Source organism: Pipra filicauda, unplaced genomic scaffold, assembly GCF_003945595.2.
Source record: "Pipra filicauda isolate LSUMZ 115617 unplaced genomic scaffold, ASM394559v2 scaffold140_size2443280_pilon, whole genome shotgun sequence".
NCBI classification, from domain to species: Eukaryota; Metazoa; Chordata; class Aves; order Passeriformes; family Pipridae; genus Pipra; species Pipra filicauda.
The window spans coordinates 1,913,083-2,057,261 of record NW_024103885.1 but is presented as its reverse complement, the minus strand read 5'-3'; the positions used below and the strand labels follow the sequence as shown (position 1 = coordinate 2,057,261).

The window sequence follows — 144,179 nt, the reverse complement described above, 5'->3', positions numbered from 1 at the left end:
TCTCCATAAGCCTGAAATTAGACCCTTTATTGCAGGAAGTACTGTGCCAGCACTGGAGTGTTAGCACCACACAACACACACCTCCTTATTCTTTGACATCTGCAGACTGTAGTGTGCCAAGAAAAAGGTAACTGAGCAGTTCAAGGAAGGAAGACATTGAGATCAGGGTCACTGATATCTGCCAACAAGACTTATTTTATTTTGGTCTTCGAAATACAGGAATATTTGATTTGTAAAGGGTGAGAATCTAAGCATAAAATTGCAATTTCTGAATTCTTAAAAATCACAATTTTTTTTTTAACCTAGAAAATGTAGCAACTAGAGTCAGCGAAGAACAAATCTGTCTAACATCCACAGATGTGTGAACAGTCACTATGTAGAATAAGCCTCTGTCTCCTCAATCTTTTCTCTTCAACTCATTTATAAAGTTATTTACTTTATTCACTATGAATTTGCTATCCTCTTGTCATCATTTCAGTCACTAGATTTTTTTTTTCATGTGAACCTGTGAAAATATTTTGATTGAAATAGTGCACAAATATTTCAGGCAAATCCAAGGTATGGATGTCAAAACATGCTAGGAGAATAACACACCTACTGGTATATAATAACATTATCTAGTTATTAAAGGAAGTGAGTGGGAAAATATGGGTATATGGTTTCTACCAAGTGGAGGGAAAAAAAAGAAGGACAGCTCCCGATTAAAAGCTGTTAAAGGACTTTGAATTCTGCTTCCCTTCCTTAATCCATTTGATCTATGAAGCATGGCCCCAGCTGGCCAGGAGAGCACAGATAAGTAGGCAGCTCTACCACACCCGCCTGGTGCAGTCAGCAAAAGTCACTTTCTGTAGCTTCCAGCCTTCCCCTTGGATATGCATGTCATCAGGAAAACTAAGCCCAGGCTCCCTACTTTCTCTTCCGCCCCTTTAGCTCCACATGTTTCCTGACCCTTGGCTCTTCTGCTGAGAGGGCTTGCCACCTGCACACCGGCTCTGCTAGCACAACCACATCCTGTACCTTCCCCATGTCCAGGGTTCATTATTTTCATCAGCCCATATGATAACTGTGTGATGGGAATGTATTTGGGTTCAAACTACCCTTGTGAATGGAAAACAAATCAGTGTTTCCACTGCAGTGTGCAGCAGGGATAGCTGAGCAGTAAAAAAAAGAGCCAAAGACCACGTATCATCGGGCACGTTGCCTCTTTGGGTAGGATGATGAATGCCTCATGGGGATGGGGACCTTGGCCTTTGCAAAATGGCACACAACGGTTACAGTGTGTGTTGAAAAGCAGAGATCTGTTTCTCCAAATCCATCTGTCCTATTCTTTCAAGGGAGACGCTGCTGTGAGTGCCAGAAAAAAAAGAGAAAAGCCATTTGCACAGTATTCCCAATCCCACTTTTTCCCCCTATTTTTTTCTCTGGTAATTTTTCCAGGATAAGCATCTCTCCTTCTGAGATGCTGTTTCTTAGAAAACAGAAGAGGATGGAGGGTGAGCAGGAGACATCATCAAGAAAATAATTTAATGGAGAAATAAACAAGCCTAAAAAGGCAGAGTCAGGAGGAGAAACGTATCTGTTCCCAAATGTTCAGGCATGGAAGAAAAAAAGTCTCTTCAGTCCAATTACAGTTTCAACATCATCTTAATTGATCCAGCTCTTGAGATGGCTGCTCTCCTGGTGCTACTGCAAGTGAAATTACTGCCCACTTGCTGTTGTTCAGGCTATATCATTGAAGGACAGTGACTGAGCAGTGGAAATAGGTCCTCCCAGACGAGTGCCCCATGAATGCTGTGTTCCTCAAGAGAACAAGGCAGGCCAAGGAGCAGCACAACACTCTCTATTTGCACAGTGACTTCAGAAAGCCACAGAAGCCCAGAATATGTTAATGAGGGCTCCACCACAAAATCCTTCTTTGCCTAGAAATAGCTGCTAACTTCCATCCCTCTAACTCTATCACCACAGCACTTGGCCTAGGACTGCATCTCTCTCGATACTGACATTGTCTTCTGTGTACTTGTGGTTACACGTGGAAAAAATGAGTTTCATAAATGAAGCAACCAAACTCAGAAGGAATCCTAATTAAGGATCAAGAACATTTTCAAATCAAAGATCATTTGTGTGTCTTTTGGGCGAGATGGGAATGGAGAACTTCTAACCAAACCTCACTGCCCCGAGAAATCCTACTGCTCCCAGTTGGAACTCTTCCTTAGGCAGGACTGCAAGTGGTCTAATATGTGCTGACTTGCAGTTTCCCCATGCCCAGTTCAAACTGGGAAACAAACTAAATAGCTCAGATTCTTGGGAGAGATTTTTACACTTATGAGCTTTAGCCTGTTGTCATAAAGAAATTAACTGTGCCATCACATTGTTTGTCCATCTCTAAGTCCCACTCTCCTGGGCTTTTGAATTCCTTGACCAATTTTTCTTAAAGTTAAAAGAGGGTTAGAAATATCACAGTTAATTATGTCTGTGGGAATGGACACCTAGACAGAGAAGAGAGGCTCAGCTCACTATTCCTCTAGGCAACAGGTAGTGCTTCTGTCAGCAGCCAGACAGCTAATGGGCATACACATATCAGCCTGTCAGTCAACCTCTTCCTAGCTCCTCACTGCTCACAGCACAGGTAAAGCTCCGGCCCAATGGGCATGGAAATATGCATGAGAGCTGGGGTCACACTGCAGGGACTGCTAAGAGGACACAAGTCCATGGGAAAATAAGCTTTGCTAGTTCAGCTGCTCAGAAACTAGATGTGTTAATGTATTACTATGTTCAAATGTACTTCAGGTGCCAAATGCCAAAGCACCTTGGATTTATTTATTGCACATAACAGACAAATGAAAGGCCAGAGCCTTCCACAAAGAAACCACAGTGCTTCCAAAGGAAGTCTAGTTCTGACTTCTTGTGCATTGATGCAGACTGGAAAACTCTGCATGAACATCAGTCACTGGTTAATGTGAGTGTATCTAAAATGCCACTTGAAACTAACCCCCCAAAACACGCAGAAAAAAATCCCCAACATTTCTGACAGGCTTATTCTGCTTTAAAATCCTTTTGACAGTAACCCAAATTCAGTAAACCAAATTCAGTAATCCTAATTTCTCTGAAGTCAATAATGACTTTGGCTCAGTGTGATGAAAGAAGAAATGCAAAGTAGTTCTTCATCTGAAATATTATCTTCTGGTTGCAGTGTATAGATCCTCACACAGACAGTTCCACTACCTAGTAAAAAGAATTTCACCCTTGAGCTGATGACAGATCTATTTTCTTAAAAGCAGCAGTCAGTGTTACATGTGAGAAAGAACCTATGCAAAGAAGAACACCGACTTCCATCTATCAGGAAGTGTTTGCGCAGCCTATAGGAATCTGCTGGTTTTATAAAAAAAGACACAACTGCAAAAGTTGTGTACACAGGGCAGGAGCACATCTTTGGAATTCAGCTACAATTGGTTTGAATGTATGGTAAGGTTATTTCCACTGGTAAATTTAATCTAGATTTCTTCAGTATGAACAGGTTATATTTCACTCTTAATGGTTGGATTTCATCTAGTATCTACCTGAAGTCATTACTTTTATAAACTGTAGTAGAGAAAGATATAATCCTCCACTGTAGGTGTGGTGGGGCTTTTTATGCAGTAGGAACAGAGACATCATTTTCTTCCAAGTGAACATTAACACTCAGTGCTAGACAGTGAAGTTCTGATACGTGGAAAAGCTTGTGTCAAATGTGGGAGGTGATATTTGGGGACAGCCTTAACCTGGAAGAGATTTACTTTGAGAGATTACACGATACAACAGCAAATCAGGCTGCTCCACACTCTACCCATCACACTGAAGGGTTTGTACATTGTCCTCTTCCAGGGGTAAATGAAACTGCCCCTATGTTTAGCTCAGTGATCAACGTTAGTAATATCCATATGGTACTTTGGAAATGCAGTCATTATGCCTTGGAGGACTTGTAATGGACTGCATGAGGAAGAGCTTTCATTTGATGTCAGACTCCAGGAAAGGCTCTGCAAAACGAACTTTTATGAAGGCTGTAAACATCTAGGTTTGGTGAGTTTAGTGGTAGAAAAATGCTCTAGTTGTGAGAGAGGAGGTTATAGTGGGAAAATAACACAGTATCTGAAGAGTTAGACAACCTTCAGATTAGCTCTCACCTAATTGATATAGGTCTTACAGGCACAGAAATTTTTCCTGCTATGAAATACTTCTCAAAATGACAATTGTCAATCCAGAAGTCACAGTCTCTAAGTACGTAGATTTTCCATAGGTTGCATTAGAGCCTGATAGTCCAGTGTTAGCAACCACAGTTTTGAGCTACCACTAACCAAAAAGAGCATAAACCCCAAGCCACCCATTTCTTGAATATGTGAGTTGATTACTGTGTTGTATAATAGACTACCATGGTGGACCAGAGGCCACTTTGTCTAATTTCTGAATCACAGTGGAGGAGAGAGATACAGAGCTGCTGAAGCAGCATCACTCTGGCTATGGAGGAAGCACAACATGCAGATAGAGTTTCCAGGTCCAACAGGGACCTCCAGACAAGCTCAGATGCTAGACTGAAGTGGTGGATCAATGGAAGTTCTTTAAAATCTTTGGATGGAGAGTCCACATAAATCCTGTCTGAGGTGAATATTTTCTTTTTGTGCTTCTGGTCCTTTGATGCACAAAGGATTTAAACAGCAGTGGTGTATTTATTTTACAACACATTCAGCATGTATACTTCTGAATGATAAGATGGTTTATCTGTAGTTTGCTTAATCTTTTCCTGTCATTCATGGAGATTAAGCACCATTTTCATTGTAAACATTCCCTCTGCTCCCCTCATGATTCCCTAAGGATACACCAGTTCAGATATCCCTTCAAATAATGAACAGGCAAGGACTAATAAATATTTCACACATAAAAGGAATCTTGTAGGAAAGGCTCTGATAGCCCCCTTTATTATGGGGGATATTTCCACTTGATTTTTACTTCTTGAATTCTTTCTTAAAACTCATAGATAAACATGGATTTCCAGTGAAAGTGGCAAGCACACACAGACCTAGATTAAATAAAATGATGGAAAATAAACCGTCAGAAGCAGAGCTCTTATTTTGTATGCCCACCCCACTTCCTATGGTGCATTTTAAAGCAGGCGCTGCTCTATATAGTAAGCTCAGTGAAACTTACTATACATTTGCCCATAAACATCTGAAGCACATTGGGCTTTCAAGACTCAAGATTAAGTAAGGGGAAAATGATAACATAATATATGGCGAAATTTCCATACTTATTAACTCTGAGTAAAAGTAAAAAGACTAAAATACAGGAAGGCTCATACAGTTTTCCCTCAGCTGGTTTTTCAGTAAAAGTTGCCTGTCTATTCTAAATTTCTAGTCATCAGAGAACAATTAATTAGTAAGGCATAATTAATGTACGTTAAGACATAATAATGCAAATTAAAGAATCTCAAGGCTCAAAAGTGAAACTAGACTTACAGAAGGCATCAGGCTCTTCACAGACAATCCAGTCCAGCACAGTGTTTCATATAACAGTTACACCCATTTGGGGCTCAATTCTTTTGATGGTGAAACAAGCTGAAATCTTGCCTTTCATTTCAGTGGTTCAGATAAATTCCTAATGCTCATTCTAGGCAGGAGTCATGCAAGCTTTGGTATTTTTTCACACATTTTCAAGTTATTGTTTCCTTAATTTTATCTACTGTCCAAGTACTTGCTTGGGCATAAATAAGTCCACAGATACCCAAAATTTTATGCGTAGTCTCTTGTTTTAAAAGAAATGTAAATGGTTAAGAAAACAGAGTAATGCTGCTTTTTCTTTGAACAAAAAGTCTGATTTATGGGCTGGAGAAACTCATGGTGATTTCTGTCACCCATTTCTCAGAAGCTGCTGCTTTTGCTGTAGGACATCTTATCAACCTCTGTGACAGCTTTTGAATCCATGCGGTTTACAATCCAGCAAAATAAAATATCTCAGAATAAGTGCCTAGTTTGTGAAAAGATTATAAACTGCAAGGGTTCATTAAGGGCAATATCCTTTGGGACGGAAGAAGACTGAAGAGATAGGGAACTGGACACCTAAATCCATCACATCTACCCAGGTATGTATCCTGCTTCTGAGGTTTTCCACAACACAGACGTAGCTAGAGACCTTCCAGTCATGTGATACGTACATCCAGACAAACACCTCTAAAGGAAGACAACAATGGAGCATCACTGAACACAGAAGTGGTTTTGAAGCTCCCTCTTCCACTTTCTTATATGTTGCTGATACCAAGTCATGCTCACCATTTGCTAATAAAAAATACTCAACAATCAGTCACTGCCAGTATGGGCACAAAATCTCTGTGCTCGCTCAGAGGTGTGCTGTTGATGCCATGGCTTGATTTCTCATCTTTCTTTTATGTATTGAGTGCCACTGTGCTCCCTGCCATGGTAAACGTACCTGCACATGACTATGAAGTTATGTTTTCTGGTAGCTAAACAAATTTTTGACCACATAGCTGTAGCAATAGCCAAATCTGCTGGATGGTCAGCTTTCAAAATCTTGAATCATTCACCATGACATACATGTACTGACATTAATGGAAACCTTTGATTTAGGACTTGTGTTTTACTAGTAATATTCATCCTAACCACAGTAACTCACCTACATTGCCCACAAACAGTAGGAGGTTCAGGCCCTCATGTTGTGCTTCATACGTGGGATAGCTGAGATTGCTTCTGAGAAAGATGGTCCCAGCCTCTCCCCCAGCCTAAGCCATATATCCTTGTGGCTTTCTTAGGGCCAGCATTAGTGCTACAGTCCTAGAGGAAACACAGATCCCTCCCACTCTCAACACCGGTATCCCTAGTCCTGGTTTTAGGGCTAATCTGAATACTGCTGTCCTGCCAATGCTGCACATGTGGCCCCTGAAAATGAAGCTGAATATTTCACCTTTTCCAGCATAATCCAGGCCACACTGGAAGGGAACAATCCCTATACCCATCGGCATAAGTTGTTACTTCCCTTTACAGTCATAATTATACAGTTACAGTGAGTTAGTCCATCGAGCTCATCTGGCAGAACACAGACCCACCTCCAAGAAACAGTTTTCCATCAGATCAACAGACCAACACAACCCATAATCATGCAATTACTAGAGAGTAGGGAATGTATGATAAAAGCTGGGAAGCAGCGATTGATCCCTTGTTGACAGAAAGCAGTTAGGTCTGATTTGGTAAATCACGTAATTGCACCGTAATGCTGCTGTGTCAACTGAGTCTAGTGGATCGTGCTCCCTGCAAAGCTTCCTGTTTTCCAAAAAAATCATCTCCAGAACTGGCATAAGCAACAGTGTCACTTGCCTTTGCAGACTGAATCACATTCATGATTCCCTCTTTGTACTCTCCTGTTCCTTCCTGAGGGCACAGAGTCTGGAGGACAGCTCTGCAAACAGCTTTCACCAACCTTGACTTCATACAAGTTTTGCTTTTCTTTCTCCCTTTCGCAAGCTGATGATTAAAAAAGCTTATACCGACTAAAAAGCAAAATCTTATCTGATACAATCACATTTCAAGACTGTGTCAAGTTTGTGAACACCTCACTACAGTAACCTGGTTCAGAGTGCCAGCAGGCTTTGAAACAGAGAGGAAACCTTTCCAGCAAGCTCTCAGTGAGGTGTGCAGGCAGGGCAAGAGCAGATGGGGAAAGAGACAGCTCTGGGGCTCCTGGCCTGCTTGATGGAAATGAAATAACATCAGCAAATTTTTAAGAGCTGACTGAGGCCTTTTTCAAAGAAGCACAACAGCTGCAGGGCTGACTTTGAGGCTGTCATCCTGTGCTGTGCCATGCACTTTGACCACGGTCTCACAAACACCGTCTTCCAGTTGCAGGCAGGCTCAGTCACTTTGCTGGAGCAAATGTGGGGTAAAATGATACACCAGCACTGCAAAACATACAGCAGTGAGCAACAAGCAGATCCATGGTAAGAGTAATAATTAATAAAAACAGCAGCACCACATTGCAGGAAGAAGAGGTGGGAGAGGTCAGAAAATTTAATAGGGTTCGGTGACAAAACCCTTTGTTTTTCAATAAGCAACTTTCTTCTCTAAAGAAGGGAACTGAGTTTGGACATCACCTCTAATGCATCATGCTTTTGACCCCACATAGGTCCAGTTACAATGGTTTGGTTTAGTTCAGTCTTACAAAGTCCTGCCCTTGATATTCCTAGAGATGTTTGAGCATGTGTCCTCAGTTTTAAGCATATATGTGTCTCCCATGCCTTTCACAAAAAAAAGGGAGAGTGTTTTGAGGCTGACATGTATTATGTTGACATGTACCATGGGACTGCAGCTTGGACACTCAGCTGCAGTACCTCATGAGAGCAAGTCTTGCATGATATGAAGCTGTGACTCAACATGTTGTCCTTTAATATGGTCTCATTGGACTCAGGGAGCTGACCCTAGGCTGTGTGTTATTTGGAGCAAAAGCAACTTTTGCACTGAGAGCAGGAATATGCCTTAAGGAGTGAGGAATTTTGCTGCATGTGGCAGTTTCCATTACAGTGCTTTACTTCAAGTGCTGCTTCTTGCCTCAGGGAATATTTTCCCACTCTCCAGTGTTTATAATAATGAAAAGGCTAGTCTTGATTTGGAAAGAGCAGTGTGTGTAGATAAGATAAAATTGCTGCTGAGGAAGTAAGAGCAGTCCTTTCTTTGCATTACCACTTGCTGAAGGCCAGCACTCTCATACCCAGCCTCCCTCTATCTCAGGAGCAAGCAGCAGAGCCCAGCACTGTATATGCTGCTCAGCCAGTTTCCCAGACATCAGGAAATGAACGTTTTGACAACTTAGCCAAAATAACAAAATAGCTAAAGTTAACAGGATAGCAGCTGTGAGGACTTATTTCTCACATGGGGCTTACCCACAACTGTTATTGCATGCTGAGGTGGAATGATGGGACCCCAAGCTCTCCCTTAATTTTATGTATTTATTAATAGAAATAGCTTTTGTAGCAGAGGAAAGGCTTACACACTTGAAGTTTGAGCTCTGAAGCCCTCTGACTGCTTACAGAGAAAAGACACAGGCAGCCTTTCTCTGTTGCCATACCAGAATTTTCTGTCATCATCCAGGGGACCACGTTTGGAAAGGGTTCTGCTTCAGTGTTAAGTCAGTCCTAAGTCTACAGGTCTTAGCAAGAGGTTTTTTATTTGCTGTTGGCTTAGATTTCTTTTAAAAAGGGGACAGACAGGAAACAGGATTTCTCCTGCACGAAGCTGTGCCCCTGCTGAGTCCTTCCACCCCACTGTACCAGGCAGGAGCTGGGCAGTCCCCACTCCCCACCTCCTTGTGGCAGTGTGTTGAATGATGCATTCCCAAGGCTGCAGCTCAAAAGGCAGAGACCAGGAAAATCCTGCATCCCTGTGAATCGTGAAGACAAGATAGGAGTGCAAAGCCTTTTGTTGGAGGGCTGGGAAAGTTCCTGCACATCAGGACTATGTACACCAACACAGGACTGGTCTCCCAGACTCAGACAAAATGGGCCAACACAGTCTCTTACTACAGCAGCCATTGTAGCAGGATTTCTGGCCGTCTGTCCTGCTATAATGAGAAGCAGATCAATGAACACATGGAATCACCATGAGTGACTGTCATTCCCACACAAAACAGCTGTAGGATGATTCACTGAAGCAATGAATTTTGCCCAGGAGTAGAAATTTAAGTTGCTGGAAAATTGTGCAAGTGTTTAGCCTGCAGTTCTGGAATTAGGAGCCACAGGTGGCAGTTAGGGAGGATGTGGCATCTTGAGGCTGCGCGATGGATGAAGTAGAATGCAAAATGTTCCAGATTTTCCAGATTACATTCTGATGAGTAGGTCTGTGTGCACTGCCACAGGAGAGGGCTTCTAGCTGGATTCCACAAGCATCCTCATTCCCAGGTTGGTCACACCTACTCTGGGTATTTCTGTTCTGGGCTCCAGAGCACAGCGTGCTCCTATCTGATTTTATGATGTCAATCCGCCAGATAGATGCCTTCCTGAGCTAAGCAGTTTTAGAAAGGGAAAAGTTTGCACTTATGATGGAGGAAGAGAAGTGTCATGGGACAAAGCTGGGGCTAATATAAACTGATGTAATTTAAAGTCACTGAAGCCATCTCCATTTATACCAACCGATTTGGCCTTCAAGGTATGAGAGAAGAATTTACCCAGTGGGCAGCTCAATTAGAAGAGCTGAGAAGTGGAAGCAGAAGCTGTTTATAGGATGGCCTTTCTTTATGAAATTATCCCAACAATTCTCAAACATTAATGAGAAACCTGTCATGAGGTGACAGTGTTGAAAAGAGTTACCTTTGGCCCTAGCTATGCTATAATTCAGAGAGGAGAAGAAAAGGCAGTGTTTGTGATGCCAAGCAAACCCCTGGAAAGCTCTGCCTGGTCTACACAGGCTTCTTTCTGCTACAGGACTTTTGTAAAGTAAGAAGTATATTTGAAAGGTATGGCTTGTTCATTCTAGAAAGTTGCAGAAGCTCTCATTGAGGTTTTGTAAATAGTTGGCATTGATAACCCTGGCTCTTCGAGTGCCTTGGACTTTAGGCTTTCATAATGCCTCTGTCCTTAAGACAAATGACAGCCCCCTCCAGAACAGGTTGTTGCTCTGGTAATTTTTTCTACCAGCTCCAGGAAATGAATTTATATTTCAATCTATGAAAAAATAATTGCTGTGTGGTGTGATCCCAAACCAAGAGAAGAAAAATCTTTGGAAAAAGTTTTACAAATAGGGGGCTTTTATCACGACGGTGTACCCTTTCCTTTAACTTGGTATAAGAATGAAGTTGTGTCTCAAACATCTCAGAACTACCCCCCTTGAACCCAACCAGGAGGATGCTTGTCCCACACTGATTGGTGGTGGAGTTGGGGTGCAGTGTTTTACGAGTGATGGAGAAGGTAAAGAGACCTCAGGGATCAGGGAATACAGACCCTCCAGAGCCACTAGGGTTTTGATGCAGAGCAGAAAAGTGGGGCAGGGGGTGGCCAAGCAGGGGTAGAGGTGCCATGAGCATGGGGTCATCATTTTCAGGACAAAGAAGGGACATTCATTTTTTCTTGATCATATAATCTTAAACCAACTTTACTGCTTTATCTCTTACACATGCTCAAATTAATTTTGACTTGACTAATCTTGTCCTTAAAGTTAAGCACAAGTATAAGTGTTTTATTCTGGAGCAGAGATAATGTGCTAGCCCTTGGCAGGATCACCCATTCACTACGAAGAATCTGCAGAAAGAAAATATGCCTTTCATACAAACAAGATTCTGCAGACAGAAAATATGCCTTTTATACACAAGAATTTCTACAATAAACCTGATTCTAGGAGTTATATTCATTAAGCTAAGAGAGAAGAAATTTTTTATGTAGCCTAAAGCAAATAATCTGAAATGTCCAATATTAATTACAAACTATTTGCAAATGGTCTGCAGCCAAAAGTTAGCTGCAGAAATTGCACAGCTAAAAATTTAGGACAAATAAATCTGTTTACCAGTCATTTCTGTGGGAAATAACGGGACAAGTTCAACAAGTCTTTCAAATGATTTCATATAACTTTATTTCTAAACAAAAGCTGCTTTGCTGTCATGCTGGGAACATCAGAGCAATGCCCAAACTAGGCATGCACGTGTGCACACAGGATTATAAACAAAAGCATGGGCTGGGCCAGAAGAAGATCCTCCAAATGTGAGGAAAGATTTAATCATCACTAAAATCATCAAAAACTGAGAAAAGTCACGATGAGAAGGCAAGACGCAGAGGGGTGAAATAAATTTGGGTTTTCTTATTTTACTACTCCATTCTTTGTGGTACCAAAAGAGTATTTTGTTCAATCAATCTTGACTGATCTAACTATATTTATTCTAATTAGGCTCTAATTCTAACACATATTCTACTAATATCCTCCACAGCAATGTACAAACAGAGGTTTGCCCTAATTCACCTGCTGTTGTCCCTGAGAAACAACATCCACACACAGCCCATAGGTCCTTTCCTTCTTGTGCTAGCTGGATCCCTGCTGAGAAGCTCCTGTGGCCTTCAGACTTGCTTTATGCACTACAGACAGGATGGTGCTGTCTCTGTCCAATGGTAACAGCCCATACCTGCTCCTGCCTGGAATGGCCTTCAAGAGTCAGCATGGACCCATTAAGAATTTAGCAGGATAACACTCTCTAGCTGTAGTCCCTGAGAAACTTGTATTCATTTTACTAGTGAAAGTAACTGATGCTTTTACATTCATGGTGCAGGTCACCTCTGTTAGGGTGGCCATCATTGGGTCCCTGAAGCCTGGGATGATAGTGTGGCTGACAGGATGATATGAGGAGGTGAACTGATGGCTAAGGAAGGGTCTGGGTGAACCAGAAAAGCAGTGTCTCCAGCAGTCCACTATACCCTGCAGAAGGCAACAATTGCTTTTCCTGATCATAATTTTGAAATATAGGTGTGATACAGCTGCATGAGAGGCTTGGACCATATGGAGGTATATTTTATTACCAAATAATCTTGAAGTACTTTACCAGCAGTTACTGTCTGGTTTTGGCTTATTAGTCACTTTTCCCTTCTTGAAATATGGCAAGAAATGTTAATAAATAGGGTCTAATTTCACCATCTTTCTCAGCAGCCATCCTTAACTCCAGTGCATGTCCACTGGAGGTAGCCTTGCTTACTTGCTGGCTATGGAGTGCCTGTTTAGTCATCACTTTACTGATACTTACAGGAAAGAGCCATTGTTCCTGGGCTTCCTCGTCGATAGCAGAAGTTCCTGAATTTCGACTTGTGTAAGTTAAAGAAAACACCTCTGAAGAAAGCATTTGATTCTGATTCATAACTGTCCACATTTTCTGACTACCATCTGAATGGATTGGTTTGATTGATTCATAGCCTCTGAAGCAGCAAGAAGAATCTAAGCAAACTTCTTTAGGCAAGATTATGGTGCAGCCTGCAAGAATTAAAATGCTAAAACGATAGAAACCAGCAAACTCATGCAACTGGCTGGAGGACCCTTCAGGATTGAAAGATGCTCAGCCCTGCATTGGTATTTGGAAGAGGAAACCAAGGTCCTTCTCAAGGTGTATTTTCAAAGCTGCCAACATATCTATCAGGTTAGTTCACAGGAAAGGAACATGAGCAAAAATGGATCATTTTAATTAATCAAGTTGATATGCACAATAGTTGTCTGGTCCAACACAATAAGGGGTGCAAATCATTCAGTCATTTGCCAATACCCATCTGGTACATTTGACTGGTTTATAATGTTAATATTGCTGTTCAGCTAGGAAGGGAAAGAAGTTACATCTTCTAGAAATTAGTTAGGAAGAAGAGAAACAAAGCATAGATATCACTCTATAACTCAAAAAAAAATCACTAGGTTAGATGGGAATCTGAAAAAGCTGGGTAAGAACAAGACGTTTTTAATAAAGCAGAGACCCATATGGGTATTTTGCTAAGAATTTTTCTGCAGGCTGTGTCCTAAATATGCAGTAGCCTTCTTTATTTGGCTGACATTGGAGATATGGAATTTTACTAGTTAAATGTGCTCAGACAACAAGAGTTTTTTGTGTAAGTGCTGCTCTGTAATAGACATACCCTCTGCTGAGATAATGAGTGATTTGGATAAAAGATGGGCATACTGTGTTGACTTTGAAGATATAATCTTCATTAGGAAATTCTGGAAACTGAAACTAAATTAGTCTCCTAATAATTGCACATCTCCAGGAACATTTCAATAGATAAGTGCAACAATAGCAGCTGAAAACTGTTAAACTCTTTGGCTGCTAAAAATGTGATCTACCTGATATCTAAATAAAATTACAGACTCATGTCAGCCATACCAAGAAAAAAAAAAGGAAAGCAATAATGTTGTAAAATGTTTTGATGTTGCCTTGCATGTTTTCATTGGTAAAGGTTAGGAGTTCCCCACAAAAGTGATGTTCATTATATTAACGCTTTTAAAGACTAAGGTCTTGGTTCTGACTGTATTTTCCTCTCAGACACACTTGCATGTGTACAGTGCTGTCCAGATGAATAGCACAGCATGGGCACAGTAAGTCTGTACATGGAGTGTGATTTATCTGTAGGTGTGCAATAGCCATTTTTCCTGACAGCTGCCATCCTGCACTCCCAAGCATCTGAAACAGTGGTTAGTTATTGCAAAAATACAGGAAAAGGCATATCCCGTGTGCTTGTCACACAGTGCATGGGATCTGACCACACAGTACAGGAAATCCTATGCAATGTGAGCAGTGCAGCAACCCTGGCACTAGCTAACAGGCCTTGGGAGAGTGTGTGTAGGGAAGGGGGTGGTTGAGCCTGGGTTGCAAACCTGTGAGCTCATACTTTGTGGTGGTACTGTCCCTGCCTCCTCAGGGTCCAGCTGCACCAGTCCCTAAGCATCCTTCTCAGGGAGCCAGCAGCTCACTCTGCTGCTCTCACCAACTTGAAAGAAGCTACTCATATGCTTAAAATTAGCCCTGGAGCAGCGCCAGACTTCTCAGTACATTATGGGACAGAGCTGTTGACAGACGATCTTAACTCTCTCGCTAGTGAGAAGTTTGTACACACGCTCGGCGGAGTTGCAGGACCAAGGTCTTGGCCTCACATTTTTGCTGAAAAGCCCATGGTGCTTTTCATGAGAATTAAGATGTCAGGATCATCAGTCAGATCAGATCGGATGCTGATGCCAGTAAAACTCTCCTGCCCTATCCTGCCTGGATACCTATAAACAGCTGCTGTGAACCAGTCTGCCCTAAGCAGCCCTAAGCAGCCAAACTTTTAAAAAAGTCTGGCATTAACTTGACATTAATACTGAAGAGTATTAATGAAGAAAGAAAATACTCAAAGATTGATATTCCTGACTGCTATTTGAGTTTGATGTTCTGTGTTTGTAGTGTATGGAGATAAACTGGAAAGTACAGCTGAGGCATTCACAAAAACCAAGGTGCTTCTCTGGTGGGATTATGCCAGCAAGAAAGCAGTTCAGTAGAAAAGTTAAACTGGAGTTTAACTTTGGATTGATTGGCAGATTTTTCTTTCTGCTATTAATTTGGGCAGAATAATCTTTAGAGACAAGAAAAGGAAAGGAAGGGAGAGGAGAGACACATTCTAGACTTTGAAGTATGAGTACAAGTCTGTTGTGTCTGTTGTCCCCATAGTGTTATACTGTGTCCATAGAGTTACACTCTGGTTAAGAAAGACCAAAGGAAGGAAGACAAAATGCTTGGCCTCAACAGGACAGCAGCCTTTCGTCTTGCTACCCTTTATAATACTGATGATACAATGAGGTGCCTAGGCAGAAGTGCCACGAGGCAGGCTCTGACTGCAGCAAAAAATAAGGCTGTCTGAATTAGCCATATGGAGCATGTTTCACTTCCTGGGCATTTTCTTATCTGTATCTTAACTCAGGTTTTTGATCTATGGATGAGTGGATCAGGAAGTGACCTGAAAACACCCTTTTGCCTCATGCATGGAAATTTTCTAATTATAGGGCTACATCGACAGGCTCCCACTCCTGTCATGACACTTGGCATTGTTTATGTGGCTTAAACAAGAGAGGGAAAGAACTCACCTCCCCAAACCAGTGAAATAATGAGGAACAAAATGCACTCTTTTATCTTTTTGTCAAATGAGGCAAGTCTATTATCTGCCCCAGCCTGTGGCTGGGATTGCCATCTCCCCCAGAGCAGCCTTTTACAGGCTGATTAGTGTATAGCTTCCTGCAGTAAACTGCCTACAGGGACCAGAGCACAGGAGAGGAAAGAGAAATTCAGGGACAAGATTTAAGCTCCAGCCTTAGTTTTTATTGCCTACACTGTATGTCAATACATATTCAAGTGATAATCCATGGATAGTATATGACATGCACACACAAACAAGCACGTGAGCACAAAATAGCCTACATGGGCCCCAGGAGTCACTGATGACTTTGCATACAGAATAATGTTAAATCAGGAGGGATTGAACTAGCTTGTCCTAGAAAAAGCAGTTTGGTAGAAATGCCAGACAAGTTTGTTTGGCTGGAATTGTGTAGAGCCATGGAGTTCAGACTCGAAAAGACACAGAGTCAACGCACTTGTAAAGAGCTTCTGCTACACTAAAAAAACAAATAGCTTTTAGTATTTTATGCTCTTGGAGAGTAATTATGCCATGAATTGCCTTGAATTTGTAAAGGATTTCCTTTAATAATCTTGTTGTTATTCAATTAGAGATGCCAGTTAAAAATGGCTAATTGTATAGATACAACCAGATAAATATATTTGTGGCAAGTGGAAGAGTGAACTACTCACTATAAGCGTCTAATTTGTATGACAGAGCAGTGATATGACAGGAAATTTCTTACACCTCCAAATTGCTAATGCTTTATCATTAGACATGCTAATGGAGACTTGGAAAGGTAATATACAACTTTAATTCCTTCCAAATGAAAACATCACCTGTGGGTTTGGGTGGTAAAATATATGCCTAGCTGCTGAGTAAGATAATACCTCTGTCTGAATAAATGCCAGGCCTAAGTGGGTGAGGGAGTGCTCAGTAAAGACAGAAGGTGTTAGAATTACATTTTTTAGGGTTTTCTAACCCTGTCACTATAGCCAGGTGCATGGTTGAACAGTGTGAAGCAGGAGAAAGCTTAAAATTTATCAGGATCTTTTGGCTTTAATGACTGCAAATCTTTGAAATACTTGAGAATAATATTTGCTGTCAGAGTATGGACTGTAAGCAGTCCATGAGCACTGTAACAAAAGGACTGACACAATTAAAGAGGAGCAAAAAAGTGGCATTATTACCCAAAAAAGCTTCCTGAAGATGTCTCAACAAAGGAAAGAAGTGACTTGAAGACTAACTGGGAGTAGCTTGCAGCAAATGTCTTTTTGTATGAGCTGAAGCACAGCACAAATCATTTCTGGTTTTGTGGATGCAGCTGCTGTACAGGTTTAGCAGAAGGAGTTTTTTTTTACGTAAACCAGATAGATAATCAGCTTTTAGATTCTGGATGTGATTTTGCTAGATTCATTGATCTTGATTTGGAAATACACTTCAAATGACCCCGGAACCCTGTCTCCTTTTATTTATTTATTATTAGCATCATTATAGACTTTTTTTGCTCAGATGTAAATGTTTATTCCAAGTAAATGGGACAACCTTGGAAAATCATGGTGATGATACTGTATGTATTAACTCTGTGCATTGTGCAAATGTTTCTCCATCATCTTTGCTGAGACTGTCACAAAAATCAACTGCATTGGTTTCCCAGCTGAAGGTGAGTTAACGTTGCTCTCATCCAACTAAATCCAGTGGGCTACCAGGATTATAGAGGAGACAGCTTGGGTGCAGACCCTGGATCAGCTCCCTGAGCTCTCAGCTCCCTGGGAGGTGCTGAGAGGTGCTACCTCACAAAGCAAAGATAATGAAAAAGGAGCAGCAAGATAATGGGAAAGATAGAATTGCACGAACCTGCTCCCTCACTCTCTCAATGAGCTTTAACATACACTGACCTTGAGCTAGTTAGGCATGCAAACCTTTCACACATCCAGAAAGGAATTATAGACCATACAATCAGCCATTGTGAGTAAGAGAAGCTGTCCTACATAAACTATTCCAGCTGTTTTCACGGAACTGTTGCAGCTATTGCAGCTCTGGCAGGTAGCTGGACTGGGCATTCCCTTCATGTTCAGTCTTTTGGCACCAGTCTTTACTAATTGCTGTATTTTTCGTAAAGAACAAGTCCAGTATTTTTTTTAGCGTATCATTTTCACCAGTAGATTTTCCTCATCCAGAACACTTTCTAGACATCCAGACTATTGCCAGAACCATACTGAGGGTATGTGTGCACTCTCAAGCAAGGTGTGACACAGATAAAGCAAATTTAAATCTAAAAGGCTGCCAAGACAGGGTCTTGACCTACCTCACCACAGGATCGTGTTCTCTCCCTGTGTTGACTCCTAAACAGAGCAAGTTATTCCTGTTTACTGCAAAGGGACAGCATGTGCATCAGCAGTTTCTGCAGAGGAGACAGTATGCTGCTGGCATTGAAATAACCTGTCTGTGGTTGACCCTCACTCATCCTGAACTAGAGAGAACAGGTAAAAGGAGAACACTTTGTTCAACTTCTTTTTTTCTTTTCATTTCCCCAGAAGCAGGGCAAGCTAGCTTTGGGCAGTCTGGGGCACCAGGAGTAGTCAGGGCATAGGACTGCAGGTCAGGGATCTCACCTCCACATATACTTGGACACACAAGTCATGGCCTCACATTCCCTGGATGCAAAACAGGAGCTGTGATGCACATGCAGCTCTGTGAAAAAGGACCTTCAGATCCTATGAACCTGAATGGCAGTAGAAGAACTATGAGCTATTCAATCATTTTAACACTTCTTACTTTGATATGAGATTTTTCAAGAAAATAACTGCTAAACAAGTACAGATGCTGATGAGAGAAATCACAAAGACCCCTTCAATGCAGCTGACATGAGAGCTGGATGCTACACTTGGCAGGGGAAAAGTGGGTGGCAGTACAAGAAGCACTCCAATGAATACTTAAAAGGTGTCAGCTCAGAAGAGGATAAAAGCCAAATTTTATCAGGGCAGAAGGGAAAAGAGGAACTATAGGGAATGGAATATGTATGGGGATCACAAGGTAAAGACAAAATCCAGCTCAACAAAAGACTTACGAATCCCAATGAATGGAAAAGGGCAAACATTACTTTTTTATCCTCTCTCACATACAAAACAGAAGACGAAAAAGAAAAAAATAGACATCAGTTTTAAAACATAATTTCATTTACCAACTCAATACATGAACTCAGGTTAAACTGCATCTGTTGTTCCTTTTTTCCCCCTAGATTGAAGAAATTATCGATAGTTTGACTGCCAACAGCAATAGTGACTTTCAGAAAATGAGAAAAACCCATATCACTCATCAACACAGCACTTGCTAAGGTAAAGAAGTAGAAGAAAGCATCTGGATGAAAGCTGGCCTGGAGCTACCAGAATATGTTCCTAAGAAACTGTTTTTAGCAAGCCCCTGTTTATTGGTTCCTGATCAGTAATAAATTTCCTTACTACCTCCTCATTCTGCACATGGCCAGTAAAGGATTGGGGATTTATGGTTTTTGGGATTCATTCTTTATTACCTGCCTTCTTCATAGAAAACACACATGTATGCTAAATGCATAGTTTTTTCAGCCTTATAATACAGAATCAGATCCCTTTCCAACGTAGTGAGTAGAACAGACTGACTCATATGAAGTTATAATTGAAAAAGTGCCCTTACTTGCGAAGTATCTGGGACTGCAAAAAGACAACTCATGATGAGACTTTTCTTACCTAGCTCCTCCTAAAATGAGATGGGGTGGCAGCATAGCTAGAAAGGGTTCTTTCAATTCACAAAGTCTCTGTATGTGTTAACTGTACCTCAGTTACACAAGGTAAGCATTTAAGCCACAGGATGTCATTGGATGTGAGAAGACAGAAGTAGCAGGAAGCTTTCCTCAGTTAGATTCATTTGCCATGGATCTGGCAAAGCAAAGAGTCCATAGAATATGTCAGTTTATTTTTGGCACGTGAAAAAGGTCACTGCTCACTGTGATAAGCTGTAGTGGATGGTGAGCATCGGTTTCCAGGGTTGGGAGTTTAAGTTCTTAACTTGCATCTGAGTATAATGTCTCATTTTTTACCAGGTAATTCTGCAGAAAGCTATCATCTAAATGTTGGGCTTACCCAGCAGAGATGGAAAGTGCAAAGGAAACAGGCTTTTCTCACATGGCTTTGTACCTTCTTCAACCCCAGACAGCAGCTGGACCCAAAACTCAAGTGCCACAGCACAACAGGGAATAAACTTCACTCTGGGAAATATTCATGTGCCTGAAGTTTGGCCAGCTACACTCCAAAATGAAGATTTTATGCCATTTTTCTTAGGGGAACAATTTACTTACATAACTGACAAGTTCAATATCTGCTGCAGAACTCAAAAGAATACCGTATTTTTTCTTTTGTGGCCACTAGGTGTCAGAGCCCTGTGATGTGGGGGTATCCCATGAGGGTCACTCAGCCCACTGCAGCAGCTGAGGCTGTACCAGGCTCTGCAGCTCAGCACAGAGATTAGAAACATTAAGTTTCAGATAGTGCTATATGATAAATTAAAAAAAAAAAATAAAAAAAGGCAAAAGCAAGGAGAGATCTTTCTTGTTTCTCCCGGTGTGTAATTTTGATCATCACACAATATAAGAAAGACATTAAGCTCTTAGAGAGCATCGAAAGCAGGGCAATGAAGGTGGTGAAGGGTCTTGAGGGGAAGCTGTATGAGAAGTGGCTGAGGACACTTGGTCTGTTCAGCCTGGGGAAGAGACTGAGGGGAGACCTCATTGCAGTTACAACTTCCTCATGAGGGGAAGAGGAGAGGCAGGCACTGATCTCTTCTCTGGGTGACCAGTGACAGGGAACAGCCTGAAGTTGTGTCAGGGGAGGTTTAGGTTGGATATTAGAAAAAGGTTCTTCACCCAGAGGGTGGTTGGGCACTGGAACAGGCTCCCCAGGGAAGTGCTCACAGCACCAAGCCTGACAGAGTTCAAGAAGCATTTGGATTACACTCTCAGGCACATGGTGTGACTCTTGTGCAGGGCTAAGAGATGGACTTGATGATCCTGTGAGTCTCTTCCAACTCAGCACATTCTGTGATTCTGTGACTCTGTGATCAGTGGTGGAAAACATACACCCCAACATACAGTTTGATGTTAAATCCACATTCAGAAATGCCTATTTTTTTCTACCCAGGTGTTTACATTGGCAACCAGCGAGGTTGCTCTTAAGTGGTGTTGGCTGCTTAACAATACAGTTTCATCCTGTGTGATCCTTGACTTGGATTAGAAACTGGCAATGTTTTCTCAAGAAAAAGCTCCAATCTCCATTGGGATGTTTGCTCTTTTGCATTTTATGTAAACTGCACTTATGTTTGGATCTGATGATGGGAAGTGAACAGGATCCTTCTCTTTTTAAAGCAAGAATAATTTAAGTCCAGCAGGAAGAGCTTAACTATGGAAGAGTCTATATTTAGATTATTTTCCTTTTGTGTACAGTTGAGTGTATTTCCAGATCCCTTGAGTGTCCATCATGCTGCAGACAACTACAAAACATATCCCACCTTGAAAGTAATTCCAAAAGCAGAAGGAAGACAAGAAAAGAATAATTAGCTCCAATGATCACAAAACTTAGCAAGAAGTCCCTTCTGTCCTCTGAACACAAATATACCTTGTTTGACAGCACTTTCAATATTTTGTCATAAGTGTTAAAATTTGCTCACAGAAGCACAAAACCACTGAATAATTTAAGTTAGAAGGGATCTCTGGAGATCATCTAGTCCTCTGCTCAAAACAGGGTCAGCTAAGTTATACCTAACATAAAAATTAGATCGTGTTGCTCAGGGCCTTGTCTAGTCCAGTTTTTAATATTTTTGAGGACAGAAATTACATGGCCTTTCTGGCCAACTTATTCCAGTGCCTAGTTAGTCCCACAGCAAAAAAACTCAAAAATTGCTTGAAATAAGTATAGCAGAGAAGGACTGATTTAAATGTAAATAAACTATTTGGTGCTGTGTGAAAACTAACAGGCTTTTTTACATCCCTAAAGAATGTATCAATTCCAAAGGCCTCAAATGGGAAATTTAGCATTGTCAGCACCACAGAGCCATAACTTTTATAATTTTAAAAAAACTTAGTTCAGCACATACTCATGTTTCTGTTCTTATTTACTGCTCTTTCTTTTGATCCAGTCAAATACTTTTAGAGAATGAAATTTACAGTTTCCAGTAGTAATATTTTAGTAACTTTAATACTTTAATAATAATATTATAATGGCCAATAGCACATTAATATCTTCCTCTCCTTTTTAACAGAAGTGAGCTTTAGGATGTGATATTCCAGAAAAAAAACCAAAACCAGTTAAATTTTTGCTAAACTGAAATTAGTTTGGGTTTAATTTCTGATTTTTATTCTAATCTTTGTGGTTATAGTTTTTTAGATGGATTTTATTTGTATTTGTTTTACAATATTTCTCAGTGCTGTGTTGAATAATAAAAACTTCCTTTGCTTGTGCAAGAAACAGTAAGACACAGCAGAATAAATGTCATGTTTAGATATACTTATTTCGGACTTCCAAGACCCTTCAAAATCAAACAAACATAGAGTAAGATTCTCAAACAGCATCAAAGGTATGAACATATGAAACTTGGAGGTAAAAACATAATCACACATTGATATTTAGATAGGTCATACGTAGTCCCATTTAGAAACTCAAGCAACCTCGTTGTGGAGATGATTTAAAAGATGAGGTCACATCCACTTCAAAGTGACCTCACCGAGAGGTTAAATATCATCTTTCACATAATCTTGTAATGTAACTAGTGCTATATCACCATTTAAAAGTTATTTTTACTTGCATGAGTCTAGCACTCTGCTTTTCATATACCAAAACACAGGCTTGACCTTTAAGCCGCTTACAATTTTTGGAAATTTCTAGAAAAGATTTAGGTCTTTCCTTTCCAAGATCTGCAGCATGGTACAGCTGAACAGGATCACAGAACCTTATCTACATTGTTATGACAAAATAAATAGTCATTATTAGCTGCAAAGAAAATATGCTCTTCAGTGAGCAGAGCGGATCCCTAGTCTACCAATTCACAAATATAAAAATAATGCTTTAGGAAAAGTACCATGAAAACCAATTGATTATTAATTATTAATCACTGAGGAAAGAAAAATCCTTACGTAGCAGAGACAGGTTGAAGACTGCTGACGGACTAGTAGCACTGTTCACACAAACCCAGTTTTACTTTGTTTCTAAAGTTCAAGATTTCAGAAGCAAACACCTGACTGGCACACAGATGTACGCAGTGTAGGGGAGACTGGCAACCAGAGGAGATCGTATGCTGCCTGCAGCTGTCAGCAGTGAACATCCAGCCCCATGCTTTTTTCTCAGAATGGTTTACACCGCTGGATGGAGAAGTAGTTGACCTTGGCATTGCCACAATTATGTCAGAAAGTACACACACTAATTAAATAGAGACTTAATAGGTGTAGTTAATAACACCGAACAATGTCTGACAATTTGCACAGAAAAGAACAAGTTAAGGCTGAGTAAGCAATTGAACTACTGCTTCTAATGTGATAGTGCATAAAGGGTCCAAGCAGGGATTAAATCCTCCTTCAGCTAGGTACTGTACAAACAAATAGCAGAAAGAGAATTCCTCTACTGAGTTCACCACCTTGAGGAGTATCATGTACAGCTCAGACTTGGCCACGTTTTCTGGGTTAATAGGCAGGGAAGCAGTATTTAGTATTAGATGAATTCTGCAAGAAATCTGCAAGCTGGCACTTCAGACAGAAGTACTGGCAAGCAAAATATGATGGAACAGATTATAATTTAGAATGCAGACATCACTTAAAGAGGACCAAAAAATCATATTAGGTTATGGTATAACCAAGTGATAGTCCAGGGAGAACAAGTACTGCAAAATAAAAAAATCAGGGAGCGGCACACAATACCACTTCAGAGTAACCCAAGACTGGAGACAGGGGGTTTGTTTCAGAACAGAGATGGTACAATTAGTTTTTTCTTCCATTAAACCCTTAGATATTACTGCAGAAAGGTGTGACAAGAGAAGGGAAAAAAACAAGGTGTCTCTTTTTCAGGAGACACCTGCCTTTAGAGGGAGAGGAAGGAAGGAGTACAGTAGCACCCAGCCCTCAGCATGGCAGGGGGCTTGCTCCTTGCTCATCTCTACTCACACCTCACCTCCCTGACTCCCCAGGCACTGCAGGCCTCCCCCTTCTCCTCAGGACATGCCCCCATGCTGGAATGTCCCTTTGCCTGAATTAGAGCTGCTGAGGCTTCCCCCCAAGAAAAGTCATGGCAACTGTGGCCAGTACTACTCCACCTTGCTGTAAGTGGTGTCACGTCTTAGGGAAAAGCCACAGTGGGGCTAGAATTAAACTAGCGAATGAAACTTTAAGTAAATGGCAATGCATTTGCTTTGTTTTCCTGTCATCCTGCTCCCCTTGTCCAGACCTTGTGCTCCATCTACTTTTCTCTTTCTCATTTTAAAGAGGCAACTGGACAGATCCCCAAGTCAATTCTGCTGACTCCTAAAGTAGCTTTTCCTTTGGACCCACGTAACTTGTGTTGCTTGGATCCCCAGCCCTCTCACCACAGGGAGGTGTCCTAGCCATTGAACAGCCATCTCCATGCTCCATAGTCAGTGTGGTATTTGCTGCCAGATGGAGACAGAGACAGTTTGTCTTAGCATTACTGCTATCAGGTCATACAGCGGATTCCAGTAAAGGCGAGCTGGGGTACCGGCATTTAAGTTCAATCAGAAAAAGGACATGAGGGATCTCTCTCAATCCTGGTAAAAAATATAAGTAAAGCCCCATGAAATCAAGGCATTTGAAATGCATCTTTATCCTAAACAGCAGATTTGCTCATCCCTGTAGTCCTACATCACATTCACTGTTCTAGCTCTCATCATTTAATATTTTTAGAAAATATTTTCTGGAATGCAAGTACACAAATATGGTCAGACAGAGTATTACCCTCTAGCAGTTACAAACCCCTTCAGCTAACAGAGCCACAGAGGTCCATCAAGCAGAGACTCTGCCTTGTAGCCCAGACATACAGGTTGTGTCTTCAGGGAGGTGATGTGGGGATGATTATGTTACAAAAGTACCGTGTGAAAACCTTTAAGTGTCACAAGTTGTTTGGAGAGTGATTTTTACACTTATCAGCTTAAAGGCAAGCAAAGGCCATTAGATGCACTCTAAAAATTCCTCCCCGCTATTTGCGGGTCCCCACAGCATGCTGTAGACACGCGCCGAAGACTGGCTGCGTCGTGAAACCCTGACATTCTCGGAAGGTGGAATCAATTAGCATGTAAGATGCGTGCTTAGGGAGAATGAGCCTTGTTGCAAACACCCGACAAGAGGTATCAGCTGGGCTGTTTGCTCACATGGAGCCTGTTAGTTACACAAACACTAGGAAAGAAGATAGTATTACAGGTGAAATCCTGCAGTTATCCTAATGAAAGTGAATTTGTTTCCCTTCCTGTTTTTCCTACTACCCCTACTATTTGACCATTGTTAGACTGCGGCTTGTATGCTGGTTGAACGCCAGTTTTCCTTCTCCCATTTGGCATTTTTTCTCTCTCTCACTGATTTTAACTCAAAGAAATTGCAAAAAAAATACTTGGACTTTTCCTGGGAGCAACACCAAGGAAGCTTTCTCTCATCCAGAAGGAGACTTAATACAGCTGGGAAAAGGAAACCCTGAGAAATAGATCAAAAGTGGCAATTTCAAGAAAAAAAGCATGCTTTTTCAATTTTCATGTTCCAACAATCATTGACCTTTCCATTTACATTTATCTTCTTGAGTTTAAGAAGGAAGCAGTGTTACCAATACAAAAAAGTGAAGTCCCAGAAACCTCTGGGGAGGGAAGACTTGCTTTATCAGAAACAGCATGGCCTGTACAATGAACACTCATCTTAATGCAAAGCTGAGGAATGAAATTCTCTTTTCTATCAGAGGATATTGGGATGAATAAATGTTAATTCCTGCTCTCTGATCTGGTGACAGCCCTAAGGACTACTCAATCTGTGTGAAAATTGAGACATCAAGTCAGCATTAAATGCCTTTTCTCATTCTGCAAGATGGAGTCCATAGGCAAGGAGGCCTTAATGAGGAACAGCAGTTTTCCACTTCTTCCAACTGTTGTCTTGCTCCCTCAAATTCGGGGACTGACAGTCAATATACCAGGTGCAATCTGCCGTGGCTTGCTGTTGTCAAGTAACACAGCGCTTCATGGAGGTGTGTATGGCAAGAGCTGAAGCAGAGGAAATTCAGCGAGCACAGACTCTTCTGAGATCTCGGCAATAAATCCTAGGTCAAATTTCAGACCATGGCTACTTTTCAAAAATTTTATAATTAAAAAAAAAAAACAAAACAAAACAAAAACAAAAAAACAAACCAGATTTTTTTCAGGACCAATGCCCATCTTAAATTTAATTCTTTAACTTAGAAGTGATAGCTTTCCAAACAAACCCCACCATTTTAAGATTGGGTGATGATGATTGTTGTTGTTGTTGCTGTTGCTGTTAAAACCAACTAAGCTGTTCATAGCCATGCCATTTTTTAAAGGTACCCTGAAGCAGACCACCAGCATGAGAATATCAGTTCAAAGGGCTGGCATCGGCAACAAGTTAATAATATGTAACTTTAATAATAGCTAATACTACCAAGCAAATAAAACTTCATAGTTCTAACTTGTAAAAGTCTTGGAGCAAGTATGGTGGAGAATCCTGAAATGCTTCTCTCACCACAGAAATACAAAAACTCGCAGTTTTCTTGCATTTTTTTCTGCAAAACTATGCAAAGCCTGTCATAACTTGAAAAATCCACAGGATTTTTGTCTCTGAGTTATCAGCATAAGTGACATTGACCTTAATATCACTGCATTTAAGCTTCAGCCGTTCAGGTAACAGTAGGGACGAGTGGAATCTCTTGAACAGAAAGCAAGAACTGAAAATTTCAATGTGAAATATGAATACATTAAAGAATGCATTAAACTGGGAATTTATAACACAAGCTTTTTTTATCCCTGTAGTTCCATAACACACAGATACGCTGAGACTTGGGTGAAACAAAGTGAAGATGGGGGAGCATAAAATCCACTCTCCTTCCTGCAGGGTAAATGCATAAAATATTGAAGAAATTGGATGGGTTAAAATTAGATATCAGCTCCTGAAATATGAGTTACCTGTAAGGACTGGTCTTGAGCTGGACAGTTAAAGGGCCTGCCTGAGAGCTGAAAATGAAGCGGTAAATGCTGAGATTTTTTTTGTTCTGTTTTGTTTGGGACAGTGGGAATGAACTGCTTATGTTTAAATGGCCACCTAAAAAAAGGTGATAGAAAAGAGGGACTGATCAAAACCACAACACAGACCAGCAGCTGAGTTGGAAGAGGTATTGCTAATTGTATATGCTGTTTTTCCCTGCCAATTTGAAAACTCTTGTTGCTCTGCAGGGTATGGACTCCAAAGAAGAAATTACCTGTGAGCAACCAAAGTGCATGCCACTGCAGTAAATAAAATTTCAATTACTCTACTATAAACATATTTGCTTTTACTGACAGATCACAGGTTTTAAAGAGTTTAGAAGAAGGTTTTCCCCTTCCTTCCAGAGCTTTGAATTTGTATTGTCCAATTGATGAAAATATGAAGTCATGTTCTTCATATGACAATGCAGGAGGAAAAAAAAAGGGAAATTAAAAAAATAATATCAACTCAGCACCATCATTTCAGAACATTTTGGCATATTTTATTGTTTCCTCTTAACTGCCCTCTCCTTCTTATCTCATGTACAGGCCCATCTACAGTAATGTTTTAAATGAAAAGCCTTTTAGTGAGCCAACTGCACCTTTCTCCAGGGAGTTCCCACTGAAATTCCCGATAACACCAAACAATGAATTTTTTTTCCAAGAGTTACAAAGTGTAATGAAAATGACATAAATTATAATTTAGAAATTTCATCCCTTTGAATACATTATTCTATCATTATTCAGAGCATTTTTTCTAGAAAAACAAGCCACAATAGACCTTTCCACAGAGTAACTTAATCAAGCCAAAATATTAGCAGTAGAAGTGGGCTCCCTCAACTATTACTATTCTGTATCTCTATTTTAGATTGCTTTTTTAAAAACAAGCAGTTAGAGAGCTGAAGGACCCAGGAGCTGAAGCTTTCCAAGTCTTTAGAACAACCAATTAAAATCATAGCAGAGGGGACACAGATTAATATGGTGCAGGCTTGACTCAGTTGTGCATATATATTGCATTTAGTACCTTTGGAGATGTCCTGGGTTTGTATCCCATTCCTAGTTTCCTCCAGGAAGGGGTAAGTCTTTTGAAGACCATCTGTCATAGCTGTGCACCCATGGAGATGACCTGGGTACACCAGGGCATTTCAAATGGCATCTTATACCTGAGCATTCCAGATACACATTCCTTAAATATAGGAAACACAGCCAAGCCCTTAGTGTCCACTTCAAGAACATTATATTTTGTAAGCAAAGCCAATGGGAAGGAATATGTTTTAATCTGGAGCCTAATTTTTAAGACCTGAAAAATGTTAGACTTTACCATTATGAATACAGAAGATTAAACTGACATGGAAACTGGTGCTAAAGAATGATAGTGATACTCCTTCTCTATGCAAGTGTGGATTTATGGATACATGGAAACGTATGTCAATAACAAATTGACCTCCAAAAAAATAAATCCTGAGCCCTGTCCATGCAGGTGAATCAAAATACAGATGTTGAACAAACTCATGCTACCTTTCCTCATATAGGTAGATAGGAGATGGAAGGGTGTAGTTGCTCTAACCTGTTCCTAACCTTCCCTCAAAGCCATGTAGAGGGGCTCCTTCAGACTGGGGCACACATTTTTGGGGGATTCTCTAGCAATCTGATTACTGCCTGTAAGTGTGGGTGTGGGTTGCTAGCACTATGCTTATAATTTCCGACTTCAGTAGAGAGATTAGCCAGTCCAAGAAAGTAGGATCAGTGTGGGGTTTAGGTAGACCAAATCCTATCCCAGGTTTTATGCTATTTTGATTCCTTTAGTCTCCTGCCAAACCAATACACAGATCTGCAGGAATCCCTCTTCTTCCAGCTTCACACAGGCTTACAAATGCCAAAATTAACAAATCAAGATTGCATTTAATTCCAGATGAGCACATACGAATTTCTCCATCTTATGATAATATTTTACATCTCCAGAAGAAATGCTTGCATACTTAAACAACTAAGCAAAACATTTCAAAATCAGCTTCTAGCTCACATCTCTGTTCCTGAATCCTAGACTGCGTATGAATCCTCCCACTCTCCCCAGTCAGTGTTGTCTGGTGCAAGGGGAAATTAAGGAATTGGGCTCCAGCAGTGTCAGGCAATGGAAGAAAGTGATTGCAGGCCACTCCTGGGTGAGACGCAGGCATCATGGCGCTGCCAGGACTGGGACCCTTCCAAACACTTCCAGCTGTAGGAGGCAGTTTCCAGCTGTGGGGACTGGTGGAAATGCAGTGGTGAAAGCTGGGGTGCAGCACTAGGGCTGGTGATCCCATTAAGTCATAGAGCCTCCTGTCATTTATGGACTGCAGTCCCGGGAGCTTGACCGCAGCTGCACAGAAAGACTGCAGCAGAGAAGGTTATTGCACATGCGGAGCCTGTGCTTAAGGATAATTTCCTAACTGTTGTAGCCTCCTTCATTGTTTTCAGTGCTTCTTCATCATGCAGATCTTCTATTTGCAAAGGCAGGTGCAGCATGGCAGCATCTCCCTAGGGGTAACGCAGGACAACTCTTACTGAAGCTCAGACCTGACCTGCACGAGATCTAAACCATTTCAGATGGATCTGAGGAAGACTTGGCAGTTATTCACAAGGTTTGAGTTCCAGTTTGTGGAGTTCACAGAGTCTGTAAAACTGCCCCTGAACATTTTGTTTAAATGCCTGTCACCCACTCCAGCCTTCTCTCTCCAAGCATTGTAAAAGAATAGCAAATCCAAAACTGCAGAGTTTCTCAAAAAAGTAGTTCTTTTGTATAGGGGGCTATGAGAAATACTGGGCAAATCACCAAGCGATCAAGACCTAAATCCCTAAGAGCTTATACATACGCATTAAAAAGAGGGGTTTGAATGTCAAAATAAATAAATATAAAGCTGATTTTACACTACAGGATTATGTCTGGGAGGGAAGGTTTTACTTCTGTCTTACACAACCAAACTTCAAAAGAAAACTCTCCATGAGACACTACTGGGTTTCTGCAGTCCTGTGGATAACTTGGTTGGGCAGGACAAAGCTTTTTTCTGTTTGAGGGAAATGCTCCATTTGGCAGGTTTGGAAGCAATTTCTGCTCTCAGTTTGCAAAGTGCAAATCAGGACAGTTTGTAACAACACAGAGCTATTGAGATGCAGAGAACTATTTACATAAGTAAGGTAAGCAGGATTTGACCTAGCTCGGGTGAGCCCTGCAGATAGCATTGTCCTGTCAATTTTCACTCCCTACAGCAATGAAGCCAGATAAATGGCTTCCTGCCATATGGCATCACCTTCTTACAGGAGATCATGTGGACATTGCCACTAGCCTCTAGATGCTTTGGAGGGAAGATCCTACTTTGCTTTACAAAAAAAATTACAGAATGTTTTCCAAATCTGCCATGGACTATGAGTTTTCTGTTGAAAAGATGTCCTAGGTAAAAGTACCAGGAAAAATAAGACTTGTGTGTGCTATCTGTGAGGTTCAGTCTCTTCAGCCCTCACCACTTGGCAGGTTGGAGGTCTGCATGTGATTTATGTGATTGCTCAGGGTCACTATTGCCTCTTTTTGCTGGGCATGATTCTGTATTTTGAGCCAGTTGTGAGACTTTCAGTGAGAGCAGATACCAGCCTGAGTTTTGAACAGCACCTTTCATCAGAAGGCTTAGACTGTCACATGAACAAAGCTTAACAGCAGAGTTTAGCCTGTTAGTTGGAGAAGGTCTTCTTCAATATTTCCAGGCTGTGCTTTATCCATAGAGGCTTCCTCTCATCCTCTACTACTTGTCAGCTATAGACTAGCTAGTTGTGATGCATTTCATGATCATGTTACACCAAAGAAAGTCAGAGAAAATAAACGATGTTATTCAAACTTGACTCCAGAAAAGAGCAAATCTCTCAGGGAAGCACTCCTCCCATTTTATTTATGATATAAAACTCTAGACTCTCATGCCTCAAGGAGGGATTACTTTATACTCTCACCATGTAAAATCTGTCTTGCCAAGAAGGAGCTGATAAACTCAAATCTCTCCTCACAGCATGAGTTTCTTAATGCCTCTGCCTCATTTGTTCATCAGCACTTTATGAGAAAATAAACAAAAACACTGTCTGTTTGCCCATTGTCATTAAGGGCATCTGAACACTTCCTGCCGTGAGAGGTGGTTGCACCACCCTTGGAGCAGAGGCCATCGCATCTTTCTTCTGCCTCTGCATTTACAATGGCCAATCTACAAAGCTGGAATCCCAGGGAGCTTAATCAAAAGCCAGAAGACACCCCAGGGTATATGTTATTGTCTAACAAGAGTAAGCAGTGCACACTGTTAGCACCAGAATCAGGCTAGCATCAGCATCTCTGCATACTTGGGCATCCCTTGGAGGTATCCTACTGCTCTTATGGAGCAGAAATTGTTACAGATGTAAAAAGCACTCGTACAATGGCAGTCATACAATGATTTTTAACAAGGTAAAAAATAAAAATAGATCCTCAGTGTTACCCTCTGGAAACAGTTTTCCCTCTCACATCAGTTTGGAAGGACATTTATGCTTTTTTTCAGTTCAGCCTATCAGCTACCACAGCAAACCAGTGCAACACTGCCCCAAAATTTCCCAGGATAACAGGTTTGGGTTAAAAACCACAGATTTCATCACAAGCCCACTAGGCAACATTTTAATGTATTTTTAAAGCACAGTTCTGTGAGAGGCTCAGTGCAGCTCCTACCATCCATCCTCAAACTAAGCAGCAGCGAATGTGTAATTTCTAAATGATAAGCACAATGGATTTTTCTCAAAGAGACTTCTTTTCTTCTTTCCTGCCTTTTTTTCCCTTTTGTGGTCCTGGTATTTTTTTTGCAGCCATTCCCCCTCAAATCCATATTTTTCCCCCCACAGTCCATTCTAACAATACTTTTCTTCCTTGTTTTTAACTTCTTAGCTGGCTAGTTGTGGATTATTTGACCCCACTTCTGAGCCCACGTGTGCATGTTTCTGAGAAGCGAGGGGCAGTAGATGTGCAGCTGGGAGGCACATCATTTGCATGTGCTTTGCTCTTCCAGCATCTCTCTGAAGACATGGAGGGAACTGGTTTATATGAAAGACAGTTAATACCACTCATCTGCCTCCAACCTTCATGTGAGGTGCAGCATGGAAAAGGTACTGGGGAGGGCATTCACAGTCCACAGGGGTGCTCTTGTGCCCAGGGACAGAGACAAAACAAGGACCTTCTTCCAGCCCTTACTCACTGTACCCTAAGAGTGAGAGAATGTACATGTGCTATAATCAGGATGAATACTCTGTTAAGTTCTATTTATACTATTCTTAGGCAAAGGGAGACAAAGATCTTTGCATCTTCCCTTTTCACCAATTAAGTGGTTAACAAGGGGAAGAAGGGCTAAAGCAGAAGTATCCTGAACAGACCTATAGCAACACTGGCACTCACAACAGCAGAGTGCCGAGATGTGCATTCAGTTAAATGTGTTGTCCCCTGATGCTGACACCACAGTGCTCCTTCTCCTCCACAGCCATAGTGTGGGAGGATGCATCTGCAGCCTATGCACTGGTCTACACACCATGCCTACATACTGTGTATGTGTGCAGCTAGCAGGCTAAGGTGTGACAGCCTCTCGGAACTGGTGGAAAACCTGACGCAGAGAGCACTCTTCCCAGCAGAAGTACCTCCTGTAGAGAAGGTCTTTTTGTTGGAAGGTAGTTCTAAAGTGATTTTTTCAAGGGTTTTACAGTTTGCTTCTGTGGGGAACTGGGACTCCTAAACAGGTTTCAAATCTCTCTCTTTTAAAGTATTTATAATCTGGTACCAAGTGTTTTCCACATTGCATTTTAACATTAAAACTGCATAAATATACCCAGAGACACACATACATACCAAGATACATATATATATATTAAAATAAAATAAAATGATAAAATAAAATAAAGCACTAAGAAAACTAACAAAAGCCAGGAACATCTTAACAATTCTCGCTGACTTGATTTCTTGTACTCCAGAGACCATTTTAAAAGGCAAATTCTCATCAGATGTTGAGGAGGGAGGGAAGGGAAGGAAATTCATGACAGATTGTGCTGTGAATTCCTAAGCCTGGAGTTTTGTTTGCGATTTATCATTCCTAAGCCTTATCAACCACTGATTGAGTCTTTCCTCTCTCAGCCCTTGAGGGTGCAGTCTCTGGTCTCCTGCCATTCCCTCCCAGACTACCAGCTTCTCTAAATGCTAATCAGATGATATGGACCCTTCTGTGATCTTGTGAAGGGCTCTATCAGCAGTTTGGTAGAAACACCGCCATGTAAAAATGATACTCCCTTGTCATCTCTGAGAGGTGTTTGCCAGGAAACAGGGTAAAAACATAACATCAAATGGCTTGTACCTTGTCAGCTCCTATAGTTCACCCTGTGATGTGTCAAAGCGCAGACAAATATTTACCTGACATGGCTTGTTAAAGAATTGGGGCTTTTGCAAAGAAAATAGATGTTTTATAACTCAGTCATTTTGTTTCTTTATTTGCTGAGTTAAATTCAAACAAAAAAACCTATGCTGTTTCCAAACAGGATAAACTTGGGGCCAAGGTCCTAGCAGCTTTAGAGTTCTCATGGAATGTATCGTAAACAACTACAGGCAACAGAGCCAGCAATCTCCTAACACATAAGCAAGCAAGGAAGCAGTGCCTCCCAACACATAAGGAAGAAGGCAGCTACACAACCAAACAGCTACTCCTCAGTGTAAACTGCCATGCTAAAGGCACAGGAGGAATTTTGCTTTTCCTCCTGAGGACAAAGCTCCTTGTGATAGGGATCCAGCTGGTACAACAGGTATAAATGTGATTCTTCCATCATCAGCTGCTGCCCAAGTGGTCCTTGGCTCAGAGGGTGGCCAAAGGCTGCCTCAAGAGCTTTGTGTCTGCCCGGTACCTCCAATGTGTCACATCCACCAAGGGCTACCTCTGTGGTGTGTCATAGATAGACTTGTCCAGGTATCACCTGGGGTGCAGGCTCTCCAAGGACTTGTACAGAGCTTGTGGGCACTTCTTAGGTGCTCCATCAAACTCAGAAGGTTGCAGCTCCCAGTCATGGGCAGGTGCTCTGACCATATTAATGTAACCTCCAATTACCAATAAACAAAATTTAATATAATATAGTATGTAAGATAATACAACTGCTGGGCACTGCCTGCCCTTCCCTTTCAGCTGCCCTTCCCTATTTCACAAGGTACCCAGCCTCAGCAGACCATCAATGGTCTACTCCTCTCCAAACTCAGAGGAGGGTCTGGATTGCCCTCTGTGGGAAATTAGGTTCGTGGGACAGTCCAGGGAGAGAGGAAGGCACCTTTTCGGGACTGGATCCTGCAGAGATACCCACATACAATTTGCCTAAGGGGTCTCCAGCTGTGAAACATTATTCTATTATCCAAATAAAAAACAATGCAATATTTAATTATTTTTTTCCCTTGCTGCTGCCATTCAGGTTAAAGGTAACCTGGCATGTGTCATTGAATATGCCAAAAAATTTCAACCTGGGATCAGTCGAAAATCATTTATTGATTTCAGTTTGCTCACATAGCAAACAAAAACTATTCCACCCCATGCCTGAAGCATTGTTACGGCCTTTGAGGAAGAAGCCAACAAACAACCTATGTGACAGTGTGCCAGAAACACCTATCAACCAAGTCTACTGAACTTAAGCAATTCGAAGAGACACTGTCTTCTAATAAAATATGTCTTAAGAACACAGAGGCAGCCCTTAACCCCAGGCCATGAGGAATCCATTCCCCAGTCTAAGAACTGCTCAATTTTCAGAGCAGACCTGGCTCTCAGCACACACTGCCCTCAGATCTCGAGCAGATCCACCTTTCTTCTCCTTCAGCTGTCTGCCCCTGAAGCATCTTACCCACAGACTGATGGCAGCTAGGTGAGACTGTCTCCAGGTGAGCAAAAGCTACTGGAGGCTTCAGGGGCAGCACAGTGGCCCCAGGCTACCCACAGTCATCAACATTATTGGAGTGGGGGGTTAAACTCATTGTTTTGCTTCCTTAGTGGCAAAGCATTTTCAGATATTAATTACTGCTGGCACTGCAGGGCCAAGTTCAGTTCCCCAAGCTTTATCCAGAAGTGTAGGAGACTATGGAGATACAACCTGATATGTTTATCTTTGTGAAGCACGCTCTCTGCCTCAGTCGTGTGCCAGATGTAGCCACAGCTGCAGGAAGTTGTTTATCTGCCCTTGTGACCTTGCAGAAGTGTCGGGTGATGGTAAAATCATGTTTTTATTGAGCATCTTTTCTCTTCAATTGGAAATGCTTCACCATCAGTTAAAATGTATTTTAAATTCTATAAGGAAGCCAAGCGCTGATAGTGCAGAGCACTGTAATCCAAATATATCCTTTTGCTGTGTACTTGCTGAAAGAATTTATTTTGGTGAGCTAGCTTGAAAACATTCACCTTAGTGAGAAAAAAATGGACTGTTTGAACACCTGTGGTAGCTACTGTTACTAACCCACTTTCTAAATCTCATACGTCTGTATATTTATTGCTTTTTACATCTCCATGTTTTATAGAAATTTAATCTATAGAAATTTAATAATGTCACAGCTGTACTATATTATTCTGGAGCATAAGGAAGATCCTATGATCCTTTGGCTGTGTTGACCAGAACTACTGAGGCAGGCAGGCACTTGGTGCCCCTAGGATTTCACTAAAGGGTGGACACTGAATTCTACTAGGTCCCTCTAAAAATTTCAGTTTTTACAGTTCTCCACTGGAAAAAAAAGACCACTGTGTCAGACAATTCTGTCAAAATAAATATACAGCTGCAAATGACAGAGCAAGAGTATTTGTCAGCAGAGCTAGATACTAATATACATTGATTGATCAACACTGTGGTGTAAGTGATAGTCCTGAGCATGGGAGAAAAAGGATTAAGCCAAATACAAATGGTATGTATCCATCAACCTTATCACTCAGGAGAAAAAATAACAGTGTCATTAGCTAAGTTTCCAAAATAGCCCAGTTTCCTGCTTGAAAGTCAATCCTTCAGAAACAGGTTAAGCCTTCATTTTGTTATGACATGCTGGTAAAGTCACAAGGGTGCCTTTGGTCTTTTTCTGTCAACATTAACGTGCTATGTGAAAATAATTGTTGCAATAGAAAATATTCACTTGGCTCATAATACATTATAATTGTCAGTGTTTCTTTTCAGCTGAACAGAAAGATCTTGTTTACCAAAAAAAGTAAGTAAAAGGATTTGGTAATACTTTGTTTTCATTTCTCACTCTACTTTTAATCATTTCATTTGAGTCGAATTAACATACAAATTTTAGTAATCGTTTATCTTTTGCATTTTTAGAAGAAGCAATGCAATTAATAGTAACGTAGTCACTTGAATAATTAATTTTCCACATAACATTAAAATCAAGGCACATTTATTATGCCTGCTGGTGCTGTATTCAGTTAGCTACTTCTGCCTTAGCTTGTAACTTCCAGACATTCACAGTAGCTGTGTTTAGACACATTTACTATGTGCTCATGACAAAACCACAGAGCCATAGATGCTTTAAAGCTTGGAGTAGATCCCCATAAAGATGAGGTTGCTCTTGAAGGTTTGCATTGATTGAAGGTCAAACTTAAGAATTACATAACTCTTCACTGCAATCTCATTTGTTAGGGCCCAGAGATAATCTGTTTACATTTGGATACAGACCAGATTTTTTTTAAAGTTAATTTAGTGTTCCTGAAAGAGTTGGGAACAAATATCTTATTTAGCCACAGGGAAATGACAGCTGAGGTAGGAGCAGCATAAATTCCCCACCTGTTCCTATTGAGGTGCCTCATTTATTTTTTCTGAGAGGCACCTTGATGGGCATGAATGGGTAGATCTGTCTCTATGCTCATTTTGGTCTTTTAACACCGACCTAGTTTTTGGAAAAGGTGCCTGCTAAGAACAGCCATGGTGGCAGTACCATGGTGTGGCTACTTGTGGTTACGAGACTCAATAATTCCTTTCACATGGGACACCCTGTAACCATTAAAGGTCAGTAACTCTCATCAGTGATATGAGGACAGACTAAACCTACAATTAAGTTCCTCATCCAAGATCTTCTAGTTTCCCAGCGGAAAGTAAATATTTGTTTATCTAGGCAATTAGATGATTGAAATACATAGACTTCGAGCACACATTTTTTCAAAAATGTTAGCTCGAGTCTCTGCCTTATACAAATCTTTACTTCCTAAAATTCCCTTTTCCAAAGACAAAGATCTGCACTCTAGGCAAAATTGCCCTCAATGAAACCCCAAAAGAGGATCTAAGACACAATACAGTTATTTGTGAACACAGTAGAAACCCACTGACTTCACAAAATTATCCTCATACATTTTCAGTGCCATATGATGTTGCCATGCAAAATCTTTGAGGTTTCAAAATAGACAATTAGGTGGACCAAATGAATACACTGTCTTATTCAAACTAAACTGTATTCAGGTATTAATGATGGTTGATAATCACTTAAATGTGAACTCCTATTACAGTAGGATGGCTTGTGCAGTTCTTGGTCATATAATATAAACTGAGTAGGAAGGTTAGGTTTCTTCTTTATGTGGCATGGATGAAATTACTGCCAGAACAGTGGGATTAACTCTGATGCTTGTAATCAAAGAGTGACTCTGCTCAACTGAAAGGGGTTCAAAGAACAGCAATAAAGGACATAAGTCTTTTCTTTCATGAACAGACACCAGTGGTGGTTCTCTTCTAAATTAACAAATCAGAACACTGACGATTTGATCATAGCACTTGTATTGAGTCTACATGCTGGATGTTTTAATCTACAGGAGACCAAGGTATAATAAATCCATAGAGTGAGAAGTTGAAGCTACACGAATTTAGATTAGAAATAAAGAGCAAGTTCTTTGGCTGTGAGAGTTTCAGAGGCTTCAGAGTTTATGGCACTGTCAAAACTGAAGTCACAAAGACTCATTTTTATTAGAATTATTTACAATACCATATCAAGAAAAATAGAAACAGAAAGTATCTATTTATTCTTTTCTCAATTAAATATCATGGTATATACATATTTTCAGAAAACATTCCATCTGAAATGAATCCAAAAAAATGTTCCTTAATACACCATTAAAGAATTTTGGCCAGCTCTGGTTTCAAAATACAGCATGAGTTCTCTGTGCTTGCTGGTCCTTTTTCTGTACAAACCTCCATTTGAGAGCAATGCAAACTGTGATGCTATGAGAAACTCAGGGCTAGACTCTATAGGCAATTTCAACTCAGGCATAAAACAATAGCAGTGATATTTTATATGCGGCCTCACTAATGTTCAACAGCTTCTTTAAACACGAACATTTTAAAAAATGAGTGTTCTGATCTTTTTTGTTATTCTGTTTCATTAAGAAACAGTTTAAAAGTTGAACAAGCCCTCTTATGTCTCCTCCTGAGATTTATCTTTTCATGTCTCTATGGCCTATATTTCTTCTGTTCACACCATAAATCTAGGTTCCAAGCCAGATATTTGTAATAAGTCTATAAAGAAAACAGAAAGAGGTGTGGTAAGTTTATCAGCTTGAACCACACATTTAAGTTTCTGGTGTACATAAAAATTCCAGACTTAAGTCTCTTGACTCTCCCTTTCAAAACATTTCCTGCATAGTTTGACCAAAAAAAAACCAAAAAACAACCAAAACAAAAAGAGACAGGGAGAAAAGAGGGAGAAAGAGAGAGGGAGATTTTTGCACAGGGAGGACACAAAATACAGTTCATTAAAAACAAAACAAAACAAAACTATAATAGCAGAATTATCAGATCAGCAGCAGTGGCATGTTCAGATTAGCCCCACTGTCCTCCCATGCAGGTCAGGCTGGCTGTAGGACCCACCAACCACATTTGATTTCCAAAGCATCCTGAGATATATGCCTGTTCTTTACTTCCAATAAGAAATGAAGAAAGAATCCTCCAGTGTTTTTCTGGGAGCATACGAGACTTTTGGTACAGATGAGACTGGAGCTCCTGCAAGGTAAGAGCCAGCCACCTCCAAGGGCAAGGGCTCCAGGCTGCTGGTGGGCAGCAGTGGGATAGCTCCATGTCAGCCCCACTAACAGGACTCCAAAACCCCAGGGTGGAAAACTTAGTGCTACACAGAAACCCCTTTGTTTTTCCTTCTCTGGCATCTCAAAAATCCTGTATCATAAAGTCACAGAAAGACTTGAGGAAGCAACAGAGAGCTGCATAGAGTTATTTTCATTTCCTCCTAAGTAGTGTCTTCAAATTCATCAGATCAATTTCCATGTTTCTTTAGATGTAACTGAAAACAAATGCTGTGTGCAGATAAAAGTAAGAACTGACCACAGAAGAACATCCACTGTCACTGCCTCCCTAGCACATCACTCCAGCACAGGTCACCGGCAATTAATCTATGCTTTTTCTGAAGTCCTCAAACAAGATGGAAGCTGTTGATTCCATTAGGAGTTGAACCAGGCAATTCAGCAGGCTAAAACTGTCTGGATTGGGGTGAAATGAAAAACTAGATGTTAGATACATGTTTCCTCAGCCAGGATGAATTTTCAGCACAGCTCATGAGCAGGTCAGGAGTTGAATATAACTAAAGGGGTGACCTTGGTAGTAAATGCTGAATCCAGAAGTTTCCAACAGACCCTCTGATCACTAAGAACTGGGAGGCAGATGAGATACTGCTAAAATTGATTTTGCAGAGGTGGGGAGGAAGCAAATGCTGTTGTCCCTCAGATACCAGGTTAGGCAGGGGCTGAGGGCAAGCAAAGGGACTCTACAAGTCTGTTGCACTGACAGTCCTGACAAAACGCAGGAGTGATGGGCAGCAGGCTGGCCATTCAGTCTGTGTTCACAGTTCTTACCTACACTGCTCATGACAGTCAGATCTCTGACTATCATACTAATAAATACGAGAAAACTCCTGAGCTTAACTCTGTCCCTGTTCATCAAAGCCACTGAAGTTTGGGTTTAATCCCTTGCTGAATAGGGAGGGACTTCTGAAATAAGACCTAAGTCAGCTGCAAGATAACTGAATTTAGTGGACATGGAAGAGTCCCTCTTGCCCAGTTAGAGCTGTGACGTGCCACAGTCTGTCCTCTTGGCCAGTAACATTCGTACACCTTGCCAGGCCAGCCCACCAAGCACAGACCCATCGTGCAGAATGGCCATTGCTTCCATTCCTACATTCCTGTCAATGACAGCAGGAGACAGGGCCACTTACACCCCTCTGACATGGTGCAAATGACTGGTAGTGCAGGAGAGGTCTTTATCACTTCTTGCCCTGTGCTTTGTCTATCCTGAGCATTCTCTCAGACAAGCCAGCCTAGAAGGTTTAGTGATCCTACCTTGGCTGTATTTCTTCTTGCATCTATGGGCTGCACGGTTGGAAAGAAAAACCTAAATTGTTTACATACTGGTCCAAATTGCTGCAGTTTTCTCCTCCTTCCCTTTTAATTCCTCAAACTGCTTCAAGACTGAAAGCGATTTCAGTAGGAATAGTATTCTGCATGTAAAGTACAGCAGAGCTAGGGGGGTAGCAGAGCTATGGGTGTAGCAGAGCCAGCACATTGCTCTATGGCACAAAGAACAGCAGCACATGCAAGTAATACATGCCTATTGCTCTGACAGTCATCTTGTTGCTCTCATTCCAAAGATTTTGAAGCCTGTCAGGGTAAGATTTCGTTAAAACAGCCAAGAAAACAGCAGTCTGGAGAGCACAGTGCCAGCCCCATGTGACCTTAGCTTTGTTTTGAGTCCGGACAATAAGAATGTTTATGAATTGCTGTCTCCATTGCTGAATGGCACACAATGAATCTGGCAAGCAAGTCGTGACATTAGCCAAAGCTGCTTGCAGTATCTGGACACAGGGGCTGAGATTATTTATCACCAGGGACCCCACATGCCTCAATCATATCTATCTGCTCATAACCGTTTATTTTTCTAGCCCTTAGTTCAGAGAGCAAAGGAGCAGCATATGTCAGTGCAAATCTGTAGGAAAGGCACTACAAGTAATTAAATTGTGGATGATCTTTTATTTGCTTTTACCACTTCCAGGCTTCTTTTTTTTTAATTATTTTGCCCAGCCATACACACAGACATGAATGAAGTGGACAGCAGCATGCTCATCTAGCTGTATCACAAGCAGCCTCTCTGGCTTCTCACATGTCTAGCAAATCCAGAAGACTATTTCCACCTGGAGAAGATACAGATTGTTTTCAAAAGTGCTTTAAAACCAGTGTCAACCCCCCAGCTCCCCTGGTTTGGCTGCTGCCATTTTAAAAGATTTACCTCTTAATTCTGTGCCCCCCATTCAGGAGCTAATCCTGTGCCATCATGTGTCTGACAGACCTTCTAAGTAAGGAAAGCTCAGCTTTCCTACCTAAAAATCATCAGATATTTATCACTGGTTAGCTGCATCTGAACATGTTTGTAGCATGCAATCCTCCTCAGGCACTGTTTCTCTCTCGGCTGAAGATAATATTTATCACAGTTCTACTGGCATTTGTAATGTTATGTCTCAAATAAATATTTATTAAGAAAATTACTGATATAACACTTTTTTGATGAATATTTACTAGAGATTTTCAGTTAGGAAAAAAAATTCCTTTAAAAATCTGTTACTACAAAAAATTAATTAGAAAAGCAAGACAAGATAAAAATTAATCAGGCAAAAAGGAGTACAAAAAATTAAGTGCATGTCAGCAAGGGAAGAAGCACACAGTAAAGTGTTTGACAGAATAAAAGAAGATGTGTGAGCTAAAGTGGAGCTGATTCCCTTCCCACTCTGGGTTTCATACAGAACTAGATTGGGATTTGTAACCAAAGGCTACAAATAAAATTAATTTCCTTTGAAAAAAATCACCTTCTCCTGCACTTGGAAATACTCCAAAGACTTGTTTGTCTCATTTACATTAGACTGAAAGCTTGAGCTCAGATGTATTTAGGATCAAGTCCTGTTTAGATAACTTAGCAGTTTAAAGTATGAACCATATCCTATTAGCACAGACCTTACACCATTTTTGCCCTTTGTAGCAATGTTGTATTAATAAGAAAGCAAAGATGTTAAATTGTCTTTCCAATATTACACTGAGTTAATCAGGAAGGGTTAATTTGCCCAAATTATGTTTATACAATAAGGATAAATGAAAAAAAATTGAATACTCATAAACAGTTTTCATTTCCCCTGTGACATGTTTAAGTTTAGCAATACAAATTATTTTCTACAGCTGTTTTTACAGCTGTTAACTGTACTTAGTAGTTGAAAACCTGAATATCTTTCTAGTCACAGGTCATAGACAGTAAGGGTTTCCTGAGTTGCTGCATCTTTCCCAAGGGAAGATCACTGGTAAGTATGAGTAGATACATTAATTTAACCTATGTCTTCATGTTGTGGCAGGACACTGATAACATATGGAAAAAATACACATCTGCATTCCGGAACAGGGCAATAGCCTGGCAATTTCAAACCTAGCGTTTGCCTTTTTGAAGCAGGCACTATCTTTGAGACACAGGTACTTTTTTTAGCCTCCCATACAAAGGGAGAGGTACCCAGCTATGGATGATGCCTAGTTGAGAAGGTGCTTCTGCTAATCAGTAGTATCATTCTCATAGCCCATGACAAATGTCCTGGTATATTATTTCATGTATAGACTGGGTATCTAAAACAAACTCAGATAGACTCCCAATTCTTTATGTTCACAACATTACAGTACAAAATGGGGAATCTCTTCTTTCCAAATGGGGCCATATGGATATCTGAGATGTGACCAGAACCACAGTCACCTCTTGAACCTTCTTCTGTCTAGGAACACCAAAACATGAGGATTTTTTTTCTATTTTTTCATCTGTGGCAGATGAAATCTCAGAGATAGAAAACAAGTTCTACATTATAAAGAGCAAATTAAAAGGCGGAGGAAGCTGTGCCTCTAGAATAGAAGATTGAGAGGGGACCTCATCAATGTCTATAAGTATCTGAAGGGAAGGTGTCAAGAGGATGAAGCCAGGCTCTTCTCAGTAGTGCCTAAAAATAGGACAAGAGGTAAAGGGCAGATATTGATGCACAGGAAGTTCTGCCTAAATACCAAAAAGAACTTTATGGTGTGGGTGACTGTGCACTGGACAGATTGCCCAGAGAGGTTGTGGAGTCTCCCTCACTGGAGATATTCCAGAACCCTCTGGACACAATTCTGTGCAACATGATCCAGGACAGCCCTGCTTGAGAAAGGAGGTTGGACCAGATGACCCACTGGTCCCTTCCAACCTTACCCATATTCTGTGATTCTGTGAAATTCATAGCCAAGATTATTCTATAACACCTTTCAGGGGAAAAAAAAAATCATAGAGTTTCTCCAGATTGTATAAGTCACATAATCAGTGAATGGTTGGGGTTGGAAGGGATCTCTGGAGATCAACTAGTCCAACCTCCCTGCTAAAGCAGGTTCACCTATAGCGAGTTGGACAGGCATCCAAGCATGTTTTGAGTATTTCCAGTATACCTCTCTAGGCAGCCTGTTCCAGTGCTCTATCACCCTCAAAGTAAAGGAATTTTTCCTCATATTCAGGTGGAATTCCTGTGTTTTAGTTTGTGCCCATTGTGCCTTGTCCTGTTGCTGGGCACCACTAAAAAGAGTCTGGCACCATCCTTTCGATACGACTCCTGAGATATTTGTATGCATTGATAAGATCTCCTCTGAATCACCTCTTCTGCAGGATAAACAGGTCCAGCTTTTCTTATGGGAGATGCTCCAGTCCCCTATCTACTTCATAGACCTCCGCTGGACTCTCTCCAGTTGTTGCTTGTCTTTCTTGAACTGGGGAGCCCAGAACTGGACAAGTCAAATAAGATGCTGTCTGTGCTTGTGCATGTTACAGCTTGGCTGCTCTGCAGTTTGGCCACCCATAGGCCATGCTTTCAGGCTGGCCCTCTGAATGAAAAGCAGCCTCAAAGAGGAAGGGAGCCATAGAGTGGACCAGAGGATGTGAGGTAGATGGAAGTGTTTCTCTGAACTTTTATCCTCCTGAAACATCTTCTACCACCCCAGAGAACAGGAGCTATGTCCCAAAAATCCCTTGTTACTCAGATTATTCTTATTAAACAAGTCCCAGCATTAAAAATTTTTCATTCACAGTTCCAGAGGGTGTAGGAAAGGCCCACTAATGTCACCCATTTCCATGGAGTGTATAAAGCAGAGTAGAAATGGTCTGCGTTTCCTTGAGGAAATTTTGACTCTTCCCAATTTTGAGCTATAATGTTGTTATTACCTTTCTCATTGCCTTCCAAGTTTACTTAGAGCTTTCCTTCTTCAGCTGACAGCCCTGAGAAAACTAACTGTCCTCCATGACTTTTATCAGCACTGGTCTTTCCTCTCTGGGGGGCAGTCAGTGTCCCTGAACCCTCAACTCTTGTACTGGAGTCTGAAAGTTTCAAAAGGACTCTCACGGGGAAACCTTTATTTTTGCTTACTGCCTGAATGCAGTCTGTCTATTTCAGGAAAACCCCAATCATTTTGCAAGCAAGTATGTTCTGGCATATTCCTAAAATAATATAAAATAATATAGAGAAGACAGAGCCAGGTATGTCCTTTGAGGATTTTGGTACAGAGTCAGACAATTACTTGCTACTCTTAAGGGCCTGAATTCTGCTCCTGTCAAGCCCTGTAGTTGTAGCATGGACTGGAGCCCTTAGACAAAGAAAATATTAATGATTCATCCCTGAGAATTTTAAGTCATCTTCACTGCTCTTGTTTTAACCATAACTTACTTATAATATTAAGTAAAGGTGTATTTATTTTTCATTAAGCTATTTTGCAAATCAAAATGAGTCAAGTGACAATTTATGAGCTTTAGGTAGTGTTGTCCCTTATAAACTTCCTTAGATAATGATAGTTCTTTAAAAATCCAAATGCTGAATCAAATAACAAACAACAACTTGCCCAGACTTAACCTTCACAGCATGTTACGAGCCTCAGATCAATAACATATCATACAAGCTGAATAAAGTTGCTTTTATTCCCAGGGTGAAATCCCAAACTGTCTCAGATTCCAAGTTGACTATGTTGGCAAGATACTGACTAGCTGTGATCAGTGAAAATTCAGCAAATAGTATAGCTGAATAGTGAATAAATCATATATCTTAGTATCATGGCTCTAAGAGATGTAGAAGTCACACCTCGAAGTCTACAGATTCATGTGCATGAATTATGCATTAAGATCTATGCAAATATAACAGTGTTTATCCCAGGAGCATGGCACCAACCCTGCACAGGAGCTTTTGTCTTATCAGAGACTAATTCCTGCTTTCTGTCAGCTAGTGGAAACACATTTTATAATTTGAAAGCCAAGGGCACGTAGTGATCCTTGAATAGTGGGAAGTACATTTCAGTGTAGGTTTCTCACATCTCTAAGCACTCTTTTTTTGTGCTCTATGATTTACGTTTTCTTGGCCCCCGTGTCTTGGTTATCTTCCAGTGATTAAAACCAGTAGAGCACAGGCTAGCATTCAAGATGTGGCAATCTGATGGCTTTTTTGGTTTACTTTCCCACAAATCACAGAAATGTATGACTTTAGCCCATTGTGCTGATTAGTTAAATCAAAGACTGTTCTGACAATTAAAGTTTCTAGACCCACTAGTACCAAACAACTTACCACAGATTATTACATCCCATAACCAACTGTCTAGATTTCAAAATCCTCACCCATACTGGCTTTAAGCATGTTCATAAACATCTGAAAAAGTGTGACCTCTATTTGTACTTTCATGGTTGCCCTTGTGCTAAATTCACATCGAATCCTGTCTCACAGAGATTATCAAGAAACTCACCTGTAGCTATTTTGCTCACAAAGTTCTTTGGGCTTTATTAGCGAATTAAAATATTTATTAGGAAAAAAAGGCTGAACAAAGCAACCAGCAAAAAGTATCTGAGCAACTGAATAATTTCTGTATTCTCCCTTATAAATAAAAAAACCTCAACAAAATCACTACATAAAATAAGTGGGTAAATTTTTTAAGTCTGGAGTTGCAGTGAAATCTGCTGTGGGCTGGCCAGTAAATGATGCTGATATTTGTCTCTCATGCAGACAAATTCCTTTGAATAACACAATGGTCTGAGTAGAAAATCTCCAAAGCAGATCTTTGCTCTCCCACCCCCTACAGGCATTTCATGAAGCTCTATCAGACATTATGGTCCACAGTGGCCTACACAAGTCCAGGTTTGTGAGACAAATTTGGGCTCTTGTCTGATCTCTCCAGCTTTTCCTTTATGGTTCAGTCAAGCCTTGACCTTCCTCCTCTCCTTTTGCACAGCATCTTTCCAGGCTTTCTCTACATTCTCCATATACTAAAAACTAACAAGTTTTGCTATAAGCAATGTATCGCAGAAGCCTATAAACTGTCTGGGTAGGTCTCCTTTAACAGGCAGGAAACATGAACCAGTTACATTTACAGATAACTGTCTTGCATGGCCCAGGCTTTTGTGAAAAAATACTTTTTTTTTATCTTAGTGAAAGACTCATTGAACGACATTCATCAAACCAACTCTAGATCCAAGAGCATAAATAATTGATACCCATTTTTATTCTGGATCCTTTAAGATTCTCTTTCCCTCACGTGGATCTTCACCAGGGACAACAATTCAGCTCAACAACTGAGACAACCCTACTTAGGGAGAAAAAAATTGGCATTCTGGAGGTTCCTATCTCCACCAGTTACATCAGGAACCCACTCCACGAGCTTTATCTAGATACCTAACTTTACCCATCTGAAATTAGGTAAGTTGAACTCCGCCTATAAAGATGGAGTGTCACAAAGCTGAGAACAAATATTTGCCACAAAAAGCCAACATGCAACAGCAAACACCTACAAATGGCGAAGTACAAAGCCTACTAACGCAAAAATCAGCTGTTACAAACAGCTAACACCAAGAGGGACTGCGAGGTGGGAGCCCCGCAGAGACTGCTGCTGGGAGGATGCTCGAAGGATGCTCGGGGCCATCCCGGGCAGCAGGAGCCGGAGCCCAGCGCAGAGTGGGCGGGCTTCGGGGAAACCGAAGAGTGCTGGTGCCACCTAGAGGGAACTATTCGCCTAAAACGTTGGAAAACCATTGCTGCGCATGAGGTCACACAATGTGCCACAGAGGTACAGCACTGGGGAAGAAAACCCGAGAAAGAAGGGCTCTTACTGATGTGCAAACTACATACACAACTAGGAGCAGTAGCAGCGTACAACTTACATCTTCTCCTCAGCATAACTTGCAATCATAAATACAGAAGTTATACTTAAGACAACCAACTGCCGATTCCTCTCCCCTTCAAATCATTTCCCAGCCCCACAGCTGTACTCCTCCCCTTCTTCCTGCAATTATCTGAACTCTGAGGAAACAGTCAACAAACTGACCACATCTGGAGGTCGGATCCTGCTTTCCTGTGCTTATGTAGCAGCAGCCATGGCTGGAGGCAGCCGGATGGGGGGTGCCTTAGGTGTCCAGGAAGCACTGAGCGCACAGTCAAGGAAGTCTAGGGGATGCAACTCCACAGCCTGCTGCTGACCATAAGCTTTTCCAAATTAACCACCTGGAATCTAGTGTCTTCCCATGTAACTTAAATCTGCTCTGCACTATAGCGGCAAAAGAATCAGCATCCACAAGTGATTCAAGCATAAACATGTCATTAAATCTTCTCATCATTAAATCTGCCACCTACAACCTATGGTTCACCATGATTTCAGCTATTACAATAACTTGCAGGGACACTATGGAGCTTGGGGGAGTGTTGCTGATAGATGGACTCTGCAACTTGTTTATAGTACGTTGAAGTAATTTCTGAGCAAGTGTTGACCAAAACATTGTGGACCTCAATGCTTTCCTTAAGCTGCTGCACATGGTTGCTGCCAAGCTTGGTCTGCAGGCATGGCATTCATGCTGTGGCTCTTACTTACCCCACAGGAAACCCCATGTTGCAGCAGTGCTGGAGCCAATGAATAAGATATTAAAAGAGATCTGTTCTATCAGTAACAGCTGTAGTTTTTCTCAGACACTAATTTCTCTCCCTTCCCACCTATATGTCCTGATGGAGTGCAGAACAAGTCTTGGCCCATGCCTACTAAAGCCCTCTTTACCTGGCTTTGCTGCTAGTAACATTACAGTCAATACATCAAGGCTGGCAACAGGGTACCATGTAGAATTAGTGCCTTGTACACTAAAGACCCACTTATAGAGGATTCCTGGTCTCTATTCCTTAAATAAAGCTTAATTCCTGAAGAAGTATTTGATATTAAATATCTGGTTCACTGACTTCCTCTGAGCTGTACCTCCAAGGCTCTGGTTAGTTAAATTTAGAAGATTACTGAAGAACCAAAAAGTTGTGTACCTCTCACTCTTAACAGGAACACAGCAAGACGCACTGCAAGTCTTTGGGTATGTAGGACTTTCCTGCTGGAGTACTGCTGTTATTCACCAGATCTATCCCCCAGTAGTACACCTGTAGGCCCTCTGGCCTCCACTGTCTCAAGGGCACTGTAACAGCCACATTCCTTATCCTTCAGTTTACAAATATCCCCAAAGCCCAAACACTACAGAAAAATATAGCTTGAGTACAGTGGAAGCCAAGGACACAGACTGCTGCAGGGCCATGCCATACAGCAGTATGGAGTCTTCAGATCATAATTTCACAAAAATGGCATCTGCACTGATCACCAAAATTGCTGAGCAAATCTATTTTAAATTTTAAGTTTGCTGTTCAGACAAAGGAAGGACCCTCTTTATGGGTCAGACTATTACTCCCCTTGCCTTATCTGTCTTGTGGAAGACATAAAAGGACCAGACTGCAGAGTCAAGGCTGCAATGCATCTCCTTTGTGTTTCAGAGAGGAGATCAGGCTGAAAAGAAAGCAGTACATAAGCCATGTTTCAGAGAGACACGCTGCAAGAGCAGACAACCTCCAGCTGTGGGGAATGTGCAGCACAAGAGGACAGGGTGCCTCAAGTCAGGACTTGCAGAAGCACATCGCTGCTGTGACCCACACGCTGTCACAGGCAGCTCCTGTTCCATCACTGCTTGCAGAGCAGATGTGGTTGGTCCCTGCTTACACAGGGTCTCCTCTGCCCAAACCAGCCACCTCAGCAGCACTTCTGAAACGTGGCCACGTGGGATGCAGAGAGAAGCATGGCAGAGCAGCTGCTGACTGAGCTCCCCAGGTGTGGGGCTGGGGAGCAGTGATGGCAACACCCCTCCCTCTCTCCAGCACAGCCTGGACATGCTCTCCATCCCCCTGACTCATCAGCTGTGGGATGACCCACATATGGCCAGCCCCTCCCTCCCACTCCCCACAAAAGTCCACCCACCTGCTTGATACCTTAATCTTCTGCTAATTACCCAAACCACATGGCCATGAAATCCCTGAACCAGATTGAGGATTGTTATACTGAATTGAGAAGAGCATTAGACTGAGCTCCAAACACTGACATAAATTATATTGACTTTAACACACTTACTATAACATATTTATTATAATTATTATGTATGCAGATATAACCAGAGAGCTACCAACACGTTTTAGCAGAAAATGTGAACTCCAATAATTTTTTTCCCAAAGGAATGTTATTGATGTCATGAGTACTTCAGCTGAGCACGTGCTGCTTTGCAGTATTCACTTATCAGTGAATGGATTAATGCTGTCACATATGTAAAAATAATTTAGGGAACATTTATACCTCTACTTAGGAAAGTACATTGGTAAAAGATAAAATTTGCTTTAAATCAAGCCCGATTTACACCACAAAAAAAAAAAAAAAAAAAAAAAAAAAAGAGAAAAAAGGAAAAAAGATACTATATGGGTTTGGTAGCTACTAGGGATACAATTAAAGCGCTTATGATGTAACTTTATCTCAGGTGGGAAAAAAGTCATCAATATCCTGGGAGGTACCACCATAGAGGCAGCCACACCAGCATTGTGGAAGCAACTAGTATCAACAGTTCTTCCTGAAGTCAAAGGAACACCATTCAGGCCTTAATCTCAGTCAGCTGCAAGGTGGTGCCCAATGCCTTATTTTCTTAATCTACTGATTTCATGATGGTTTGAAGTAGTGCTAAATACTAATAAAATTGGGTTGTTCTATATTTAAAGACTTGGAAATACAATCCAAATATTTTTTTTTCTGAGAATCTTGACTTAAAAATCTTATTTTACTCAAGAGCATTAATAAGTACTAACTTAAATATGCCCAGAATAAACACCATTAATTTTCTCATACATATAATGAAAAGTTTGAAATACCTTTCAGTATCTCCTTGGAGGCAGTGAGGCAGATAATTGACTTGGTGATATTTGGTCAGATAAAACAACAACTGAACACAGATGGGGACATAGAATATCACAGAATTGCTCATGGCAGCTCCCAGGTGGGCAGGGAGTGATGCAACAGTGTGGGAAAACCCATGTTTCCGCTGGTTTTCTCCCAGAAATCCTCCAACATGGGATTAGAGGGTGGTACCCAGATGGACATGGACCTTCATCTAATGGGGAGCAGAGTGGCAAGGTCAGAAGATGCTGAAGGGCGGTCCAGCTGCTGGGATGAGCAGTGGGGTGGGGACTGGGAGGGAGGTTGGGGACCTGGGGGGGCGCTGGGGACCCCATAGTCTCCAGGACCCCAACGATGGGTCTTGGGAGGTCAACGAACCCCAGCTGGGTGTTGGGAACAGTGGGGAGGATGGGAAGAGGATGGAGTCTGGGGCCATGGTCAGGGTTGGAGGAGCTGCCTCATCCCCTAAATAATCAGCTCATTAATTAATTACTAAGACTGAGCAGCTCTGGGTAAGAACAAGCCCCCAGTGATGGGCCTTTCAGTTGGGCATTGGGAGTGCTGGGGAGAGTGGGAGGTACATGGAGTCATGGCATGAAGGGGAGTTCCCCATCTCATAATTAATTAGCCAGTGAATTAGTCCCTAATTAACAAGATCATTAACTGCTGCCTGCCAAGTAATACTTGAGTTTCTCTTGCAACAGGAAGTTTGACCTGCAAGAGGGCTGTGAGCGGGACATGCTTCACTGCGGGTCAGAGAGAACCGCCTCCCTTTGGTGCCAAGCTGGTTTGGCTTCCTGGTGTCTCTGGACAAAAGAAAGCCAAAGAAAGGCTTTCCTTCTGGTCATGACGAAACTGAACATTTATTAGAATAAAATTCTGAACACAGGACCTCACACACATGTAACGTCAAGGCAGTGGCTGACTAAGCATGCAATTGAGATGAGCACACCCACCTGCACCCACACACCTGGAGCCAAAGAATCAATTAGGTTAGAAAAGACCTCTGAGAACATTGAGTCCAACCTATGACTGAATACACCACCATGTTATGAAGATAATGGCACTAAGTGCCATGTCCAGTCTTTCCTTAAACACCTCCAGGGATGGTGACTCCACCACCTCCCTGGGCAGCCTATTCCAGTCTATAATTACCCTTTCTGTGAAGAAATTCTTCCTAATGCCCAACCTAAACCTTCCATGGCCCAGCTTAAAACTATGTCTTCTTGTCCTGTCATCTGTTGCCTGGGAGAAGAGACCAACCCCTACCTCTCAGGTAGTTGTAGAGAGTAGAGAGTTGTAGAGAGTGATAAGGTCACCCTCGAGACTCTTCTTCTCCAGGCTAAACACCTCCAGCTCTCAGCCGCTCCTCACAGGACTTGTGCTCCAGACCCTTCACCAGCTCCATTGCCCTTCTCTGGACATGCTCCAGCACCTCAACGTCCTTTTTAAAATAAGGAGCCCAGAACTGGACACAGTACTGGAGGTGCAGGCTCACCAGTGCTGAGTACAGGGGCACCATCACTTCCCTGGTCCTGCTGGCCACACTAGTCTTGATAAAGGCCAGGATACCATTGGCCTTCTTGGCCACCTGGGCACACTGCTGGCTCATGTTCAGCAGCTGTGGACCAGCACTCCCAGGTCCTCTCCAGCCACTCTTCTGGAAGCCTGTTAGCGCCACAGGGGGTTGTTTTGACCGAACTGCAAGACTTGCCACTTGGCCTTGTTAAACTTCATACAAGTGGCCTTGGGCCATCGATTCAGCCTGTCCAGATCCCTCTGGAAAGCATTCCTGCCCTCCAGCAGACCAATGCTCCTGCACAATGTGGTGTTGTCCTCCAGTTTACTAAGAGTAGACTCGATCCCCTCATCAAGATCATCAATAAAGATATCAAACAGGACTGTGCCCAACACTGAGCCCTGGGGAACACCACTGGTGACTGACTGCCAACAGGATGCAGCACCATTCTCTGGGCCTCGCCGTCCAGATAGTTTTTGACGCAGCAAAGAGCGCGCCTGTCCAAGTGGGCTGCCAGCTTTTCCAAGAGACGGTGTCAAAGGCTTTGCTGAAGTAGAGATAGATAACACGCCCCAGCGCAGCTCTGGGCGCCAGCTGCAGGTACAGCCCGCAGCCACTACAGCTGCCACAGCCCCCAGCACCACCCGGGCCGGGCGACAAAGCCCCACCTTTCCCGAAAGCGGGAAGCGGAAGAGGCTCCGCGGCGGTGGGCGGGCCGGGGGCGGAGCGGGGCCGGGGCCGGAGCGAAGCGCGGCCGGGGATGCTGCCGGTGCTGGCCATCGCCTGGTCCCTGCCGGCCGTCGCCTTCCTGGCCGCGCTGCTGCTCCTGCGGGCCTCGGCGTGGCGGTCCGATGGTCGCGGCGGGGTCTCCGACCTCTTCCACGAGCTCATTCGCTACGGGAAGACAAGGCGCCCCGGCTGGAGTCTTAATTACCTCGTGCCCAAGAGGTGAGGGGCGGCTCCTACCGCTGTTGCAGCGGCGCGGCGATTACCGTGAGTGTGTCCCGGTTAGCGCAGCCGAAGGTCGAGACAGGGAACAGCGCACGCAGAGAGCACTGCGGATATTTATAGAGTTGAGCTCAGCTTTGTTGCAGAAGTGTTACTCTGATTTTACAGATGTGGAACCGAGGAGCGTGGAGACTGCGAGCGATCATACAGAATCTGTGCTCTAAATGGGAACAAAAGCCTAATCCCTTGATTCCCAGTCCCATGAGAGATCCGTAAAACAAACCGTCCTGCAAGACTCAGGTCAGGCACCTGGGGACGTGGAATCCTGAGTGTAACTGTGCAAATATGCTGCAGGTTTACTGTCTCACACTGATTGTCAGACATTGCCTTCTCCCTTAAACGTTTCTTTTTAAAATGTGAGTTAGCATACTAATAACACCATGGGAACAGTAGCGATCTAGACCCTGCATGAACAGTCTCTGATGAGGCAAAAGATCCACCGTGTTATCCAAACACGTCTTAATAGATGTTTGATACAATGAAATATATGTATATGTTTAGATGTTTAATGAATAATTATGAAGGAGGGAGAAAACCCCATATTTAAAGGTTTTAAAATGTTTCTGCTATTATATATTATGGATTTTTTTAGTTTTTGATCAGGTGAGATTCATTACTAGAACTAAGAACTAGTCTTTGACTTGAATGTAGGCAAGACAGGATCTGTTATGGCCAGCAGGACAGGACTGGGAGGCTGCTTAAAAGATCTGATCACCAGTAATGTAGCAATCTTATAATGTCTGACACATTTTATATACATAGCTTTCAAACCAAATGTTGAAAAAAAAGTTTTGTGACACAGCATATTATTCATGGAAAGGTTGTAATGTAATATCTGGGTTATCAGGCTTCTTGATGCAGAAAATATCCAGGGACATGTTTAAACTCTGCAGTACCCTCAGCAAAAATAAGGGCTTATAAAGGCTTTGTCTTAACTGAAGTGTACTGCAAAGTGCCACATTCTTTAGGTGAGTTTTTGTTTGAGTTGGTCTTTCTCCAACAGAAGTTTCCCAACACCCCTTCTTAGGGAGGAGGGTGACCGAAGAACATACTTTTTCAGAGAATTGATCTTCAGCTCTCAACACCTACAAAGCAATTCTGTTACTTGATTAGTGAATCCATAAGACTTCTAGCTGAAGGAATAGAGAAGATCCTGAATGCATTGAGGCATTTTCTGTCCCATTCATTTGTGTCTTGTTTCCAAACAACCATTATATTTTCACTAGCCTGGGCTAGTTTTTAATGTTGCTGTTCTATCTTGATTCATTGTCATATTTGGCAAATAGTGAAAATTCCTCTCCTTAAGGTATGGCACATGTACTTACTGTAGTGCTGGTTCACTCTGTAGGTCAGATATATCCCCAGTGTAATTGGGATTGCTGAAAGCTCACAGGGCGTGTGTCTGCTAAGCTGCCAGGACTTGTTTGTGTGCTGGTAGCAAAAATCAATGTGTGTGGAGAAAGTTCCCTGGCGAGTGACAAGATATGATTCTACCAAGTAACAGGACAGCAGGGAAAGAGCTTGAAACTTGGAGGTGGCAATGAGTTTTTATCAATATACAAATTCTGTTTGTCTTATAAACAGAAAATGAGGGAGAGGGATCGAATTTTACTTCTGCTCCTGCAGATCAGCAGAGCAAATGTTGCTGTTTCTGCTTTGTAGGAGGAACTGAGGAGAAGTGATCATGTGTAGGAGTTACCAGCTGCTAATGGGCAAGGCACTCGGGAGCATGCAGGGATGCTCACTACCTCTGTGATCTCTGTGGTGCTGTTGAGAGATACCTGAGCTGCTCTGGGAGGGGGTCACTTTAATTGGTTTCTCTAAGCAAGGGTGTTGTACGCCTACACTCCTCCGAGAGAAAAGTTTCCATGTTTAACAGAAATACAGTCTTCTCTTGACTATACAGTTATATCCTAGTTTTGTACCTACAGTTGCATTGTCAAGTCAAGGCCATCAGCATCTTCCCATGGGACGTATTTTAGCTCTTTGCAGGTGTTTCCAGAGGTCCTGCTTTTTATTCATAGCCAGAAGGACTTTTAATTTTAAAAGCAAAAGGAAATACTGGATCACCTAGTTTGAGCTGGATATTACAGGCTCTTTAACTCAATTCAGTTACCTGCCTTGACTGTCATGTGTGCATTTCAGTAATGCATAGTGTGCTTTTATAAGTGCATTACAGGGTTGGGAGATTCTTTGTTTTATTCTTCAAAAAAACCCACGTGGTCTTGCTCTGTAATCATCCAGTGGTGTTGATGGTCACAGCTTTTGTTCTATATGATTGTTGCAGACCTTGAATTTGCAGAGGGAAAAGATACTTAGAGCAGAGTAATTACTTCTGGATGCCTTTTACCATCTGCGTTTGTAATTTATGAACTTTAACACGTTCTGTAGTGCACCTGCTGGAATTGAGAAAAGTGGGAGTGGTGTGGCGTGCAGCAGCTTGGAAATGCCCAGAAACTTATTTTGGATGTGCTTTTAGTGGTGTAAATTATAAAGAAAACGTTGTGTACATCATGATTAGTTGTGTCTTGAGGAATACCTTTGCAATGTGTGGTTTACACTTTCTCCTCTTTAGCACAGTCATGGTTAGTAATGTAAGCTAAGTTAGAAGTTATTCCAGGCAGCATTTCACTGGGGGAAAACGTGTTAGGGTTATTACTGCTTGTTACCACTGGTTCCTGAGTTGTCTGCTATTCACGTGGGCACCAAAAGGGAATGTACTCACCATCAGGCAAGCAGGTCCTGCAGCTACATTTCCAACTAAGGAACGATGAGAACATTAATACATTAATGAAGACCTTTTTTGTTCCCACAGCTGGTTTACTCACTTTTATGTGGTTTCTGTGGTCTGGAATGGCAGTCTGCTGTACTGGCTCTTCCGAGCTGAGTTCCTTGGAGAGTCACTCCCATCATGGATTCAGGATGTGCACCGTGCTCTTGGCAGAGATTCTCAGAGCGAGGACATGGGCAAGTGTTCCAGCTATTATGATGCATCCATATAAATATTAGAAAACTCTATTACCAAAGCTGTGCATCCAAGTGCTACTTCATCAGCTGCTTTTAAACTAGGCACCAAGTACTTTCCTGGAATACCAAGTGCCTTTGTCCTTTGTAATTATTCAATATAGAAATCATTCTAATTTATGGATATGATGGCTATCAGCAGTCCTTTTAACAGGAAGTGCCATTAGTACCTTCTGGAAGAAATCTTGCTGTGGTCAGCAGTGCCTCACCTGTACAAATATTTTCCCCAGTTAATTTAAAATGAGACTAAAATTTTGCTGTGGGGAGGGGAAGCAATAGCCTTTTTGAAGCACTGTACAGATTAAATTGTTCCTATCTGTCTCAAAGTTGCTATTTTTTATCTGCAAGCAGACAGTGAGCACTCCTCTGCTCTCCTGGTTCTCCTGCTCCTTTGGCTGCACAGCTGTCGAAGGCTTGCAGAATGCCTCTGGACCAGTGTGTTTTCCAATGGCTTCATTCATATTGTGCAGTATTACTATGGACTTGGTTTCTACATTGCCGTTGGCTCAACTGTGCTATGCCAAGTGCCTACTAACGTCAGGACTGGTAAGTGCCTGCTGAGTTATTACCAAAGATGCAGTTTTGCTCCCATTTGTTTCCTATAGAGGGTTGCTTGTTTGAGAAGTGTGTTAACTGATGAGACATAAAAATACTTACTGGCGTAGTTCAAAGTAATTACATTTCAGTATATCATATGATCAGCCAGCGTTATACACAGACACACACTTTCATGTTAACCATCACAGTTATTTCCTGAAAAACATCTCACAGAGATACTTTAAGGATCATTATCAATCAGTTTTGCATTGAGATACATATGCTTTATGCAGGACAGTAATTGGTACCAGTTCTCAAATGACACTATGCAAGTTTGGTTCTTTCGTTGTAAGCCTTGCTGTGAGTCTGCAAGGCTTCTTGGCCACCTCCTTTGTTTTCCATTAAGAACTTGCCATTGCTCTGCCTTGATTCAGTCTCTTCTCTCTCTCGTACTGTTTCCATTAATACAGCAGAAATTTGTACTTTATGACTTGTTTCTGCCAACACATTCCACTGGGCTGCATAGATGAACCATGAGTTGGTTGTAGCACTCCTCCCATGACTAATTTTTGTAAGGCAGTCATTACCAAGTATGTAAGTTTAGTGAAGTTTTTAACCATTTCCAACCACATCAGTTCTAGTATAATCCAGGGATTTTTTTTAAAGAACCTTCAGATTTCCTATATGTAGATAAAACCTTTTTTTTTTCTGAACCTGTGTTCTACTTTTCACATCCTGTAGATTCTTAGAGGCGGTGCATTGGCTTGTACTTTGGAAATCATCCTTCATACAGTTATCACTTTTTTGAAGACCTAAATGTTTCACACTCTGTGTATGTGTGTGTAGGTGTGTGTATATATGTATCTCACTGTTAACAAGACAAAAAACTCTGTACTTACATGTTGACCTGAGCCATGACAATATGTTTAATTAGGATGAAAATAGTTACAAATAGTGTTGAATAATGAGGTCTTAGACTATCAGTTATGTATCATTCTACATCATGCTGTACTTCAAGCTACTGGATTAATAACTATGTATTTTAGTATAGAGCAGTTAAGGGAAATGAACTGCCAGCTGGGCACTTAAATGATGCAGGATTTAAAAGCAACTTTCAAGGGATTAGAGACTAACTAGTAGAATTTTGTAAGACAGTAACATTTAAAAAATGTATATAGTATTTTCAAATGATATTTGGAAGTTACTTCCTGGCTGTATATTAATAAACCATGTTTAATTCAGGAAAAGAGCTTTCTGTGCAGATCTGCTGGTATCACATTGTAGGAATTACGATGTACATTTGGGCCTCTCTTCACCAACACAGATGTCTTGTAATTCTAGCTAAACTTAGAAAAAACAAATCAGGTAAGATGTTTCATTCCTGTCAATTGTTTACTTGGAAAATTTTTCCTGGTTGTTTCAATAGGCTTCTGTAGCTTCTTAATACCTTAAAAATGAATGTTTTTCAGTTTCTTTAGTGTGCTGTTCTCTATAAGACTTTTGATAGGTGAAATGAGGCTGTTTGGAAAAGAGATCGGATGGCTGAACTAGGGGGAAGGGGTGTGGTGTGTCTGTCTATATAGTTCTGTAGAACTTGAAATGAAGCTCTAGCTTCTAACATTCTAAGGACAGACACATCCTAATGGTTACAACTTGTGCCATTCCTTGGGGACCTCACTTCTGTTTCCATGTGGGCTAAAAATAGGTTTCCTTACTCTTTATTTGCATAGCCAGAGGTGGCATCTTATTTCATTAAGTGCAAAGCTGCCAGATCAGATGGAGGTGAATGATGATGATGATGATAACTTTTGTAAGCATATTGTTCTGTAATTGTGAGAAGAAAAGTTTGTTTAATGCATGTTCTCAATTTCTTTCTGTTTCCTTGCAGGAAAGGTTGTAAGGCTGGGCTACAATGTACCTTTCGGAGACTGGTTTGAGAGCGTGTCTTGCCCTCATTATTTTGCAGAGCTGCTTATATATGTTTCTATGGCCATCATGCTTGGATTTCAAAATGTGACGTGGTGGTGTGTAGTGATGTGTGTTCTTTTTAACCAGGCACTGGCTGCTGTTTTGAGTCACGAGTTCTATGAGAAAAACTTCCGTTCCTACCCAAAGCATCGAAAAGCATTTATACCACATGTTTTCTAGAATATTTTTTCTAAAGAATCTGTAGGCTATCTTAAAGTGGGAAATGTTTTCTATAAGGGAATAAGAGATTTATGGTATATTAAAGCCCAGATAAAATCACATACTTTCTCTGATTCTACCTTAAAAGCTCATAATTTTAATGACAATCCATTCATGTCACCAATTTATTTGGGGAAATGTCTCTGTGTATCACACGAGCTAAAAAAGGTTTACTGAAGGCTTAAATTCAAAGTGAAGAGATGCTAATTGGCTCTTTTATGTCTTGTGCATAAAACACTTGCTGTTGTGCAGCAAGTCCAAATATTTGTGAAAATTAATGAAAAGAGGGTGCAAAGAATCATTTGAACTACTGTATTTCATGTCTTGACAAATTAAGCGTATTTCTTTCCTAGTCTCTTTTCTTTGAATCACTTCAGAGGGAGGCAAATTTTGTATCTTTCTGTGCTTCCCTGTTGACAGTTAAAACCAGCCACTGCTTTATGACTATAAGCACAAAAACTGTGGAGAAATCTGTGGTGGAGGAATGACTCATGCTCAGCAGTGGAAATAAACAGACCCATTCTCTGCATTACCTCTTCTGCACCAAAGTATTTTCACTCATCTCTAAACTGGGGAAAAAGAATTTCCCTTTATCCCTAAACTGGGAAAATCGTGGAAGGTTCTCTGTCTAGAGAAACAGTAGAAGAGAATTTGCAGAAAATTATTGTTCCTGGTTATGGTTCTGTTGTCCTTATAGTGGGTTATTGGAATCTCTCATGTGTTAGAAGGGGCAGTTGTGCAGGATGGCTATGACCATGGCTTTTTAAACAGATATAATGAACTGCTGAGGCAGAGAGCACACAGAAACCAGTACCTGACAAGCATTGCAAAGAAATTCTTTTCTGGGGAGATGATGTCACTCAGCACAGGGCTTTTTTTTGCACTTAACTATTGAATATTTTGGTCCTTCTCATGATACTGAATGATCAGTTTTATGTGATGTAGCTAGTGTTTCAGCATGTTGTCTACTTACATGCATACATTATTTTGTATATAAGAAGAATTTTTATACTGTAGTATATCTTATGAATTGCCTAATTAAAAGGTTATTATACTTTCTATTTCCATTTTGTATGATTTTTCAAAATTGATCTAATATATTTGCAAAACACAAGCAATCACTTTGCACAAAATGTGCCTCTCTTGGCTGTTGCATGCCTTTCTCTCTCTCCATCAACACCACCATGGAGCATCAACAGGCCTGTCTTGGGACTGCATCTTTCCGTATTATTTTTTTAAGTGGTTCTCAAGAGGCTCCTTTGGCCTGTCTCCAAGCAAGTCCTGTTAAACTAGTGTTCTTATCCTGTTCACTAAACTGCTTCTCAGGAAGCACATTCCTGTCCTTGCCCAGGGGAGGGAGCATTGGGATGCATGGCCCTCCTGGGGTCCCTGGAGAGAGCATTATCTGGAGTACTGTGTCAAGTTCTGGACTCCTCAGCACAAGACAGACATGGAGCTCGTGGAGTAGGTCCAGTGGAGGGCATCAAACATGATTAAGGGCTGGAATATCTCTCTTATGAGGAAAGACTGAGGGACCTGGGCCTGTTCAGCCTTGAGATGTCTGAGAGGGAACCTCATCCATACATATGTAAGTATATAAAAAGGGGATGCCAAGTGGATGAAGCCAGGCTCTTCGCAGTAGTGCCTAAAAATAGGACAAGAGGCAAAGAGCAGAAACTGGTGCACGGGAGGTTCCACCTGAATATGAGAAAGAACTTTACTGTGCAGGTGACTGAGCACTGGAACAGATTGCCCAGAGAGGTTGTGGAGTCTCCTGCACTGGAGATATTCCAGAACCGTCTGGACACAATCCTGTGCAAATGTGCTCTAGGATGACCCTGTTTGAGCAGGGAGGTTGGACCGGATGACCCTCTGTGGTCCCTTCCAACCTGACCGGTGCTGATTCCGTGCCCCGGGCTTGTGGCGGTGCTGGGGTCACACACACCCGAAGCGCTGCTGTGCACTTGGCCGTTTACGAAGCCGGGGCTTGCCCGGGCCGTTTCTAGGCGAGTTTTTAGCCACCTTACGCAGCCGCTTCTTTGCCTCCCGTCCCGCAGCGCCCTTTCCCCGCCCGCAGGCAGCTCCGAACGACTGAGGAACGCTCTCGGACTCGCCCGCTCTCCGGGGAGCGCTGCACAGCCGCCCTTGCCCGTTCCCTCGCGACGCCGGGAGCCGGAGGAGGGGGTGGAAACCCACGCCCGGGTCTGACCCCGAGCGCTGCGGAGCCGCCCCGGTGCCCTCGGGACAGGGCGGCGTGGCCGGGGGTCACCCCCCGCCGTGGCGGCGGGGCGGGGCGGGGGGCGGGACGTCCGTCGGCGGCAGGAAGCGGGTGGGGGCGGCCGCGGGGCCGCGCGGCGCGGGCGGTGACGCGGCGCCCTTAACCGGGGCATCGCCGCGCCCCCCCCGCACCGCGCTCGGCCGACATGGGGTCCCCGCCGCCGCTCCCGCGGGCCGCCGCGATGCTGCTGGCGGCCGCGCTGCTGCTGGCGGCCCCGGCGCCGCTCGGCGCCACTCCCGAGGAAGAGCCTGGCAGGAAGGAGCCGCCGCCGCCGCCACTGCCGGCGGCGAAGGGAGCGGAACCGCGGGCTGAGGTGAGGCGGGGGCGGGCCGCGCTGTGCCCCCCGGGCTGAGCCCCTCGCGGGGCGGCGGGGCCCGCGCACCCCCCGCGGCAGCGCTCGGTTGGCGGGGCCCCGCGCCGTCCGGAGGCCGTCGGGCTCCGAAATCCCCCGCTTTCGGCAGGAAAAGGGAGGGCTGCAGGGCCACCGCATCCTTCCCCTTTTCTGCTAAAAGAGGGACATCTAGGTCCGACATGGAAAAGGCGTCAGTGCTCTCTTTCCCCTACAGAAGCAGCTGAAAGCAGGTTTTGCTGCTACTGCAAATCTGCCAGTTTTTTCCCCCTCAACATTTAGTATCGGTTCCTTTGCGTTAAAACTTGTTTAACAGTGTTCTCGGTGAGGGGATTCTGGTGCCGGCTGATCACACGGGGATGGAAAAAACTGACATACGGTTTGGTGTAGCACGTCGAGCACGGCAGGTGGCACATACCCAAACTAAGAAGTTACAGCCCTGCAAAAGGTGAAGGAGCTCTGGGAAGTCGGTGTGTCACACAGAGTATGAGAGCTTTTAAATATCAACATCGGAAAACTTGGAGCACTGCTGAAAGTGGAATGCTGGGAAACCGCCATGTCAAAACACGTTGCAGTCTGTCTCTGCTGGTAGATGTGCTGGAACACGCTTTTTCAGCCATTCCTGGTCAGGGTTGTGAACATCAACTTACTGATCTTAGGCCTCGCTTGTGATCATAGATATCTTACTTTGTGTACAAGTAAACACTTTGGTGAGTGAGTGGGAACAACCAGAGTGTGTTGGTCCGGTTTCACCACTGGAAAGTCTTCAAGTTAGTTTTCAACAAACATAGAGCAAGTGCAGAAAAAGTTGATGAAAACTTGCACAAAATTTGGCTTGAGTATAAACTGAAAGAGGGGAAACCTAATTAGATATTAGGAAGAAATTCTTCCACGTACGGGTGGGTGGTGAGGCACTGGAAAAAGTTGCCCAGAGAAATTGTGGCTGCCCCATCCCTGGAAGTGCTTAAGGCCAGGTTGGATGGTCCTCTGAGCAACCTGATCTAGTGAAAGGTGTTCTTGCTCAGGGCACGTTGGTTGGAAGGGACCTTAAAACTCATCTCTGAGCTAAAGCAGCTTTCCCCATGTTTTCTTACAATGGTGGTTCTCATGTTCTGGTAATAGTGTGAATAGTGAAGTAATGTTTTAATAATCAGAATGTGATCTGATCCTCTTACTAAGTGCCTAACTGGCAATTTGAGGTAGGAGGCAACCAGGAACTAGTTAACAATCATTAATGAGCATGAGAGGTGTATATACTTAAAATGTCACTCTACACAGTATGGTATGACAGGAGAAATACAGGGCACAGTACTTCTGAGTACTAGCTATTACAGCCTAATTAACTAGTGTTTGGGTTTGTTTTTTTTTTCTCCTCCTCCTTCTCCTTACAGAAAGGGTCCTCACCAGTTGCTCCAGTTCACATTGTCAGTGAAGAGTCAGCTGACAAGACTAATCTGGGCTTTATTCATGCATTTGTGGCTGCTATATCTGTCATCATTGTGTCAGAACTGGGGGACAAGACCTTCTTCATTGCAGCCATCATGGCAATGCGGTACAACCGTCTGACAGTACTGGCTGGTGCTATGCTTGCCTTGGGACTGATGACATGTTTATCAGGTTAGCACTCTTTTCTCTTTTGTTTTATCTCTTAAAATGTGCTGGGTACATATTTACTAAAAAATCGTAACTGAAATTGGAATGCAGGTAGTACGTGTATTCACCTTTTTTATTTTGAAGAGGGTGTCAAGGTTTTCCTGGGGATTGTGGCTCAGATGGACTATTTAGGCTCTTGGCTCTAATGAGGTCTCTGCACTCCCTGGGCCTCAATATGAGTTTAAGGAAGAGGAATGGGATCGAGAGCCTAAGCACCTCCTTTGATTTTTGGGCCACTAGTTTCCTTTTTATTTTTAGCTCCTGTTAAATTTGTGTGCCTAAAGGGAATGTGGGAGTGACTTCTGGTTTTCGTCCTAAGGCAAAAGATTCTTTATATGATGACAGATTTCCCTTGTCTGACTTGTATTCCTGTGTGTGTAGCTGTCTGGATTTGTGCTGGAAGCTGCATAAGTGGAAGATGGGGGGGGCGGGAAGTGAGATATCAGGTGACACTTGAGGAACCTGTAGCTGTGGGCACTTACGTAGCTGTGATTGTAAAATGGAGCAGCCTTCAGGTATGTCAGATGCAGCATAAAGTTTGTCTGTGTGCTCATTTCTAACCATGCCCATTTCAGAAACATTTGAAATACTGTTGGTTGGTTTATACACACTGGAAACAGCCGATTCACTGGCTTCAGGCTGCTTGGCAACTGTTTCTGTGAATGATTTTTGTGTACGTAGCTGTTGCTTTGTACACTGCTGCAATTATTGCAGTCTTAGAGCAGTTTCCATTTACACTGTATGTAATTTCTCCTGCCCATTATGGCTATCTCTTTTTCTACACTAAATTTTTCTTCAAATCTGTCTTTATGCTTTTTTCATAAAAGCTTTATTTTCTTGTTCCATTCCCCAGTTTAAAGGTTCCCAACTATTTCTTTCTTTTCAGAAAGGAGCCTGACTTCTCCTTCCCCCACCCCCTTCCTTCTCCCCTCTCTCCAGTGCCCTTGTTTTGTACAAGCTGAGTTTGGAAACTCCTGGGGAGTTTGCACACCTTGATTTCATGAAGATATGCTTGCTTAAACTCACTAGCTCCAAGTAATCACTACTTGGGATATTTTTTCAAAGTGTGCTTGACAAAATAAGCTGGCTTATTGTTCTGATTATTTCATTATGCTTGTGCTTGTATATGTAAGTAATGCTAAAAAAATGACAGTTTTTTGTATAGTTTCTTGTATCGCTTTATGGTAGTACTTTTTCAATATTTAAAAAAAGTTTGGTTTAACTCCTTCTGGTTTATTTAGCTGTGCAACTAATACTGCTACTTGTGTATGTATGTGCTGTGCATCCAAGTAAGAAGCCTGATTAATTTTGTTTTATATTCTTACTTTTGGTAGTGGCAGTGCAGATTAATTTCCAGATCATGTAGTAACTTCTGGGTATGTTTTTCAACTAAGAAAGTGTGTGCAAGAAAGCATACATGGTAGTAAGTTTCCTTTTAGCTAATTGCATGTGGATTAAAGCAACAGAAACAGTTGTGACTGCATGGTCCAAGGAACTGTGAATGTTGTAAGTTGAGTTTTGATTTCTTCTCAGTTATGCAGTCCTTTTTTTGTCAAAAACATGCTAAATGATGTTACGTGGTGAAAAAGCAAATACTTCATCCTGGATACGTGTTTCTTCTTGTTTAAGAACTTAGTTTTGTCTTCAGTTGATCACCTTCAATACCCATAAGAGATGTGCCATGGAAGTCACTTTTTGGTCTGCAAGTAGGATCAGTGTCATTGAAATAAAGAAAGAACAAAGTTGGTCACATTGCAGGTCTGTGGGGAGTGTGGGAAACGGGAATAGTAATGTGCAGGTATTTGCACTTGGCAAACGAAGAGAGGCCTGGATTTATCCAGCTGGGTGATTTGTAGATTTGCCTGATAGATTTAACTTGTAGAAAATGGTAATTCTAACTTTATTTGATAAAAGATTGGAAAGAGATGCTACTCAACACATAAATGGAATTAACTGGTATACACTGTGACTAAACTTATGTGGTTACAGATGGTAGTTTCATGGCATGCTTGGAGAAAGGGAGGACTTCCATAGACCTTGATGGGAAAGATAATGTTTTTTGGACTGGCTCTTGGGAATAGCAATACCTCAACTTTGGCTAGTGTGCATTGTCTGTGTGTTAGTGGACTTCAGTCTCTGGCATGACCAGTAACAGTTAAAGTTTCTAGAGTGTTGTTACCTTGCAAAAACATTTAGAAAATTATACAAAACTAACAAAAGATACAATATTTATTTATCGGTGGATATTTGGATTGCAGACTTTGCCAGCAAGCATTTTTTAGATTGTGGGAAAAACAGTTATGATCCACATGTTTATTTTTTTAAACGATGTATTTGTTTTCTTTTCAGTTTTGTTTGGCTATGCCACCACAGTTATTCCTCGTGTGTACACGTACTATGTGTCAACGGCACTGTTTGCAATCTTTGGCATCCGAATGCTTCGTGAAGGCTTGAAAATGAGTCCAGATGAGGGTCAAGAAGAGCTGGAGGAAGTTCAAGCAGAAATTAAAAAAAAAGATGAAGAAGTAAGTCAGAAACTTTCTGTAAATTACAGCTGGTGGAGTAGTTACAGCTGTGAAGCTGCAGAACAGCACTATCATGTTTGGAGTGTTCAGGTGTGTCTTGATAGTCTGACACAGAAAATGTGTGGTAAATCGGGAAGAAGTGGCCACTGGAGGCTCTTTCAGGAGGTGATTCCAGTTCTGTGGCAAGCCTGGCTTCTTAGGAGAGAAGGAACTTTATATACATAGAGTGGGTGGGTTTTGGGTGTTTTTAATGCATTACTAGTGGAGGGGACATCAACAGTTTACTCTTGGCTCTACTTTTATTTCTTTTTGTGGTCAGGCTCTTTATTTGCAAGTAGTCCAAGATGCACAATAACCAGGAGGTCAGAGCTGATTACAACTACATATGTGTGTGTGTATTTACACACACGTCTGTGCATATAAATAGCTTTTTTTTAATGGTGACTTTATATAACTAATACATTGCTAATGCAGCAGTCAGTGGCTAATAACATTCTAGAAACTAAAGGTCTAGCTTTACTGTTAAGTGTTTCATTTGGGTTGTTTAGATGATGTTTCTAGTCTTATGGTTATTTCTTTTTGTTTTGTTTTGTTTTTTTTTTCCCTGTGTCTCCTGCAGCTTCAGAGAACTAAACTATTAAATGGGCCAGGAGATGTGGAATCAGGGCCAGGCACCACTATACCTCAGAAGAAGTGGCTACATTTTATTTCTCCAATCTTTGTTCAAGCTTTTACTTTAACATTTTTAGCAGAATGGGGTGATCGTTCCCAATTAACAACCATAGTCTTGGCTGCCAGAGAGGTGAGTGTTGCAGAACTTCTGCTGTTTTTTGCCCTCTTTGGGTTACCCATACAGAGGTGAGAAAGACAAAATACTCTTGCAGGAGGTGCCAGATTTGCCACCTGCTGCCTTGCTGTGCTTTACTTGGTGTTACAGCTGTGCCAGGACCTGAAAATAAATGCACTGAAGCTCTGTGTAGTATTAAAACTATTGTTATGTGATTGGGACTGCACAGACATCTCGGAAAATAGTTGCTTTATATCATGCAGCTGAAATCAGTTGGTTTTTGTTACAGTGTTAAGAGATGTTACAGAACAGATGTTTCTTTGCTCTGTGGTCCTGTAGTTTTCACTCAGTAACTTAAAAAAAGATACTTTCATTCCATCAAACTTAAAGCTGCTAGAAAGATACGTCTTGTTAAAAATCTGAATTAATATGGTACAGTATATAGAAGGAACATAAACTCTTAAGTTGCTGTGCAGTAATACTGTAAATTAAATTTTACTCATCATGATGATTAGAGTGTATATAACTGTATTATATTCAGAGGTATGAAAGCTTACAGTCAGCCTTCAAATAAACATAAGTAGCTTGCCTGTGCCCTTTCATGCATTGAGATAATTTACATTTTTTCCCTAGGACTCATGCTTCTTTCAGGTGCACTTTCAGACACTCCCTAGGGATAAATCAGGGCTGTGTAATGAAGGAGACTGTAAGCTGTAGGAACATCTTGTCTCTGGTAAAGTGAAGGGAAGGTGTTTACAGCTAACAGCAGGTGAGGATGTCAGGCAGCTATATGCCGTCTTGGAAAAAGGGAACCACTACCCCTCTGCCCAATTTGCCGGGCAAGTTGCTTAAGCCCATCTTTTCACAAGGGGTCATTGACTTCTGGTTTGCATTTTCTGAGTGTCCAATTAGGAAGTGTCCCCTTAGGAAGTGTCTGTCAGACTCTTTGATCTGGTTTGTGAAGTGCTGAGCATTGCAGTTAAAGACTGTGGGCTGTTGTACCTGTGAATGTGACGTGTTCACAGGAGTGCTACCAAATCAAATACTGCAAAAAATGAATTGACAATATCTTGATATTGGCTTTCAAAATCAGTGAATGATTATGATCTGGATCTTTTCCATTTTATCTGTGGGAATGTTTTATACCCATTTGTTTCATAATATATTCGGATAAGTCCTTGTCTATGAAGTACTAAGATATATAGCAGGAGCATTACAGAAATGCTTATGAGGAAATAAATTATCTTAGTATGGAGATTTGAGCAGTGTGATAAGTCAGCTGTGCCCATACGTTCTGCAGTGAAAACAAAATACCGTGTAAGTGTTCATTGAGTGAGTAGTGTCCATCCTGCCACATCAAACAAACAGGGTTCATTTGGAAGGGGAAAAAAAGTGATAATTTCGTGCATACACGAAGGGAATGACTTCAGTCTGCCTTCACAAACCTAGTCCTGACAACAGTCTCTGAGAACTAGATTTTGCACCTTAATAGCTTACTGTATAAGAATTGTTCATTTGTTTAAGGAAACTGAAAAGAAAACTCTGTCCTACTAGAATGGGTTTGCTTCAGCTGCTGTGTCTGAGTCCTGCTCCTGGATACACTATGCTGAGGGAAGCCATTGTGACTTGTTACCTTGTAGGGAATGGAATGGCAGGTGAAATCCACCTTCTGCCAGTGAGGGCTGTATAGATAATTGCTGACTGCAGGGAAACAGGGATTTCCAGGAATTTTGGGTCCTGACCCAGAGACAAGTGTGTTCTGCTGGCACAGCTCTCCTTCTGACCTGTACTTCTTTTTCGTTTCTTACCTGTCTGCTTGGTGCTTGCCACCTCTTCTGACTGGCTTGTGGTTTTGGTTCTTTTGTGCAGTCAGTGTTGTCTTTTCTTCAAACCATATAATTTCTTAGACAGTTTTGCCGTTTGTCTGTTTGAGATTCCATGCATTCCTCAGGTTATGGCAGTAGCTTTTTTTTCCTCTTGGAGCTAGAAGTGTCACTTAGAGATGAGCAGAGAACTCAGCTCCACTTTCCCTCATTCATTATTGTATAGCAGAAAGTTACGCTCCTTTCTTACCTTCATGGTCATTAGAAGATTGTTTTCTATTTCTGAAGTGTTCAATGCATATACTGTCCTTAACTGTGTGATTTCTAAGGCGATCTGAGAAACCTCTTTATGTAGTGCAGGTGTTCACATATTGAGTAGCTGCTTGTTATGCAGGGAGGCGAAAAGCTGTTGTTGACATTAAACTTTGAAGACAGCTTTTATCCCCTGGACTTAAAATATTTCATGCTTTGCACTTTGGAGGATGGAAGGGGGCAGAGTGTGGAGCACAAGTGTATGAAGCTTGGCAAAGGACCTGTAATGTTTTAGCTGCTGAAAGCCTTCATTTGCAGTTCAAGGGTTTATTTTTCTCTTTCTTTATAATTAGGTTGGTGTTCTTCAAGCTGATGCATATTGTTTCTCAACAGCTACCACCTTCCCTCTAGAGGTTGCTTGATTATTTAACTACAGCAGAGTGATTTCTGGATCTGTATTTAATGACTTGAAGATGCTGCTTTGTTGAAATATTCTATATGCCCCTATCTTAGTCAGGTTTAGATTTAAGTCTGCCTCGCTAGCTGATGTACAGTTACTGGTCTTTAAGGCAGTGCTGGATAGCAGAGCAGAGGAATCACCGGAGAATATCCTCCTTGCTTGGCAGTGTGCAACCAGGGAATCCAAGCATTGCTCCTCCATGGCAGGAGGTTGTCGTAGGACCAGTGGGTTTTCAACAGTGCTGATTTACCCCTTGGTGTTTTTTTTCCCCTCAGGACCCCTATGGTGTGGCAGTAGGAGGAACAGTGGGACATTGTCTATGCACTGGTTTAGCAGTTATTGGAGGGAGAATGATAGCACAAAAAATTTCTGTTAGGACTGGTAAGTGAAAACTCACTCCAATTGAAGAAATGTGTTAATGCTGGTAATGTTTGTGGTGTAAATAACTACATGTTTGGGAACAGAGTTTCTCAAAACTCTTGGAAAATCCATAAAAACTGGTGTGGGTTTTAGGTTGGCTTTTTGGGTCTGCCTTCCATCCCACCTTGTTTTGCTTCACTATTAGCTAGCTTTTAGGAGACCAGAGGAAGGAAATACATTATTTTAAATAGTTGGTATTTATTTTTTGACAGTGGATAATAGAAATTCTGTTACAATTCTGAGTCCAGACCTTCAGATGAGGAAGAGAACTGCATACTTACAAGTTATACCAGCCATATACAAGCCTTAAAAGCTATTCTGTGTGTGACATAAATGTTTTTTAATCGTACCTGCTAACTGCAACAGGCAGGACCAGTACAGTTACATTGGGTTGTTTGTTTTTCCTTAGCTTAGGTTGCAGTTTGCTTCCCCTGTCAGTCCTGTGATGTGGTGAGATTTCTTTCTCCCAGGAATAATTCTGTGAAGCTGCTTCATATAAATGTTCATTCAGAATAATTGTTCTGTAGTTGCACCGGTGGTAAAAAGCCAACTTCACTGCTAAAAGTGAAATGTGCATTCTGTTGTGTTTGTTTGCCAAGGAAATTGGTGACAAAATGCTAATCTAACAATGGTTTAATATGCTCCAAGCACAATGTGGATCTTTAGCTGCAGGAATAGCCTTAGGTTAAAACAAGTATCTTTTTAGCCTGTTAGTTTGTTTAGAGAAGAGTAGGAGAACATGCACAGTGGTGCTTTCCTAGAATGCTGTCCCAGCCTCTAGCAGATCGTGGCCATTGGAAGCAGTTAATGGTCTTGATACTCTTTCTTTCAGTGTAGTTACCTAAACTGTGCAAAAAATGCTAATTATGTTTCTGAAGTGATGGCTTGCTCCAGCATAAGAATATTGTATCCTACTTTCTGCCATACAGCCAAATACTCAGCAGTTGGTGTTAACCTCAGTTTTATCCTAACTCAAGTAATAATTCTGTCCTTTTAAGGGACAGAATATATTCTTGGAGATGCAATTAGACAGTGGGTTGGCACATGGGCATCCTGACACTGAGCTAGAAACAACATCAGCTGTTTGCAGCATAAATATTAAAATAAGGTTATTTGGAAAAATAACCTTATTAATTTTATTAACCTTATTTATTTATTTTAAAAAAAATCTGTAATATGTCATAGAAGTTAATTACTTTTTGGTATCTAATTTCTTCTTGGCTTCTGTTTTCTTTTCAGTGACAATCATAGGAGGCATTGTCTTCTTAGCATTTGCGTTTTCTGCACTATTTATAAGTCCAGACTCTGGTTTTTAAATTTTTTCATTGTTGTAAAAGAACAAGGATTGGAAGCATCAAGCAGTTATCCTTGTGCATTTTTGTATATAATGTAAAGAAGTCTAGTTAAACAAGAGCTGAAGAGGAGACACTGAATTTTTTTATAGCGGATGATTCATGGGACTGACGCATTTACGGACAGCTTCTGCAGTGGAGATCTGCTTATTGTCTGGTTTGTTTATGCTGTGGTGCCTGCTCCCGTGATGGGATTTGAGTGGTTTTCTCGCTTGCTGGACCTGGCTCAGCTGAGTTTGGGGATCTACTCTCCTAAATATTGAGAATTCCTCTTTTCTTTCTCTGTTACACACAACCACCTTTCCTGTTTCTTCAAGAGTTGATTCTTAAGGCCTCTCGAAGCAGACTGTCCTTATTCCATGTTGCTCGGAAGGTGTTGAGGAGAAAACTGCAGGCTTCCACCTCCAAAGATACTGGTTCCACGGTGTGCCTGAGGCTGGATAATCTAAGCAACAAGAAACTTGGGAGAAGTTCCTATACCATTCAATGGCTGAGCCAACCAACACAGAATTTTATAAACTTAATTTAGAGGGAAAACTTCTTAATCAGGGATTTTTATCAGGAAATTGATGTGTGGTGATTAACAACCTACTGTGTTCAATATGCAATCTGGCTGGAGCTAGTATGATTTGACTTTTTAATTTTGAAATATTAATGTATATGGAAAATAATAAAGTAATAAAAGTGGTCCAACTTAACAATGTTCCATTCCCAGGATTGAACAGTAATGGAATTCTTAGGTTTAGATGTGTTCCTGCTTTTTTTTCTTTTTAGGAATAGACATGTAATCTGGAAGAGTATTAATAAAACATAGTGTCTCCATTTGTGTTATTTTCAGTATTGTTTTTGATGGCTCCTGTAATTCCCACCACAAAGGTTTACCTGGTGATGATGTGCTTAAGGTGAGGAAAGTTCATTAAATTTATTTTGGATACTGACAAATGCCTGTGTTATAAAGACTTGGAAAATGTTGAGTGCTGAAAATGCGTGGGTTGCAGAAATACATGCTTATCTCCGCTCTTCAGTGATGAGTTGGATTCTGAGCCTAATGTCTTATATAACCCACTAAGATCTACCCTGTAGTAGTCTTGTAAAATAGCAGACATGGTTTCTAATGTTATGAATCTGCCTTTTATCGAAGCTGAAGCATTACAGATTTAACCACGCTATTTGTAGATGACAAACAGACCAGCCCCTAATCCTTCTCTTCGGTTTCTCTACCCAGAAAACCCCTTAATGCCACATTTCTCTAAGACTGTAGAAGTGCAATGCCAGGTATGTACAGTGGGGTGAAAACAGGCTGCCATTCCAGGCTCTGGGTCTAAATGTTCATGTCTTAGTCTGAAGGAACTGCATTGGTTTGGTGGTGGGATTTTTTGGGTTGTTTTTGTTTTTTTTTTTTTTATTATTTTTTGAACCAGTCAGCCAAAACCTGTAGCCTCTTCTTTCCCACAGACTGAGAACAGACACTCTGTCCATGGTGAATTTCAACTCCTATGTGGAGTGCATTTCTAGCTGAGGTCATGTAAAAATGGGGCAGAAATGGAAGAGCCTAAACTTTTAGCTGTTTATGGGACATTCATACAGGTGTGTCCCAGGTACAGTAACTGTGGTGCCACCAGTCATCCTGCTGAAAATTCTTGCTCAAAATCCAAAAAGCCAAACCAGTTGGCCATACTCTAATTGTAGAAGCTCCCTAAACTTTATATGCACTTCTTTTAATGTTATTTTGATATAAAAACAGGATCATCAGAAAAATCAAGCTCTTTAACAGGTTGGTTACAGAGGCAAGTGTGAAATTGCAGAACAAACCTGTGCAACTTCCACATTTTTATTTTAAAAACTTACTGAGATGACAAGTACTGCTTTTGCCCAGTCATAGCAATGTATTTGACTGCTCTCTAAGGCCAGCTATGCAGGTAGGAGTTAGCTTGAATAGTGGTCTTACATTCTGGTTTGTTTTTTTTTTAAAGCACAAACATTGAGTTATTGGAAATCTAGCATAAAATTAGCTCATGAAATCTTAGTAAAAGCTTTGAAAGTTGCTTTAGTAGTTGCTACTAGTTACAGTGATTTAATGTGGTCAAGTGCATGATGGAATTTTTCACAATTTAAAGAATTTAGTTGGGGTGTAATGGAAGCCTGTTGCAGGTGATCTGCTGACAAGTTCTCAGTTGTGCTGTGTCTGCTGTGCAGTTTCCAGCACAGACTGGACAGTGGCCTTGTCCCTCCACTATGTCTCAAAGCACTTGCAGCCCGGCCATGTCTTGCCTGTTGGCTGGGTTGGGGGCTGGGATTTTAGCAACTTTCATCATACTTCTTGTCTTTCTAGTATATTGCCATTGGGGAGGTGTGGTGATGTTCTATCTCAAAATACCTGGATACTTGAGAAACAGGCAATATCTTACTAAGTGTGTATGTGCATATATATTTTTATATATATATATACACACATACACATACACATACACATATATATATATATATATATACATAAAAGGCTCCTAGTCAGTTGAAGAGCTGTTCACAGGACTGGGAACTGTAAGATCTCAAGGTTCAAGACAGCAGGATTGATGCCGTTCTGGTGAGGTAACATGTCCCACGTGGCTTTTTCTCACTAAAAGGGTGTTAGGCATTGGAACAGGCTGCCCAGCAAAGCAGGGGAATCACCATCCCTGAAGTGGGGGGAAAAAAAAGCCCACGTGTGGATGTGGCAATGGAGGATATGGTTTAGTGGTGAACAGGAGAGTCCTGGGTTAAACGTTTGGACTCAATGATCTTAGAGGTCTTTTCCAACTGTAATGATTCTATGATTATGCATAAGCACTTCCTAGATGGTGGTACTTTTGGAGAAGGAACTGGTTGGTATATGACAGCAAATGCCTGGGTTTGGGGGAAGAAAATAGAGAAAAAGTTTAAATAATAGTGCTCTTTTGCTTTTAAAGGGAGGTAAGGGTTGCCTTGCATTTTTGAATATGAAAGAAACACTTGAGGTAACCAGCTGAAGTTTTGTTGCCACAGTCCTATGCAATTTCTTGTTCTTTTGTGGCTGGAGAATGTGAAATATGGTGAGTGAGAGCTCAAGTGTTGAAGAGAAGGCTCTGCAAACCGTTGCATCTGCAACATGTGTTTCCCATCCATCCTGCAGCTCTCCCTGCTGGGGTGAGATGCAGCCACTTTCAGTTGCTGCCAGTGGAACCTCGGAGGCAGCATCTAAAGCAGGAATTTACATCTCTGTATGTTGAACACAGCAGAGATTTGCAAGTGCACACTGCCTCCAACTCCTCATTTCCAGGCAACAGAAACAAAATGGTCAGGTTTATGGGGGTGGAAAACACCTCACATCAACTGAGATGTTTAAAATGAGAAAAGCTTGTTCTTGCCGTTTTCAAAGGTGCCTATACTCTGTATATGGCAAAGTGCAATTAGGAAAGATGAAGGTAAACTTCTAATCTTCGATCCTGCCAGGACAAAGTTTTTCAAAGGAAACTTGTTCAACCAAAGTACAGAACCAGATCACAAGCAAGCCCGCTCTTCCCAGGGCACTGCCACCACGTGTGTGTCTGCTGAGCTGATGCTTGCTGTTTTGAGATCTATGAGTAAGACACTAAGTCAGGAAACCTGAAGTGAGGGAGGGGCTGTACTTCCCAAGAGATAAGAGGCAGCCTGCCGCCCTACAGCCTCTCCCTCACCTCAGCTGCTTCTCCAGCTCAGGCTGGCTGCACAGTGCCTGAAACGCTGCCATGAGATTCAGTGAGCAGTTTTACAGTGTATTTCTAGAAAGAGGTTGGTAGTTTAGTCTCTCTATGTGTTTGTCCCAGATACCGTATGTTTAAAAAAAAATCTCGAATTAAGAGGATCAGATTGTTTCATCCTAATAAAACCTGAGTTATCCTTAATTTCCAGAGACATGGAAATAATGGTGTAATGGCACTTGCTGTACTGATGTGGCATTTTTCCAGAGGTTACCTCATATGGCCCTAAGTCAACACCCTTGGCAAGTTATGGCTACAGGCTTCTGCTAACATAACCTTCTGTTACAGGTTACATTTAAGCTGTAACATTTCCCATAGGCATGTGGCATGTACTATAGCTGTGCATTTCTTCGAGATTACTTAAATTTACTTCCCCAGTGAAAATATAGTTGCCAGAGAGTCTGACAGTGACAGAGACTGTGTGCTAGAAAGAACAGCTAGTAAGACTGTGTTGATATTGCTACCCTTGAATAGCTGAAATCTTCTGGAATTTCTGTCACTAATGCCTGAGACTCAGAAGTGCAACTAACCTTTGGATTGCTAATCTTTACAAGTACTTAACAGCTTCATTCTCATATAAACATGAGCTTTGTTTACAAGTTTGCACAACAGCAAAATGCCATTGAATGGCATTGCATCAGGTGTGGCAGGAGTTGTAATTACCACTCTTCTTCATGCTAAGTTTATGGAAAAATATATTGATATTTCCAAAGTTCAGTTTTAAGAAAACTGATAATCTTGCTTGCTACCATGCTCTTGTGTTACTGCTGGTGGGTGTTGACAGTTCTTAACTACAGCTACAGCACTTCTACTGTTGATTTGGTTTCTCTCCTGGGGCACAGGGGCCTTGTGGCATATAGAAGTAATATACAACTTATGCAAGTATTTAATTCCCAAAGGCAAAAGATCAGCATCTTCATCTGGGCATCCAGTGTGATATTACAGAAAAAAAGGAACTGCAGACTGTAAAAATGGCTAATTGTTATTTATAATTTTCTCCAGGCATTCAGCTTCAATTACAGATTTCCTTCCCTCCCACCTTTCCTTGAACATTTAATTGATTTGAGATTATTAATGTTTACACTTTGATCAGTGAAAGAAGGTTAGACAACCCTGAGAGGTTACATGTTACCACACAGCATTTCCAGGCAAGAGCTCCATGCTCTCAACAAGCTCTGCTCGCACCTAAATGCAAGTCTCTGCTTCCTTGTTTGGTGGCACAGCCAACGTTTCAGCCCATCTCTACTCCTTTAAAAATACTATTCTTTAACACTTTCACTCTCCTCACTGGGTATTTCTTCTTCTGGTAAACGAAATTTAAAGAGAAGGGTGTTTTCCATGACATGAAGTGAGGGAAGGGCTATGCCCATCCAGACACTGTGCAGTGCTGCTCCATCCTTCAGCAACAACAGGGACTGTACGTACACATGAAGGTACAAAAGTAGTTTTAAGTTGTGCATGTTCAAACAAGTGCTGTGTGAGTAAATTCCAAGGCAGTAATGTAAACATACAAATCAGAGGTCTCTAGCCTTTAGAGTGGGGCATCAGTTTATAAAGAGATACAGAGAGAAGACAAGGAAAAAATACAGTATGCGTTTTTACTGAAATCTCACAAGTCATTTGTCTGGGTAGGGGAGAGAAGATAAAAGTGACATTAAGCAACTTCTCACAAGTCAGTTCTGTGAGTGGGGGAGAGAGAGTGCCTTTGGTACAGTCGTGGGAAGGGTATAAGAGCGCTCCACTGTGAAACTTGGATAAAACTGACATCAAGCAACTCAGGAAAAAAAAACTTCTAGAACCTTAGAAGCTACAGAAAGCAAAATTTCAAATGAGTTACATTTATTCAGTTAAAAAATTGACAGTTAGTAATGGTCACATGAACACCAGGGAACTGCATCTACATTTCCTGACGTCAATATGAACGGCACTAGGGTTTTTCTGTTTCTTTTACGTATACAAATCTAATGCCAGTTAAAAAAATACAAAACAAAATGAAACCCAAGACACTGTGAAATCAACACTGCTTAAAAACTCAAAATTCAATCTGATATATTTGAAAATAAATATTTTTTATCTTTCTTGTTAGAAAAAGACAACTCACCAACTGCTTTCAAAGCAGTTACACCTTTAAGACCGTTCCCAAAAGTGTTTCATAAATAATTACCCATGATTGATTGTCTATTAATGCAGCATCTCTCAGTCATAGCTGGGGTCTCTGTATTAGGCCATACAGTATTTTTTTCAGACACAGTGTTTTGTTTCCCCCCCTTCCTTTTTATTTAGGTATACTTTCTTTGAATATAGCATATCATGCTGGCAAAATTCATGCGGATGGCATAGCATGAAGTGTAGCAGAGCTTAAAATCACCTGCTTAGAAAAAGGAAAAAAAAAAAAGACAAGGAATGTAGTGTTAAAAATCATCATAGTGAAAAAGCAACTATCCAGTCTCATGGACAATTTCAAATGTTCTCTCACAGCTGTCTCATCTACTATGATTTGTTCAAATGTCCTTTTTTAATCCAAATTAATTTAATTCTCTTTAACTTTTTCCACCAGGGATAAGTAAAAAAATAAAAGGTTAATTATTAAAACTAGTCTCTTTTCCCTTTTAATCAAAATAGCCATTTTCCAGCCCTCTGACTGTATATCTAATTTTAATAATTTTTTCAAATAGAGAAGCTTATGAATCTGACATGTTTGACATCTCCTGATGCCGTGACATTTAAAACACTCATAACAATACCTGGGTTAAATCTCTGAAAATATAAATGGTTCTTGAATCGACTTTAACATCTGAAAAAGGCCACAACTTTAAACCTTCAGAACATTTTCACAAATTATAATCCTAAGGGACACTTAGAATTATTGAGCAGGCAAATGAGCCTCCAGATGATTCTCTCTCATAGGCAACTGTGCAATTTAAAAAGCCTCCTTTCAAGGAAGTTATCATCTCTAATCCCTTCCCCTGGCCATATAAAACATAAAGGCAACTGGCTTTAGAAGCCTTTGTAAATCCTGCACTTTAAGCCTCAAAGGATCACCCTATTAAAGAAACATTTTCCAGAAATGTCTCTCTTGACAGTTCTATGCATTATTCCTCAATGCCCCCCCATTTTTAACAGTTTCACTGACTAAAGAAATAAACTGTTTTTCAAATAGTCTTTTCAGTAAAGTGCTTGTTATTACTCAAAAAAAAAAAATAGAGAAAGTGCAATATTTGAGTCTTAAGAGAATTTCTTTTTCCTGTGAAAAACTGCCTGATATATCTTTATTCATTTTTACATAAAGCTGAAATGAAACCTATTTCTTGTAAGGATAATGGGTTACTAATTTTGGTGTTTGGCAGTAGGCAAGATGCCCACAGAAGGTGGTGATACACTGGAACTGTAGTGCAGAAGGTAAACCTTCTAGATGAAGTGGAAGGCATATGGAGAGCTCCTACTAGAATCCTTTCATATTTATATACAAATATAATATATATTAAATATAATATAAAAATAGCTATAGTCTTTTTTCTCTGAAGTTATCCTAGATGCTTTTCTTCAAATCCTCACCCATTGCAGGTAAACCATGTCTGTCTCCTAAACTCTGTGCAACTACGCCATCTTTTTCACTCCATTATGTATCACCAGCCCATTTCTTCATAAATACAATCCTGCCCTTAACAGACTCCTTCCCTTCTGTCAGAGTTGTTCTGTAACATTTCCGCTCCAGAACCTGCTGCAGTATCACAGCATTCATTATCATGCTACTTATCAGGATGTTGAAAATAAATCTATGACTGTAGTAAATGAGCTGGGCAGAAGCAAAAGGCTGATTAAGAAAGAGGCAATAGGCTGGTCCTCTTCTTACTAAAATTCAAGGACAATTCAGCAATTGATTCAGCAACAGGGAAAGCTGCAGACCCATTAAATAAATATACACTTTTTAGTCACTACCTGTGAAACAACACATCTGCATACTTGCACACAATCTGGACCAAATTCTACATGCTTGCTTTCGTAAAATGCTTGCCTGATTAGTGTCAGGAATTTTTCAAATGTGTGCCATGTTTTTCCAGTTTCTTTGAATTTCCCCATCTTCTATCCTTTCTCTACTAGCTGGTAGTTCTGTACTTGAATGACCTCTCTCTGAGGTTACAAAAAGTTTCTTGGTCAAAGCATACATTTTTATAGTTCTCTTTCAGCAGCCACACTATCATATCATCTAATTTCTCTCTCTTCTAGTTTAGCCTTTTTACCAACAGACCTATAGCAGCACACCAGAGTATTTGGGAAGGGGAAAATGGGAAGAGAAGTTTAAACAAAACTTTATATAAAAAGCTGCATCATTAACTGTCTGGCTGGTATCTCTAATTTCTGTAATTCTCAGTATAATAGTTTAATACACCTATTTTACCATTATTCAGTAGTACTATTAAAGCTCTCCCACTTTTCTTTTTTAGTGCTATATTTTCACTGTAATTGGTTTAAAAAATTTGTATCTAACCTATTTTTCATTAGGCAAAGAACTGATAGCACAGACCTCTAGTCAACGCAGCTTCATACAGAAACAGGTGGAATGGAGTGGTAGGGATAGCAGAGCAAGGCAGGATTTCTTTACCTAGAACTTTACAGAAACAGGTCTCTCACAATTATCCCAGTCTGGAGAATGCCAGAAATCCCTTTAAAGTAGGGGAAGTGTTTCTTGCTGTGTTTGGTATTGGCATCTGTTCCTTGCTCCAGGTTGCAGTAGGCTTCTTGGAGCAGAGAGCAATCTGATTCTCTTTGGTACTGTGTTTCTCACACTCTCCTTTCTTGTTCACTGCTTGGCTTTTTGGTGCCAAATATTTGCTTTATGACTGGGGAATAACAAAGATCTAATGCTGGGACACGTGCAGAGGCAAAGGCTAGCCCCAAAACATAACCAACGGCATCAAAGGCTTGGCTAAACTCGTATAACCTCCTGCGGGTTTGGTTCATCCAGTAATACAATCAAACTGTTCCACAGTACAAAATGGACCGTCACCATTTGGTTACATTCATTCAACTCCTCTTCAGTATTCAAGATTAATCCAGCTTTCTCTCGCTAGTACTAATTTTAACTGCTTTTACTGTTGGGTTTTTTTGTTTGTTTTTAATTATCAGATCTATCAGCATTTATTCCTTTTCCTCTATAGTTCTGGTTTCCACAAACTAGTACCATAAAAACCTACCAACATTTAGTTAAATAGCACATCGTATCTGTTGGAACTTTTTATTTTCTTTATAAAGTGAAGTTGCCTTCTGAAGTCTTAGTTCAGTGGTATCTCAAATCAATAGCCTGCTAGTGTTAAATGCAATCACGATCTCCCCCAAAGCATACTTTGAATGCTTCAAAAATTACTAAAAAAAAAAAATCAGCTTATTATTCCTCCTCCTGCAAAAGGAGTCCTGTACTTTTAGTTTGTTTGTTTTTTTTTTTTAATTATTTTTAAGAGTATTACCTTAAAGGTCTGAGATTTTTGAGACTCCTCTATTTCTGGCTACTATCTGAGGGGGAGTACCAGTCAAAAATATTCATGGTCTCAACTCACTCCATTGTTAAAATAAACACAATACAGAAATATCTATGAAGTAGATACACAAGTTTGGTTGACAATGTGCTAAGACTTCAAAATTGAAAATGGTTACAGATTCAAGACATTGTAATTCAAGATGTTCAACATTATCACCTGAATTAAAATCAAGGCACTATGGGTTTTGTTGTTGTTAAAATGACCCTGAATTAGTTCTGACTAATTTTTGAAGGAGAATAAAAAGATTCCAACATGTTTTAACAAGTTACAATTCTCACCACAGAGAAAGTGGTTAAAAAGTGCCCAAAAGGTTATTAAATGTAAATATATTTTTGTGCAAATTACTCCTATAACTGAAACATTCTTGAAAATTACTGTCATTTTTTTTAAACCTTTTACATAAATATTTCCAACTATGAACTATATCAAAAGATAGCTTTGGGGAATAAAATTCCAAACCATCTGCAAGAAAGCAGTGCAAATTCCTATTTTTCAAATAAAACTATGAATTCATTATGAAATTATGGATGATATTCATGAATCTGAATGTCCTGAACCCTGATGCATGATCACCAGTTCAAACAGCTTCATCAATAATTTAACTTCAAGAAGTCAACTAACCAACACACTATACCTCACCGAACAAACCCTGACATCACAGACAAAGCACAAACAAGAGACTTGTGCCCACATTAAGGGTGAAAATAATGATGCATCATGTTGTAAACAAAAGGGTAGAACAGAGGAAAACATTAGTCTGAGTATGGTGTGAGAATTTAGGGAAACATATTCAAACCTACAAATAACAGATTACATTTTCATGCATCATATAAAATATTTTGCTCTTTCTCCTTTTATGCAGACATATACACAATATTTTACAGCATCTGTACAACAGAGAACTGGATTTCACACAACATTTTCAAAATATTTACTGTCCCATAATCATCTGAAAAAAAATTAGATGGTTTTTGGACTATATTCCTGGCATTTTTTTCTGCTAATTCAAACAATTGCTCCATGTCCATTTTAATACTTTAAAAATGTATAGGATTGATAAAAATACCGATATTTTCAGCATCACTCTCATTTCAGTCACATTTGGAGATTTCACCTGGACAAATTAAAACATGGCAGCAAATCCTTTAGAACACAGAAACTGGGGCAACTCTCAAAGTTGGCCATGTCCCCATCATTATCTTGTGGCTTAACAGATTCCAGAAGTCAGAAGTAGATCTCAATTAGGTGATAGAAAGCCTTCGAACTGCTACGTCTGTAGCTTCAGTGCAACTGTTTGGGGAGCAGCCCCTCCTGGCAGTTTGCTTCAAAAAGAGGCAGAGCTCCACACTACTGTGGCTGAACTTTAGAAGGGTCAGTCATCTTGTCAGTTCTGTGTCGTGACAGTTGCTGCTGTTGAGACTGATGCTGCTGGTGGTGGGACTGAGTGAAAGTGCTTTGTTGTAGTGGGAAAGCAGCAGAGAGGATAAGCTGAGCTGACTGATTTCCATGAAGTAACCTGGATGTCTAAAACATGGAAATAGAAAAAGATTATTTTTCCTGCCACACAGAGAAATACAGGCCTGGCTGCTTTTTAACTTTTTGTAAGTGTTCGATCAAAATAAACTTCAGATTTGGTCAGTTAAGGTGAGCAAACAATGCAAACATTAGTTCATACTGATAAATTTAATCAGAGCATCTGACCAATTAATAAAGCAGCTGTAAGTGGTCATTGTAATTTCCTGTGATGATGGGTAGGAATGTGTGGCAATGTCTCCATTTCAAACCACAAGAGCATAGCAGGGCTTAAGGAATCTATTTGAATAGATATCTCATTGCAGTCAAATGAAAAAATGGTGCATGACTTAGCATAGATCACATTTATTCCCCACAGACAAAATACACAGTCAAAAAAAAATGCCACATTTGCAGACCCAAACATCCCCTTTGAAGGAGATTTATTACTACTGAAAATGGTACTTAGTTTTACTATTACTCTTCTTAGAACAAAAAAATGATTTACTGAAGAAAAGCAATGAAGGAGGGGTACAAATGCACTATGACATCTCAATCCTGAAACATTCTTCAGCAGAAGCTAAACTACATCAACTGCTCCACCTACAGAATCAGACTGTAAGAAGCCACAGCGAGCAGAAGCATTTGCTGCACTTCAAATTCTAGCACTTTAATAGTCTGTATTAAAAATACTAAACTTTTGCCTAGAAAGAATTTCTAGGGTAGGAACAGACCTTTGAAGATCTTTTTTCACAAATCTGTTTCACCAGAATTAAGTCAAAGTTGTGCAAACTTTTGAATTTAGAAATAGAGATACAGCAACCAACCTGCTAAACAGCACTGTTGCTAAAATATTTATCTGATTTGTCAGAGAACACATTCCAATCTGCACTCTGCTTTCATTCAGTTTGAGTCTCCCTCTACATAAATGAGTGAGTGCTGAAGCTGAAGTCACTACGTATGCTTCAGATCTCTTTTTCAGTCAGCTTGCAGCTGAAAAGCATTTGCCTGATGCATGACTGAAATTGGTATGTTCCCATGAAAAGCTTTTTTCAACAAGTCAATATTTTCTGTCAGTGACCTAGTGAAAGGAAATTGTACTCAGTCCTAATCAGAATGTATCCATTCCTTGTGCATATAAATGTAGGTTAAGCCTCCAATTACTTACTGCATTTGTATCTATTCCACCTATGCACAGGATCCCAAATTTACTGCAAATGGGAGACCACACATAGTAAGGAATACTTGCAAAAGTAAGGTTTTTTAATTACATATACTCTTAAAGAGTAAAAAAAAAAAAAAAAAAAAAAAAAAAAAAAAAACACAAATAATTTGACCTTTCCAGAGCAGTTAAAAGAATGTTAAGGTGTACAAGCTACATTTACATGGACTTTACCATTCTTTGGAGAAGGCAACATCAGAAGCAAAATTAAGACTTTTGAACCCATGTCTTCTTGGAGGCACTTCTCTAGTGCTTTAGCCACCACTACATCTCCCCCACCAACACCAGCTACTGGGTGAGCTATTTGCCAGCAATCAACTGGAATCAACAAATGGTAGCAGACTTTCCCCATCAATTCCTTCTACCTTCTGTTTCTTTTCTTTTCAATATTTCCTATTTCTAGACTTTGGGGTTTGCCTTCCTTCTCTTTTGATCCAATCTTCTTTCTCCACTAAAACACAGTTCTCCTCTACTGTCTTGCTTAGAAGGTTTCTTGCTGCTCAGCCTCCCCTGTAGCCTCGACAGATGTTCATGCCTCATGTTACTGGGACATGTCTTGCTTTGGGCTGTGTGCTGCTTTCCAGACCATCATCTCTCATACCTTATTGCATCAATACATGAATGGAAAGAAAATGCAAGTTGTTTTAAAGGGAAACACCTGTTTTTTTCATGCCATGCTCAATTAAGGGCAGCAACTCAAAGGGGAAAAGATATAACATAGGACAACATATGGAGTGAAACTGCAGGAAAGACCACTTCTTCTTTAAGTAACAAGATCTGAGAGAACAGCTACAGAATAAACTTATTTTAAGTGCTCAGTTTTCAGGTAAAGCACCTCTAGGATAACCTAGCAATGCTGAAAGTGTCACGATTTGGAAAAATTAGTAGGGAACTCTGCATTCATTACCTGTAGGAACTGCTGGGGGTGCTGGGTCAGCTGTGACTGAGCTGGTGGTTGAACTGTGGTGAGCTGCTGCTGATGGTCTTGCTGACTTTGCTGCTGCTGCTGCTGCTGTTGTTGTGTTATTGACAAAGTCTGTGTCTGCTGCTGTTGGGCAGCAAAAGTGGGATAAGCTGTCACCACCTGTCCCATAAACATAGTACTTGGTACCATTACTGCTCCACATGCCACTGGGGCTGTGACAAGTTTTGTTACAAGTTGCTGACCTTGAGAAAATCTGTTAATAGAAAAAGACATTTGGAGTCCTCTTAGGGGAAAAAATATATGAAGCATCACATACACTTGAGAAAGGCAGATTTCTCAAAGTCATACTTTGCTGTAACAACATGGGTTTTGATAAGCTGCAAACATTATTTTGGGCAAAGTTTAGTTTCAGAGTTGTATCTATATAGTTAAAATACAAATCACATTATTTTTTAATGCTACTTTAGTTCCTTTTGTATATGATACAGTTACATAAGCATACCATGATGACAAGTCATCTTGAATATTGGTCTTGAAGATTTACCTGATTTGTCTGTCCTGTGTAAAAGTGGCTACTGCAGCAGCGTTCTGGTTGTTCTGTGGTAAGCTAGAAGGAACCTGGACCACATTTCCCGTTGTTGGCTGAGAAATCACCATAGTGTTATACAAAGGTGCTGAGACTGTGTTCTGTGACTGACTGGCAACAGAAGACTGTTGATTGTGTCCACTAAGTACATTTTGTTGACTATGCTGGAAAGAAATTTTGGGATAGTAAGTTGAAAATAGCCAGGTACTACAGCTGTCCTCTTCATTGTCATTGGCCATACTTCACAACTGCCAGTGTTTTTTTCTATTAAAATTAATTCTTAATTTAAAGTACACAGGTATCCTCTGACTGAGGATTTGGAAGTGGGACTGGACCATCTGAGTCTCTTACATTAACCTGTTCTCCTGTTCAGGTTTGGGTTTTTTTCCTAGAGTTTTCAGGTACTTGCATACTCTTTATTCTGAGTTGGAAGGGACCCACAAGGATCACCAAGTCCAACTCCTAGCCCTGCATAGGACCATCAAGATGATCTTTTCACTCCTTTATCATCTCTGTGCCCAACTTAACACTAAAATGTGCACATCATGTCAATCAATTTCTTACTTCAAATGTTTGGAACTAGCTTACTGTTGAGATTGTAATACTGTCCACCGCTAGTCTGCCTCCTTACAAATCTCAAAAAGAAAGTATGGAATGTGGATAAGGGTCCAGAGGAAGGCAACCACTGAGATCAAATGTATAAGGAGCCTCCATACACATAATGGTCAAACCCATTACAAGTGTTCAAGATGAGGAACAGGCTTCTATGGGGATACCTCTGACAGAGGAAAATCACGTATGACTGAGAAGATGAAAAGTGATGAGCTGCTCAATATGTTTCCCAGGATATGAAATGGGTGACATGTTTAAAAAAGCAAACATAATCACATTTCATAAAAAGTAAAGCTGTAGAACTCACTACAAGATACTGCAATTTCAAAAGTTTACATGGAATTGAAAACAACTGAATGAACTCACAGAAGAAAAAGGCTATTATATTATAGATGTCATACACCTATCACATCTGATGGAAAGTGCTGAAAAGTAGAACATGCAACTCCAGAAGCACCAGCATAACTAGAAAAGCATAGAACGGGACTAGTGTATTTTCTGTCACAACACTGGGTTTTAAATTCACAAATCTCATGTTATGTGTTCTGTCACAAAAAAATTCATAGACATTCAAAAAAAGGCAAGCTAAAAGTTTCCTTGATACTGGTCTTTCCAAAAAGCTACTTGTTATCAATTATTTACATGCCTAAGTCTTGAAATAAAAACACGATCTGAAATTGCATTATCAAGAACATAAATACATTTCAATTGCAAAGCTTAGAACATGAAGAAATCAATGACTCAACGGACATTGTTCAAAAGAAATTTGAGAGGGGAATGTCAGGGTTGTGTTTGAGCTGTGGGTTTGAGCATATACTCTATCCAGCAAAATCAATAATGGGAATTTTACCTGTGTTGCAGTGCTCTGCAAAGGCTGCTGCTGTATCATGTGTGGAGTACTTATATGGCCTGTGTTCATCCCACTTTGAGTCTGATTAGTCTGAACAACTTGACCTTGCATGTTTATTGGCGTAAGCTGCTGAACAGTTGAAGAATTTCCAGAAGGAAGCTGCACAGAACCAAAGTTGAGTCCAGAAGCAGACTGCTGCAAGAACATCTTAAAAAATTCCACAAGTTACAGGGTCAGTATTCAGACTCTGCTCTAAATGATAAGACTCAGAATCCTGATTTCTAGCATTAAGGTTCAATATTTGTTCTTCAAGAAAAAGTACTATTTAGAAACTAACTGGTAATGTATTCTACAACTATCTAAAGATAAAACATCCTTGAGATTACATTTCTATTTGTAGGACCTTCAGCTATGACACTAATTCAAATAAAGAAAATCTCCAAATCAATAGATCCAGGCATAGCACCAAGAACACAGTCTTCTGGACAATCAGGGAATCATAATGATTATACTGAACTTTCCAACGTAGTTGTAATAAACGGAATTCAGCACAAAGATATTTGTTTCTTTATAAAAGGTTAGGCCCAAGGCTACAACAAGACAATGCACAAGACTTAAGTATTTTCTCTAGTTTCCACATTCCTGAACAAGGTCCCTCCACACTGCACAGGAAGAGAGCTGTGAATCTCTCCTTCTGAGACATCAGTAAGGTAGTTTGCTGCTGGCACACTTACGCTAGACATCAGAGAACACTGAAAATGACACATGCCAGAAACTCCTACTCTTCCAACAGAATTTAAGCAACACATTCAGTACTTCCAGGAAGTATTTTTTTCTACTCTTAAGTCATAATCCACACTGAAAGTATTTAGATTATTTCCTTAAAATGTGTCTTAGTTTGGGGTGATCATTTTTTGGTTTGGGTTTTCTTTCAAATAGAAAAACCCAATTGGGTCATTCTTTTCTTCCAAACATAGCTGCTGAAAAGAGAATGACAAAATTAGAAAAATACATACTGGTTAAAAAAATAAATAAATCGGAAATCAGGTAGTCAGCTGCTAGACTAAGTAATGAATCCTCTAGACTTCTTGTTTTTCTGGCTCAGTAACTACTTTAAGTTTACCATGCAAAGTAGAACCATTCAGCCTGATAGTTAGGACAATTTAAGAGACAAAAGGCATGAATTTGACACCCTCAAGCTAAAAGAGGAAATAGATGCTTATCTTGCAGATTTTTTATTAATATTTTAATGGCTTCAAAACTCTGCAAGAATTAACAACTACTGCACCCTTTTACCTTTAGGTTAAGGCATAAGCTAGACTTGAGATGCTCAACAGTGAACAGATATACTGGGGCACTTCCAGATATATTCAGAAGTAAAACGTCTGGTACCTCTGGAACAGTAGCTTCAGATACCATGGATTTTAGGTATATTAGGCCTGATGGCAGCTGACAGGAGATATGGAGGATCACATTCTGGAATTAAGTGCCCAAGTCTCATTTCAGATGCCTAAATTCTCTACAGATGAAACATGTAAGCATTAGACCAACTCACCTGGAGTCCTTGACCATGAACTATTTGAAGCTGCTCTTGAATCTTACGCAACTCTTCCTGCTGCCGATGAATATTTGCCTCTATCATGCGTGTTCTTTGCTCTAGCTGGTCCTTTAGATGTTGCATAGCTCCTAATTGTGCTGAAAACTGAAACACAGGCAGTAGTGCAATGAATAAATTAAAAGCTGAGCAAAAATTACATTCTCCAGCACCTCAATGTCTTTCTTGCAGTGAAGGGCCCAGAACTGAACACAGCATTCAGGGTGCGGCCTCACCAGTGCTTAGTACAGGGGGATGATCACTGCCCTGGTCCTGCTGGCCACACTATTTCTAATACAAGCCAGGATATCATTGGCCTTCTTGTCCACTTGGGCACACTGCTGGCTCATGTTCAGCTGCTGTCAGCCAGCACCTCCAGGTCCTTTTCTGCTGGGCAGCTTTCCAGCCACTCTTCTGGAAGCCTGTAGTGCTGCATGGAGTTGCTGTGATTCAAGTGCAGGGCCCAGAACTTGGCCTTGTTGAACCTCGTACAACTGGCCTATCGATCCAGCCTGTCCAGATCCCTCTGCAGAGCATTCCTGCCCTCAGGCACTCTGCAGCCTTCCTGCACTCCTGCACAACTTGGTGTCATCTGCAAACTCACTCACGGTGCCCTCAATCCCCTCATCCAGATCATCAGTAAAGATGTCAAACAGGACAGGCCCCAGTACTGAGCACTGGTGACCGGCTGCCAGCTGGATTTAACTCCATTCGTCACCACTCTGGGCCTGGCCACCCAGCCCATTTTTTACCCACTGAACAGTGCATGCATTCAAGCCACAGGCAGCCAGTTTCTCCAGGAGAATACTGTTCTTTAGGAAAACAAGACTATTTAAAAAATAATAAACAATAAACTAAGTTAATCCATACCTGGGTCATGCCAGACTGGAGCTGTAAAGTTGCAGGCTGAGATATCACTGGCTGTGCTACTGGTTGTCCAAGAGACTGTGAGCTTAAAGACTAGGATTAAAAAAATTATTCCATAATCATAAGAGAATGAACTTCATACTTGACGCGAAGTATTTCTTTATATGAAGTGTCAAATCCAAAACAGCACCATATGAACATCTCGTAAAAACTAGTAAATTTTTTCCTGAAATATCTAACCTTAATTATTCGAGAATTAAGAAAACAAGAGCAACTGATTATCTAAATTTTATATACATACATATATATATATATATATATATATAATGTTTCCACTGCTAGAAGTATATAAAAGCCATAGGCATAAAACAGAAATTACAATTACAAATGTTTTTAAAGTCTTAATTGCAGTAAGGGAGAAACTTCTTCAACACGTTTGGAAGTTGACATCTTTGACTTATTCTTACATTAACAAATACACGTTTTAATAAGCATTCTATTTTTGAAGTGAATGTATTAGTTCAACGCGAAAACAAGCACCAAGTACATTAAGTATGACATTTTTTCACACTACTAAGATTTCAGAAAGTATATGAAAGTACTAATATTCTTAAGAGTCATAAATTTGTATGAATTCTCTGTAGGGACACACACAGCACTATGTTGGAAATTTTATATATATATATGTGTGTGTGTATGTATATTAAAAACACAGAATTATAGAAAGCGGTTATGTGTGAGTGAAAGCAAAGATTCATACACAATCTTGCAACCACAAATGCCAAAAACTACATACGTTTATGCTTAATTATTGTACTCCCTTAAATCTAGTATACCAAAGTTGCATATTGATAATGCAATCCAGAGAGTCACATATTCCAAGTGAAACTCTTACAGTTTAAAATACATGCTTTCAGAAGAAATAAGATAAAGGTTATATGGATTTAATAATAGCTTTTAAAGGTGAACTCCACTGTTTAAGTACAAAATTTTCCTCTGAAGTTACCTGACTGCTCAGAGATGATCTTCTTTGTGCAGTCTTTTCATGACCAGATAAGCTTTGCCTTGGAGGAGTGCTAGTGTCCACCGTCATTTTAGTTGGTGTTGCTGACAATGTTGAGAGTTAGAATAGAAAGAGACATGTTTATTGTAATCTCAATTCTGTAATGCAATAATCAAATTACATATTTCATGAATAATTAAAAAAAAAAACAACCTTAAGGCTTGGCCTTTTTTTTTACCCTGACTATCCAACAGTAGTGCGATCTGAAGGACTGGAATAGGGTGTTCTAGTGTCTGATATGGTACTTCTACATGTAGAAGTCTTTTTCAGAGTAGTCTGCAGATCTCTGAACCATCAAAGAGGACATTTTCACTTGCACACTTCTCATAAAACGATTATTAACTGCTAGTTATTTATTTAACTACATTGAGTAGAGAAAGCCTTTGCTAGGAAGGCAATTCTATTTTCAACAGTTGGTGCTTACATGAATGATCCGATACTGCAGTATGTGAAGATTTTCTTGAACTCCTGGAGGAAGCAGAAGGTGTGGGGCTGGTGTCAAACCTTTCCAGTGCTTCTTTGAGACTCACTGTGTTTATGTGATTGTCAGACCCAGAGTCCTGACTCTGAAGAGACACACACAAACAACAATTATTTATCTGATTTGGCACACAATACATGTTTTGCTGGAAAATATCTAAGAACGCGCTGTTTGAATCAATCCCCTTACACAGGTGACCGTGCAGAAGTAGTGGCCTGTTTGATGGCTGTAAACTTACTTTCCATTTGTAGCTTTTATCCTTAGAAACCAAAGCCATATAAGCCTAGAAACCTAAATGCATGCAGACATAGGCCACAAACTAACTACTGAGCTGTCCTCCTTCTCTAGCAACTCAGTTCACTCTGAGCAACAGTGTTATGAGTGAACTGCTTATTCTTTTGAGAAAGGATGAGTTTGTTCCACTGGAAGGAGCACCAACATATGAAACTTGATAAACTGCCAAGGGAAAACATTTCTGAACTGTCAGAGTAAAACATGACAGAGCATCTGCACAAGATGGCTTATCTAAGGTTCACTGAGCTTCCAGGACATTATTTCAAAATGAATTTTGTATACTTCTAAGAATTGGGACAGAGTTACACAATGGAACAGTTCCTGCTTTCCTCTTGTGAATTCCTTTAAGCCATCTTTGTATGTTGACCTCAGTTTTTCAGATTATGGGTACTTCCAGTAAGGAAGAACATTTACTTATTAATCTAACTCTACAGAAATCAGATCTTAATAAGAACCTATGGGTGCTGCCATGTTATAACTACATGCACATTAACTCATGAAAAGAGGAACGTAAGTGTTACAGACAGAGTAAACAAACACTCTTTCTAGAATTCTTTAATCATTTTAAATAGTCATATTATTTAGAGATCGAATAATTACTATATTTGGGGACGAATGGGACAAAACACTTTTTGCTGCTGTATATTTGTTTAGTTACTATTTTTTGTATGATTTAAGTAAAATAGAATTATATAAAATACTCACTTTATCTGCTGTTATCTCTGGAAGTGACTCTTCAATACCAAGTTCTCGTCGTCTTTCTGCTCTAACTTCTGCATAACTAGAAGAACAAACCAAGTATGACTACTATGTTTTTGGATGGTTTAAAAAATATACCTCAAAAAACAAACCCCACAAATCTACCTTGCTTATATCTCAGGAAATTTTTCAATGGTTCTTTAAACTGCTATGATTTCTCTACCTCCAAAAATACCAGCAATACAGCTCGCATGCCAGTAGAATTTCTCTAATATAGATTTTTTTTAAAAAATAACCTACCTTACAACAGTGTGCGTACAGACAATAAACTCTGGCCTGGAATTCCACTGGTGATACGTGATATAGTAATGTGTTTGCAGCCAAATCCACTGTTGTCCCTTTGTAAGGAATCTGTAGTAACATGACTTCCCTTTCCCATATTGCATTACTATAAAAATGAAGAATAAAGGTCACTGTCTTTCCAGGCTGTAAATATTCCAACTACATTAAAAAAAAATTACTTCCCAGGTTCATCTGGCCCAAAATCATGTCTAAATTCAGTATAATCACAATGACTAAGAACTGGTTTAAAATTTTCAACCAAAAAAAAAATGTAAGCTGCATTTTTCAAATAACTGCAGAATTCACACTTCCATTTTTGTGGAGCTTTTTACATATTGTGAAAAATTTATGTGCAAAGAATTTAAATACAGCTTTATGAAGAAAAACATAGCTGAACAAAAAGCTTATGCTATTACATGTTTAAACAATTTTTGCACTTATTAAACATTATAGAGCCTTTTAAATACTATTGGTAGAACTGAAGAAGTATTAGTCATAGAGCTGTGCACTCCAATTTACCACAATGAAACCCTGGAATGACAAGATAAAGTTTTATAGTTCTGTATCAAAAGACAAAATATCGATAAAGATCAGCTGTACAATAACATCAACTGAATGGGAGAAAAGACCACTCAAATATATCACAGATTTTCACCAGAACAGTTGTACAATGTAACAAACTTGCTCGTTTTAGTGATTTAGTTGTACTTACAATGCTCGTGACATTTTGCCAGATTATCTAGATCATCCACATGATAATAATCATAGCCTGATGTTCCCAAAACTTCAAATGGAAGATAACCTATTATGGGAGGTGCCCTAATTAATAAAAAAAATAGTCATTTTATTTTCATGCACATACAAAAAACCCAACCCAAACCAAAATTATTTAATTATATAAGCTTTCTTGTTTATAGTATGTGCTCTGAAAAAAATTAAAAATTAAACCCAACACAAGCTATGAGTAGTTAATGCTGATTAGTGAACTCTAAATATTACAGCCACCACTGTGATTCAGCTACTATTGCTGCTAAACATAGAAGGAATTGCACCTGTGATCCAAGAATAGGAACTTCCATTCTAAGCTATGTCTAGATGTGAACTCTTCGTTGGGTTCTTCAACAGTGCACATTTCCTAAAAAGTAAAAAAATAAAAATCTCTCTCAAAACTGCTCTATTCTAATTCATAAGCTCTTTGAAAATTCAGACGTACCTAAAGTTAGTAGATAACATTAGTTATATTATTTTAAACAGCTTCATTGTTTTTGCTTGTTTAGAGGCACAGTACTGAGACAGAATCTAATCTCAGTTGTGCCAGGCTGACACTTGGTTGATTTAAATGGACTAACCATGGCATGAGATTAAACTCAAACTCAGTATCTACATAGTAGTACAAGCAGAAATCAACAGTTCCTGCAGTTACAGTTTCAAATTGTAACAGGCTAAAGAAGAGATGAAACACTCCCATCAGACAGTCTGATTACAGTCTACGTTTAAAATGGATAAAAACATTAGTAAAATGGTCACATTATTCTGAGTTTAGGAACAGGATTCTTCCCTTTTTAGTGAATACAGAGTACTTTAAATCTCTTTGAGGGCACAGACACATACTATAAGTAACACGCTATTCCTACGTTTAGAACTCATAACAAGTAAGAGAATGATTGTATTGCCACTATTACAACAAAACCTCCAGGTACTCTGCACGTTGTTCTAAATGTATTCCACTCAAACGTACAAATGCATGTCACTCTATTTCTACTGTCCTCTTCCAGGAGGTAAAGATGCCCCACCAAGTACTGTGCCTCATGCAGAGAGAGTAACAAGACCACATATCCCAAGCCAGTCAATTCTTTTGAAAACTCCTCTAGTACTACCTTCCGAAAAGGAAGATGGATGATGGAATACATGCATACCTACAAATACACCCCGCAAAGAAGTTACAATAAAATTAAAGATCAGTAAATCTTTTTTTTTTTGGATACGTGCACACATTTGTCATTTGTAGGAGCTTGAAATGGTATTCCCAGTGCCAGGAACAAATTAGAATCTACTGATGATCAGATACTGCAAGACTCTTCCAAAAAGTGCAATATGGAAGCTGCTGCTGAACTGACATAATATTCATGACAGGTGTGAGCAGATGAGCACACTGCTGCTCTGCAAACATCTATGACAAAGCACTCCTGAGGAAAAATACAGTAGAAGACTAACTGTTGTTTCTGCAAAGAGACCACCTTGCTTTTCATCTTTCAGGTTATAACGCAAAGGGTTTAAGGGGATATTTTGCAGTTTTTTAAATAGCTATTTCTAAGTTTTCTTTCTGTGAAAGGAAAAAGTGAATGTATCCAGGCAATGTTTTTCTTCACCTTCATCACTGTAAAAATCTTAAACACAATGACTTAGAAAGTGATGGAGTGATGGATGAATTAGATGGAGGCAATGAACAAAACCACTCTGGGTGCAAATTTATGACTCTTGATGTGAATTCCAGTTAGCAAGACTTAACTTTCAAACCTGAAACTACCTCTAAAACCCAAAGCTCACCTACCTTCCTAAAATTACAGCATTTAATAAAGCACCACTCACAGTAAAGCAAGAGAAATGACAGAACAAGAGTATATCCTTGAGATATAATTTTGATTTGTTGTTTCTTTTAATGTAATAATTTTGGCACAAGTCAAAAGAAAAGTAAAAATCACTGAAGTGCAAGCAGTAAAATCACAATAAAAACATCATTGTCAGGGAGGAACTGGCAGCAGGTTAGTATCCAATTACTCTTCATTTATATTCATGATTTGCACTGTAAAATACCCCTGGGCAGAAGCCAGCTTGTTCAACAAGACATCTTGTTGAAGTTGTCAACAAGGCATCTAGCGAAGAAAGGACTTTCATTTGTAACAGAAAGTATTCTAGTAGAAAGAATCCTTTTGCCTGGATTAATCCTGCCTTATTGACAGGCAGGATTACTGATCCTGCCTCAATGTTTTAAAGAATGTATAGAACCAAATGCCTTCACTGGGGAGCAAAATTTGTGGCATAATTTGTTACAAAAGTGATGGGGTCATATGCATAACCTAAAAATGTGAACTTTAAAGGTGAAAAAAGCACTGTATATCCTTGACAAATTATATTCTAGGGAAAAAAAATAATCCAGAACCATATACCATCCAAAATAAAGAGAATAACTGACAGATGACTAGGAAGGTTCTACCTCAAATAAGGCAATCAATTACTAAAATACACATCTCATTACTGGCTGCATCATGCACGAAGTTACGGGGATGTTAAAGTTCCTTACACTTATTTGCTAGAGTGTAGTCAACACTAGTCTCAATAATAACAGAAGGTATCAGAAGAGTATAAACAGGTATTGTCAGATTAAGGCTTCACTCTAACATTAGTCTTCTTCACAAGAAGATTTCTCAGATGAACAGCATTGAAAACTTCCTTGGGCACTAAGGGCTCACAGGTTCAGGCACAGGCCAGAGTATAATCTGTAAGGCTTCAGCCCACAGGAGACTGAGAGACCTGAAGATCATAAATGGATGTTCCTCAACTTTCAGAAGTAGGAAACATAGAAGTTTTACTATAAACCATCAGACTTTGAAAGATAAAAGTATTTGCAAATGTCGGTTGGTCTTTTTTCCCTGAGTATTTCGTGAAGCAAAAATCCCACATTTAACATCTCTACCAACTGCAGGCGTAACGGAAGAACACTACTTAGACCTGCATGGAAAGGAAAGTGTTAGATGAAAGATTTCCACAGCTTCAGGAAAAATAAACAACAAACTTTCTCTGGCATAGTATCTGGAGAAACACAATTCCTATTCAGCCCGACAGACCTGAAGAAGTTTATATGATTTCTCCATAGGCTCCTACTATACTTATGAAGTGCAAAGTATGTCCTCAGAAGCTACCACAAACAGTCTTCAGCTTAAGACATCAGTGCCCTAAACTTAGAGGCAGAATCTTTAAGTGTTCAGAGTTCTTGTATTACAGAAAACAGCTGGGCCCAACAATGGGTCACATACATTTCATGGCATTACTTTACTACTGAATTCCAAGAACAAATGTTAGATAGCAGACTATTCTGTAGCTTGAATCATATATTTGCATAAAACATGTAATCTGAATCACAATCATAGGCTATACTGTACTGTATCCTGAGTATTTATTTTTACCGATTTTGTTGAGGAAGAAGATAATACTTAGTGATCTACAAATTTCATATACATCCAACTCTGAACTCGGAAAGATACCTTCACGTTGTACATTAGCAGATAAACAAAATGTTCTAACAACTGAGTTACTGAAAAACTGCATTGAAACAAAACAAAGGACTTCTACTACCTCATACCCAACTCTTCTTTACTGACAAGTAATGCAAGCCTTCATTAAGCCCTCCCAGATTTATTTCTGCGTCAAACTGCAGCAAGACCATCAGCAACACAAAATTCATGTCCAAGTTTCAACTAAAATTAATAATTTCTCCAGTGAAAGTGGGATCTCGATGTAATCTTTCATTTTAAGTTAATCTTAAACAATTCCTGTGGACTTCTTCCAAATTTATTTCATGCATATTACTATTTTATATGACTACTTAGAATTAGCATTCACCATAACTTTTTTTGATACTTTGCATAACAGCCTGTTTGAAGAAACAGACACTCTCAGTTTCATATAATAAAATTCCTTATGATTTTCATTAATATTTTAAATGTCATGTGCATTCTCTCTGAAGTTTTTCCATCTAAAGTCCATTAAAAAATTATATAAAGGTGATTTCATTTGTACATACCTTGATAAATTGAGGTGTAGCTAGTCTAACTGTGGCTACAAAGCAAACTTTCTCTTCATATGAAGGCCGGTGTGATCTCTGAATAGTTCCTTCAAAACCATTGTGCGCTGAGTTGGAAACTGAGGGAAGACAGAGGAGAAGAGGGCAACAAAGAAGACAATATAAGCATAGAGGAAAATGGCAGTAATATCACGAGACAAATGGCCCAATATTTACCTAATGTGGTTTGCTTGTAACTTAACATGTATTAGGAAAAATGCTACATATCTATACCTATATGCACAGGAATAGTAGTTATAGAGTAGTAGTGGGAATACAACCATCAAGTAACTTTCCTGAAGAACTAAAATTACAGTTACTATGGTATTATCTGATAGCATTTTTAAGAAACTAATAACAGTTCTAATCCTTGGTAACTACTAAAAATGACTGGATTACATTTTCTTCAAAAATGTTTTTAAAATTTATCTTTTGTATCAGGTTTTGCTAACTTTTCCTTTTGAACTCTGAGGTATTTATTTTCTAGACTTTTATTACATTTAAGCAACACATGCTGAAGACATACTGAACAACTGAAGGCACAATAATGTATGTGAAAGAATAAGGATCTTAAGACACTGAGCTCAGCACAAATTCCACTTACTGAATCACTGAGATGGAATCATAAGGAGGCAAAGGATGGTCTAGACCACAAAACGGGTTAACCTTATCTTTAATTTCCAGCAATTATTAATTTTGTTCATCTTCACTAAGCTTTAATGATGGTGACTTCAAAACACTATCAGGCTTTTCAAAGCCTGACTGGTTTTAATTCAGCTCTAGATTAGAACCCCTACTGAACTTTCTTCATGCAATGTAAGTTTACATATCCTTGCTCTTTCCATCAGAACGGAGGTAATTTCCTTCCTCTTTATATTAGCCCTTGTCCTTTATTTTTCAGAGTTTATCTTGCCTCATAAGTTAGATTTTTAAACTTCTGCTTGCTTGCATTGCTGTACTCTGAACTCTCCTTGCCTGCTGTATTCTGACAAATAAGTGTCAAAAACTGGATGAGGACATATGAGTGCTAAGAAGTGCAGTGGGATTATTTCATGTAGTTTAAACTATATTTTAGAAAGGCTTTTACAATTTCACAATTTGATGATTGGTCATGGTGATTTAGTCATGTTTACATTCCACAGTAACTCCTTTTCCTAAAGGACTGCTATCTAGCTGACTGTAACCATCCCCATTCATGTAGATTGATACTCCTAAATGAAGTAACTTGCATTTGTTCTTAGGCAATTTTTCTGGTTTTTTAGCCCAAAATTTTCTAAATTTGGGGCTGAATTTTATCTTGGTTTTTACTGTTCTTTAATCATTTCATGATTGCAAGCTACATTCCACTACACTGATCAAATCCAGAAGTCGTGCATTAAAACTCCATTTTGATGGTAAACATTGGTAACCTTTCCAACCACTTTTTGCAGCTGTTCTCCGGCAATTTCAATTAATATCTGCTTTCATGTTTGTGAGAACAGAACACGATAACTGACATAAACATATTTAAAAATCACTTACTTGTGTTTTTTCTCTTATTCACACAGTGTGTTACTCTTTGGTAGAAGAAGCTGAATTGATTTGATGCTATTTCTACCTGAAAAATCCACCCTGAAAATGTTTGCCATTCCTTGCTAGCTTCCTGAAATGCATATATAGTTTAATTATTTGTTCTGGAATATTTTCCAATATTGAATTGCAACTGATAGGTCTGCACTCTCCCAATTCTTCATTCCAAGACTAGCACTGTATTTGGCTTTTTCAGGACTGTTTCATGTCTTTCCTATAATATTACATAACTGCATTTGGCACTAAGACTCAATCTCTTCCCATTTTGTGAGAAAAATACCAGTATCACATAAAGCCCCCACAGATTTATTTACAAAATACTGGCTTTAATAATGTTTTTGGTGGTGATCTTTATCAAGATCTACTACTGACTACACTGCCCAATCCATTTGTCTGGGACAATAAACATACCTCTCAAGTAAACAGTCAGCACAGCCTGGCCAAACAGATTACAAATACAGTACAGAGGAAACATATTAGTATATAACTAATAAAAATAACTTTAATGTAAGGGAGTAGGAACTCAGAGCAGAAAACTGTCCTGGCCCATCCACTCATCTGAGTGGTAACTTCTACCGAGTGAAAGCACAGAAATGAAATGGCGGGGAAACCTACATTTCGCTTCCCAGTTGTCTGTGTAATGAGAACTGCAGGTACTCAATACCACTGATCTTCAAGTTAGCCACCTGCTTGAATAGGGATTATGCCTAACTAAATTCAGGCTCTATTTTAAAGCATTTGCTTAAATTTCTCTGACATTCTTTTAAAGAAAGTTTTATGAGCTACTAGTTTTCTTTAACTGAAAGCATTAAGCAGAATTACTACATTTTGCATCCAAACACACAGACCTGTAATACCCGATAGAGAAAAATGCTAATACCAGTTTTTCTTCTTTTTCATTAAATCAATATAGAAGTCATATAACTCAGCTTCAAGCTCTTCTTTTCAAAGACCGATTTTAGTTCATCATTATGTTCTGCACAATGGTCCTAACGTGGTTTAGCTGTGGAGCTGCCTAAGAATTCCACTCTCATTGCTGAAATTACTTACCATGATTCAAACATTTGAAATTTCCTATAAATTTTACATATTCATATGTAGGTTGCTCTTTTGGATCTATTGTTCCTCGCAGCATATGGCAACAGAATTCTAGTTGATTTTTTGCTGAGAAAAAAATAAACAAATCATTAGGCTACATGTTTGATGAAGCACATGGCCAACATGCAGTGGAAAGCAGGAATAATTAAGCAGCATACATATTGCGATACTGTAAGTGTTGTGATTACAACTGGTTACAGCCTCTGCCTTTAACCAGCATGACATTAACTAACCAAAATAAAAGGAGAACTCCTTTAGAATTTGTACATGTAAGGCCTGAATGTTAATGACATAAAAAACCTCTCAGAACTAGAGCTATATTAAAGATGAAGATGCCCTAAACTTTAGTTCACTTAAGCATGTGCTTCCAAACCCCATTAGGCTGCTATGTTTTTATTCTTGCCAACTGCTACAATTATCTTTATAGAAGTTCTATAAACAAGATGAACATTTCTAATACACGGGAAAGCCACAGAGTGAACTGCAATGCTGAAAATTCTAGTCTTAGGGAGGGGCCACAAAATAGTGCTTCTATTCTTCAGGGCTGTGAAGCATATGCTTCTGCTTAATTAACACTGGAAAAACATATGATACAAAGTAGATAATTTTTAACACAACTACTATGCTGGTTTCATCGGGACAGGGTTTTCTGCATAGCAGTTTACATGGTTCTGTGTTTTGGATTTGTGACTAAAACAGTATTGATAACAGAGAGATGTTTCAGTTATTGCTGAGCAGCACAGTGCAAAGGTCTTCTCTTTCTCACACCGCCCTGCTAGTGAGGTGAGGAGGCTGGGGGTGCACAAGAAGTTGGGAAGGGACACAGTCAGGAGAGCTGACCTAAAGGATATCCCATACTGTAAGACAATGCTCAGCAATAAAAGCCAGGGAAAGGAAGAAGAGGGAGACATTTGTACTTATGGCATTTGTCTTCCAAATTACCCATTACACATGATGGAGCCCTGCTTTCCTGAAGATGGCTGAACTGCCTAATGACATGAAGTAGCAAATCAATTCCTTATTTTGCTTTGCTTGTGCACACAGTTTTGCCTTAACCTGTTAATCTGTCTTTATGTCAACCCACAAGTTTGCTCACTTTTACCCTTTGCACACCCCACTGGGAGGAGTGAGCAAACGGATGTGTGTGGCTGAGTTGCCTACAGGGGTTAACCTGAAATAACTACTTACATTTTAAGTATTCCGGTGTCAATGAATCACTTTCCAGCAGATGAGAAGACAATATTTTATAAATTTCTGAATGTTCCCCCTCTGGGATAAAATTAAATACACTCTGATCCACAAGATCAGACTAAAAGAAAAAGATTTAATAAGCATTAAACTAAAGCAAGACATACAATGTCACAAAGCCTACTATTTTAATGCAAAACAATTCCACAGTTTATTACTGACTCAACAAAGCCACCTGCTGGAATACACATGAATATTTTGCAAGAAAAATCTCACTCTGTTTTGCCTTAAATTTGACACTGCAAACCATTTGTTGAAAACTACCGTGAACACAGTAGATATATACATACTTGTTAAAGAGCAATGGAGCTTGTATTAACCTCCCTGGGATGTAACAAGTTCAAGTAAAGAAGCACTTAAAGTAGAAATTACAGGGTGTTGTTCCAGGGCACTCTAACATATTGGTGGCATCCAGTATACTGAAATGATACCTTGGAACAAAAGACAATCCTCTATACTTTACACATATTATTATGTAACCAATAACTATATCCAATTGCAATTGATTTCATGAATACACTTGTGCTAGTTTTGGCTGGAATAGAGTTAATTTTCTGCATAGCAGCTGGTATGGGGCTATGTTTTGGACCTGAGCTGGAAGCAGTTCTGATAATTCAGGGGTGTTTTAGTTATTTCTGAGCAGCACTTACAGAGAGCCAAGGTCTTTTCTGCTCTTAACTCCACCCCACCCACAAGGAGGCTGGGGGAGCACAAGGAGCTGGGAGGGGATACAGCCAGGACAGGTGACACAAACTAAGCAGAGGGATATTCCATACCATATGGCATCATGCCCAGCATGTAAAGCTGGTGGAAGAAGAAGGAAGGGGGAGGACATTCAGAATGACAGTGTTTGTCAATCCAAGTCACCATTATGCATGATGGATCCTACTCCTCTGGGGATGGCTGAACATCTGCCCGCTCCCTGGGGAGTGGTGAATGAATTCCTTGTTTTGTTTTGCTTGCATGCATGGCTTTTGCTTTACCTACAAAACTGTCTTTATCTCAATCCACAAGTTTTCTCACTTTTACCCTCCAACTGCCTCCCCCTGTTCTACTAAGGGATGATGAATCAGCTACTGTGCAGGGATGAGTTGCCAGTTACCACATTTTCTAATCAGTTCCACAACTATGTACTCAAAACTGGGAACAACAGAGATGAATGTAGCAAAACTGAACAGCTGATTATATGCATAAGAGCATTGGGTAAGTATCCAAAAAAGAGGGATCATAAAATGTATGTTTAGAGTACATAAATCACACCTAAAAGCAAAGAACAAATGTGCCTCTGAGAACCTGGCAAATTCTACCAGAAAAGCCAAAAAAATCACAATTACCTGCACATTTTTAAACATTGTCAGACTGTTATCATACCTACCTTAGGGGAATTTATTTAATCTCTTATCACAGAAGGACAACTATCCTTTAACAATATATTTTATTTCTTATCTCGAAAAGAACTCAGTTTCACTCATCAATTCTCTGCACTTTTAAGAACTAATTTGTCTCACTTCAGGATAACATTATTCAAAGGTAAGTTTCTAGAATGTTAAATTTACCAGTGAGCAATGCTACTGAGACTAAAATGAGTGAATGGGGTAAACCCCAAAGTATATACCTAACTTAAAAAACAGAACCAGCAGCAATGTATTTATCAGAGTGCTTTGTCAAGAAAGAAGTAAAAAAGTAGTTTTAAAAAATTCCAATTATACAGATCTTTAGTAATATTCTTCTGATTCATGTAGAGGCTGTGTTAGGAGTGAACTCTAAAGGATCTCCTGCAGTCAACTGTGTTACTTCAGTTACACTGAACATAAACTGATGCTAGTCTAGCATCATAATCCTGCCTAACAGAGAGCCGGCTGCATTCCGCATTTCCAAAGAAAATGTTTAATACAGGAGACAGACCAGTAAGAAGGAGTTGTGCTGAAATAAAAGCAGAAACATTAAAACAAAGCATACATCTATACTATAATGCCAAACCAGCCAATGATTAATTAGTACTCACCGCAGAACACCAATCACAGACAAACTGATATGTTACTGAAAGCAATTTGTACTTACTGGCAAATGTTCAAGTAAGGGAGTTATACTTTCAGACACATATATTATATTTCCATCTGTCATAATTGCTAAAAAAAAACCATCAAGAGCCTGAAATTAAACATAACGGGCAGTTAAATAAAAAGAAATAGAACATACTAAATACATTAAGCTATATTCAACACACAAAATCATGTAGATCAATTTTAGTTTAGTCTATTATAGAAATGGCAATATCTTTCCCTTCTAAAAATTCTTAGTCTTGCTTTTACACTATGAGCATTACAATTCCAATACTGTTCTGTCGTTAAATATTCTGTAATTTCAGAAGCAAGTACATCTATAGCTAGCCACCGTTTTCCCCCACTCCCACTCTGCCTCCTTGTTATTTTTAATTCCATCATCGTTTTAAACCTCAGAAAACTCATAAAAATGAGCTAGAGACAAAAGCAAGAAGATGTGGATAAACTAAGAGAAGAACAAGTAAAATCTGGCAAAATTAATGAATTTCGGTATTTAAAAATCTCAGTATCTCTCAATCTCAATGAAAGAAGCTTGTAGTAAGATTTTACTGAGACTTGAAACCTGTGAGATACAGTTCTGACTATCTTATCTTCTACTAAACTCAAACTTCTTTCCTCTGAACACAACACGTTTTAGTTGAACACTACCAAAAAAAGCTTGACAGAACTGTATTTCTAGACAGGAAATTTTAAAGCTCACATCTTCAAAAAAACTTCTTAGAGGATTTTTTTTTTAAATTTAAGTACAGAAAATCAGAACCTTTACTTTTTATATCTGTGCATCAAAGAAAAGGTTTAACTACGGAATGATAATAAAGAAGTGTTTGTTCATTTATAATACTTTTTATTTAACTATTATTCATAATTGCTTTACTAACAAAATATAAATGACTTGGGCTCATTTCCAAGGAAATGACAGCTTATACTGAAAGTTTATTTCTAGTATTTTTGCAACTATTCATGTAATCTTCTTCAGCAAAGTAATGCATTCACACCAGTTTTGGAAAGCGTAACAAGTAAAGAAATTAAATATTTATTGCTCACAAGTTACATGGATGTGTTGAGTCTTTTTCATAATTAGGATTTTAATTTATGCATAACAGTTCTTTATTTATCTAGTACCTTCCTTATGTTGATAACTTAAAATATCCACTTAGACAGTAAACACGTTCATTTATGGACTTGCTCTGTTTTTATGTTTTATGTAATTGAATATGCAGTTAAAAGAAAATCTGATTTGACTTTCTGAAACACTGCGATTTTTGGAAACACTGCATACATAGGAATTTTGACTGTTTATATTAATGAAAACAGATTGTGACAATTAAAATATGAAAATAAAACGATATGTCAACAAACTGAAAAATTCCATAATGTAATGACTCCTAGGGAGGAACTATTCTACTCCCAGAAAAACAGAAAAAATATACCTCTAACATTAACTGTGTGAACTCTTCATTACTAAGGAATGTCGGCTTCCAGTCCTGTCGAATTTCACTGGCATCTGATTGTGCAGTAATTTCTAAAATCAAACATATATATATAGTATAAGGACTCATACTTCCAAAAGCCATTTTTTCCCACTAAGCTACATATACACAGCTAAGAAATAGTAGAAAGTTCTCCAGTTTCCCCTGTTGTTCATTCTTTACATATAGATGTTTTTCCTTAAGAAGAAAATAAATGTCTTCTCCAGCATGTTGGAATTACATTTGTCTTCTCTTTCCTTCAACCAGTTTCTGCTACAGTCTTGCCAGACTTCAAGGTAATACCGATGTTAATTACAGTAAGTAATGGGTTTTTGATAATGGAAAAATACTCTTTCCTCTGAGACTACAATAAAACGTTTTATTAAGAATGTTGTTTACAAAGATTTAGAAAGCCAAAATGCCTGAACAGTTTAGGCCATTAAAATGGCTAAACTTCAAATATCTTGGCCAATCCTTGTCATTCTAACCCTTGCACTAAGAACTGTCACTGTCCTTTCTCTTCCTCCTACTCTTTTCCAGTTACATTTAGGAAAGAGTAGGTTTTCAACAAAGATTGTTTAGAGTTGTATGACAGACTCCACTCTAGAATTCCGTCTGTTACACAGACATAGATGGATTTTGACATAGGTGACTTTTGAGCAGAGATTCCTGTAGGAGTTGAGAAATATATAATTAACTTTCCATACACAGGCAAGAGAAACAACGGCTGCTAAGCAAAACCTGACATCGGGTTCTGAAACTGATGCTTCCTTATAGACTGATAACTGAAACCAGAAGCAGCAAGATCACACAGTGCTTCAGTCTGGATGAGTAACAAGGGCATCACAGAAGGGCTGGCTGCAAGTACAATCTTGAACAAGCAATCAAGTATTCAGACAAATTGAAAGAACCAAACTATGTCTTTAAGGCTTTTGGTTTCTAAAGGACAAGGACAAAGACCATAAGCTAGAGTGTTAGTTCAGATGGTTCGAAGAGCCAGAAAACCTAGAACTGAGATAAATATGCAAAGGGCTGGAACAGTTCACAATTTTGTTTCCCACATCAAAGGGAGAAAACTTTACAAAAGAGCTTGAGACTTAACTAAAAGAACAGTAAACAACAGTAACATCATACAAGAAATTGGCTAAAAGAGGAAAGCTGCAAGAAGAGGTTAAAAAAGTATCAACAAATAAGACTTGGCAATTATCAGATGTCACAAAAGTTATAAATTGATCAGGCTTTTGCTATCTGTTTTGAAATGGTATCACAAAGCAGGAAAAGTGGGTTGGAAAATAAAAAAACCCTAAGTATAATCCCAAATCTAATTTGTCATATAATACCTAGGGGCAAGTCAAAGGACATGGAAATGAAAAGCTCTGCCACCAAAGTACAGGCAAAATTCAAGGAACTTAATGCATTCAGTCAACAGGACATAGATAATCTTCACTTTAGAACTGGAAAAGTCTGATTCATTGGCTCATTCTGGCCCTTATAACTATCCTGTTTCAGAATCAAAAGAAACAGAAAAAAAAAGAAAAAAGTCATTCGGTCTTCTACAGTAGAACAGATCTATGCTAAATAAAAGTTGAAGTTCGTGCCTTTAACGAATCATTCTGAAATATCCTATCACAAGTACAGGTGTTCTTTTACATTTCCATAATTAGAACAAGTATGATACTGGAAAACAGAGCCAAAGTAACACAGAAAGAACTTGTTTCACTTAGTAACTTCAGGGAAATGCTTAAAAATTCTGGCAGAATGTTGCACTCGAAGATAAATGGCAGTAAGATCACATTCCTGAGCTAGATATCAGACAGAGAAGCATAACCAAACTTGCACATTGAACTCCTCCAGTCTTCCAAGTCCTGTATCTGAAGTAACTTTGCATCAGCACTGCAAACTCTCAGAACAGATTTCCAGCTGGGCCTAGATGTGTACCATTTATCAATGGGTTGTAGGAATATCAGTCTACCACTTGCAATTAGAAGCAGTTAAATTCTTTGGTATTTACCAATTTTCAAAAATTTCTTGTTTACAAATTCAGAGAAAGATCATTGGCAGCATTCACCAAGAAGAAGTTCCCAGTAATATAATTTCAGTGTGCTTAGCCTGCTGTATTTTCCCAGTGAGAAACAGAATCCACACTGGCCAATAACCAGCTGAGATAGTTCATCTGGAACTATGGCCGGAGTACTAAGCTTGGCTGATGTGGAAATGGTCCAGAAAGAACCAGAAGCAATGCAGTTAATCAAAACCTGGTGGCTAAACACAGTAGGATTTCAACAGTAAAGCAGCTACTCAGTGCTGAACAATTCATTTATTGCTAGGTCACTCTACTTTATTGTAACATATCCAAGCACCTCAGGAGGCAAAATATTATTCTGAACTTTGCCAGCATTTTGTCCAAAACATTTTAATGTAAACCAGTGCAGAGCAACGCCAGTAAGCACTGGCAGGCAGAGCCTTAGTGACCTTAATGTGGTATGTGCTATCACACAGAGCTGCACTCTGTCACACCAAGTGAAGGACAAAAGTGCCATGCCTTAACAGGCATCCATCTCCAGAGCTGCTTTTTGCCTCTTTATCCAACAAAATAAAAAATAATAATGAAAAAAACAATCTAAGAAAGTACTTTGAAGAAAAAAGTATGACTGGTGTTCCTGGCTGCCTGACACATGTGTTCAGTCTGAATTCTATAGTTTAATCTCAGGAATCATCAACACAAAATAAAGTGATTTTGAAATAACCAATTGTCACAAAGGCCTTAGAACCTAAAGAACTGACTTTTACAGAAAAGGAGCCTTCATGCTGCTTTTCTTTTTGTTACAAGACAAATTTGTCTCAGAAAATTAAAACAATATAATCGATATTTAATTGGCAAAAAAATCCCCAAACCTATAGTTCTCACAAAAATTATACTCCCCTCCCTTTTTATTTAAATGGTTATGTTTACAATTTTAATAGCAATATTCAGTACACATCTGGTGCTAGTGGAACCATAACACTAATGGAAGAGACATGTTAGAGCATGCAAAAACATTTCTCATACCTTAAATTGACACATATACTGTAGATAAATACATAACTATTCATCCACTTAATAGCTTTACTTATTTTATGTTATAGTTACTTCTTTTGACTTCTTTCTACTGCTTTCTAGTTAGCATGCATGCTCAGAAATCACCCAAGGAAATTGGTTAACTAGCAAAAGAGTTCATTTTCTTCAATTTTTAATCTTGTTTTTGGCAGTGTGAACCACGAGGTGCCATATTAAGAACAAGTGTAGGAGCAGGAACAGGACTTTTTTTATACACATAATATCTAACAGCCATAAATAAGCGTATGCTTGGTGGAAGAATTTTTTTTGTGACAAAAATAATGACCTGCAACAAACTTCGGTACAATATATCTGGGTATATCCGACCATCAACTGATGCAAACAACCAGAGGAACAAAACATAGCAAGGATGTTCAAAAATATTGATCATTTTGACATTTCACAAGACCTTTAAAGAACAACACACATACGCTCACTAGCTTATACATCAGTGGGTATGTCTTGAAATTTACAGTTTCAAATAAAAAGCTGTAAGTATTTATAGATTTTCAGGGGTTTTTTTTCCCCGAGATAAAAGGAAAAAAAGGTAACGCTCCTGGTCTGTATACCCACCACATTTCACTTTCTCTCATCAAACAACCTACTCAGAACACTTGCTGGAGACCACAATGCCCTATTGCCTTACCATCGTTGTTTAAGCAGCCAGTTGTGCAGGCACCTGACATGAAGAGGGGGAGCATTAATTTCTCTTAGACTAGCTTTTTCAGTGATTTATCTTCTTTATGTAGAATTTAGAGAGACAAACCAACCGTTCAAACCAGGCTTATCTAAATATCAAAATAAGTATTTCCAACAGGTAATTCCAGAGAAATGGATGAGCAGTTTTCCTGTGAAGCAAAACTTTGACACTGGCACCAGTGTCTGTCCAGAACAAAAAACTCTGAGGTAATTTCAAAAATAAATGCTTCTCTTTATGAAATGATTTCTTTGGCAATTATCGGGAAAAAAAACCAGTAGTGGCTTTTGCAAAGTATTAGCAAAAACACAGTTACATCTCTACTACCTAAATTGTGATCTTAAGAATATCTTTCTTCAGGAACTCTCCTGAAGAGAGTTTTTTTTGACAAATTCCTTAAAGGAACTGCAAAATTAATAATATTTTATGTACTAATTGAATATCATTTAAAAATTTAAGAATTTACAAATTTTTTTACTGTTACAAATAATTACCTTTGTGCTTCCGTAGAAAGTCAATGCTCTTCTGCAGCACAGTGGACTTATCCATTTTCCGAGCATTACCGGGAAGCATGGAACCCAGCTCTTTGATAAGTACATTAAACTGATCTCGACGTTTCTTTTCAGACTTGTTTCTAGACACTCTGAAAAACAAAACAGACAATGTTTTATAACAACTACGAAACTTTCTTATATAAGAGCTGCATACTATTGCCAGGTTCCTGATGCAAACAGCCACTTAAGGATATCTGCTGTGAGAACTGTCACAAAAACACCTACTCTGTATCTCAGACACCATTGTTGAAGAATGGCTTTCTGCTCATGGAGGGGTGCAGCAAAGCTTTTGGAATAAAGCACCCTTTCACAAAACAGAAATAATTGAACCACGGTTAGAAATACACAATGTATCTGAAAAATAACAGTAAAAAAAATGCTGTTGAGTAATATGGTTATTTATGAAAGAATCACAATTTTATTATTTAGAAATCATGCTGGTAGGTTAAAGCGTACAAGTATAGGACATTTCTCAGCTTTAAATAACAAAAACTTACCTTTTTGCTTTATCTTTGTCATCTTCTTCCACCAGCCCATCAAAAATGCTTCCATCATTTCTGAAAGAAACAAAAAGAAACGCATGTTGGAGTGAAAATTCCCCTCCTTTGAAGTCCAATCACAATGAAGGCGGGAAGGGGAAGAGCTCATTATTCATTATCTCCACTACTTCAAGAAACCAAGGCACTGTTTTACTGTGATGTCTCACAACGATCATCATCAATAACCTGAAGCTAAATCTGCTATGTCCTGCTTGCAGGACCTTGAATTTCTGACACAACCCAAAGGATTTTCAGACTAATTCTAATGAGAACTTACAGCCCCATGCAAACACTTAATTGAACACAGCTTAATTTTATTTTTTTATCTTCTTGGTTATTTGCATTACCTTAGTCTTTTGAAAACATGGGTGAGGACATATATAATTTATTTTTACTTACTGGCAACTTCTAATTATTGAAAATATTTATAGCAAGAAGGTATATTTTTCTTAAATTCTGAAGTATTATTGTGGAAGAGAGCTAAGGAATGTACTATACTTCATCCACATATGTAATTTCATAAATATACAACTGATACCAATGTTAAAGAGTAGTTATTAATTATATTTGCTTCCTCAAACCAAGCATCGCATAACTTTTCCTGAGCTTGATAACTGTCCACCTACTGCTAAAGAGATGTTAAAATATCAAGCTAAGGTGTTCTTCCTTGAAGATGCCTCAGTAGCCTTCATCCAACACCTTTGCTTCATTTCTTTTTGCTCTGAAAGTCAAGCAAAAGTTTGAAAACTGTCTGTTTTCCAAAACTGCTGTATAATGGACTTCCACAGTCTATTTCTCTAACTTCCTCTGCCTGCTTTCAGTCTATTTAGTGCTGTCCACACTGACCTCTGTGTGTCCATCCTTAAATTTCTCATCCTAATGTTTCCTTCCCTTAAGGCAAGTAAACTTCTTTCTAGAAAGCTTACCTCATCTCTCCAATTGATAAATCATCAGGCAATTGTACTGTACATTATGACAAGCAGTGATGTTAGGAAGTAGTTAGTTATTTTGTATGCTACTACATAAACATCAAGCTTTTAAAAGCAATTCATATTTTCAAAATGCTGAAGTTTCAGTGAGATGGCACAAAACTTCATTAAAAGAAGCATTTTAAAACTTTTACCCTTTGCTTTTATTTTTCTTCATTTTAATGATGTTTAACCTGCCATAAATTTGATGCAAGTTTCATTTCCTGAAGTCTCAAAAATGGTAATATTAAGAGAATATTAAGGACAGTTGTTCACCTGAGCTGCTAAGAAAGTCTAGCTCAAGGAATCAAGTAGAAAACATGCCTCACCTATTACTGTTCCCTTGAAATAGGTTAGCAGGTCATTTTACTATCATCTACAGCAACGCTAATCATTTAAATGTATTTGCTTTCCTTAATCAAATTCTGAAGTACTAAAAAAATTAAAAATTCAAGTAAACATTAAAAATCAGCTCAACTTGCAGAGACGTTGTTCCATGGCTGAAAATAAGTAAAGCATTTTAAGATTAACCTCAAACAGTTGAAATCACTATTTCCAATTCTAACAACTACCAAACTAACTTTGTCAAAAATAGCCAAAACCTCACTCTTTCATTTTTTCATAAATTAGCATTTTAATATATTAACCAGAAGAAAAAGACTATTAAAGAAAGCATTGAACAGTAATTCTCCCAAAACTGTCTGCCTCTATTAACATACCTGTCTGCAATGGAGCTCATTTTATGGGTGCTTATGGTAAAAAACATAACACATCACACTTTAGTCTTGTGGTAGACATTTGTACGTCTGCCTATAAGAGAAGAAAAAAATATCAAAATGTGACTGGGGGAACCAATATGTTCTTCATTACAGTATACCAAAGCTTTCATTTGCTCTATAAGCTGCTCTCAATCTTCCCTTCTTCCAGCCTTCTGCTCTGCCCTCCTGCCTTCTCTAATGCAGTCTCCATTACCATCATAACCATCACCTTACATGACAATGTTCAAGAGAAGATTACTAAGTGTCACAATAAATATGTTTGGACTAAACTAATGCAAAACTTTTTATGACTCTGAATTCAGATATAGTTTTTCATTTTTATTTTAACCTTTACCTAAAAGACCCTCATAATTTTGAAGGCTGAACTGATGTGAAATACACTTAGTAATACAATCTGTTTAGAAACTGTGCAAACAGAAAAGTATTTGGGACACAGTATTTCAGAGCTATAATTCATCTCTCACTGTATTTTTTTCTTGAGTACATTGTTATAATAGACATGTGAAATTATAACAATAAGATATTGATTAGAATATGATCGCCATACTGTGAGACCATTTCTTAAAGCATCTTATTCATTACAGAGTTTCAAGCAGGAACTTTTTGGTTTTCCAGATGCAGATATGATTTTGAATAAAAAATGTGAATGAAATATTAATATTAAGAGAAGGGATACCAAATTAAAATAAGTATTTAATTCAACAAGTTCCTACTTTTAGGTACCCAAAATTTACAAAATTGCGTGGGTTATGAAAAGGCTAAAGTCAAACACAAATCAATACAATTAAACCTTTTTCTTTCATATGGAAAAGTCAGTTGTCAGAGGCTGTTCAAATAGAGCAGAAAGATTATAACATTAGCAATGATTAGGGAACAACTGCGTGCAGCAAGTTTTATATGAGTTGAACTCGTGGATTTTCAGGAATTTTTAGTAGGCTACAAACTTACTAGTAAAAAGGCACTGCATTTATTTCAAAGGAGATGATTTTAGTCCTTAAGTGACTCACAGTTTCTGAGAAGAAAGGATATGTTTGTTCCTGAGAGTACCAAACCCAGTGGAACTTGCAGTGCTAATATCACAAGAAATATGGCAGCAACTGCATGATAGGGAAACTGAGGAAGAAAGCTTATGATTCAACCAAACTGTCTCCGTGTCTACAACAGCCACATACTGTGCAGATTTGTTTCACAAGACTAGAGTTTTCCCCCACAAAGTTTCAAAACTGAGTGCACCAGGAAAGTAAATGGGAGAGCTGTGCTGCAGCACAATCCCTTTCAAGGCACATTGTATGGTGTGCTGGTGTTTTTGCCCAAATACACCACTTCTACAATTAGTAGGCCCAACTTTGTCTTGCCTTTACTCTCCAAAATCCAGTGCTGTGAAGACACACTGATAGCAAAGCATTTCTTCACTCCAATTCTTCAAAATAACAACTGCATCAGCCATACTGACAAATCTAATTCCCCAATTAGTTGACCAAGTAATGGAGTTGCACCATTTGAAAACCAGACAGAAATGGTACTAGGAAAGTAAATTATGAAGTGTTTGAATTTTCATCAGGAGCATACAATGACAGGTTGCTCAGCAGCAAAAACCAACTACCATGACTGGCAGAAAATTAAGTTTAAAATCAAGATAAAAACTATGAACTTGTTTTCTTTTAGCTTACATAGTAAACACTATTACAGTTATGCACTAATTACACTTTTAGCCCTGTGTTAATTTTTATACAAAACTGGTACCTAAAATTATAGAAATCAAGAGTAATACAAAATTCTGTAGGACAAATTATATACTTTCCTTAATCTGCCTAAGAAAAATACCAGTACAGCTAAATACAGAAAACTTTCATCTATGACATGACATCTTCATTATGCAGTTAGAATTTAAAAGTCAGCGTTTTCCCTTTAACAGAGCACTCAATTTCTAGAATTTGACAAAATCATTCATGTGTTACAGTAGATGGGTCCTTTGTCAGAATGGGCAACTTAGATCAGGTATCCAAGACAAACAGTTAAAAGTACTGAAAGACTACAAGAAATGCACCTGTAGCACATTTGTTTCTCAGAAAGGTCTGACCTTCTGTTTTTGCACTGAAATTTGCAAGAGCCTGAACAGTCTCAGTGCTTATACATGCTGATGTATAAGTACGCAGAGATAATTCCAAAAAAAACAGTCAAGTTGAAAGTAAACACTAGATAAAAGGCCGTATCTACTTCTAAAGGTCAAAATAAGTTGAGTTCTGGAGAACAAAACATTGCTACTCAGCCCTTCAGTGTGCATAACTGAAAGCCACAGGAACCTTACTAATTATAAAGCCACAATTTTACCTTTTACACTTTGGGACTCGTTAAAGTGTGAGGTTTAGGGATGAAACCTGGTTCCTATGAAGAACAATGCGGAGTTCGATGTATCCTCTTCTGCAGAAATTAAATTCTGAACTGCTGAAAAATAACAAAGGAGAGCTTCAAAATCAATGTTTTAAAATTATCACTTTTTCATTTTTAAAAAAGACAAGTAATTGTTTTAATAAGATCAATCTATAAATGTGATATTCTGTTTATTAAAAATATCTCAAGTAATTCATCATCTGAATTGACCTTGCTTTAAAGTACTCCCTGATAAGCAGGATATTCTGACACAGTTTCATCTCAGCTTTAAGCCATCACTTTATGCCTAATTTTAGTCTTGATGTCCTTTTCACTTCTGAACTTGGTATCACCCATACCATCTACATCTTCACTTCCACTTGCTACCTTCAAAGTATATCTTTATACCATGATTTAAACACCTTCTTGCTGAAGCTCTTATTAGGGCCTCTTCTGGCTTTCTCAGCTACATCTTCTCCTCTCCACGTCTCCAAAATTGTCACTCTCAGGACTCCAGAATCTGTAGAATGCTGCTGACAACTAGCAAAGTTGCTCAGCTGCATTATTGCTACTCCCTCAAACACAGACATTAACTCTTTTCTTTCAAAACCCACTCCAAAATCAATTCCAAGAATGTATCCCAAACTTACTTCGCAAATACACTTCTTCCACACAAAAACTCAGCACCAGCATAAACCATCGCCTACTTCCAGTCTCTTTATGCCACTACATTTCATTTATAGTTACTTCCCTCGAATCCCGCTACTTCTCACATTTTTAAGCTACATGAAATGAGGTTTTTTTTCCTCTCATCTTTATCCTGTTTCTATCTGCCTTGCTTACTCGTCTTAAAACAAATTCACTATACAATGTACTTGTTCCACTTCTGAAAAATTTTATTTTAAAGCATATTTAATTCTAAATTCTGCTAAATTCCTAAAAAGGAAGCTAGGATCTAAAAACCAAGGTTATGCTACTTTTAAATTCATTGATGACTTTGATGGAAAACAGAATTACCACTTATTTGATTTGAAAAGTTAAATTTCTTCTTCTTCTGCACCTAACAGAGGCTCTTAAGTGGTTAAAATACAGATGGAAATATTAACATAGGAAGTCAAAAGCACAGCAGAACAATCTGCCAACAGGAGAAAAACAATTACAGCATGATTCAATGAAGCCACCCGTTCTTGTCTGGCCAAATAACCTGCTGGCCCATTGACCTACTTTTTTAGGTGCTTACAGCCTCCTCTCCTATTCTGTTTTGCTCCGTTTGACAAGTGCAAACATTAATATGACAAAGAGTCCCATGGGAGTCTGCAACATGAAACCCATGTTTTTAAACTGCTTGGAGTAGAACAACTCTGACAACTCTCACACAGCTCCTAACAGAGTTTTAATATGGAAAATTTTAGATCTTGTCTCTGCACTATGTAGAGGTGTATTTTTTTAAAATCAAAATTAAACATTTAATATAAATACCACAGAACTTAAGCATAGATCCATATTTGATAATGTCTAAAAAAGGAAGCTTTTACAGATATTTCAAAAAGGGATTTTAAAATGAGGAGGAAAGGAATATGTTTATGTCATAAATGAACATAAGCAAACTTAAACCAGACCAAAAGAGAAGCTAATCACAGTGGAAAAGCTTCTGTAGCCAAAAGCAGACAGATCTCTAACTCAGTAGAAATGGTATGTGTGTGAAAGCCAGCAGAAAGGTTAAGACACGCCAGCATTGGCAGTCACAAGTGTTCAAAGGTCACAGTTCTGTCCCCACAACCCATAAGGTTTTTTTAAAAAAATTAATTATGTGTATTTGTCTCTTGATACTGTGTCTTTTGTACACATTCAGTGCATGTTTTCAAACTTTTCTGAAACCAAGAAGGCTAGAAACTTACTATCTTAAAGGAAGCTGAGGTCCTCGGTCAAAAACCTTAGCTGCTGCCATGGATATTCAAACTATTACTACAGAACATTGCTTAATCTCTAGCAAAATCACAAAAAATAGCAATACTGCAACTTCTGCACTATGCTGACTTATCATTCACGGAGAGGCAATAAGTTACTGGGTGCCAAGCCATTGCTTGGCCAAAGAAAAAAGGTTCTGAGTAAGTTATAGGGTAAAAAGTCATAATCCAACCTAAGGTAACAGTGAAAAGTTCGCAGCATCCAATAAAAAATTCCAGTATCTTCTGTCTAATTTTTTTGTCAATACTGACATGCGCATTGGTGAAATTTAATCTTGGAAAGAAATTAAAAGATTGAACAAACCATGAAATTACGGTACAGTCTTGCTCATGACAGATGTTCTGTTAGGACTGGACTGAAAAATGGATGGGACAATGATCCATGCATTTCCTATACTTAATTTTGTATACAGCCAGCAACTGAAACCCCTATGTCACGAGCACTTCACCTCAATGGTAACACTGCTAAATATTTTTGAGGAAGAATCAGTATTGTCCATATAGTGTAAGAAACATTTGTATACAAAAGTCTTGATTTATACGAAGATTTATATCAAGACTTATATAAGTAATACTTACATGACTTTGCAGATTACAGCCCTCAGAATTAATGCAAGATAGCTTGTATTATTAAGACAAATAATTTCACATAGTGAATATCACAGAAAAAATATATGAAACAACAGTTTTCCGACACTACAGTTTCTTCAAACAGAAATAGATCAACTTCTTTAATATAACCTGATCTCTGTGCCATAGTCCTATTTTGTCAGGGGAACAAATTAGTTATTATAATCATTGAGGATTAGCTTTAGAGAAGATCTTGTTTAAAGAATCAAAATCACAGCATATCAGTCTATGCTTCCGCAGCACCTGATGCCCCGCAGAGCTCTAACAGTAGTAACATACCAGGAATAAGAAAGACCAAAAGCAGAAACATCACACTGATCAAACAGCTGAGCCAAAGCCTGACTCACGATGTAAACACAGCACCAAAAGTCCTGCTCATTATAGAGATTCTGAAGATAATTATAAACCTTCTTAATACTCCTTTCCACGAGCTTCTGATAATTTGGATTATGAACTTCTGGGGTTTTACTCTACTAGGACATTATACCATAATTAGGGTAAGCACAGACGCAGCTGTTATCTCATACCCAGAATAGTACATCACTATCCCTCATATTTTCCATTTTGCTCTTTCCTTCACTGGTTTATCTCCAGCCCAGACATTTTTCCCTTCAGCTTTTTCTTTCTTGGAGGTGGGATAGAGGGGAGGAGAAGGGGAAGAATCTGCTCTGGTTTAGTTCCTTTCCAGTAACCACAGACTTTTGTAGAGAGCAAGAGATCTTTAGACAGGTAAACCATAACCTGCTCTCTAATCATATATAGTTTGGTCTAATATAACAAGCTAGCAGGTTTCAAGATACTTGCTCCTTCGCTTGCAATGGCATATACACCAACAGAAAGCAAATTAGGGTAATGACTGATTAATCCTTTCTTGCTAATCAAAGGTTATCTGTGAAAATACTATGTTTTTAAAATTGATGTCTCCTTTTTTACCTAAGAAAAAAGGCAAATGAAAGAAAAATATCAGAAGATAGGGCTAAAAGGAATTTCAAGAATTCAGGAATTTCTTCAAACTTTGCAGCTGAACAGGTTATTCTAGCAGCTGGGAATAGTCATATATTGCAATCTCTCCTCTACCACGTCAACAAACGAGTTTTTGGTCAGTATTTGTGCTGCAGATGACAAATCCCAGAAACATCATTTTCTATAGATAAACATACTATAACAGCAGGTGTACATCTGCTGCTGCTTCACAGGAAAACAAAGGAGAGAGCTGCTTCCACCACAGATGGATCTCAGATGGTTTTTAATAGGAAAATTTGTGAGTGGCCATGAGTAGTTTGCTCTGGCATAACAGCTTGCCTAGGTTCATCACCTTAGTAGGGAGTAGACAAGGACACACCTGTGTGCAGTACAATGAAGAAAGGTCAGTAAGACAAAAGACTGGTGGTGTAGGTTACCATTACCAGAATAACTGATCCAGTCTCAAGTCTGTTCCTGACAAGAATGAAAAGCCTGTTAAGAGGCTGTTGCAGTAGTGGTCAGAGATATCACAGATTTACTTGAGTAAATGACATTGGAAAGAGTGCTTACTATTTGCCCACAGACCTATTTGTACACAGTCCAAACAGCAGCTAGAAAAGCCTACAGATCACTGTGAGTGGCAGAAAATGTAGAAATCACAGAGGTAAAAAGATGTTCTTAGAAATGGTCACAAAAGTGTATCCTTGTCTACTCCCTGCAAAGGTAACGGACCTAAGCAAGCTGCTCGGACAAGCCTGGTCAAAAGTCACTGCAAATAATATCTTCATAGAAACATGGATTATGAGGATTATAGGAAAAAGCAATTCTGTCCTGTATGCTTCATGTATTAGACTGTCCTACCATCAGGAGAAAGCTTTACTCTGTGACTTGGGACTGAACACAGCTCGCAACTTTCATCTATCTCCCAGTTAAAGAAAACATCCCTGCCTACCACGCCTCTGTTCGGATCATTTGGGCTGATCTCTGCTTTACCAGTTGTTCTGTTGCCACTCTTCTACCCCTCTCTGGAGTGCACATCTCCTTCCCCTTGCTCACCACAGAGATGGGCCCACAGCTCCCCTGATACAGTGCAGCTCTCTCATCTTGGTTCAGACTGCAGTGAAGATTCATGCAAGAAAGCTGTAAGAAGCCTCAGACTCTTCACCAGGGCTACCGTGATGACACACTGGTAGAGTTTGCAGTCCTGAGGCATATGAGTCAGGCGAGGAGTAAAGTTAGGCCTCTGAACTTTAGGAAAGCAAACTTCAAACTCTTCAAGAAGCTAGTCAGTATGACCCCCTTGGAAACTGCCTTCACGAACAAGGGAGTGGAACAGAGCTGGCAGATCTGTACGGGTCTCCATAGAGCACAAGAGATAGCAGTCCCTAGGCACAAGAAATCAGACAAGGAAGGCAAGAGACCAGCATGGCTGAGTAAGGAACTGCTGGTTAAACTAAACGGCAAGACACACATGCACAGGCAGAGGAAACAAAGATGCATCCTGAGAAGAGTATAGGGACACAGTCTGATTATGTAGGGATGGGGTGAGGAAGGTCACGGCAAAGTTGGAGCACTTGGCAAGTGATGCAAAGAATAACAAGAACAACATCTACAGGTGTATTAACCAGAAAAGGAAGGCCAAAGAAGGTGTACCCCTCCCAGTAAACAAGACCCCATCGGCTCTGGCCACATACTGAAGCAGATTTCTGAAACAATATGTTTAAAAGAGCCCACATATCACACAGTTTTAATAAGAACAAAATAATAAAGATTGTATTTAAAAAGTGTGACTCCATGTACCTTTGAAAATTGGCACAGCTAAGGAAGGAACAGTACCCTTGTACAAAGAGGAGCGGGAACCTCTTAACTACATCTGCCACTGCTGGATCTGTAACAGGGAACCATGGCTTAGATTTAAGAATAAGCATTGTGTTTGCACATCTAAAATACAATACGTAGCTCATAATCAAGTCTGGCTTAAAAATACACCTACTGCCTCTTTAAATGGTGCTCAACGCAAAACAAGTACTTCACAACAGGTGTTTAGGTCAAGAAAAGCTAATTGCTAACCTGTTAGTGTTACAATTCAAAACTGAGAACCTTCACCTCTGTAAATCTCCATTTTCTTTAATGACATTCTGGGAAGACACAACCTGCAGTCAGCCAACTCAAGAGCAGATCCTAAATTAATGCTCACTGTGCTCAGGAAAGAAGTGCAATAGACAGTGTAGAATCTGCAGAGTCTGCTATTTTCTCTCACAGGAGACATCTAAACTTGGTACATTTTATAATGAACAAATAAAACCCCAGCTTCCTCATTCCAGCCTCTTAAATGGAACTGAGAAGGTAGACAGTTGACAAGTTTTTTTCTGAAATTCAAAAGGAGAAAAAAGACCACATACACACAGACTCAAAAGTTTAAATTCCCACTGAATATCATAATTATCCCATAAAATTATCTACTACACACAAATCACTTATTTTCTACAGAATAAAGTTACCAGACAATAAGAAAAAATATCTTCACTTAACGATTTCTCAATATTAACTGAAATTTAAAGAAAAACCTTCAAAATAGGGTACCAAGATATCTATCCTGGACTTAACACCACTTTGAAATTATTCATCCAAATAAAATGTGCATATTTATGAAACTAAGCATTAGCAATTTTAGGTGTTTTGTCTCAGATACAGATGGTAGTTTAAACAACAATTTTTCTACAGTAGTTTGTCACATTTTCATCAGAGCATAAATATTACCAAAAATACTAATAAATCCAATCAGAGAGAAAAAATTTATTAAACCCTTTATTACTACACTGAAAATATACACAAAAATTCACGAAGAAATGAGACAGATCAAAGAGTTAAGCATTGTTTTTCCTCTACCCCAATGATAAGAGGAAAGAATGACTAGATACAGAAAGTAAACTAATTTTTGAAAACTGTCCTGGAGAAAATCCTTTATCAAATTCAACAGACATAATTATTACACATTCAAAGCAAGATAGCACCAAGGAAATTCTTCTTCCATTCCACGCAAAATTTCTGTTTGGTGTTGATATAAATGCATATTTAAGTTTAGAAAATGTGAGACTTTACAATTATTATTACTGCAATAACACTCAGCTATCTATCTCAATTAATCTTGCAGAAAAACATGAACCTACATGTTAGGTGAGCACTTCAACTGCCAGACCTTCAGTATGCATAGGTATCTTGTGAAGTGAGAAAGGTAGGTAAAAAAGCAGGTTTTGAAATTCACACAAATGAGTCTTTCCAAAATTCTATCCTAGACCAGAAAAAAACACTGAGGTCCTTCTCAGTCATCTTTTCTCAAGGCTGAACAGGCCCAGCTCTGTCAGCCTTTCCATGTAAGAGGAAGAGATGAGGGATGCTCCAGTCCCCTAATCATCTTTGTTGCCCTCTGCTGGACCTGCTCCAGGAGCTCCATGTCTCTCTTGCCCTGAGGAGCCCAGAACTGGACATAACACTCCAGATATGACCTCACCAGGGCTGAGTAGAGGGGCAGGATCACCTCCCTCAACCTGCTGGCAATGCTCTTCCTAATGCACCCATTTGATAGCATTGGCCTTCTTGGCCACCAGGGCCACTGCTGGCTCATGAACATGTTGCTGTCCACCAGGACCCCCAGGTCGTCTCCACAGAGCTGCTTTCCAGCAGGTCAGCCCCCAGCCTGTAGTGGTGCATGGGGTTATCCTCCCCCAAGTGCAAGACCCTGCATTTGCCTTTGCTGACAGACGGTTTTCTGCCCATCTCTCCAACTTGTCGAGGTCCTTCTGAAGGGCTGCACAGCCCTTTGGGGTATTGGTCACTCCTCCCAGTTTTGTGTCATCAGTAAATTTGCTGAGAAGGCATCTGCCTCTTCATCCAAGTCATTGATGGATGGGCCCAGTATGGAACCTTGGGGGACACCACTAGTGAACAGGCCTCCAACTAGACCCTGTGTCACTGACTCTCTGGGATCTGCCATTCAGCCAGTTCTCAATCCACCTCACTGTCCACTCATCCAGTCCACACTTCCTGAGAGACAGTGCCGAAAGCCTTGCTGAAGTCAAGGGAGACAATATCCACTGCTCTCCCCTTAGCCATATTGGTAGCTGTTTGAACTTAAAAGGCAATCAGGTTGGTCAACCATGATTTACCTTTAGCACCCACGCTCCTCATCACCTTCTTGTCACCCACGTGAATAGAGATGGCCTCCAGAATGAGATGCTCCAGTACCTTTCCAGGGATTGTGGTGAGGCTCAACTGGCCAGTAGTTCCCCAGCTCCTCCTTCTTGCCCTTTTTGAAGACCAGGGTGACATTTACTTTCTTCCAGTCCTCAGGCACCCCTCCTGATCACTCTGACCTCTCAAAGATGATCATAAACAGCCTCAGCTATGGTGTCCTCCAGCTCTCTCAGCACTCGTGGATGCATCCCATCAGGACCCTTGGACTTGTGGATGTCAGGTTTACCCAGGTGTTCTCTAACTCAATTGTCCTTGACCAAGGGAAAGTCTTCCTTCCAACATTCCTATATCCTGGTCTCCTGAATCAGAGATTTCAGTGGACTGGTCTTGTCAGCAAAGACCAATGCAAAGAAGGCATTCATAGTCTCCACCTTCTCTGCATCCTCTGTTACCAGGGTCCCCTTTCCATTTAATAATGGACACCCATTATCCTACGTTCTTCTTTTGCTACTGATGTATTTAAAGAAGCCCTTCTTGTTGTCCTTGATATCCTTGATCAGATTTAATTCCAGTTGAGCCTTGGCCTTCCTCGTCTCATTTCTACTTCGACAACCTCTCTAGCTTGACTTCAAGTGGCCTGACCCTGCTTCCATCTCCTGTGTATTTCCAGCTTATGCTTGAATAATGACAGGAGCTCTTTTTTCATTCATGCCAGTCTCTTGCTCCCTTTGCCCAATATCTTGCTCATTGGGATGCATCATTCTTGAGCCTTGAGGAAGTCATGATTGAACATCAACAAGCTCTCTTGGACCCCTGTTCTCACAGGATTCTTTCAAGAAGATCCCTGAAGAGGCAAAAGTTAGCTTTCCTGAAGTCCACGGTTGTAATCCTACTTGCTGCCTTACTTTGTCCTCGCCCTTTACAGCCTATATAGGATATAGTTTATGAGATTTAAATCAATTTTTCTTGATTTATAATTCACCTTACCTTTCAAGGAACAACCAATTATTTTATATCATCAACTTATTCCTTTAAGATACCATTATCTAGCACATCCAGAAACATCTTACCACTTCTCAGTTATGCCCTCATGCTGGAGGGGTCAAAGGGAAAACGCAAGAGGGGTCAGAGGGAAAGTGGCACACCGTGACAGACAACTCAATGAAACGAATTCAAGTGGGGGGGGGGTTGTTTTTTTGGTTTATAATAGGAGACAAAGACTTATTCCTAACTCATGGTCAGGGTACTCACCTAGAATATGGGAGAAATAGACTAAGTTCTTCCTCTGAATTAGTCCGCAGATGAAGAATTACCACATGAAAGATAGCAAGAGCAGTACATACAAAGACCACACAGGAACTACATGGTTACAAGATACCAGGCACTTCATGTCCTAAAAGTTACTTATATTTGTAAGCACTTTTAACAAACTCCCTGGTCAAGCTGAAAGTTTTTGTAATGTTAGCCTTTGATCATTACTCTGACCGCTCATTTCCACATCCATATTAAATTCCTCCTCTTCTTCTAGCATTAGTATCTGTGACCAGCCAACACAGCCTAAAATTGATCCAGCCCAAAACTAACTCAAATGTTGTTTCATTCAGCTAAATCAACTACATTTGTTTCACTATATGGCTGCTCAAAAGCTGTCTTGGCACAGGGGAAGGGGAAGCAGTGAATCACCAGGTTAGATATCTTTTGGCAACAGTGCCATTTCATGCTGACCTATACTATGTGTCAAATTACTACCAGCAAAGAAAATTAGGAAAAATGAGATTCAAATTTGTGCTCAAAGAAATGAGCATTGTAGCTACTACTTGAGAAGTCTGCTTCATACTTAAATGAAACATCTTTACTCTCCTATGCACTGCTGCATCTCATGTGGCAATCCATGACAAATTAAAATTCTGGACATAATGGGGCTTATTTTTAGACATCAATCCAGACTCACGGATCAGCCTCTGGAAATGAAAACAAATCCAGAACTCAGTCTTAAGAGTCAATGGGAATCTCAAGCAAGATGTAAAGCGTAGGAGTATATGTAACTGATGTGTTGCTCAGTTATCAACTTATCTACCAAACAGCTTGTTAATTAGCAGGAACTGGGACTGTTTTAGGATGATACTCAGTACAGATACTAGGTAATTTAGGTATTCACTTAAATTAATAATATGAAAATAAGAAAACTGGATGAATGATTTATACCAGCAGCAGCTATTTGTAACATTTAGAATTGTACAGGTGTACCAAATGGACATATTTTTAAAAAAATTAGGATACTTGCTAACAGTAACACCCAAAAACAAGTGACAGTTGTTTCAAAAAGCTAATATTTGATCTGAAAATTATCTCTTATGTAGAAATGCATATATGTAAATAAAACACTTTTAAATACTAAATGCTAGTCATCTTTTTATTTTCTCCAAGTTGATTGCACAATTTTTGATTTGTGCAGCTGTGGAAGTGCTTCTGATGCCTCAATTTCCCAGCATGGGTGACTCATGCACAACTAAATTATTCTGTAAGGCTTTTATGAAGAGTGGACTGTTTGTGTGTCTGAAGAATGGAGTAGGCAGTGCACTTCACTGAAAGTGTCTTCAAAAAGAGAGACTTCTTCACATTTCCATAAAATGAGAGAGTAGGAAAATTTTAAGCTGCAACACTGAAGTGCAGTCCAAGTAAAAAAATTACCAAACAAGCAGCTCTTCCTCCCTACCTCCACTCATCACTTTCGCCAGAAATCCTGCACATCATTTTGGAAGCCACAAAGTAATAACAAAAGAAAAAAAGAATGAGGTAGCTGAAAAAAGAACAAAACAAAACAAGGGAAACACTAGGGAATGGTAATTTCAGTGTATTCCCATTCTAAAATAGCAGGTTCAGGATCACTTGATGCAACTGAATAGCCACAAGTCTGTGGGATGTGATGAGATACATTCCAGGGTCCTGAGGGGACTGGCTGATGTTGTTGCCCTGTCCATCATATCTGAAAAGTCATGGTGGTCAGGTGAAAACCTGGTGGACTGGGAAAACAGAAACACAGCTCCTATTTTTTAAAAAAAGAAGAAAGGAAGATCCAGGGAACCACAGGCCAGTGAGCTTCACCTCCGTGCCCAGGGAAGATCATGGAAGTAATTTTAAGGCATATACAACACAAGCAGGTGATCAGAGACAGCCAGCACAGGGTGTATCATGCCTGACCAATCTGGTGGCCTTCTATGATGGACTGACAGCAACAGCTGACAAGGTAAGATCGACCAATGTCATTATCTTTTTACATGGTCCCACACAACATCCTTTTCTCCAAACTGGAGACACAGGTCTGAATGGTGAACTATTAATTAGATGGATAAGGAACTGGCTGGATGGATGCAGCTGGAGAGTTATGGTCCATGGCTCTATGTCCAGGTGGAGGCCAGTGACGAGTGGTGTCCCTCAGGGCTCTGTCTTGGGACCAGTGCTCTTTATCAATGACACAGAAGTGAGATCCAGTGCACCCTCAGCAAGTTTGCAGGCAACGTGAAGTAAGCAGTGCAGGTGACACAACAGAAGGAAAGGATGCCATTCAGGGGGACCTGGACAAACTTGTGAAGTGCACCCACGTGAACCTCGTGAAGTTCAACAAGGACAAGTGCAAGGTGCTGCACCTGGGTCGAGGCAAACACCAGCATCAGTACAGGCTGGGGAATGAGCAGATCGAGAGCAGTCCTGCCAAAAAGGTCTCGGGGTGCTGGTGGATAAAAAGTTGCACGTGAGCCTACAGTATGGTAAGCCTACAGTCTGCAGCCCAGTAAGCCAATTGTATCTTGGGTTGCATCAAAAGAGAAGTGATCAGCAGGTTGAGGGAGGTGATTCCCCTCTACTCTGCTCTGGTGAAACCCCACCTAGAGTGCTGCATCCAAGTCTGGGGTCCTCAGCACAAGAAAGGTGTGGACCTGTTAGAGTGAGTCCAGAGGAGGCCATGAAGATGATCAGACAGATGGAGTACCTCTACTGCAAAGACAGGCTGAGACAACTGGGGTTGTTCAGCCTGGAGAAGGCTTCGAGATCTCACTGAGGCCTTACAGTACTTGAAGGGAGCTTACAAAGAAGAAAGAGAATAACTTTTTTTTTACATGGGCAGATAATTATAGGACAAAGGGGAATGGTTTAAAACTGAAAGAGCAGAGATTTAGATTAGATGTTAGGAACAAATTCTTTTACTCACAGGGTGGTGAGGCACTGGAACAGGTTTCCCAGGGAAGTTGTGGATGACCCATTCCTGGAAGTGTTCAAGGCCAGGTTGGATGTGACCCTGAGCAACCTGATCTAGTGAATGGCATTCCCTACTCATGGTGGGGGGTTGGAACTGGATGATATTTAAAGTTTCTTCCAACCCAAGCCTTTCTATGACTCTATCCAAAAAAGTGACAAAACAAGTTTTGTATTAGTATGCTTACTGTTATGTTTGTAAGATTAACAAGATTTAACAGAAGACTTAATTTTCTAGAATTCTAGTGTCTGCCAGATCCTTCAGCTTTTCTCTCAATACAACAACCTTTTATTGAAAAAACAATACCATAGTTACAGAATTCCAAACCCCTACACTGCACTACTCCTTAATTTCATTTAACAAAACACTAGAGTTGTTCTTTTGTCAGAACTTTCAACATAACAGTCCAGGTTCAACTGGAATTACAGTGACTGCAAAACCTGAAGTACAGGACAAATACTTCATATTACAAAGGCAAGAAGTGCCTTAACAGGAAAAGTTAAAAAGAAAAAAAAAACAAAAAAAACCCAAAACAAAACAAAAAAAAACCCCACAACGTTTTGCAATTGGAACAGAGAGGAAATGTCTCAACTGTTGTCTTGGCTAAAGAATGGACAAAACCAAGGCAGAAAAAGTTCACTTTTCTTGTCCCTTTGTGGCTTGCTACTAACATGAGCAGAAACTTTCAGAGCTTGTGCTAAATGTGTCCAGAAAACCTACTGAAATCACCTTCTGAGGGTCACCAGAGAAGCAGCAAAAGACAAAAAATAAATTCTTTGTTCCCATAAAACAGTATCATCTTCAATATGTTGAGTCCAGTCAATTTAATTGTAATTTAAGTTGATTAATTATGATGACAATATTAATCTTCAGATATTGGGGCTTTTTATAATGAAGGCTTCCAGTGCCTTGAAGGTTAATTCAATGCTCCTAGCAAAAACTCTGTCAACTATCTCCCATTGTTTCAAAAATATTTTAAGATCATGATATTAACTGAAAGACAAAACATAACTGAGGAAATTCTATGCCAAACTTTTTTTAAGCTTTGCTGCTACAATATGTAAGATAAGAATTTTCAAGATTAGGTTATGGGGGGGGAAAAGGTCACAAATTTAGTTCCTTTCTGCATTTTTGGAAATTCAGATTCTGTCCTGATACCCCCTGTAAACCTTACAAAGTTTCAGATGAGTCCTCAAAGTTATTTGCATGAGTTAGTCCTTTTTATCCCCTGTAATATTCATCCATCAGTCCTTTTTACCATCTATAATATTCAACACAAATCATATCAGCTACTTGGGACCATACTCACTGCATGACTTTAAACTCTCTTCCTCAGTTGCTTCTGTTTCTCTTTTACCATTTCTCAAGTTCTCTTTCACAGAATGATCAGACCACATATCTACAAAAACGCATGTCTCAGAATGCTTCCTTTTGCCCCTCAAAGTTTTTTCTGCGCTCTCAAGTTCTCAAGGTTAAGGAACCTTTCCTGTCTGACAATCCGGGAGCCACTCCGGCAGTCAGGGCCACCGTCAGAGACTTTCACTGCTGGGACCAAGGCCCCTTTGCAGCAGGTGGCTCCACCTCTTACAGGCTGTTTTCCCACTTTATTCATAGAACCTGACTTAGATTATCCAGCACTTAAGTCCCAAAAAGTAACATTAAGAAATATTTATAAAGGCATTATAACTATTTCAATTTAAAATTAATATATCAGTTACCAAAAACCAAAACTACAATCAGATTTTATTTAACTCTCTTCTGCTCAGCACATTGTGAGTATGGTTTCAAAGACCTAGGATCTTGTTAGTGGGCTATTTAACACTGGTATTGAGAAACAGGATATCAAAAGCTATCAATATTCACAGGAAATCCTGAAACTAACATGAAATACATGTTGAGGTCACATGCTAACAGGCTAATGAAAAGAGCTGTATTGTATTTAAGTCCACATTAATGCTTGAAACAGTTTATTTATGAGAAACACATTAAAAAATATGCAGATAGAGCACTTCAACATAACAGTGCAATATTCATAAGACAAGATTACTTAAAATAATGAGGACTCTTTGTAACTTACTGGCTTTACAGCTCTCATGTTTTGACTCTCAATATTTTACTTCATGTTAAACTGAGGCTTGTACCTGCCTCAATGAGGTCTACTCTCTAAGCTGCCATATGAAGCAGCTGAGTACTAAACTTTGATTTTTACTTAATGTATTGCTTTTCCAGAATAGAATTAAATTGTTCAGGTTTGAAAACACCTTTAAAATCATTGAGTCCAACCATTAACCGAGCAGTGCCAAGTCACCACTAAAGCATGTTCCCTCAGTGTCACATCTACACAAATTTTAAAGACCTCCATGGATGGGGACTCCACCACTTCCCTGAGCTCAAATGCCAAATGCAATTGTGCCTGTAACAATCACTATTTCAGGAATGATTATACAAATTTAAGGGAGAGATGCTTAAGCTAAGAGAATAAAATATGCTAACTTTTACAATATGTTTATACTAATTACAACATGAGGGAATCGATTGAACAAATTAAATAAGACTGCAAATAACTTTATTTTTTGTATTCAAGTCAGTGATTTTTTTTCAAACAAAGTTTTCCCAAATACTGCTGATACTTGTGCTACTACAACCTTATCAGGTTGTAGGGGTTTTTTTAATGATTATATTAAAAGGCTGTTTGTTTAAATGTTCCTATTGACAGAAATCTTACTTGGATCTTGGAAATTTTCTAGGAAAAAAATGCTGAAAGACAAGGCCTAAAATCTGCAAGGATGTAATAAACAAGAAATATAACTTAGTTTAGTCCTAATAATTGGCTTAGACGTGGGATATTACGCTAATGTTAAGTATGTAAAATTCTTGGGAACCCCTGAACTTAAAACTCTTTCAACTGTAACTTCAAGATAAAATGAATTAACACTGGTAACTAAATATTACTTGGATTTTCAGAACCTTACCAATTGCCATCTACAATCTCAAACGCAGGTATCCATTCCAGCAAAAAAAAAAAAGTCATGACTTATGAGAGCTCAAGGCACAAAAAATGGTAATAACGGCAAACATCTGTGAAGACCACCTCTTTTTCTTTTTTGTCTTGCTCCTACTTTATGAGTGCAATAAAGCACTGGTCTCATTGTGTTGTTTTTTTCAAGGCAAATGAGTAGCTTGAGCAAAACATGTGGAGTGGGAAGCATACAAATTTTAGAATTCTATAAAAAATTAGGAAAGAAATCAGAATACTTCTGTTTTTAACAATATTAAAATATAAGCATGGAAGAAAAGGTAAATGATCAGAATTTCAAAAGACAGTTACGATTTAGTCATTTGATTCACTGCAACTTGTAATATTTATTTGTTTCACTGACAGTTTGTATTCAAAAAATTGCAAAAAAAAAAATCCTGTCAATATTAATTTCGAAACTTATACTTGGATTTGTAGCATAAACACATATCATAGGTGTTCACTGCCCTCATCTACTGACCTACAACCAAAGTGAACAATTTTGGCTATCTGTCCATTACAAAGTAATCTGAAACAGAAATGGATCAGCAGATCAAAGCAGCTGGTGCTGACACTCTATGCTAGCTGTTCAAGAGGGTTTATTTGGATTAGATTTCATCTGGTCTCCAGAAGGAAATATAACCATCACATGGACCATTCACCTTTTTCCAGGAATTTCATGATTGATGCAAACTTGTATTTACCCAGTATAGACAGAAGAGCACTTTGCACTTGCAGCAGAACTTACAGACTATTTTTCTGAGAACGGAGTGTAGTTCCAACACCCTGAGCAACTAAGTGGTAAGGGGAGACAGAGAGATTTTGTCCAAAGCAGTTTTAATGTTCCAAATCACAGTGGCAATGCATACAGTTATATCCTACCTTTTCAAGCCACACTAACAAACACAGGTGTCAGCTCAGAATACTTGAAGGCACTGAAGGATCATCATAAAAGACAATCTACTGGCTTCCACAAGAATAATTCATTTCCCCTAATCCAGAATTCAGCAGAAGGCATGAATCTGGATATCCCTATTGCTTAGGTTTCATTTCTCTTTTCTTGGTTTATTTACTTTATCTTTTATATCCTGGTTTTTTTCATTCAAAATATTTTACTTCTTGTTTCTCCCGTATTTTTTTCAGACTCTTCTCATTTATTTCCTCCTATTTCATGTGCTATTAAATACAGTAAGAGAAAATATTTTCACATATCTGAACTTTCAGACAGAGGTGTTGGTATTGTTTTTTTATCTGGAAATTTAGATAGTGTAGACTGAGACAGGCATGTAAGCACTACCACTGTGATTTAACATGCCCTAACTCAAACAAAATTTAAAAAGAATAAAGATGATCATGTATTTACTGCGATCATTCAAACTGATCTCTAAATCCAGTGCTAAGCAACTACATGAATTGAGAAAAATAAGATTAACGACACAGGAATATTAGTCTATTGTAAGACTGAAATTAGCCTGGTTCTAAACCTCATCTCAGAGAACAGCCACAGGAACACAGAAATACTAAGGGAAGCTAATTAAGCAACTTATGGAATGGAAGAACTTCATAACAGAAACACTAGATAAAATATATTTGGTGTATACATAGGATTTTACCTTTGGAGTAAAGCCAGGAATATATTGCTTAAGAGTTTGGCTGCTCTTTTTTCCTGAGCTTTGTCATTTGTTTATCTAATAATTTAATCTTCTAGATTTAGGTTAAATGACAAAGTCGCTCTTAGCAATCCAAGTGACAAACAGGATTTCGTCACATACAATTAACTCAGTTGCTTAAAATAACCAAAATATTCAGAGACTCACCTACTTTCAGTGACATTCAGTATACAACATCCAAATAAATTTCCAGGAGATTTTGCAAATGAACGAATGGGCTTCCCTTTACATCTGCTAAATTTAGATGGAAAAAAAAATCAGATCTCTTTAAAGGAATTCCTAAAGAAAAACTGTCTTTTAAGAAAAACCACCACAAAACAACACTATACATGTGTTCATACAAACATAAATTGAAAATTTTAAGTATATTGACAGTCCATTTCAGAAGCTTCCTTCTGTGTGGACCTGGGCTCCAAAGCAAAACCCAGAGTTTATAAGTAATTCTGGTTTTAATAACAAAAAATCAGTTAAAATCAGAAATATTCATCATTAAACACGACCTATTCCACTGGATTTTTTAAACCCTATGAAATAATCACAGAATTTTAAAAATGTAGTATTGAATTCATATTAATACATAAAAATTTAAGATGCAATAAATCATTGCATGTACTCCTACACCGAACGCAGATTCCGTGTTCCTGTACTCATGAACAACAGATGTTCCTGCATCACTTCAATACAAAAACCACAAAAGATTAAAAAAGGAAGTTCAGTACCATCCTGCAATAAGCAAAAGGAAGGGGTGGAAACATTGAAATCATCTTCTACACTACAAATTCTAGTTTCAGCAAAAGAAAGTAGAACTAGAAGTCTCCAGCCTGTTCTTGTAAGACAGTTTTCCTCTGTTTCATAATTCAAATCTTTAGACAAAGGATGATGATTTCTACCACACAGCACCTCTCTCATCTCTCTGCCTGGCCAAGGGCATACTTTTTCTTTGGTCAGCAACTCCACTACTGTATTTTATTTATTTAAGTCAACTCCCCTGATTCAAATGTAAAACCTCAGATAATCTCTTAGCTTGCTCAGAAACAAACTCATTTTTCCTTTAAATCTCAGTTAGGAACCAAGAGACCATTTTCAGATCATTAGCTCCCCATACCCTAGGAGACAAATTTTGATTTTATGAGTTGCAATTTCTCTTACTGTGAAAGGTAGAGCAGCCCCAGTGATTACAACCAAGATAACCAATTGCCCTACAATGCTACTTCTTCCATTCTTTGTGGATGGGCTCAGATTGCGCTGCTGCCACCCCTTATTCACTGCACTTCGACACCAGCTGTGTAAGAACAAACCTGAATAAGAAGGTGGTTTGATTTCACCGTTCCCCTGTAGTGACATAGGCAAATTTCCAAGAAGTACAGAGGCACTTTTGAAAGCACTTGAATGTGCACGAGTGACTACAACTTTCAAATCTTTCTTATTTCTACAAATCAGTGTCTAAAGTATTTTCTCTCTATTTAGTTATTTGCTTTTCATGTTTCTACGAAAAACCACTAAGAAAAAATGTATAAAAATATGTCTTTATATAAGTAAGTACAAAAGTTCTGTAATGTAAGGACAGTTTTAAACTGAGGATTTTCAGCACAAGTTAAAAAAATGTTCTGAGGAAGAAACACAATTAAAAGGACTACTGAAAATGTAAAGATGGAGGTAAACAGCCCAAGGAGACACAAGCAGTAAATAAAGCTAAAACATGCCCTGGAAAACACAAATTCTTAATAAAACCAAGCAGGTCCTCACAGTCTAAAAATGTTACTTGAAAAGCAAAACCAAATATGCACATCATGCAGAAGTTTTCAGGATACTCAAAAAGAAGTATTTAATAAATTTTAACCACACACATTGTTCAAAACTATCAATTCTATTACGATCTGTTCTGAATACAAGAGCAGTAATTAAAAAAAATTAAAAATCAAAGAATATAGAAAAGTTGAATGAAAAAAATGAATGACAGTTATGTAAATATACTGCTGAAACAGCATTTAAAGGACAAAATCATCAGTAGATGGGCGATGGGGTTAAGGAAAAGCACAAGGAGTACAGAAGAAAATCTTCTTACTCAGTGTTTGTACCTGACATTACAACGGAGTTGAGGAGATTAGTCCTGTTTACTTCTCACAGTCCAGCTAGAACATGCTCAGTAGATCTGTCTGGTTATGACTAAAAGGATTTGGAACATATCTACCTCATCTGATTTGAACAGATGAAATGGATTTAGGCAAATCATTGAACTGGTACAAAACATTTTCAGAAATCTATCGTGCAGTCTAATGTAAGAGTTTGGGATGGCACAAAAAATAGTCTGATACTGCAGCATAACGGTTTGGTTTCTCCTAAAACCTTGACTGCTTGCTTTAACATATGCAGATGCTCTATTTTTCCAGTGGCAAGGTTTTCATTGCATTTTGAATCAAGAAAACAGTATTTCTTCTCCCTCAACTCATTCTCGGACACAAACTGACGTCAGGTAAAATTTTAGCTGAAGCAGATATATAACTCAAAGAATTACTGCTCAGTGATTCAAGTGTTACCAAATTATAAGCAACTTAAACCAGGGCCTTAGAACAGAAAATGTTAAGCATCATTAACTGCAAGCACTGCTACCTGTAATTCCATTCATGACCAAACTTCATGCACGACCAAACACCTCCAGTACATTATAAGCCATGAAGGATATAGAAAAGCTTTCTGCCAGCAAGACAAAATACTCCTGTTTCAGCAAGACTGGCATAATGTCTGATCAGCATATATTGATCAGTTTCTTGGGGTTTTTTTGACCCTGTCAAAAAAACCAACAGAACATCTAAAAAACAATACCTACTTAGAAAGAAAAAGCATATAAATACATAGGTGAGGGTTACAGAGGGCTACGCCCGTGATCCTTATGATACATTGAATCAAAACCCCTTTGTTGCTCCTAAGATGAAACATAAACAAACTGCCTCATCTGTTCTGTGTTTCTCTTCATGTGATGTACAAAGCAATAAGTAACCTTACTGTGAGTAAGACATTGACAAATCTTGCAAAGATGAAAATCTGCACCTCCTGGCCCATTCTCAGTTGGGCAGTACATAGCGTCCAGTCAAGTAAGCGGGGAGACACAACCCCTTTCACAAATAAGATGATGTGAACTGAGATATCGCTACCTGAACCTATTAAGATGCATTCTTTTGCTTTCTATACACATGAATGGGGTATTAAGCCCATCTCAAATTTAACAAGACCATCTGAAAAAAAAAAATAAAAAACCAAAACCCAGTCAGAAAAGCAGTGAGCGTGGCAGTACACATGCTCATTCACTGCAACACATCCCTGGAAGGGAGATTAATTTAGTTTCCAGAAATCACAGGGCCATATTAGCTCACTTCATTGCTGGGGACAGTGCCATTACGAGGTTTGGTGGTTGGTTTTTTTTTTTCTTCTACTTTCCAAGGCAGCTCAGGTACAGTTCAGTTGTTTCATTCCATGCTCCAGTGTAAAGGATAAAACCTTATTAAAAGCTTATTTGAAGTTTATTCTTGCCCACACGCCCCATTAATTTGAATCTGAAATTGAAGTGGAACGTCTACCTTGCCTGAGGTTTAAAAAGAGATGTTTCTGCTTAAAGCATTACTGTTCTAGTAGCAATAAAATCTACATACTTACTTAAATTACCCAGAAATGCATTGTGCTTTGTAGAGTGGGTGGGTAGCATTAGTAGTCCAAATGTGATGTCATCTGAGTGAAAGCCTTCTTTGGCGCAGTCTTCTGAAAAACAACAAGAAAAACCCCACAGTTCTATAAAAATTAATCCATTCAAAATAACTTTCAGAGGTGAGGCCTTGATTATTTCTTTCTGTTTTCTCTCCTGCCATTTTTGTTCCTTTATTTGCATCCCTTAACTGTCCACAATTTCACTTTCCAATTCCTCTAGTCAACATTATGAAGTAAATACCCATGAAGGAGAACTTCAGCATTCCATATCACCCTTTATGTAGCTTTGGCACTGTCCGAAATCCAAATCTGTAAGACAAATGCAATAGTCCAGTGGTAACATGAAATTTACAATTCTAATGCTGCCTACAAAACATTAATATTACAACTAGTGCACTGCAATTGCTTTGGGTTATATTGTGACCTTGCAGAACATCAGTAAAATACCATGCAAATTTCTGGAAAGAAAATGCACCAATACAATTTTAACTGTGTGTACTATGGTTCAAACAGGACACGTGAACCACCTCAGAACACAGCTTGAAACTCTCAAAGAACATGGAACACAGCAGCACAAGAAAGACTCAAACTCCCCTCACTGATGAAAAACTAATTTCAGTAAGTTGTGCTGAGCAAAAGCTAACTATACAGTAGAGATTTCTACACACAAACACTACTTATTCAAAGAAATAGCTCCCCATCTATTACAGATCACAAATTCTGTATTCCTATATACAGTGCTGTGTTTTAAACACACATGCACCACCTTGGAAATATCTTACTGCTGGTTACCACTATTGATACTTTCTATTCAGCATTCCTGTGTGGTAAAGTATATCCTTTAAGGCATATATAAATCTATTCCCTTCCACTGTATGCAAGGACAGGCAGGTTTCCTTTGACATAAAATAACCAAACCAAAACTTCAAAACCCCTGTTCTTTACCACTGTGTCTCCCAATACATATAACACAGAAAGAAGAAGCTGTCAAGGTGGGGAAGAAGAATGCCAGTGTTTGAGGAAGAGCTACTGCCAAATCTAATGGGATATGACAGGCAGATCATTATCAACAACATATCTATTTTTCTATGCAGTAAAATGAAATATTCTAATGTTAGAAATCAATGGTTTGAATCCAATACCAGTATACAGATAAGAAATGTCAAATTATATTCTATAGGGCAGGAAAAGCATTTAGGTGCATTTAAAAAAATCTGCACCAGTTTATGAAACACTGTTTTTCATTTCTTATGCCGGCAACAAAGTTTAACATAACTCGATATAAATCACCCATAAATTTAATTGTCCATATAAAGGTAGCAACAATTTAACTAAAATACTTTTGAAAAGCAATTTCAGTTATTTTAATGAAAAAAGGTTGTGATCCTTTTGACTTAGGGAAAGCGGTAATACCTCAATTACCTTTGATGTTAAAAACTATAGTTTCACCTCAATTGCCCTGAAGTTCATACAAAGGCCTCCAGTTTACAGAAAAACTGGGTGTAAAAAGAAGCAGCAACAGATCTCGAGATCAAGTTTTCAAGCACAGTTACCTGTTGTTTTGCCACTCACTTTAAAAGCCAAGTTCGATTGACAGCTACATTTCTTAAAGGATTAAAAAAATAAATCTTAGTACTATAATTTGTGGTCTGACTTCCCTGTCAAACTGATTAAACCAGTACATTCTCAAATCCTTTTCCTCTCTCATTTTTTTCATCATAAGAGCCAAATCCATCAACATACTTTTTAAGTTTCTACATATCTTTTTCCTGCCCCATTTCCTAAAACCTTCTAGTTATCCTTCCTCAGGATTCAGACTACCTTTCTGATTTCATTACACTTTCCAGATCCTACAAAATAAAGCATTTTGCTTCTTTTCCTTCAAATCCTTATACTATTTGGACTTGCTTTATGCTGTCTTTTTCTTCTATGTTTTCCTCTTCCTCATTGCTGATCTACCTTATTGTGTTCTTAGAAATGACAACTTGTTTATTCACTCACTATGACTCAATTATTAATTTGAATCCTTGTCCCCCTTTCTGAGGTCATTCTCCTCATTTTCTATGTCAGTGAAATTCAGATCACAAGCTCTTCAAGGCTGGAACCGATCTTATTATCTATGAAACATCATGCAAAGCTTTAGCACAGCAGAAAATGTCTAACTAAAGCTTCTGAAATGGAAAAAAACCCTATATGATAAAAATGAAATAAAATATTTTAACAACAAAAACACCTCTGGAAAGATATCTTGCATGTAAAATTGCTGAGATGTTAGAGAGTCATCACTGGAATTACCATACTAGTTACAAAGTGTAGCTTCATTCTCAAACACTCAACTGCTAGTAGTAGCTTGATTACATATAATGAGTGTTGCTGCTGTGGATGGCAAGAAAAACTTTATTAAATCACATTACTACATTAAAACTGACAGAGAGGAAAGTGCGTGTGTGTGTGTGAGAGAGAGAATCTGCATTCCTATTCCAGCAGTTCTTGGAAGCTGTGATTCATTCTGCTACTTGCTTTTCTACTCACAGTCAGAGGAAAACCCAGTTTCCTTTCGAATATTTGTTGTTACTATGAAAAATACTTTAAAATAAGCACAAGTCAGAATCACCTAACTATTTTGCAGTCCTTTATGATATTTTAAAAATGAACTATTTTAATACTTAAAATTAATGAATTATTTGTGAATACCATGACATTTGTGAAGATTAGGTTGGTTACTGAAGGCCTGAAAAGTATATATGATATTACAGAGCAAGAATTTTCTAAAAACAAAAGTAGCACAAGCTAACGAAGTTTTCTTCACTTTCACCATGAGAAGTTTCTCTAAACCTATTAGCAGGACATACTACAATTCTCCACTGAGACTTGATAAAAATCTTCAAGTTGAACATAATGAGGTAGATTTCAATCTGCTGTTTATCATGATAAATAGATATTGCAAATATAGGCCACACAGAAAAGAATCAGAGAAATGTCATTCTAGACAGAAGCTGAGCTCCTGCTTTTTAACTAGTAACTCCATGTTACAGACAGAGAAGTGAGCTTACTGGAAATCCAATTTGGGAGGTAATGTCTTTTGTTCTAACGCTGAGAGAAAAATATTATTATTTTGCTATAATGAATATATTTCATTCAGTAACTGATATAAACAAAAATCTTTAGACAGAACCCTTTCCAGTTTCATCTCTCCACTATTAAAAGACCTTATTCACTATGGCCTTTACATGGAAAAATCCTATTTTTTAGGTTCAAGTTGCACTTTCTTTCCTTTTTTACTACCAAAGGCAATATCTAAGTTCTGGTCTTTTCAAAGATATACATCAAAACCATTTTTTTCCCCAAAACAATGGCAAAATATTCACTTAATCACAGCTTAATGCTATTCTTCTAATTACAGAAATATTTATTTTACATATTAAACCAAACTAAGAGTCAGGCAGCCCTGCAGTCAGTGAAACAGTATCATCTAATTCTGATCAGGACAATAATTCCCTGGCTGACAGCCAAAATAACTTTTACCAGCATATCATTAAGGAAGTTTTTCAGTGGGAAATAAAGCACCGTTCTGGTGGCCCCACTCTCCTCTCCCCCAACATGAGAAGCCAGTTCCCCCTCCCGTCACCCTTCTGACACATCACAGTGTCGTCAGTCCCCATCCCTTTCCAAAACAGCCCAATGTTTTGCCTGAATCCCCAAGCCCCACCGGCATATACAACCATCTCCTGCTCCTCTATCCAACACAGACCCAGCGCATGCTGGAAAAAAAAAAACAGGCCAGTACCAAAATTGCATTGCTTTGTCTCTCCCTCAGGAGAGGGTAGTGACACATTTCCCTCTATCCAGCTTGCCCAAAACCTGTAGGAACATTAGTTTGCAATTTCTATTCCTCCTACAAACATGGCTCCAACTGGTCAACAATTTCAAAAGCTACTGGCAAACATCTAAGGAAAGAATAAGAGAAAACAAGGAAAAAAGCACAAATCACGTTTTCTTAGGAAATCAGGCTTAAAAAAAGGCAACTCCTTACAGTTTTTAATGGAGAAAATTTCCTGGTTGTTTACTGAGCCAAGAGAAATAAGATTTTGGCAAAATATTTTCTGATTTCTCTTTTTATAATATCACAGGTTTCAAATAAAGCTTTAGGGAACTCAGGACTGGGAAAGTGTGTAACAAGACAGTTTTTTTCCCCTAATAGATCTTGAGGCTTTTGGATAACGGATGAAAATCCAAACCTCTGGCATTTCTCTAGCAAGAGTAACTTGAAAAATTACAAACCCTCTACCTTTCAACACCAGCAGGAGTTTACCCTCTCTCTATTCAAAACCACCTTCTCACCAGCAACCACCCAAAATCACAGAATATTATTCTGTCAGGGTACATGTCAGTAACAGCCACAACTCAAAAGGCAGTCTCTGACATTGCATCGAACGTGCAATGAAATAGTCACCAAACAATTCAAATATCTTTAAATGCCAGAGACTATTATTTGCTATATCATTAAAAACTTGATTCAAACGTAAAAATGGAGACTTGTTTTATTTATAACAGCAGCACTCAGAATTTCAAATATATATTTTGAAGTATTTTTTATTATCCAACTTAGTATCTCATACTCTCGTTCTTTTAAAATCATAATTTAAATTGTAAAAATATATATTTCCTCAAGATGTCTAATGTACATTAGGAAATTCACATATTAACTTCTCTCACTCCTAGAAGAGCCACTTCGTACTTAAGGCCAGCCTGTCTCCTCTATGTTCCCAAGTACTTGCTAGATGAAGAAAGTGCTGGAACTTTCTGGATATCTACCAGTTCTGCAGATAATGACACGTTTATGGGAGCTGGGATCAATTCTTCTTTAAGCAATTGAGATATACTCACCAATCTCTGGATCTGCAAGCTAAAAACTCTTGCAGATGATGTTGTTAGTAATACTATTCCCTACAATAAAGCACTTAAAATTCTGACCTTATGCTGGATGATCAGCCCATTCCCTTCTCTTCTAAGCGTCCCACAGCAACACCACTACCACACAATGAGTTAGTAATTAAGTTCTGCTTCCTGCTCTGGCTGTAACAGGCAATACAACCCTACACTATAGTCTTTACTAAAAAAGGGCACAAGGGGATTCCATACAACAGTACCCACAATCCTAAGGTACTAAAGCCAGGGAGAAATGTATCGCTCAGCAAGGCTTTTGAAAAAGATAATAGAGATGCAAACTATAAAAGTAACCAGTGGCCACAGTATTACGCTTTCACGTTCACCTATTTCTGAAGACCTAGGACATAGGTAAGGTTAGTGCACACAATCCTGGTCCCTGTCCTTGACAGACACATAGCTAAGCTCTTCCCATCAAAACAGGAGTAATATATTCTTTTAACATGTCAGCAGGGGCAAAAAGATGTGCTCTCATTTTGTCCAGCAGCACAGGGTTACAGCACAGTAACCTGGAACAGAGAAATCTGAAAACCAATCTCTACTCTGTCAGAAGGGGTTCAAACCATAATCACTCAGCAAGCTCCACATGAGACTGGGAAGATGGATCAAATCCTAACTTACCATTTCAGTGGCAATCTTCAGAATATGAAAGCAAAAAGTAATGCTTTGCTGGACAGAGCACAACCAGCAGTGTACATGCCTCTCTAGGGAGAAGGGCACCCAAATGAGAGATCTAAGCCCTAGTTTCCAGTTCCCAAAGGCATTTAAAATTTTAAATGGAAGAAAAGACAAAATAGTTTTCAGAACACAGGCCAGAACATAGGTACTCACCTCCTTTTTCTCCAAGAAAGTAACTGGCCTAGTATCTCTCTTTGGCCCAATTAGACTTTAACCATCTTGTATGGAACAAAAAGTGGTTTTTAAGGGGTTGGAGTTTCTTTGATTTGTTGGTTTTCTGGGGTTTATTTGTTTGTTTTAAAGAGACATCAACAAAACCACTTCTTCCTCACCTCTTTGTGCTTCTGAACAAAAGGGAGAGTCACCACAGGGTTTTGGTCTGAGTCCAATCCCATAGGTGTGCCTCAGGTGTAGTTTGAACATGCCTTTGAACAAGTGAAGGCCTAATTTACAGATTGCCTAATTTATGAATAATAAACAAATTTAGATGCCAAGATGCTCAGTTGTGACAAGATTCTGGAAGACCTGAGTGAGAACAAAACTTCAATGCATTTGCAAAACTTTACTAGGGAAAACCTAGAAACCTGTAAAATTTAGGCAACACATGGCTACGATTTTATTTGAGGCTAGAGATCCAAAATCCACCTAAATCACAGTTTTGACTCCTCTGTATTATTTTATGGATCTGGCCATATACCAAAATAATATACATCAAAATCTTTCTCAGAAATACCTGCTAACAACCTTTTTAACAGAACTGTGAATTCCATTTACAGTTTACAAAGCCATGTATTTATTTTAAAATTCCACTTTAATTAGATCTGTCTTACTCTAAGTGTTTTCCTCTGTTTTAACATAAGCCTTATTGTCTAGCACCATTTATCTTGTGGTACCAGCCTGTCATTATGGCTAAAATTACATTAGCTTCAAAACTGAAGTTTTCTCACATACTCTAAAATAATTAAACACACAGTTTTAAGGACAAAGCATTTAAGTAGCCACATTTATGGGTTTGAATACATTTTTATCATGAAGATGAGAAATGCCCATAGTATTTACTGAGCTTCATAAGCATCACACTCTAAATATAAGTATTTACCAGTCTTGAATCTCATGTGCATGACTATTTAAGGATCTATATTTAATAAAATATTAATAGTACTAATGATGATTTTATAATATACTCAGCAATGCTTCTCAGAACATCAGTACAGAATAAGAAAACTAATTCACTGATTTTAATGACAAAATGTAACAGTTGGATAGAGTCCAAAGTGTACAATGCTAAACTCCTGAAAGAATCTGAGAAGCCTTGTTGCTTCCACAGAATACTGGATATATGACAACCACAGAGCACCAAAACTTTTTATGTATATGATTATATATTCCAAAAGCAGCTATAATTAAGAATTTATATTATACACAAAAAGTATGGTAAGAGAATATTAAGACTATAAAATTAAACACTCAGGCATGAGGTATGCCAAAATTGAAGTGGTTTTTACATTACAAAAGGAATTTTGTGGCAGGAGTAGGGATTGAGAATTCAATCCTTCAGGGCAGCACACAGCTGCATTAACCACGAGTCTTCTTCCTCTTCTGTGATTTTGCATTTCATATCTGTAACTCCTACAACAAATAAACAGGGTAATGTCTGACAAACAGTTTCAAATTATTACAGCCTCACATTAACTGAGTTAACAAAATAACCATCTACACTAGTAAGCTGCTTTCCCCAGGTGGACCACCCACAGAAGGCAATGAGGTACCTTCCCAAGGGATATAGCCATATTTGTTGTGCCAGAGTTACACAGAGACACTGGAATCTTTCATTTCAGATTCTGCTACGGAACTGAAGGTGTGCTTCTTACGCCTCTTTTTATTCTGAAAGACCATTAAATCCAAAATAATAATACCACTACTAACAATAATAATAATAATAATAATAATGCAGTATTGGTTGAAGATGAGAGATACAGTGGAATGCTTTGGCCACTACTTCTCTGTAGTCTCACAGATACTTCTTTTCCCCTCCAGAGATAAAGCTACCGCAAAACAGCTACTGTTCTCCCAGAGCCTGGAGACTCCTGTTCTTGTGCCACCCCTTCAGTGGCGTCTTTATAGCCTTCTACAGGGCAAACCAGCTCATTGACATAGAAAGGTTAGAAATACTTTGCAAAGTAAATAAACAGAAGGTAAGAACAGCAGGAACAACCACTACTGTCTTTGCTATGCAACTATACTAATACCACCTATCCTCAGAAACATTTCTACATCTGATTTATTATTTGGCCTTTACAGTTTCCAGCATTCATATGGAAACTTGTGCTTTAAAAAGGCTAACACACTAAAATGCACTTTTTTTTACATCAAAGATCTACCAAAGTCTTTGCCTCAAGGAAAACTACCTCATTACAATGTGATGAAAAGAAAGGCACCTTAGCTGTAACTTCACTTCTTCTGAATAATATTTTGTGTTTTGTATTAAAAACTGTATTAGGGTACTAATTTTCTATTCTAAGAGGAGAACTATCCACAGTCTTCATCTACAAAATTAGGCTGAAGCCATGAGGCTTTGACAGCAAATTATACATATCTCCTGAAGGAGTACATAGCTAAAGAAGAGATGTTTTGAAAATGGTGAACTGACCTACAGAAGAAAATTGCATTTTTGATTCTCAACTGTTTTCAACACAAATTTATAATTTTTAATAAAAATTTCACAACTTTATGAGTTGATAAAAACATTTCATATAAAGAACACGTGAAGATGGTGGGGGGTAATCTCTCTGCTACTGGTTTATATCTTCAACTTCTTGCAGAAATTTAGAATAGGGAAAAAAAAAGCAAAAGCTCAAAGCTTTTGAAAGCAGCAGTTTGCTCAGCAAGACCAATCCAGCCATGAAGATTCATGACTTCTGTGAAATTCTATACTAATAAGATAATTAACCAACATTACAAACTAAATTCAAAGTAATTACTGCTCAGTTTTTAAATTGCTTAGTACAAAGAGAGTAAAATTAGCTATAGCAGAGTTTATGGGGTCCTTAGAGCACTAGTAAAGAAAACATTGCTTTCCTCGCGTTCTTTTATTTTACCTACATGCGTTAAAACTTTTCCATGTAAGAACATGCAGCAGAAGAAATAAAAAACAAGGCATGGCTGAATGGCACCTTAAACTATTAAATATCAACCCGGAAGTTTGGGGTTTTTTTCTCCTGTTTGAATTGTTTCTCAAGAAGCAGTAACTCCTGCATTACCAACAAAATTCTCAGAGAAGTACCCATATTCTAACAAAAAAGACTTAACCCAAACTTATAATGTTTGATAATCTGAAAGCAGTGTTTGTAACATGTTTGAAAAATTATGTTAGATACATATGAAAATTAATAGTTCATTTAAAAAACAGAAAAGTAGAGTTACTTCTCAAGTAGAATTCCCTCTATTACAACAATCAAATGCTGTCCAATTTCAAATAACAGGCCCAAACCCCACTGATATTTATAAACAAAGTCAACTTTATTCCTGTTAGATAGAACAGTGTGAAACAACTGCAACTGCTCGCACTGAACTTTGCCAGGACTTCCACAGTTGAGATCTATTTCTCAAGTACTTCTTTCACTAGAGCATTTGCTTAAACAATCCTCTTCCCTCCTGGCACACTTGTTACCCAAGGAAATTATATAAGTTAAATACAACCACATTAAAAAGAAAAAAGAAAAACAACTCAGGTAGTTAATTTTAACCTGGATCATTTCCCCAAGCCAGTTACAGGACAGAATTCCACGAACCGTTGTGCTGGTGCAGCTGAGGGGGGGCAGCAAAGAGGAGAGTGGGGAGCAAGGAAGAGGCAGGCCTGGTCAAGTCCACACTGCCACCAAAAGCTCTGCTTGTCAAACTATGTCATTTAAAAAAAAGACTTACTTTAAGGATTCAGAGGGTCTGGATCTATGACCAGCCACTCCATCGCTACATGCCACTTCATATCCTAGCTAAAACCTTATCTGACTTTCCCTGTGCCTCTTGGTAGGTCAGCCCTTAACAGGCACATGAAAACAACAGCCTTACAGAAATCTCACGACAAATCTCTTTGATTAGTTCACAAGCACTCCTCCTCACGGAAAAAAAAATAAATTTATATCGAGGCCTAAAGTAGCAGGAATTTGAAAGTGAAACCAACCAGAAATGGGGATCCACCTTAACACAAACACAGAATTTAGGTACCACGGATTTCCTCGCTGGTCCTATTTCACACCTGCACGCACTGGAGTATTTGACACACTGACTTTCAGGCCGCAATAAGTCGGGCGAGGACCGGACGCTGCCGAGAAGCCCTTAGGTTTCGGAGCCCGAACACGCTGCAGGCACCGCAATAAAGTTACCCGAAAATTAAAAAAAAAAAAAAAAAGCCTACAAAGTGCGTACGCGCCCGCAGCTCCAGCCCACCTGCCGCAGGGCGAGCGCGGGGCTCGCTCCTGCCGCCGCCCGCCGCCCGGAGCCCGCGGCCCCGCGGCGCTGTCCCGCCCGGGGAGGGCCCGGGGCCAGGCGGGCACCGACCGCAGCCCGACGGCCGTGCAAACACCCGCACCGCGTTCCTGGGGACCACCCCCCGCAAACCTTCCCCGGGCGTGGGGCGGCGGGGCGGGCGGCTCCCCTGGGCCCCCGCGGGACGAGTCGCCCCGCGGAGCGGAGCGGCGGCGGACGGGCCGCGAGGGGAGGCGGCGCCCACGGCTCCGCTCGGCCTGGCCCGGCCCGGGGATGCCGGGGAGCCCCGCGCCCGCCCTTCTCGGTCCGCGGGCGCGGGGCCAGACGGACAGCGCTCCCGCCGCGCCCGGAGTTGTGACAGGAGCAAAGTGGGTCACCGGGCCTAGCGGGTGCCCCGCGAGCGCCCTCCGCCCCCGGCTGCGGCCGTGCCCGCCCAAGGGCAGCCGCTGCCCTCCCGCCCCGCCGGAGCGCGGAGGGGAACCCGCCGGTGCTGTCAAACTTCCATCGCTCCCCTCCGAGCCGTCCCCCCGCCTTCCCCTCGCCGCCGCACGCCGGGGCCCGGCGCCGCCGCCCGCACCGCCCAGAGACGCGCTAGCTGCTCACCTGTCCCCGCGCTGCCGCTGCCCGCCCAAGCTGTCCCGGCGAGCGCCGCTCCCCGCGCACAGCCCCGTGCCCGCCAGCACTGCCCGACTGAGCCACCGCCGCCGCCTCCTCCTCCTCTTCCTCCTCCTTCTCCTGCTGCTGCTGCTGCTGCTGCTGCTCCGGCGGCGGCACCAGCAGCACCCGGGCCCGGGAGTCCCCACGCCGCCACTGCGCCTGCGCCGCCGAGCACCCACCGCCGCCGGCCGCCGCGGCACCTCGCGCCACCGCGCGTGCGCCGGGGCGCACTGCAACCCGCGGCACCCCGGGCCTCGCGCGGGGCCGTCGTCGCCGCTGCTGCCGCCGCGCCTGCGCACACCCGGGTCACCAGGGAGGTGAGCCCCGCTCTGCGCGCGCCGCGCCACGCGTTAGCGAGGGGGGAGTTGGCTCTGCGCAGGCGCAGTGGGCGCGCGCCTCCCTGACCTGGGCTCACCTCGCCTCAGCTCACCCCGCGCGCCGGGAAATGGCGTCCGCCGACAGCGCCCGGCACGGACAGAGCCGGCAGCGCTGACCCGCCGGCTCCGAGCGTCAGGGCTCGCCGGGCTGCGACCAGGAGAGAGGCGACGCTGCTGCGAGGGCTGGTCTTCAGGCGGGCGTAGAGCCCGCAGCCGAGTCTCCACAGGCGCTTTTCCAGCGACACGGTGAACCCGGCGCGGAACGCGGGCACACGTGCCTTCCCATAGGGAAACACCCGGCGTCCCGGATGCTCTCTGGGAACAGACGTGCTTCCCGAGTTCTTTAGGGGTTCAAGGAACCCCTCCCGGCGGTAGTCCGTGACTTCTTTTATGAGTGTGCATAAAGTGGTGTAACTAAACGGAGAGGCAGATAACAGACATGACCGTCTCAGTCCTTTTGTCCGTGTACAAGGCTTCTAATGCCATTCAATAAATGTGCCGCGGTTATGTTAACATAAAACTGTCTTGCGTGCAGCAGAACATTGCAGGGAATTGTATTCTGTAAAATAAAACGTCGCTCAGCGGTAATATTTAAATAATCCCAGTTTTCTCTCTTCAGTTACGAGGATTTTATTTGTAAGTCGATCACCTGAATAGCAACATAT

General features: G+C 39.8%; 3 protein-coding genes across 9 annotated transcripts; 2 read left to right on the top strand and 1 right to left on the bottom strand.

Annotated features, from left to right (window-relative positions):
- The first annotated feature begins 52,445 nt into the window (after positions 1–52,445).
- SRD5A3 (steroid 5 alpha-reductase 3) lies at positions 52,446–59,511 on the top strand. Its single transcript, XM_027735971.2, has 5 exons — positions 52,446–52,642; positions 55,518–55,669; positions 56,078–56,272; positions 57,506–57,628; positions 58,152–59,511. Exons 1-5 carry the CDS (start codon positions 52,455–52,457, stop codon positions 58,409–58,411), a joined length of 918 nt encoding a protein of 305 aa, XP_027591772.2. The 5' UTR covers positions 52,446–52,454; the 3' UTR covers positions 58,412–59,511.
- A 1,302-nt stretch (positions 59,512–60,813) lies between these two features.
- On the top strand, positions 60,814–71,287 carry TMEM165 (transmembrane protein 165). Its single transcript, XM_027735993.2, has 6 exons — positions 60,814–61,041; positions 62,469–62,694; positions 65,080–65,255; positions 65,875–66,057; positions 68,853–68,958; positions 70,237–71,287. The coding sequence occupies exons 1-6, from the start codon at positions 60,874–60,876 to the stop codon at positions 70,311–70,313; spliced, it is 936 nt and encodes a 311-aa protein (XP_027591794.1). The 5' UTR covers positions 60,814–60,873; the 3' UTR covers positions 70,314–71,287.
- Positions 71,288–75,634: 4,347 nt separating this feature from the next.
- On the bottom strand, positions 75,635–143,325 carry CLOCK (clock circadian regulator). Of its 7 annotated transcripts, none has more exons than XM_039378582.1 (24): positions 143,084–143,325; positions 132,323–132,424; positions 128,819–128,905; positions 111,941–112,054; positions 109,550–109,640; positions 107,821–107,880; positions 107,264–107,412; positions 102,937–103,028; positions 101,505–101,594; positions 99,384–99,504; positions 98,148–98,261; positions 95,490–95,608; positions 91,741–91,823; positions 91,401–91,507; positions 90,647–90,794; positions 90,353–90,428; positions 89,297–89,438; positions 88,816–88,916; positions 87,813–87,902; positions 86,904–87,050; positions 85,349–85,555; positions 83,845–84,050; positions 83,283–83,553; positions 75,635–81,165 (listed from the first exon to the last, which is right to left on the bottom strand). In XM_039378582.1, the coding sequence occupies exons 5-24, from the start codon at positions 109,594–109,596 to the stop codon at positions 80,989–80,991; spliced, it is 2,547 nt and encodes an 848-aa protein (XP_039234516.1). In that variant the 5' UTR covers positions 109,597–109,640; positions 111,941–112,054; positions 128,819–128,905; positions 132,323–132,424; positions 143,084–143,325; the 3' UTR covers positions 75,635–80,988. The 7 variants fall into 7 exon arrangements, with proteins under 7 accessions (XP_039234516.1, XP_027591786.1, XP_027591783.1 ...); XM_027735985.2 differs by having other exon boundaries at positions 79,327–81,165; positions 86,904–87,062; XM_027735982.2 differs by having other exon boundaries at positions 79,327–81,165; positions 86,904–87,062; positions 111,941–112,051.
- Positions 143,326–144,179: the final 854 nt, after the last annotated feature.

Coding starts and splice junctions, on each gene's coding strand:
- SRD5A3 (XM_027735971.2), top strand. CDS start 52,455: ATGCTGCCGGTGCTGGCCATCGCCTGGTCCCTGCCGGCCGTCGCCTTC. Junction 56,273..57,505: donor GCCTACTAACGTCAGGACTG/GTAAGTGCCTGC, acceptor TGTTTAATTCAG/GAAAAGAGCTTTCTGTGCAG. Junction 57,629..58,151: donor ACTTAGAAAAAACAAATCAG/GTAAGATGTTTC, acceptor GTTTCCTTGCAG/GAAAGGTTGTAAGGCTGGGC.
- TMEM165 (XM_027735993.2), top strand. CDS start 60,874: ATGGGGTCCCCGCCGCCGCTCCCGCGGGCCGCCGCGATGCTGCTGGCG. Junction 62,695..65,079: donor ACTGATGACATGTTTATCAG/GTTAGCACTCTT, acceptor TTTTCTTTTCAG/TTTTGTTTGGCTATGCCACC. Junction 68,959..70,236: donor AAAAATTTCTGTTAGGACTG/GTAAGTGAAAAC, acceptor TTTTCTTTTCAG/TGACAATCATAGGAGGCATT.
- CLOCK (XM_027735985.2), bottom strand. CDS start 109,596: ATGTTTTTTACCATAAGCACCCATAAAATGAGCTCCATTGCAGACAG. Junction 88,917..89,296: donor TGCAGTATCGGATCATTCAT/GTAAGCACCAAC, acceptor CAACATTGTCAG/CAACACCAACTAAAATGACG. Junction 81,166..83,282: donor ACCCCCAGCAGTTCCTACAG/GTAATGAATGCA, acceptor TCCATGTTTTAG/ACATCCAGGTTACTTCATGG.